The 144,179-nt window shown below is 39.0% G+C and overlaps 1 protein-coding gene across 7 annotated transcripts; it reads right to left on the bottom strand.

The window, feature by feature from the left end:
• Window positions 1-2,273: 2,273 nt before the first annotated feature.
• On the bottom strand, window positions 2,274-114,424 carry LOC126190189 (glutathione S-transferase theta-1-like). 7 transcript variants are annotated; one of them, XM_049931004.1, is made up of 7 exons: window positions 114,276-114,424; window positions 62,302-62,361; window positions 41,373-41,536; window positions 32,543-32,630; window positions 32,304-32,454; window positions 4,883-5,063; window positions 2,274-2,773 (listed from the first exon to the last, which is right to left on the bottom strand). In XM_049931004.1, exons 3-7 carry the CDS (start codon window positions 41,482-41,484, stop codon window positions 2,610-2,612), a joined length of 696 nt encoding a protein of 231 aa, XP_049786961.1. In that variant the 5' UTR covers window positions 41,485-41,536; window positions 62,302-62,361; window positions 114,276-114,424; the 3' UTR covers window positions 2,274-2,609. The 7 variants fall into 7 exon arrangements, with proteins under 7 accessions (XP_049786961.1, XP_049786962.1, XP_049786958.1 ...); XM_049931005.1 differs by lacking the exon at window positions 114,276-114,424 and adding an exon at window positions 113,472-114,178; XM_049931001.1 differs by lacking the exon at window positions 114,276-114,424 and adding an exon at window positions 113,467-114,178.
• Between the last annotated feature and the right edge of the window lie 29,755 nt (window positions 114,425-144,179).

The following is a 144,179-nucleotide window of genomic DNA, read 5'->3' on the forward strand; positions in this document are numbered from 1 at the left end:
AAAAGAAATGTGTTTTATCTACACACCCTATTTTTCCACATAATCTCCATTCCATTCTATGGCCTTCCTCCAACACAAAACAAGGGCATGTACGTCTGTACCAATCCTTGTTCTGGTGGCAGAGCCAGTGCTTCAGTGTGTTGATCACCTCCTCATTGTCCTCAAAATGTCTTCCAACTGCTGAGTCATAATGCATCTGTCCTCGCAAATAACATCATCAGCTGGCTGCAACGTGTCAGGTGTGACAGCTGTGGACGGTGACTAACTGTACTTCTGTCAACAGCAGATGCTCCATAGACTTTGCACAAGTGTTTGTGAATATTCCCCACAGTTCCTTTCTCTGCAGAGAGAAATTCAATGACAGTGCATTGCTTGTGATGTATATTACCTACAGATGCCATTTTGAAACTGTCCTGCAGTTACACTGTCAGAAGTGTTGGAAACTTGGCGCTCTCACTCAGGAGACTTCAAATAATACATACATAATGTTTCTGCATTTCTGGCATTGTTTTCAGCTGAGAAATAAAGTGTGGTGCATTACTTTCTGGGCAACCCTCATACATGCATTGTCTACATTAATGGTTACCTGCTTGCCACTTGATAATGGACATACCTCCAATATCAGTTCCACTCTAGAATAAAATAAAATTTAAAAAAATAATAAATAAAAAATAAAATAAACAATTTCTTCCAGCTGTTCTATGGTTTCTCCTTAATGTTTTACAGTTGTTGCACCCAAAACGGACAAATTATTTTTAATGTAACAGATGGGATTAGGGAATGATGGAGGCATGAAGACAAATTTTCCTCACTCCAGACCTGAATGGAATATGACAAGGTTACCTTAAATAGTTCTGCATAAACGCTCATGGAACTTAACTGTAAGTGTAAATGGCTCCCTCATCACTCAGTGAGACTTGCATCCTTCCTCAGCAGTAGCAACAGCAATCTTCAGTCCATAGAGCTGCACACAATAGAGACGCAAGCACCAACCTGATCCACCAGACTCCACCAATGAGGTGTTAACATTCACAAAGCAGCCTGGCATGCTCTGAGCCCTCAGAACAGACAAAATATCTCATAGGCAGTGTATAACATATATACTTGCATATGGGGCGACATGTATGACACAGTTCCTCAGCAAAAAATGCCAAAACAGTTCTTTGACAACCTGAAGGTATGGTAATAAGATTCTCTCACTTTTGCTGGTGCAATGGGTAAATGGGAATAAGTAAAAAATGAAGCTCACTTCTGGAAGATAACATGCTACAAGGTGAGGGTACCACACACGTATCATAGTTCACATGGTACTTGGAATTTAACATGTTCAGAATTCACTTGGGACACTTTGCAACTAGTTCAGTGTCAATGTAACTATTTAGGTGCTGGAGCTTTCTCGTTTTGACTGATAATACATACCCAAGATATTCATAGCCCACCTGATTGAATCCATCTGTGCTGCTGCAGAGCAGCATTGATTGTTATTATGAAAAGAAAATATTATAGAAAGTAACTCCAGCTCCTATTTCTGTCTCTGAGTTATACCTCTGGTGAAACACAGAGTTATCATGTCTCAAGTCATATCAACAAAGTAGTAACAGGGTGCCTTTATCAGTATGTTCCAGTATACTATACTGAATGTGAAAACACACCTCCTCTGTATGTTATCAGTGTTGGATGAAAGATTATTTTTACATAATTCCTTACAAATTAAAACAGTAATGTGAACACCACAACAATCTCATGCTCATGGTTCCAAGAAAAATAAATGTGAAAAGAAGTACCAAATGATTATTTGTTTGATAATAACTGTCCGCACGTTTTTGAACATACCTCAGTTTCCACCATTTAATTGCAGTCTTTCAGTTTCCAACATTCAGTATGAACAATCTCCAAGGATTTTTGTTTGTGGTGGAACTTTGCTTCGAACTGAGCCTGATACCCTCAATTCCTACAAACAAAACTAATTCACCCTAAGAAAGGAATGACAGAAATGAAACTATTCATAATGTGAGGGCCAAGTCCCTTTGCTACACAATCCATTTGATTTATGTTTTCCAGTGACCTTAGGTCAGCCAATGTAGCTGCCCAAGATTGCCCTTTCAGTAGTGATATTCCCTCAACTGAAAAACAAACAGACCATTTTGCCTTAATGCTTTATAAGAAAGGGAAGAAGTGCCTCAGGAGTGCAATTGAAAAACTGTTCTATCTTCTGAAAACAATGTACACAGTGCAAAGGAACACACAGTACAATATTGCAGAAGTATTGCATAAAACTTTATTTCACTGATACAAAGTTATGCTTCAACTGAGTATATTTTCTGTTTAGGTATTTATAATTACAAAAATAGTACAAACATCAACTCCACAGATGTTAGCACCTATGGAATCAACTACATATTCTTATAAACAAGGCCCTACAACCTAGTGTAACATTATAATAAGCCAATAAACTTTTTTATTGTGGCATAACAACCCATATAATTTTTGAATACTTTAAGTAGTCTGTTGTTACATACAGTGCTCAATAACCGAAACGCTATTCAGTCTAAAGATAAAAATAAATCCATGTACCATTATTTTTCAATGCTAGAATTTGTTACTCAACATCACAGCTTTGAGAAGGAAGCAGGTGCCACACCTCCATACTTCTCTGTTACCTTTCTAACTATTGCATGAACTGAGTCATAATGCGGAAGTGTGTCACGACGAACTCGCTCTAACCAGGCAGCAAGTTTTGGACGCCCCTCACAAGGATTGTAGCCTGCCATTCCTGGAAACATAGTTATTAAAAAGCTACCACAATCTGCCCACATTGAATTAGAAAATGTATCTCTTTAGTATGCTACTATTATAATTTGTATTAAATACAGCTTTAATGTTGAGGAGTTGCATTACAAGTAATGTGTAACACAGAAATTAATCATGAGAAGCAGCATAGACCTTGTCACTTAAGAGGTATAACAACTCTACACATCTTCCTCTCTTCTCCAAATGAAGTGTTTATTTGTGAAACTTATACCTGCTGTTATTTTGCATGCTACTGGGTACAACCCTTTATATCTATTTCACTTCATTTGAAATTATTCACAAAAAAAGACACATCACAAAGGAATTATCCAAATCAGACGGAAATTGGTAGATGTGATGTGCATGTACAGGCAAACAAATGATTACAATTTCAGAAAAAATTGATGATTTATTCAAGAGAGGGAGCAAGTCAATAGCATGTTCATAAACCTCTCATCCTTATGCAAGCAGTTACTCAGTTTGATATTGATTGACAGAGTTGTTGGATATGCTCCTGAGGTGTATTTTGCCATATTCTGTCCAATTGGCACATTAGATTGTCAAAATTCTGAGTTGTCTGGAAGGCCCTGCCCATAATGCTCCAAACATTCCCAATTGGGGAGAAATCTGGAAACGCTGTTGGCCAACATAGAGTTTGGGAGGCACTAAGGCAAGAAGTAGAAACTCTCACCATGTGCAGGTGGGCATTATCTTGCTGAAATGTAAGCCCAGGATGGGTTGCCATGAAGGGCAACAAAACAAATTGTGGAATATCATCAGTGTTCCGCTGTACTGTGAGGGTGTTGCAGATAATCACGGGGGTCCTGCTATGAAAAGAAATGACACCCCAGACAATCACTCCTGGCTGTTGTACTGTATGGCAAGCAACAGTAAGGTTGGTATCCCTCCCCTATCCGGTGCATCTACAGACATGTTCTCAGCCTGGAATCTAGTTGACTTGAGTAGATTTGTCTTCAGTGATGAGTCCTGCTTCAAAATAAACCCAGATAACCAGCAAAGACATGTCTAGAGGCATCTTGGATAGCAGTGGGATACCAATATGACTGTTGTCCACCATACGGCCTGACAACCAGGAGTGATGGTCCGGGCTGCCATTTCTATTAATAGCGGGACCCCTTTGGTTGTCATCTGCGGCATCCTTACAGCACAGACATATTCTACACTGCATTTTGTTGCCCTTCATGGTAAGTCATCCTAGGCTTAATTTCCAGGGAGATAATGCTGATTTGCACACTGTGAGAGTTTCTACTGCTTGGTTTCGTGATTGCCAAACCCTACCTTGGTCAGCATGGTCACTGGGGCTCTGCCCAGTTGAGAATGTTCAGAGCATTATGGACAGGTCCCTCCAACAAGCTCAGGATTTTGATGATCTAAAATGGCAATTGGACATAATTTGGCATGATATCCCTCACGGGGGCAGCCAACAACTCTGTCAACCAATGCAAAGTTGAATAACTGCTTGCATAGGGCCAGAGGTGGATCAATACATTATTGACTTGCTCAGTTTGTGAAGCTCTTTCTCTTGAATAAATTATCCACTTTTTCTGAAATTGTAACCATTTGTTTGTTTGTACATTTACATCACACCTATCGATTTCTGTCTCATTTGAATAATTTTTTCGTGGAGTACCTCCCTCTCCCTCTCTTCCTCCCCCCTCCTTCCCCCCTCACTCTCTTTTCCCCTTCTTAGAGTGTATTACTTCATAACTTACCCACGAAATCTTAAGAAACATTCATTAGTTACGAACTGAAACAGAAACAAAGAAAAATATATGCAATTCGTGGTAGAAAATCTTCAATAACTGCAGTGTGACACACAGGATTCATTTTCAGGAAACAACAATAAAAGAGAGTAATGGAAGAGGATGCATTATCTGTAGCGAGTGTTTACAGAAGAGAGCATCAGATTTCCCCCAATTGGCTGAGCCCTCTTGATCCCTGTAGAGTAGGAGTGAGTGACAGAGATCTCTTTTTCATCCCCTTTCTTATAACTACTCATTTTCAACCATTAAACATTCTTTTAACTAAACGTCCAGTCTTCACTATTGGTGTTCCACAAGGTAATACTCACTAGTTTGCTCAATCTCACATGCTCCAAGTAGATCAGCAATACTGATTTTGTCTCCAGCCAAATATGGCTTGTTGTTCAGCCAGATCCCTTCTACTTCATTCAAAGTTTCTACCATTTTTCGTTCTCGCCTAGCCACTGTTTCAGGATTAGGCGGCGTTCCTTTGATTCCTGGAAGCATAAACTGTTGAGGAAAAAAATTCATTTAGTATAGTTTAAAGATAGGTATTAAGAGACATATACAGATGCACATATACAAGAAGTTAGGTATCTAAGACACAATATGCTAGCTTTTCAAAAGCACTGCTTTTGGCAACAAGAGAATCTTCAGTATAGCAAAACTGCAAGACATATCTACTTATACACAGTTTTTCCAACAATTCATTTTTGACTGGTGTGGTAATTTCTTGTTAAAATTTGTTTCTCCACACATTGTTGCCCTAAAATGTGATAATTTGCAGGATACCATAAAAATTTTCAAGGAGCAGGGTAGGATGTAGATTTAGCACTGTCAAGTATCATGCAAAATACTATGAAACTAGCGATCAAGGTAGAATTCGCATTTGGGTGTCAAACTGTTCACAGAAAATGAAATCATTTCCTTAGTACAGTGGCAGTCTTCATGTTAGCTCAACCTTTCTAGTTAACCTCCTCATACCTGTCTTTATCACTGCTGCAGAAAAAGGATCAGGCCAACAGTGTTGCCAGATGCTGTTACCACTTTTGTGCCCACCCCTCTTCTCCTTGATAAGCACAATGTTATCATGACTGTAGAACACCTGGCTCACATCCATTCCCAATTATTGTGCCAATATCCGTGCTCCTTGCTGCTCAATATGGTAACAGCAATACTTTACCTTTTGCCGATACACAAACAAGACTTGTGGCAGCCTGCTGAGACTACATTCAATTAAATTAAACATGGTAGAATGAATGTAGCAGACTCAAAGGGCATGGTATACTTTACTTGTGTTCATCCATAAACATCAATGCTTCAATGAAAAGAGAAAATACTGTTATCTACATCAGAAGAGAAGGAAACAAGTTATATTTCATGAACATAAATTGTCATTTCCAGAAGTCAGCACCTTGTCAATTCCTACTGATTACTACACAGTCTGTCAGAAAATAACAAATTCTACAACATGTCAAATCTGGAAGAAAATGAACATCTTAGAACAGTCATATGCTGTTAATCATTTCCACAGGTCAGAGTGAGAGAAGTTTTTGGGAGTTTCTCACATGCATCTGCTTTAATGCATGCCTGGATTACACTAAACACAAACAACCCAAGAAGTAGCTTACAAAACACATTTGTTGCATTTAAGTTAGTTTACTGAAATTAAGATATAGAAGAAATGCAAATATGTAATACACTCATTAACATAATATATGACCGAGCGAGGTGGCGCAGTGGTTAGCACACTGGACTAGCATTCGGGAGGACGACGGTTCAATCCCGTCTCCGGCCATCCTGATTTAGGTTTTCCGTGATTTCCCTAAATCGTTTCAGGCAAATGCCGGGATGGTTCCTTTGAAAGGGCACGGCCGATTTCCTTTCCAATCCTTCCCTCACCCGAGCTTGCGCTCCGTCTCTAATGACCTCGTTGTCGACGGGACATTAAACACTAACCACCACCACCACCACATAATATATGAACTTCTGTAAGGAAACAAATTGCTTTGATATCAAAACTAAGTACGTAGTTTTTTTAAGTTTATATAATTATTTTTGTTGATATGCACCACGATTTTCTAATTTGTTTGCTACAATGGATTTAATCATATGAGGATGGACTTACAGATCGTTAACTCAGAAATCATACTGATAACACACACAATTTTTTTGCATATGCAAATGAAATATGCTCACCTTTTAAGTATCAAAGTAATGTAAGATCACTGGAAAAGATATCATATTAGTCATCGCCTTAAAAGGGCTCACTGGTTTCTTTGGGGCACTGTAGATATTACAGAACTGGTACCATGTGGTTATATGACCCTTCACCTCAGATGTGAGTCACGGCAATCGTGCTGTCTATATACACATGTCAGTTATATGGAATCAGTGCAGTAAGACGGGTTGACGTGACAATGTGACAGAATGGCAGGAAGTGGCTGCCTTGTTTTGACAGGCTCATGTTCAGCATGGAGTCTGATGCCTCCTGGAAATCATCAAGCTTATTGTCCAATGCACTTACCTTCAAAAATATTATGAACAGATCACTATTTGCCTTTTGAGATAATGTAAATTATGTGCACCTCCTGTCAAACTTAGTTCTTATTGCATGGCACATCTTCCAAGAAGCCGAATCAGTTATATCAAAAATGGCATAGATCCTACCTGACAGGGTCAGAGGAGCATTATATAATTCTAATCTTAATTTACATAAAACCATGGACATTTATATGTTACTCTGATCACTAGGTCTTAATGCTGGTGCATGCTGTTATGTGTAACATTCTGATAATTATGTAGCTCCTCAAGAGAAATCAAATATGGTACTAGCAATGGCTTCCTCTCAGTTAAACAGACCTGTGAATAATGTAAGTGAATATATTTGCAGATAACTCTCATCGAGACCTCTCTGTTGAGACCTTGCTGAGTTTCAATGACAATCAGTTTTGAACACAACTGGAATTACTGCTGTCAGTGACTGTAGGTCCATCTTAATCAATTTCCAAATGAGTTATTAAAAAAAAAAGGCAACTTTAGAATCTTGCCTTGTAACATTTCAGCTCTTTCCTTGAGTTTTCAAATAAAATGTGGTTTACTTTATTAATGTTGAGGGTGGAATGTATTGCACATATAACTGATTAATGTTTTTGGGTAATCTGTGTCAAACAGGTTTCTGTTGTGAGTTAATGAGCACTGCACTCTCATTTAAATATACGGCCGAAAGAGTCAGCCTACAGGAATTGTGAAATGAACTCTGTTGACCAGGACTGCGTACCACAAGGGCACAGATTCACCACAAGATGTAGAAACTCACAGGCGTCTATTGTCTATTGAGGCCTAAGTGCTGTAGTGTGCAAGTGAGACAGACGAAAACCTACGTCATAGGGAAATCCAGTAGAAGGCTTTTGTGGCCAAGGAGACGTAGCAGTGTTAAATATGGTGGACCTACGATCAGCCATAAAGGGAAAAATGTATGAAAACTATTTAATTCTGTAGTGGTGCGAGGAATCAAGCCACAGTAATTTTAATCTGTCATCCTCCATAAAATTTCATGGTGATCCCAATAAAACTTGAATATTGATCACATCTATAACAGTTTAGAATTTACTGTTAAAGTGAAGTTAACAAGTTTTTTAACAAAGAGCTGAATGCTAAAATCTGAATGCTTTGGTCGATCTTAACGATTGACATTTCATACAGAAGCACAGCATTAAAATGACAAATGTTGTAAATATCAACTCTGTAATTTTATTTGTTTAAAAGATGCAGTAAATTTAAATTATCAGTATTTTCACTTAAGCATCAGATCATCATTTCCTCCACACAAAACACATTGAACGATGGCAGCATGCCACCTTATTCAATCATTAGGTAATAGAATATTTATTGTAAAGTTTAGTACATAATAGTTACTTTTGTTCTTTATTTATCAGCAAGCACATTGGTGCAAGGCTACTGGCCATGACATTCAAAGTTAAGAAGGAAACTGTATTGGTTTTATGTAAATGAATTTAACATCTATTATGTAATGGGTATTATTGTTACTTTATTTAGAACGCGAAAGTGGTCAAGCTTTGATTATTTACATATGTTAAAATGTAAAATAATGTAGAATCAGCTGTAGCCAATCAGATGAACAGTTCAGGAAAGGGAACTGCCCTAATCAGTTGAGCGAGGGTATTTGGCACACGAGAAACACGGCCGGAGACGGGCAGAGGGGCAGTGAGGCTGGAGACACCAAAGTGGACAATGCTGGTGAAGACATGAAAGCAGCCGGTTGGTCTTTAGGTAGCTAGGAAGTGGAACAACTTAGAAAATTTTGCGTTGTGTGGTATCATGGAACTTAGTCTCTGAGTGGTGAGCAGCCACGTGCCTGATGTGAATTCCAACTTTTCATGTAGTCAAGTAGGTGGAGTGCTGGACTTGTGTTTTGTGATGAGATTGTGAATGATCTAATTGTATCAAATGGATATGCGCTCAAGTGTAACAGTAACTCTAAATACGACCACTTTTGCTATTAGTTTGATTTCAGAATAAACATTTTTCTAACCAAATCACAACTGCATGGCCTACATCATTTATGGGTTGTTCAAAAAGATTTCGGGCTTGCAACCAGTCGTCTTAAACTTCATTGCATGATATTTCGGCTGGACAACTGCCAGCCATCTTCAGGTGAGCTGAACGAGGACCGATGAAGACATTCTCTGCTCCAGCTTACATAGTGCACTGATAGTACTGCCACACATGTGTTGCAGTCGCGGAGACAGAAGGGCCACACCTCCCAGCGGCAGCGCCCTTACTGGTGGAACTACAATAGGTCATCTGCTGTCGGTATTGTCACTGGCCGCAGCTATTGAAGTCTTCTGGCGTCTTCGTCTCAAGCAAATTTCGGAGATGGCGGTATTCCATGCATTATTCAATTGGTAACCACTGTCACGGTTCATTAGATTTCCTGCAATGTGTATTTCAGCTGATTCTTTGATAATGGAGTCCCAAAAAGTTGTTGCAGTGGCCAAAATCGAAGTTTTGCCGTACTCCATTGAATGTCTGTTACAAATACCATGTTCCGCAACTGCTGACTTACTGAGTTGCAGTAGGCGAGTGGAACGTTGATGTTCTGTACAATGCTTTTCCACTGTACGCGTTGTCTGTCCTATATAGGCCATACCACATTGACACGGTATTTTGTAAATTCCCGCCTTCTGCAGTAACAAATCCTCCTTCAACGATCCCAGCAAATCCGAAATCTTAAATGGCAGACGAAAAACCACTTTCACATGAAAATTATTAAGAATCCTTGCTATCTTGAAGGAGCTATTTCCGATAAAGGGAAGAAAAGCTAGGGACTTGGCTGGCGCATTCGCCTCTTTATCCATTTCCCGGTTCCTGGCTCTAGTTGAGAAGGCCCTGTTAATTTGGCGGGTCGAGTACCCATTGTCTCTGAACATTGTCCTCAAATGTGCCAGTTCCTTAGGCAAATTCTCTGCATCTGACACCGTGTGTGCCCTGTGTACAAGGGTTTTAAGTACAGTCTTGGTCTGTGATGGGGGATGGCAACTTGAAGAATGCAAATACAAATCAATGTGAGTGGGCTTACGATAGACAGAATGTCCCACAGTGCCGTCACTCTTCCATTTAACCAAAACATCCAGGAATGGAAGGCAACCATCTTTCTCTAGTTCCATAGTAAATCGAATATTCTCATGGATGGAGTTGAGATGATGAAAAAACTCCATTAACTTTTCTTCTCCGTGGGGCCACACTATGAAAGTGTCATCGACGTATCTCCCAAAAACAGTTGGTTTACAGACGCTGATTCAAGTGTTTTCTCCTCAAAACAGATGATTCGCCAGGAAAATTTAAAATTTTATATCATTTATGGGTTGTTAATTTAGTTCCTGATATTGTTATTACTCTTACTATATGTTATATTAACTTTGTATTTCGTAAACTTGCCAGCAGCCAGAAAATTTAACCAAAGGTCAAGTGTCTAATTTAGGGCATGTAACGCAACATGTGCGGTTCATCCCCTAAAAGAGTTTGAGCCAAGACATTTTGACGAAGAGGAACCGCATGTGCCCATGGGATGTTAGCTCTCACTGTGAAGCATTGCATTCTGCTCATGGAAATACTGTTCACTGAAAACACCTGTAAATATCGCTGAATAACTATGAAGCAGGGCAGATTTTTAAGTGGGGTGGTCAACACAACTGAAAAAGTTCAGTCAGTTGTTTCATTATCCTAAGAAATGTGCAGAATGCGGTGAATCATAAGACCTCTCGAGCTTAACTGACTAACTAACACCATATAAATCTTTGAGAAGTCAAAATACATCTTGATTTTATGCTGAAACAATAAGTAGGGCAACCTCCCTAAGGGAAAAATCACCCTCCTTACAATTATGGACTGAGAACTGATATTGTATTTCTGGTTCTCATATAATTTGTCCTATTGATAATACACATCATATAATTCTAACCTTAATTTACATAAAACCATAGACATTTATATATTAATCTGTTCACTAGGCCTTAATATTGGTGCATGCTGCTATGTCTAATGTTCTGATAATTATGTTGCTTCTCAAAAGTAATTAAATATGGTACTAGTGATGGTCTCCTGTCAGATAATTAGACTTGTGAATAATGAAAGTGAATATATTTGTAAATAGCTCTCACCAAGATCTATCTGTTGAGAACTTCATGAGTGTCATATCCATTTTATTAAAGGAGTTGATTAATTTCAAGGTATGGTAATTAGTGACAGCCTCCCACTGCTAAACAAACATCTAAATAATACAAGTAAGTCTATCTGTAGATAGTTCTCACTGAGATCTCTCTATATACATCTCACTAAGTGCCATATCACTGAGTTTATTAATTTCAATGTATTGTATTTTTCACTAGCTGTAGCTCAGGAACCACTGACTATACTAGAACTCTGATAGCCAATAATTTCATCTCAACTTTATCTTTAATTTGTCATTTTTACTTACTCAGTATTTTTATTCCTTTATGAAATTTCACAACTAGTGTGAACAACACAAAATGCCTCAATACCAATTTTACAGTCTGTCTGAGAGCTGCCATCCTATGCTGCTTAGACAGCTCGCATGGTTCACAATGGCTAGGTTTTTCCCACCCTCAGACAAAGACAGCCCATCTGCCGGGTTGACATAAAGCACCGTCTTCCCAAGAACATGTAGCTGCTGGCAAGCTGCTCACCATCCAGCATGCTCTGACTCACCTCTTGTAAGTAAGCAACCACCACGTTGGTGGAAGCTGTCGTTCTGTTGTCACACTGCTCATGCATATCGACATGTCATCTGATGAGGAATTCACTTCACAATGTCACAACCTCATCTTGGAAAAATTTCTGTGGATGCCTGTGCAGGATACCAACTGCTGTAAAGTATGTTGGAGAAAGATTTCTTACAGTGCAATTCAGGAGGCAGTTGCTGAAGTGGAGGTGGTGTTGGTGTTAAATGTGAACATAGGAGCTTTTGGAGTGCACAGTCTGTGTTTAATTCAAACGAAGATTGTAAGATGTGAATGCCGACACGTAGAAAGGTATCTCACTGAGCTGAGTAGGACCTGGTGAAACAGATGCTGTATCATTTGTAACTTTTTAGCGTATGCACTGTAAATGCTATATATGTTTATTAAATTTTAATAACTGTTGTTCCAAGTATAAAATATCAAAACAGATAAATGCTTGGAAAATGTTTACTTAGTGCAAATAACAACTACTAACTAAGGCTTCATACGATGAAGCCACTATGAGATCAATTAATAATCTCCAGACAATAAAGCAATCAAACTGTGCCAGGACCAGTGGCCACGTTTTGCCCATGGTTTACAAAATAAATCCCAAATTTCTAATATTTACATGATTACTCTTATTACTTTATGTAAGTATAACTATTCTCGATGAGATGTTCATTGCATAATAATCATATATCAAATTAAAAGGGTTCACTAAGCATAGGGAGGGATACATAAAAATTTCATTGTGATTTCCTATTTGTTTGTAAGTAAACATCAGGATTTGAAGACAAACTGCCAAAACATAAGTTACATACACACACTTATATTACTTTCTGTGAAGTGCAGAAAAAACAGCCCAGATAAAAACGCAAAGTGAAAGAATGAATATAAGTATGATATGATATAAACAAAGAACTATCAGCAATGCACTAGTTCTGTTTGCCTAGTGCATGATAGAGAGGGCAACAAGTTTAAATCTAATGGTCCAAGCAATTTTTATACTACTAATACCAGCAAAGGGAAGAGAGGTGACTGCATACACAATGTAGTTATGTGCTGATTAAATCTTAAAGTTCTCTGCAATGTCTCATGGTGTGATGGCACATGGCACTATTATTGATGACAGTTTTCTTATATGGAAATATTTAACTCAACAACCCTTGGTATTATTCTAGAGAAATTAGCTGTGTGTCAGTACTAGTTTAACCTTTGTCTTTCTTTTATTTTGGCATATGTCATGCAGGTCAAAGAAAGGAAATAGAAAATCATCTCCATGAAGACCCTAGCAATAGAGATGTTTCAACCAATCAGTAGTCATCTGTATATTATTTTAAAACTATTTCAGACAGTGTCCACTCTCCATCTGAAAAAGAAGCAACTGCACTGATGTTGACATGTATGCAAACCTTCTTCTCCTTCTTCTTCCTTGTCCTCACACACAACCATTATATATAGTCAGCTTCCCTAATCCAGAGGGTCCATTTGCTTCAATAGGATACATGTTGCTCAAACAAGTCCATCTTCCTCTCTTGTCCATTTGCCTATAGCAAATGAAAGGTTTTTCTTCATGCACAGTCATCTGGTCTGTGTAAGATAGGACCATAAAATCTGTCTAGATTCCACTATTTTACTTGTAAAAGGTGCCATTTTCAAATGAGACTTCATGCATACATTATGGACCTTATACTTCAGGGTGACTCCACATGACTATCACAACATATGCATCTCCACAGATGCAGCTTTTGCCTGTGTGTGTTCTTCGCAGCTTATACTGTCTTGATACAGATCATTGATGGTCTAATGACAGTTTTGTATAGTTTGCCTTCTGTTTGAATAAATATTTTTATGCATCATGAGACTCTCGCAGGCATGTACCATTTATTCCAAGATGTGGTCATCTGACACGTAATACCTGCATCTCTAGCTCTGTCATCTGATGACTGACCCCAGACATCTGCTAATCTCTGGTAATTTTGTTCTGTCTAGTAGGACATTGTTGTCAAGTAGTCTGGGTCTAGTGGTTTCAAAGTTGTACAGCATGAATTATGTTTTAGTTCAACTGACATTGATACTGGCACTCTCTAACAACACTCTCCACTGCTCTAAGGTCTCTTGAATTTCTTATTTGTCTTCTTGTATCAACATCATATCAGCATACAAAAGAATCCTAGGGAGTGAGCTTTTGTATACTCTAAGGAAAAAAAAAATTATGCACCACAAAGGAATTATTCAGATGTGATGGAAATCAGTAGATATGATGTACATCTTGTAAAGAAGCTAGCCTCCTCAGAACTTTTACATGTTAACCAAAATGTTCGATCCCATACAGATTTTGGCTAGACTTGGGTTAATTTTCTTACTTCAATTATATATGTGTCACCTGTAGATATTTATGAATATATCCGATTCACAAAAAAACTATTTTTATGACAACATATTTTTAATATTCGCATCAATCTATTTTGTAATAGTGATCTCGTGCCCCAAGAAGTAGTAATCAAAACTGTCAACTTACACGACCAAAAACCAAATTCACAGTAAATATAATACTGTTAAGATTCAGTTTTCACATAAATAAAATTTCTATCTTCATTTATAATTTTCTGTCAATAATGAAATCAATTTTATAAAACAACAGGGAAGTACTATTTTTAGTACTGTCAAAATTTGCAACTTCTGTTATTGGCCATTTAAGCTGTAAATCTTTGTTTTAATAACTACGAGGGATGCCCAGAAAGTAATGCACCACATTTTTTCTTCAACAATTCTTTATGATCATAATGAGAATTAAACACACGAAAAAATGGTGTTTTATCAACACACCCTATTTTTCCACGTAATATCCATCCCGTTTGATGGCCTTCCTCCAGCATGAAACAAGGGCATGTATGCCCTGTCAGTACTAATCCTTGTCCTGGTGGCAGGGCCAGCACTTCACTGTGTGAATCACTTCCAAATCATCCTCAAAATGTCTTCCACAAATGGCATCCTTTAATGGCCCAAATAAGTGGAAGGCTGAGGGGGCTAGGTCAGATGTGTCAGGTGTGACAGCCGTGGATGGTCTCCTTGACTGTTGCAAATTGTGGAGCTCTGCCGAACCGCCTTCTGATGACCTCACCCTCCGTGCCCAGTGACTAACTGTACTTCTATAGACAGCAGATGCTTCATAGACTTTGCACAAGCGTTTGTGAATATTCCCCACAGTTTCTTTCTCTGCTGTGAGAAATCAATGACGGCATGTTGCTTCTAACTTACATCACCTACATACACCATTTTGAAACTGTCTTGCAGCCACGCTACCTATCATAAGTGACAGAAACTTGGCACACTCACTCAGGAGGCTTCAAATAATACATACCTAACATTTCACATTCGCAGCATTGTTTTCAGCTGAGGAAAAAAATGTGGTGCATTACTTTCCGTGCAACCCTCGTACTTTCAGAAAAAATCTGAAGAACGATTCACACACTCACTCACTCACTCACTCACACACACACACACACACACACACACACACACACACACACACACACATTCTTTGTATGGTTCAAGCAAGTTGCACAACATATATCTGGAAAGTGTCAAATATGTGATGGTAAATTGTGTTTCAAGAACATGTGAATAAAAGAAGAAAGTGGTTAAAAGCAACATAATGTTCCAGCAGCTTGTCATTTAAGCAACCCTGAACAAAATCTTTACAATAGGTTACAGAGGAACAAAGGAACTAGCCCTGACACTGAGACCAACTTTGCGAGATAAGTACTGTTTTTCAGTACTGTTTATTTGCTCTTACTTTAACATTGTTTAAACTAGGAGATAGTAATCACAACATAATAATTGTGATTCATAATATATTGACTGTAAGTAAGGGAGTGCATTATAATGTACAGGCAGACAAATGATTACAATTTCAGAAAAAACTGGATGATTTATTCCAGAGGAAAAGCTTCACAAATTGAGTAAGTCAGTAACACGTTGCTCCATCTCTGGTGCTTATATATGCAATTATTTGGCTTAGGATTCTCTGATTGAGTTGTTGAAGGTCCTACTGAGGAATATCATGCCAAATTATGTCCAGTTGCCATGTTAGAGAGTCAAAATCCTGAGATGGTTTGAGGGCCCTACCCATAATCCTCCTAATGTTCTCAACTGGGGAGAGATCTGGCCAATATGGGGTTTTTCAAGCACAAAGATAAGCAGTAGAAACTCTTACAATGTGCAGGTGGGTATTATCTTGTTATAATGTAAGCCCAGGATGGCTTGCCATGAAGGGCAACAATACAGGTCATAGAATATCGTCAGCATACCACTGTGTTGTAAAGATGCTGCAGAGACAAATAAGGTGGTCTACATCTACATCTACATCCATACTCTGCAAGCCACCTGATGGTGTGTGGCGGAAAAGCTGCTATGAAAAGAAATGCACTTCTGATCATCACTTCCTGTTGTTGGGCCATATGGTGAGCAACAGTCGGGTTAGTATCACATTCACTGGAGTAGAATTGTCTTCAGTGATGAGTCCCACTTTTAACTGACCTTTGGTGACCAGCTGAGACTTGACTGGAGATGTCCCAGATGGTGGTAGGATACCAACCTGACTGTCTCCTGCCATACTGCCCAACAACCAGGAGTGATGGTCTGGGGTGCTGTTTCTTTTCATAGCAGGATCCCTTTTATTGTCATCTGCAGCAACCTTAGACCACATTAGTATGCCGAGAAAAGTCTACAACCTGTATTGTTGTCCTTTGTGGCAAGCCCCCCTCGGCTTGCATTTCAACAAGGAAATGCCCACTTGCACATGGTGAGAGTTTCTATTGCTCGTCTTTGTGCTTGCTAAGCCCTACCTTGCTCATGTGGGGTTGCTGATTCCCCATCAGGCACCTCCCCAAGTGGCGGATAGGGGAAAGTTCTCCAGATAGGGAGGGTACCAGGGAAATAAAATACCTGGGGAAGACCAAAACCAGCAGGTATGAGGGCCAATGGCTTGGGAGAAAGGCAGAGGAGCCCCCAACCATCAACTGCTGCCTTGCAGTCAGTAGAGGGATCTACAGACGCTAAGAATGCTCCCCTGAAAACGGAGACGGTTACCCAGCAAGCTGTAAGGGGCAACCCCTCAAATGGTTGGGCAAAATATTAACAATTTTCCCTGTAAAAAACATTTGTTGCAAATGCTAACAAAGGAATAACCTGGACAGATATTTTGATGATGATCCCAGCAAACAAAAAAAGTATAAGAGATATGTACACAGGAACACTGACTGTGCGGAGTCTATACCAAGCTGGAGCCCAATGCCAGCTGCTAATGCAAGTCAGCAACTACAGTATACAACTATTGGCTCTCCAGGAAATTAGGTGGAAGGGATGTGACATAATGGTCTTGAGAAATTTCACTATCTTCTATAGTGGCGGGAGGACAAATACCTTTGGAAAAGGTTTTGTGGTCACTAAAGAACTGAAACATGCTGTGATATGCTTTGAACCAATCAATGAACGGATGTCCATGTTAAGATTAAGGGGAAAATTTTTCAACATAATAATTATAAATGTACATGCATCAACAGAGGAGGCAGATCAACTACAGAAGGATGCGTTTTATAGCAAGGTAGAGCAGTTGTATGATCAGGCTCCCAAACATAATGTTAAGATCTTAATAGGAGACTTGAACACAAAAGCAGAAAAAGAAAAGGCTTATCAGCCAACTATAGGAAGAAATGAAATATCAAATGACAATGAAATTATGATTATAGATTTTGCTACAAGTAAAAACATGAGTGTCAGCAGTACATGTTTCCCACACAAAGGAACATGAATGTCAACTGATAGACAAACTAGAAATCAGATAGACCATATATTTAATGATCAGAGGCATGGATCAGCCATAACGGATGTTAGTAGCCAATGTGGTGCTGACTGCAGTCCAGACCATCATATAGTGAGAATTAAGCACAGGAAAGGGTATCATTATTGAGTAAACAAAAAGGTCACAAACAAAAGAGTTTTGACATTAAGAAACTGAAGTTAGAAGAAGTATGGAGAGCATATCAGACAAAAATAGAAGAGGGGATTAAGAACGATACTAATACATCACATGAAGATATAGAAATAATGTGGAAATGATGTAAGGCTGCAATCCTTGAGGCAGCTGGAGAGGTTCTGGGAAATATATGGGCTCAAAGGAAGGCAGATTGGTTTGATGGAGACTGTATGAGAAGAATTGAGGACCATAACATAGCACAAATGAAATTATTTCTGAGAAGAACTAGAGCAAATATGAATGAATATAATGAGAAGTGCTCTATATCTAAGACAGTTTGCAGACAGAAGGAAAGAGCACTGGAAAAGAAAAAAAATGAAAGAAATTGAACAGCTAGGAAAGAGAAGCAAGTACATGAAATGTACCAAAAGATTAAAGAAGGAATGGCCAGAGTTTAAGACAGAACAAATGTATGTACAAATAAAGAAGGGGCTTTCATAAGGGAGAGTAATAAAATACTTGACAGATGGGTGGAATACTTCCAAGAGTTATTGAACCTAGAAGTAGAAGGATTAGAACAAGAACTGTTGGAAATAACTTCTTATGGACCATAGGTCTTAGTGCCAGGACCCACACTGGAGGAAGTGATGCAAGGCATTAAGACCTTAAAACACAATAAGGCACCTGGAGAAGATCAGGTCCAGGCAAAACTTCTCAAATATCGTGGGGAAACAGTGAGGAAAGCAATAAACACAGTAATACCAAGCGTCTGGCAGGAGGAAAGTGTGCCAATGGAGTGGAAAACAGCTATTATGCGACCCATACATAAAAAAGGACATAAATTAAACTGACAGAACTATTGAGGAATCTTCCTGCTAAATACTACATATAAAGTGCTCTCCAAAAGTGCTTACTCCCTATGTGGTAGAAAGAATTTGAGACTATCAGAGTGGTTTTAGAGGAAATAGGTCAATAACTGACCAAATATTCACATTACGCATACCACTTGAAAAATGTTATGCACAGCAAATAAACATACATCAGCTTTATATCGATTTTATACAAGCCTATGATAGCATCTCAAGAGTGGCATTGTGGAATGAAATGGAAGAGGCTGGAATACGTAAGAAGCTTGTTAAAAATACTATGACAACCCTCAGTGAAACCAACTGTAAAGTAAAAATACAGGGTGAACTCCAAAGAAGTGGAAGTGAAGAAGGAACTACGACAGGGAGACAATATCTCCTCACTACTATCCAACCTCTGCCTGGAAAAAGTCATAAGTCAAATAGAGTTGAATAGAGGAGGAACCATTTTTAGTCATTCACTGCAGTACATAGCCTATGCAGATGATGTAGCATTACGCATACGTAACACTACTGTACTGGCTGATGCCTATCAACAACTGGAGAGAGGTACAAGAGAACTTGGCCTGGTAGTCAATGTTAAAAAGACCTGAGGCCTGAGCCCTGAGCGAATTCGTATGTTGTTGCAGTGGCCAAGCTGTATCTCTTAGCTGACTGTTGCAGTCCCTGCCACTGTACAGGCACTTTGTAAGGAAGACAGACCACTGTGCCAGCAGCGGTCAAAAGCACTGATATGACACAAAGCCGTTAGTCAATAGATGGAGGTTACAGTGGATCGAGATGGATGGTCAACAGCAGCAGACAAAAAAGAGGAGGAGTGGCGCATCCACACTATTTAAACCCGAGTGGGAAATTAATTTCTTTTGTACTGCTGTCAAAAATCATGCCAAATGCTTAGTATGTCATCAGAACCTCATGTATTTAAAAAAAGTACTCAACTGAACAACACTTTAATACCTGTCGCAAAGATCAGTTCAAAAATTTGTCACAAGAGGAATGCCAGTCAAAGCTTTTATCTGGGTTTCAATGGATGAAACAATTAACTGTTAAAATGATAAAAGTGTTTTAAAAACAGGATTGTACAAAATTAATTGTAAGGTTTCTTTTTTTCCTTTTTTACCATGTAGTAGCAGAAAACAGGTGGGCAAAGTTTGCGCGCAAGTTACAAATGCTCGCTGAGAATTGCGACAGCAGGGAAATCCTTTGTGGCTGCAAATCTCATCAAGAATTACCTGGTAGACTCAGTGGCTTGTATTTGCCCAGCAGAGCTCATGGAAAAAGCCTTAAACTGTTGCTCGCCTAGTCAAAGATATGGCCTCAGATATAGAGCAGCAATTAATAGAGAGGACGGCAAACTTTCATTTTCTATAGCTCTTGATGAGTCCATGGACATTGTGGACATATCTCAGCTCGCCATACTCATTTGGGGTGTCTACAACAATCTGTGTGTCACCAAAGAATTTCATGAATTTATACCATAAAAGACACAATCACGGGTTGGGATAATTTTCTAGCTGTGAAAAATGTGCTCTAGTCAATGGGTTTAAAATAGGAACACCTGACCTGTGTAACAAAAGATGGAGCCCCTGCACTATGAGGGATACGCACTGGATTCCTGGGTTACATCAGGTCAAAAATGACTGCAGTCGGCTGTTCCTTATGTGTGGCACTCCATTGTCTGATATTCCAGGAGACACCCTGTGCAAATATTGTCAACATAAAGAATGCTATGGGGACAGTGGTTCGAACGGTTAATTGCCTTCACTCACATAGATTCACACATCACCAACTTAAAGAATTTCAGCTGATGTCGAAACAGAATATCCAGACATCCTCTACCAAGCCAAAGTAAGATGGCTGAGCAGAGGGAAGGTGCTACATCGTTTTTTCTCTTTTCTGGAAACGAAAGGACGTCCAGAAGAATTACTTTCTGATCCTAAGTGGGTGGCAATTTTTGAGTGATGTAACTGATCATTTAAATACTTTGAACATTTCACTCCAAGGCAAAAATCACTCTGTTGTTGATTTAGTGCAGACGATTCAAGCATTTAAAAAAAAAAAAACTTATTTTGTGGAAGAAACAGTTGTGCGAGGAGAATTGTGGACACTTCTGTGCATTAGACAGCATTAATGAAGATGTTGATTTTTCAGATTATGTTCAAATCATTTGCAAATTACAAGAAGAGTTTGAAAACAGATTTTTGGAGATAAGTGAGCTTCAATCAGACTTAGATACATTTGTTTGCCCATTTTCCCTTTGGGCAGAGGACATCTCACAAGTCTTTCAACAAGAGCTGTTTCACATGCAGTGCGATATTCATCTGAAGGACCGCTTTCGTATGTGTAAAAATTTGGATGACTTTTACAGCTGTTTTCCATGAGGGAAGTAACCTCTTTTGCACAAGCACGTGGCCAAAGTTCTCTCAACGTTTGGTTCCACGTATATTTGTGAGTGCTTTTTTCCCTTTTACAGCTTGCTAAAACTAAGAACCATTCAATAGTTAGTAAAAAAAAATTGACTAATTCTTTGAGGTTAGCAGTCTCCCAGAATATTGTACCAAACCTAGGCAAAATCACTTCCTCCAAAAAGAAAAACATGTAAAATATTAAGGGTCTTCTTTAACAATGTTGGCTATAAGGATTAAAGGTCTTTATAACCTTAATTCTATTTTTTTAAATAAGTTTTCAAACTTGATCAATTAAAGTTATTGCATACAAAACAGCAAACTAAGGATCCGATGCATAAATTCTGAAAAGGGATACAAAAAGGTGTAGCATGAAGTACAACAAAACATACTTACTTGTAACTACTAACAGGAAGAATGAGACTCTATTTCCCTTATGTAAAATTATTTCTAAAATAGAATATTTATGATACTAGTTTATTTAAGAAACCGATATATCTTCCAGAAGACGCCTACTGTACATATGATAAGTGTGCATGTGCAATACTAATAGAATCAACCTGTGGGTCAGAAAACTGCTAATCTGTTTTACAGTTCTAGTTTTGGATATTGTTTTCTATAGCTTTGCGTAGTAATTCTACCACACGAACACTAATTGTTACCTAAACAGTAAATGGTTTGCTTGTTTTACCACTCATCGATCACTTTTACAGAGCTGCACTTCCTCTGTTATTTTGTTTACATTGGATCTGACTGTGGGACAGCCCAGCACAGAGCAGTGCTGTGTGGTCTCACTTGTTCTGCAGCTATCTCTCTTGTTCCTATGCTCTCTTGTTCCTATGCCAACACTAGTGACACAGGGTTGTGTATGCGGCGCTGAACAACACTGCCTGCACCCGTGTAGCACGGCCGTGCCTGCCGGGTGCAATTCTGGGATTGACTCGATGTAAAGTAAGTTTCACGTCTCTAACAGTTTTCATAATCACCCATATCGCCTTTCTTTTTGTAAAAAGATCAGTATACTCCTTCTTCCAGCAACTGGAAATACTCCAAATTACAAAATGTTATTGAAAAGTTCTGTAAGTCATGTGATACAAGCAATCATGAAGAGCTTCAACAGTTCACCAGATATGTAGTCTGGAACAGCTGCTTTACAGTTTTTTTTTATTTGATTAAGTTTTGTTTCTCTCCTCTCTAGTAGCATCATTTAAAGGTCATTGGATCTTAAATTGTTCATTAACCTACGTCACTGGGGAACATTTGTTGAGCAACTGTTTCTGACATTCATACTATAGCCAATATACATCTTTATCCAATATTAACAATACATCCTTCTTCTAGACATTTGTACAAACCTGATTCTGCTTTTCCTTTCTGTACTGCAATCGAGGAGCGTTTTTTCAAAACTCGATACACACAAAAAATATCAAAATTGAATTACGTGTGATAATGGCATAATGCTGACCACTTACATCAACCCTTGAACCAGGTTTTATCAAAAGTTGACTACTGCCGTGTATGTGAACACTCCAAATCACAAGGTTTTAGCAAAACATGATACAGGCATTCTTACAGTTATAGCAAAAATCAACAAATTTCTGCAGCAGGCAGTCAACAATAACAGAGTATACTTGTTGCTTTAAGTGATGTTATTCATTGTTGTAACAATATTTACTGGTGGGAATATTGCTGCAATGAGACTTCATTGTCGTTGGAACACCTGCAGCTTACTTTTACACAAATATTCACTAGACGCTCATGTGTACGTCTACAAAGAAGTATTGCAAGCAAAAACAGAATCGATGATGATACTTGTGATTCTGAAAATGGTATACAGGTCAAAGGATGTTCCAATGGGAGAAAATCCTGATTCAAGAAAAGCTTACATTGACCTGAAATGCGAAGCAAAAATTGTAAAAAGTAGCCTATTTAATGCAATCATGGACTTGAGGCTTTGCCTTCAAAAGCTACAGGGGTGAAAGACTGCAAAACTGCTGAAATCTGCTATGGAGATATTACCCACTTTCATCGTCACGACACCATTAAATAAAATGGATCAACATAACCATGTTAAAATTTCTTAATATTTCTTCACCACAGTGTAGAGTAGTCGGTGATGATGATGATGATGATGATGATGATAATGATGTTTGGTTTGTGGGGTGAACACTCAGAATGCAAAAACGAAGGACAGTGCAGTATACCATTACAAAAAGGATAGTGAATTAGTGCCTGTTTGTGCTGTCACTTTCCAAGGAGTATCTGGCATGTCAAAGGGCAGGTTATCCTATCTAACATGCAGGTTCCCTGAAGAAGGAAGGTCACCATAAGAAAGCAGAGGAGGCAGCAGAACAGGAAAGGATCATATGGGGATAACTATTGCCAATAAGAATGATATAAAAAGATATAAATGCAGAGAGAGCCACCATGAAAGGGGAAGGTCTACAAGAGGTTATTTGCCTTCAGATCTCACAGTCAATAAAGTATTCAAGTGATTCTGTGAAGAAAGAAAAAAAAATTTGGACTGAAACAAAGTTCCTTATCAAAATACAAGCACATATTTGATAAATATGTCAAAAAACATGTCAATCTACCATTCAGGACACCTCATACTGACACCTGCTCCACTTGGAAGGCTGGTTTAATGGAAATAAAACCTGAAATGTTTCTGCAAAAGAAGAATGAACCATGAACTAGACACAGATTACATAAAATTTGTGCAAAGTGGTTTTATGATATAATGAAAGAAGATAATCCCACTGTAACTAAGATTTGATTTGACATGCAACAAAACCAGCCTATTCCAAAACTACTGGTCAGTGAGGTTTTCTATGCTAGACAAGTATAATTATACAATCTGTGCATCATGATCCATACTACGGAGAAAAAAAAGGGAAAGCATCATTTTCTAAACCTGGTTGGAGACAGAATCTTCAAGAGGATGCACTAATGTTGCTTCGGCTTGGCTGGACTTTCTTCTTTCTGACTTAGATATTTTCTAAACCTGGTTGGAGACAGAATCTTCAAGAGGATGCACTAATGTTGCTTCGGCTTTGCTGAACTTTCTTTCTGACTTAGATAAAAAAAACAACCAGATGATGGCACCAATGCTTACATCTATTCTCAGATTCTTGCAGCAGCCAAAATAAAAGCAGTTGTATGATGATGATGATGCTTACAACGTTCTTGGAAAACAGTGCAAAATTCAATAATATTCATCACTTCTTTTCTGTTTGTGGGCATAGCTATGTGCCTCCAGTCTGAATGTGTGGTGGAACTGGGATGTCTTATACAAAAAAAGAAAGCACCTTGTCTCCTAAAGAATATTATGATTCTTTAGTTTAGCATGGTACTCTCGAAGTTCTAAACACAAACTGGACTGTCAAAAATCTAAAAGATGGTGCACAGGAAGTACTAAAATCCAAGCTGTTGTTCAAAATGAACAGCCAACATGACATCTCACACATGAAAGCAAAGAAAATTGTTAATGTGTCAGTAAGTGATACATACTCTGGAGATCCAGTACAAGTTGACACCCAAGATGGAAAAAACCATGCCATCCAATAGTAATGACATCTGCCCTTTTACCAAAACAAAATATCATAAGCAAAGAAAAGAAGAAAGATGTTTTTGCCTTGCTAAAGTATTTTGAAATTCAGAGAATGAAAAGAAGTTTTACAAAGACGTCCTATACATATAACATTGTCCTTTTCTTTCAGGTTTTATTAGGCAAAAATAGATTTTGGCTAGTGCCTAGCCATTATCAATGCACTATTTCATGGTATCAATGCATTTTGTACTACGTCAGTCCCCTGTCATTTGGGCTTCTGCACAGTTCGTCGAGCCAGGGACTCTTGAACGAACTGTGACAGAAGTCCAAACAACAGAGGACTGGCGTAGTACAAAATGCATTGATATCATGGAATAGTGCATTGATAATGGCTAGGCATGAGCCAAAATCTAGATTTACCTAATAAAAACTGAAACAAAAGGATGACTGATTGCCGTGCTCTATCACTTGAAAGTGTTATCACAGTCATTGAGTGCACCACAAACTTGATAACATATAAATATAAGAGGGAACACTTGAGAATATCAATGTGATTGTAATGTGCTTTTTGTGTTATTCATTTCATACTTCATGTAGTACAGATAAGCTAAACAATTATGTTACAATAGTTATCACTGCTGTTATTTTATTATGCCACTGCATCGCTATTATTATTGTTTATGCTCTAAATAGAGTCAAAAACTATCAATTAAAAATGATATATATATAAAAACAAAGATGATGTGACTTACCAAACGAAAGCGCTGGCATGTCGGTAGACACACAAACAAACACAAACATACACACAAAATTCAAGGTTTCGCAACCAACGGTTGCTTCGTCAGGAAAGAGGGAAGGAGAGGGAAAGACGAAAGGAGGTGGGTTTTAAGGGAGAGGGTAAGGAGTCATTCCAATCCTGGGAGCGGAAAGACTTACCTTAGGGGGAAAAAAGGGCAGGTATACACTCGCACACACACACACACATATCCATCCGCACATACACAGACACAAGCAGACATTTGTAAAGGCAAAGAGTTTGGGCAGAGATGTCAGTCGAGGCGGAAGTACAGAGGCAAAGATGTTGTTGAATGACAGGTGAGGTATGAGTGGCGGCAACTTGAAATTAGCGGAGGTTGAGGCCTGGTGGGTAACGAGAAGAGAGGATATACTAAAGGGCAAGTTCCCGTCTCCGGAGTTCTGACAGGTTGGTGTTAGTGGGAAGTATCCAGATAACCCGGACGGTGTAACACTGTGCCAAGATGTGCTGGCCGTGCACCAAGGCATGTTTAGCCACAGGGTAATCCTCATTACCAACAAACACTGTCAGCCTGTGTCCATTCATGCAAATGGACAGTTTGTTGCAGGTCATTTCCACATAGAAAGCTTCAAAGTGTAGGCAGGTCAGTTGGTAAATCACGTGGGTGCTTTCACACGTGGCTCTGCCTTTGATCGTGTACACCTTCCGGGTTACAGGGCTGGAGTAGATGGTGGTGGGAGGGTGCATGGGACAGGTTTTACACCGGGGGTGGTTACAAGGGTAGGAGCCAGGGGGTAGGGAAGGTGATTTGGGGATTTCATAGGGATGAACTAAGAGGTTACGAAGGTTAGGTGGACGGCGGAAAGACACTCTTGGTGGAGTGGCGAGGATTTCATGAAGGATGGATCTCATTTCAAGGCAGGATTTGAGGAAGTCATATCCCTGCTGGAGAGCCACATTCAGAATCTGATCCAGTCCCGGAAAGTATCCTGTCACAAGTGGGGCATTTTTGGGGTTGTTCTGTGGGAGGTTCTGGGTTTGAGGGGATGAGGAAGTGGCTCTGGTAATTTCCTTCTGTACCAGGTCGGGAGGGTAGTTATGGGATGCAAAAGCTGTTTTCAGGTTGTTGGTGTAATGGTTCAAGGATTCCGGACTGGAGCAGACTCGTTTGCCACGAAGACCTAGGCTGTAGGGAAGGGACCGTTTGATGTGGAATGGGTGGCAGCTGTCATAATGGAGGTACTGTTGTTTGTTGGTGGGTTTGATGTGGACGGACGTGTGAAGCTGGCCATTGGACAGGTGGAGGTCAACGTCAAGAAAAGTGGCATGGGATTTAGAGTAGGACCAGGTGAATCTGATGGAACCAAAGGAGTTGAGGTTGGAGAGGAAATTCTGGAGTTCTTCTTCACTGTGAGTCCAGATCATGAAAATGTCATCAATAAATCTGTACCAAACTTTGGGTTGGCAGGCCTGGGTAACCAAGAAGGCTTCCTCTAAGTGACCCATGAATAGGTTGGCGTACGAGGGGGCCATCCTGGTACCCATGGCTGTTCCCTTTAATTGTTGGTATGTCTGGCCTTCAAAAGTGAAGAAGTTGTGGGTCAGGATGAAGTTGGCTAAGGTAATGAGGAAAGAGGTTTTAGGTAGGGCAGCAGGTGATCGGCGTAAAAGGCAGTGCTCCATCGCAGCGAGGCCCTGGACATGCGGAATATTTGTGTATAAGGAAGTGGCATCAATGGTTACAAGGATGGTTTCCGGGGGTAACAGACTGGGGAGGGATTCCAGGCGTTCGAGAAAGTGGTTGGTGTCTTTGATGAAGGATGGGAGACTGCATGTAATGGGTTGAAGGTGTTGATCTACGTAGGCAGAGATGCGTTCTGTGGGGGCTTGGTAACCAGCTACAATGGGACGGCCGGGATGATTGGGTTTGTGAATTTTGGGAAGAAGGTAGAAGGTAGGGGTGCGGGGTGTTGGTGGGGTCAGGAGGTTGATGGAGTCAGGTGAAAGGTTTTGTAGGGGGCCTAAGGTTCTGAGGATTCCTTGAAGCTCTGCCTGGACATCAGGAATGGGATTACCTTGGAAAACTTTGTAAGTAGTGTTGTTTGAAAGCTGACGCAGTTCCTCAGCCACATACTTCTGACGATCAAGTACCACAGTCGTGGAACCCTTGTCCGCCGGAAGAATGACGATGGATTGGTCAGCCTTCAGATCACGGATAGCCTGGGCTTCAGCAGTGGTGATGTTGGGAGTAGGATTATGGTTTTTTACGAAGGATTGAGAGGCAAGGCTGGAAGTGAGAAATTCCTGGAAGGTTAGGAGAGGGTGATTTTGAGGAAGAGGAGGTGGGTCCCGCTGTGACGGAGGATGGAACTGTTCCAGGCATGGTTCAATTTGGATAGTGTCTTGGGGAGTTGGATCATTAGGAGTAGGATTAGGATCATTTTTCTTCGTGGCAAAGTGATATTTCCAGCAGAGAGTACGGGTGTAGGACAGTAAATCTTTGATGAGGGCTGTTTGGTTAAATCTGGCAGTGGGGCTGAAGGTGAGGCCTTTGGATAGGACAGAGGTTTCGGATTGGGAGAGAGGTTTGGAGGAAAGGTTAACTACTGAATTGGGTTGTTGTGGTTCCATACTGTGTTGATTATATATATCCTCCTTCCATGAACCATAGACGTTGCCGTTGATAGGGAGGCTTGCGTGCCTCAGCGATACAGATAGCAGTACCATAGGTGCAACCACAACGGAGTGGTATCTGTTGAGAGGCCAGACAAACGTATGGCTCCTGAAGAGGGGCAGCAGCCTTTTTAGTAGTTGCAGGGATAACAGTCTGGATGATTGACTGATCTGGCCTTGTAACACTAACCAAAACGGCCTTGCTGTGCTGGTACTGCGAACGGCTGAAAGCAAGGGGAAACTACGGCCGTAATTTTTCCCGAGGGCATGCAGCTTTACTGTATGGATAAATGATGATGGCGTCCTCTTGGGTAAAATATTCTGGAGGTAAAATAATCCCCCATTCGGATCTCCGGGTGGGGACTACTCAAGAGGACGTCGTTATCAGGAGAAAGAAAACTGGCGTTCTACGGATCGGAGCGTGGAATGTCAGATCCATTAATCGGGCAGGTAGATTAGAAAATTTAAAAAGGGAAATGGATAGGTTAAAGTTAAATATAGCGGGAATTAGCGAAGTTCGGTGGCAGGAGGAACAAGACTTTTGGTCAGGTGAATACAGGGTTATAAATACAAAATGAAATAGGGGTAATGCAGGAGTAGGTTTAATAATGAATAAAAAAAATACGAGTTCGGGTAAGCTACTACAAACAACATAGTGAATGCATTATTGTGGCCGAGATAGACACGAAGCCCACGCCTACCACAGTAGTACAAGTCTATATGCCAACTAGCTCTGCAGATTACGAAGAAATTGAAGAAATGTATGATGAGATAAAAGAAATTATTCAGGTAGTAAAGGGAGACGAAAATTTAATAGTCATGGGTGACTGGAATTCGATAGCAGGAAAAGGGAGAGAAGGAAATGTAGTAGGTGAATATGGATCGGGGGTTAGAAATGAAAGAGGAAGCCGCCTGGTAGAATTTTGCACAGAGCATAACTTAATCATAGCTAACACTTGGTTCAAAAATCATAAAAGAAGGTTATATACATGGAAGAAGCCTGGAGATACTGACAGGTTTCAGATAGATTATAAAATGGTAAGACAGAGATTTAGGAACCAGGTTTTAAATTGTAAGACATTTCCAGGGGCAGATGTGGACACTGACCACAATCAACTGGTTGTGAACCGTAGATTAAAACTGAAGAAACTGCAAAAAGGTGGGAATTTAAGGAGATGGGACCTGGATAAACTGACTAAACCAGAGGTTGTACAGGGTCTCAGGGAGAGCATAAGGGAACAATTGACAGGAATGGGGGAAGGAAACACAGTAGAAGAAGACTGGGTAGCTTTGAGGGATGAAATAGTGAAGGCAGCAGAGGATCAAATAGGTAAAAAGACGAGGGCTAGTAGAAACCCTTGGGTAACAGAAGAAATATTGAATTTAATTGAATTTATTGATTTAATTGATGAAAGGAGAAAATACAAAAATGCAGTAAATGAAGCAGGCAAAAATAAATACAAACGTCTCAAAAATGAGATCGACAGGAAGTGCAAAATGGCTAAGCAGGCATGGCTAGAGGACAAATGTAAGGATGTAGAGGCTTATCTCACTAGGGGTAAGATAGATACTGCCCACAGGAAAATCAAAGAGACCTTTGGAGAAAAGAGAACCACTTGTATGAATATCAAGAGCTCAGATGGAAACCCAGTTCTAAGCAAAGAAAGGAAAGCAGAAAGGTGGAAGGAGTATATAGAGGGACTATACAAGGGCGATGTACTTGAGGGCAATGTCATAGAAAGGGAAGAGAATGTAGATGAAGATGAAATGAGAGATACGATACTGCGTGAAGAGTTTGACAGAGCACTGAAAGACCTGAGTCGAAACAAGGCCCCAGGAGTAGACAACATTCCATTAGAACTACTGACGGCCTTGGGAGAGCTAGCCCTGACAAAACTCTACCATCTGGTGAGCAAGATGTATGAGACAGGCGAAATACCCTCAGACTTCAAGAAGAATATAATAATTCCAATCCCAAAGAAAGCAGGTGTTGACAGATGTGAAAATTACCGAACTATCAGTTTAATAAGTCACGGCTGCAAAACACTAACGCAAATTCTTTACAGACGAATGGAAAAACTGGTAGAAGCCAACCTCGGGGAAGACCAGTTTGGATTCCGTAGAAATACTGGAACACCTGAGGCAATACTGACCCTACGACTTATCTTAGAAGCTAGACTAAGAAAAGGCAAACCTACGTTTCTAGCATTTGTAGACTTGGAGAAAGCTTTTGACAATGTTGACTGGAACGCTCTCTTTCAAATTCTGAAGGTGGCAGGGGTAAAATACAGGGAGTGAAGGGCTATTTACAATTTGTACAGAAACCAGATGGCAGTTATAAGAGTCAAGGGATATGAAAGGGAAGCAGTGGTTGGGAAGGGAGTGAGACAGGGTTGTGGCCTCTCCCCGATGTTATTCAATCTGTATATTGAGCAAGCACTAAAGGAAACAAAAGAAAAATTTGGAGTAGGTATTAAAGTCCATGGAGAAGAGATAAAAACTTTAAGGATTGCTGATGACATTGTAATTCTGTCAGAGACAGCAAAGGACTTGGAAGAGCAGTTGAACGAAATAGACAGTCTCTTGAAAGAAGGATATAAGATGAACTTCAACAAAAGCAAAACGAGGATAATGGAATGTAGTCAAATTAAGTCGGATGATGCTGAGGGAATTAGACACTTAAAGTAGTAAAGGAGTTTTGCTATTTGGGGAGCAAAATAACTGATGATGGTCGAAGTAGAGAGGATATAAAATGTAGACTGGCAATGACAAGGAAAGCATTTCTGAAGAACAGAAATTTGTTAACATCGAGTATAGATTTAAGTGTCAGGAAGTCGTTTCTGAAAGTATTCGTATGGAGTGTAGCCATGTATGGAAGTGAAACATGGACGATAAACAGTTCGGAGAAGAAGAGAATAGAAGCTTTCGAAATGTGGTGCTACAGAAGAATGCTGAAGATTAGATGGGTAGAACACATAACTAATGAGGAGGTATTGAATAGGATTGGGGAGAAAAGGAGTATGTGGTACAACTTGATTAGAAGAAGGGATCGGTTGGTAGGACACGTTCTGAGGCATCAAGGGATCATCAATTTAGTATTAGAGGGCAGTGTGGTGGGTAAAAATCGTAGAAGGAGACCAAGAGATAAATACATTAAGCAGATTCAGAAGGATGTAGGCTGCAGTAGGTGCTGGGAGATGAAGAGACTTGCACAGGATAGAGTAGCATGGAGAGCTGCATCAAACCAGTCTCAGGACTGAAGACCACAACAACAACAACAACATATAATATATGCAAAAATGTGTGTTTTAATGACAGTGGAGGCATATAATAAACATTATAGCAGATAAAAATATTAGTCGTGGAAAAAATACACAGAATTAAAGTAGTCAACAGATACCAGTAATAATAACAAGCATTTATCGACTTTTGAAACAAACTGGAAGAATCACATCTTGATATAATGTTATAAAGATTAGATTTTAATTTATTTCATTACAATGCTCTATTAATGTCAGTGAGATCTAGTGCTTGTGTAAAAATTAAAATGCTCAAACATTTCTATCCACATGAAAACACAAAAACTCATTTTATGAAAAACTGTATCTATTGCATTTATTGAGTTTTGAAGGGGGGAAAAACAGCTCCTCAATTGTTTTCCATGGGATCTTCATGGAATGTTTCTATTTTTCACAATCTGCACTTGAGCTTCTTTCCAGAAAAAAATTAAATCGGCCTTTCTTTTGTGACACCTTATCATATCATATACTTGTTCCACCACTGGGGTCTTTGGTATTGTTTTAGGCTCCCTTGCAGATCACCAATACTGTAGTTATACATAGAAGTATTTGAACCGAGACCAAGTGTAGTTGGAAGTGTACCCTTGTGGGCTATTGTCTTTGAAAATCCAGTATTTTGTTCCTTACTATACTGCATTTTCTAGTTTTGCGTGCATACCATTTTGTGTTGTCTTATACCTGGTTGTTTTAATTCTGAAAATAAAAAACCTACATTGCAATAAGGGAGGTTGGTACCCTACGGATCACTTTGCAGTGTTTGGTTTTCTTTATACGCACTATTTGTATTCTAGAAATTGCACAGGTATAGCTAATCTATTTTTTTTTTTTTTTTAATGAATGAAATAAAGTCTATTTCCTTCAGCAGAAAACAGGAGGCTATCAGGATACACAAGGCTGTAAACAAGTGAAGTACAACATTACTAAAGCAAACATAATCATCACTTCTTGAACTAACCTTATTCAAAAAATAAAGTGCACAGTTACTCCTTGTGTTTGTATGTTGCCACTCGAGGTATTCATCAACTCTTGCTTGCTTCTTACTGTCTGCTGGGTACCAATGGTCAGGAACATTTTTCTCTCGGCACAAGTATCGTAAAATACCTACACTGAAGCAAAAATTATTTCAAAATCAGAATGAACTTATACTAGCAGCACAGTGTATGGGACTAATACTAAGAATCTGCTGTTTGTTACCTTTCAGTCAATGTGAACTCTCCATCCTTGATCACAGGAACCTTCTTCATTGGATTAAGTTTAGTGAATTCTTCACTAAACTGCTCACCTGTAAACATATTTTAACAATAGAATTATAATTAATCATTTTGGAAAAACAAAATTAAGAATTTATCAAAAGAAATTCAATCAATGATGTGGTTTTTGTTTGAAATAAGATGGGTGTTATAAACACCAGATTTTAAAATATTAACAAATATCTGCTGACACAACAGATAAATTATAAACAAAAAAGTAGTGATAAAAGCTGAGACTGTTAAACAGTTATAAACATATATAAAAAAAGTATACTTCAGACAAATGAATGGATTATTTGTCTTATAAAAGGAGTGAACAAAACAGAAGCCCCCCACATTAGCCATAGCTCCTAAAATTTTCATGGCTAATTGATGCAACAGTGAAAGGAAATGGAAATGAGCATTTGGCACCGTTGGCCGGGAGGCCCCTTGTGGGGCAGGTCCGGCCACCTTGGTGCAGGTCTTATTACATTTGACACCACACTGGGCAACCTGCATGCCGGATGGGGATGAAATGATGATGAAGCCAACACAACACCCAGTCCCTGAGTGGAGAAAATTTCCGACACAGCCGGGAATCGAACCTGGGCCCATAGGACGGCAATCTGTCACGCTGACCACTCAGCTATCGGGGCCAACAACAGTGAAAGGGAAAGCCAGTAAGTGAACAACTATTACAAAGTCATGATTAATTATTGAACATATCTGTTGTAAAAATCATGCAACCGTAGTAGTCTGAAATTAAAAACATAAAATATATTAAATGTATGGGAAACAAAAATGAAAAATATATGAAGTGCCACGGGAAAGGGGAAGGGGGTAGAGGGATGGAGGGAAGGGGGGGGGGGGGGGATGGACTGCATATGGAAAGAATTTAAAAGTTTGGAAAGAGTCCGTGATAACACTACAGAGAAAGTACAAAGTATGAAAAATGGTTACGAAAGATAGAATAACTTAAGCAAAATGGAGCAAATTATTGATAGATTGTAAGGGATACAACTATCGACAGTAGTATGATTTATTAAATCCCTTACACATTGCCAGTTTTCTGGAACTTTTGGAGCTAAGCTCACCTTTCCCAAGAGAGGCCTTGTCTTGCTGTTATATTCAACAATGCCCAAGTGCTACTGGTCATGCACCAGTATGTGAGTGCAGGAGATTCGTCATTCAGGTTTTGCACAGAACACTTGCTTGCAGGTTTTGCACAGAACACTTGGTTGCACATGTGACACATCACCAATCTGAATAGTTGCTAAAGCAATGAATTATGAGTTGGGAAATATTATGTCAACTGGTAGATTAATAGTGAGCAATGATACAATTTACATGCGGAAGGTGCACTTAATTATATAAAAAAAGTTTTGCGTCACCTCTGTTCAGAGAGTTTCAGAACCTGTACAGAAAATTGGAATAGAGATCATCATAAACATCATTTCCGTTCTTTTTATTGCTCATGAAAACCACACATTGCACGTTGTACCACCATACACTTCAGAGGTGGTGGTCCAGATTGCTGTACATACTGGTACCTCTAATACCCAGTAGCACGTCCTCTTGCATTGATGCACACCTGAATTCGCCATGGCGTGCTATCCACAAGTACATCAAGGCACTGTTAGTCCAGTTGTCCCACTCCTCAACAGTAATTCGGCATAGATCCCTAAGAGTGGTTGGTGGGTCAAATCGCCCACAAACAGCCCTTTTCAATGTATCCCAGGCATGTTCAATAGGATTCATGTCTTGAGATCATGCTGGTCACTCTAGTCAAGCGATGTCGTTATCCTGAAGGAAGTCATTCACAAGATGTTCATGATGAGGGTGTGAATTGTTGTCCATGAAGATGAATACCTTGCCAATATGCTGTCAATATGGTTGCACTATCGATCACAGGATGGCATTCACGTATAGTACAGCCCTTATGGCGCCTTCCATGACCACCAGCGACATACTTCGGACCCACATAATGCCACCCCAAAATAGCAGGGAACCTCCACCTTGCTGCACTTGCTGGACAGAGTGTCTAAGGCGTTCAGCCTGACTGGGTTGCCTCCAAACAAATCTCCGACGATTGTCTGGTTGAAGGCATATGCGAAACTCATCAGTGCAGAGAACGTGATGCCAATCCTGTGCGGTCCATTCAATATGTTGTTGGGCTTATCTGTACCATGCTGCAAGGTGTCATGGTTGCAAAGATGGACCTCGCCATGGATGTCAGGAGTGAAGTTGCGCATCATGCAGCCTATTGCGCGCAGTCTGAGTTGTAACATGACGTCCTGTGGCTGCACGAAAAGCATTGTTCAACACAGTGGCATTGCTGTCAGGGTTCCTCCGAGCCATAATCCATAGGTAGCTGTCATCCACTGCAGTAGTAGCCCTGGGGCGGCGTGAGCGAGGCATGTCATCGACATTTCCTATGTGTCTGCATCTCCTCCATGTCCGAACAACATCACTTTGGTTCACTCCAAAACACCTGGACACTTCCCCTGTTGAGAGCCCTTCCTGGCACAAAGTAAAAATGCGGATGAAATCGAACTATGGTACTGAACGTCTAGGCATGGTTGAACTACAGACAACACAAGCCGTATACCTCCTACCTGGTGGAATGACTGGAAGTAATTGGCTATCAAACCCCCTCCGTCTAATAGGCACTGCTTATGCATGGTTGTTTACATCTTTGGGCGGATTTTGTGACATCTCTGAAAAGTCAAAGGGGCTGGGTATGTGATACAATATCCACAGTCAAAATCTATCTTCAGGAATTCTGGGAACCGGGCCGATGCAAAACATTTTTTGATGTGTGTACATAACATCAGTGGATAAAACCATATCATTATTGTTGGCCAGCAACTTTCATTGGCAGAATATATTTCTCTTTGATCTGTTATAAAAAGGCTACCATGGCCAGGTGCAGCCTGAAAGATTTATTTGGTAAAGCAATAGCAAACTGCAGTGTGAAAGTGGAATGCATTTGACTGTTAATAAGAGTATGATTGGGTCTATACATCGGTAGAAAGTGTGTTAAGTGCAAAATGTCAATAAACTAAAAGCAACAACTTTTCACTTAAATTTAAAGAATTTTAATATACATAAAATGAAGAGAGATATTTTCATATTAGGCAGCAACATGGTCACATCGATTTAGCAACAAACTATGTTCTCTTGTGAACCAGCCCATATCCTTACCCAAAAAATTAAATTATAGATGAAGAGCAGGTTCATGAGATGTTAGGAGTACATGTTACAGTAAAGGGAGATTACTGCATGCTATATATGGGGAATTATCTGCTTAATGAATTTTATTTTCAAACATAAAACATGAAAACTAAAACTATAGTGAATGTCAGATACCATTAGTTCTTGAAAGCTACTGGCCTGTAGAATATCTATCATTATGTTAGTACGAACTGGAAGTTTCCTTGAATTTAATTTCTGCTGAAAATGAATTATTGTTCGAGTTTAATGACAGAGCCACATGAGGTATACCACTTTCTACCACATCACCCACCACTGTGATAGGCAAATTTTCTAGAAAGTACGTTTCTTATGCCAAGGTTATTAAGCCAAAGCAGTAATTTTTTCACATAGCAATGATGTCAGTATCATCATAAAATATTAATGATAGACAAAGTAAACTAACAGGAGAAGACGAGGCAATGGTGATAGTAATGGTAATGTAATCATTCAGCAAATATAATAAAAGATTACACCAATCCAGGTAATTGTAAAATAAATTAAAGAAACACAACACAAAAAGAGAGGAACTATCAAAATTTTACTTTCTCATGACATTAACATCTACAGCAAATAGCTTTGTGTGAGATGGATACTGTGACTGAGTTAAAATGAAACATAATAGAGAATGGAAAGTGAGTAGAGATTAGTGCATAAAAGAAGTTGATAATTTTGACTAAACATTTTTATTTTTCATTTTCCTCACTGTATATTTATGTATATAACCTGGTAAAATGAAGTGGCTATCTGGCTGTGATGGCAGCTTTTTTTTTTTGCAGGGTTGGCATTTTCTTGTATTGTTAATAATACAGTATCACAGAAACTGCTAGTTAATAACACATTTATCTATATCATCAATGAAATTTTAATTAATCTGCTTTGGCACAGATACTTGAATCCTGCTCCACTCAGCAAGAACATTTATTAGAGGAGGGGGTGGGGGGTGAGACAGATGGAGAACATGTCATGACACAAGACCTAAATTTGAGTGGCACAAACAACTTACTATATCCCAGGGAACTGATGGTTACCCACTCACTTCTAGAAGTGTATGGCAATTCTGTGATGAATACTCTGTACTTCAGATCAGATTCCTGGAGGGGGGGGGAGGGGGAAAGGAGTAAGTGTAACCTCTTGTCCCCCCCCCCCCCTCCTTGTGTGGAGGCCTATGTCACTCAAAACTCTGTCCCTCCTTCCATAATCTGCACACTATTGACTTACATAACTTTTGTTTGTCAACATTTGTTTCAACATTACGTTGCCTTCACTAATGGCACTACCCCACCTCCCTCATTCTCAATGTCTGCTGTCAATAATATTAACGATGTTAACAGCAGTCTGTCATGGATTCCTAAGAAAATATTTTCTGCAACCACTTTTTGAGAGCACTTTTTGTGCTCGTACTGTGAGCTACCAACATGCTCCTCCTTGAATTGGAGCATGGCTGCACCTCGTCACATGAACCGCTATGGTCCTGGGTTACCAGTTCACCTTGCCAAGTAAAACTTACTGACATTTACTATAAATTCATATTTTACACCATAATATGGCTTATTTTAAGTAATATGATTGTAGTGTGAATGGAAAATCCACAATGAGATAATGTCAATATTATGAACACCATATAGCAGAGATGTTGAGTTGTAGACAGGCACAGTGAAAAGACTAACATACACATAAGCTTTTAGCCAGAATGCCTTCTTCTGAAGTGGACAAAATACACACACACACACACACACACACACACACACACACACACACACTTTCATGCAAAGATGGCTCATACATGCATTACCACTGTCTCTGGTTGCCAATGCCAGACTGTGAGCAACTGCGCATGATGGGAGAATAGAATCAATCAGAGTGGTTGGGGGGGGGGGGGGGAGGGGGGACCTGGGGTGGGATGGAGGAGAGAGTGCAGGATACAGGTGGGGGACAGCAGAGTGCTGTCTTAGGGAGCATACATGGATGAGGTGGAGAGAGGGTATGGCAGCAAGGTGTAGTCGGGAGGTTAGATGGAGGGCATGGGGGGCGCAGGGCGGGGCGTTGGGTGTGTGGAAAAGGAGAGAAGTAAAAAGACTGTGGGTGTGCTTGAGGAATAGAAGGCTGTGTAGTGCCAGAGTGAGAACAGGGAAGGGGATAGGTGGGTGAAGGACAATGACTAAGGAAGGTTCAGGCCAGGAGGGTTATGGGAATGTAGAGTATATTACAGGGAGAGTTCCTATCTGTGCAATTCAGAAAAGCTGGTTTTGGCAGGAAGGATCCAGATGGCACAGGCTGTGAAGCAGTCATTAAAAAGAAGAACGCTGTATAAGGCAGCGTGCTCAGCAACTGGGCAGTCCAGCTGTTTCTAGGCAACAGTTTGTCAGTGGCCATTCACGTGGACAGACCACTTGTTGGTTGTCATGCCCACATAGAACAAAGCAGGATCACATGACTGGTTTCAGATGAAGTCCTGCCTTTGATGGAATAGGTGATGCCTGTGACTGGATTGGAGTAGGTGGAAGTGGGAGGAAGTATAGGACAGGTCTTGCATCTAGATGTATTACAAGGATATGAGCCATGAAGCAAGGGGTTAGCAGCAGGGGTTGTGTAGGGATGGACGAGGATATTGTAGGTTCGGTGGGCAGTGGAATATCACTGTGGGAGAGATGGGGAAGATAATGGGTGAGACATTCCTCATTTCAAGGCGTGATGAGAGGTAGTAGAAAACCAGGTGGAGTATGTGATTCAGTTGCTCCAGTCCTGGGTGGTACTTAGTCACAAGGGGAATGCTCCTCTGTGGCCAGATGGTGGGACTTTGGGAAGTGGTGGGTGACTGGAGAGGTAAGTATGAGAAATCTGACTCTGTACAAAGTTGGAAGTGTAATTATGGTATTTCATTTATTTTTTACCAAATTGAGGAGCAAATCTCCAAGATCATGGAATGTATCAGCATATGAAATTACAACATAAAAGTCTTTGCGAAACCCTTGGTGTATTTCGAGATGGATGTCTTGTTACTACACATGTGACATTCATGAGTGGCTACGCTGCATGGAAGGTACTTCTTGGCATGGAATGGGTGGCAGCTGTTGACATGGAGGTACAGCTGGTGATATGGATGGAGGTACTGATGTAGCCAACTTTGAGCTTGAGGTCAACATCAAGGAAGGTAGCTTGTTGCGTTGAAAAGGACAGGTGGAATCAATGTGCCCTGAAATAAGGAATATCCTACCCCACAGTGGTATTCTGCCACCCACTGAGCCTACACAATATCTTCATCCATTCCTTCACATCCCCTGCTCCCAACACATTGCCTCCTGGCTCATATCCCTGTAACAGAACTAGATGCAAGACCTGTTCCTTACATCCTTCCACTACAACCTACTCCAGTCCAGTCACAGACATCACCATCCCATGAAATGAAATGCTGTGTGGCTATGGCCTCCCATCGGGTAGACCGTTCGCCTGGTGCAAGTCTTTCTAGTTGACCCCACTTCGGCGACTTGCGTGTCGATGGGGATGAAATGATGATGATAAGGACGACACAACATGCAGTCCTTGAGTGGAGAAAATCTCCCACCCAGCTGGGAATCGAACCCGGGCCTTTAGGTATTACAATCAGTCATGCTGACCACTCAGCTACCAGGGGCGGACACCTATCCCATCAAAGGCAAGGCTACCTGTGAATCCAGTCATTTGATCTACAAGCTAAGCTACAACCACTGTGCTTCATTCTGCGTGGGCATGACAACCAACACGCTGTTGTGTCCGCATGATGGCCAACGACAAACAGTGGCCAAGAAAAGTGGGCTCCCCAGTTTCTGAACCCACTGCTCAACCCATCGTTCTTCATTTTAATGACTGCTTCACAGCCTATGGCATCTGGATCCTTCCTACCAATGGCAGCTTTTCTGAACTGCACAGGCAGGAACTCTCCCTGCAGTATATCCTATGTTTCCATAACCATCCTGGCATCAGCCTTTGTTAGTCATTGTCCCCTTCCTTGTTCCCAACCCACAGCCTCATATTGCACAAGCCTCCACCCCAGCCATCTGTCTTACTGCTCTGCCATTTCTCCACCTCGTACCTGTATGCTCTCGCAAACAGCACTTTACTGCCCCCACCTGTACTGTGCTCTCCCCCCCCCCCTCCTCAACCCAGCCTCCTCCTTTCTGCTACCACACAGATGGCTTCTCCCATCATGCAAAGTTGCTCACAGTCTGGTCTCGGCACTCAGAGACAGTATATGTTGTCTATTTGAAATGAAGCCCTTCTGGCCAGAAGCTTATGTGTTTAGAATTTTTTCTGTTGTGCCTGTCTGAGTCCCATCATCTCCACAACAATCTATAGTTCTCACAATACTGTCATAGGTTGAATAATAATTTCAAAAGAATTAACTGAAATATACATTGCTCTATTGTTGTGATAGAAATAAAAAGCTGCTTTATGTGGAGCTAAGTGTCAACAGGAAAGGTCATGCCGCAATTGGTAAGGGAGGGTAGCAGTCATGTCACCTTCCCCCCCCCCCCCTCCCCGCTCCTCCTCAAGACTAATCATCTTCATCAACTGAACTCACATCATGCCTATCAGACAGACAGATGGATCAATTCAATATCAGCTTGAGGAAAAACAGATCATGTAATGGATATTGATTTGTGGCATGCATACCCAGAGTCATTTCTCATGAAATCTCAAAACTATTTCGTCTTTCACCGCACAACTAAAATGAAATGACTGCCCTCCACCCTTCTTGCCTACCCAGACTCTGGATATGCTTTTGTCGAAGAAATAGGTAGCGCTGGTGGAAACAGCACTATTAAAATTATAAATCACTGTTAGCAGGACAATAAACAAACATTAAATCAGTAGCACAGTACATTTTAGTAGCTAATGAATGGGTGATAATGTACCAATAAATAAATGAAACTCATTAGATACTCTTCTTTTTGGTAGTAAGTGCAGTTTTTTCATTAACTTTACAGAATAAACAGCACACATTCCTAACAGGTTCCAGCCTATTTATTTTGCAGCTGAAAACTTCAACACTGTTGCTGCCCCAGCAATATAAAATTTGTGTCTGAGTCTACGTTAGAATAAACACCACTATTGGCAATCCAACTGGTGACTTCCATTATCTCTAATCACCACGCCTTTGATTTACGTGGGCACTGATTCACTTTTCGAGTGCCAAAATTCCCGTATTAAGACCACAGAACCTCTCTCTCTTGAGCTGCTGTTACAATGTATGACAGAATACTAATCTTACATCTCCTTCAACCCACTAAAGTGACCACATGCTCCACATCAATGCCCTGAAGTTAAAAATATTGGTACTACTAATTATGCTATGGAAATATGACAGATGAAACCATAGGTTTTAGTTGCCAATAGTGACAAAATATGGGCTCCCTGCTAACAGTCTCTTGAATAAATTCAATAATTTTAGATTACTAATAAGTTTTTCATATGTCCACTAAAACTTCCAATCACTTGGTGTTTCATCTGCCATTCTATCTCAGTTTACATACAATACTGTAACATATTCCTACAATACCAACCATGGAGAACATTCATTTCCCTTGCCACAAAAGGAATGTCATTTGCTAACAAAAATAAGACAACTGCTCTTGATGGTTGTGAAAGCAGATCATAGTAAACTTTCAGCGACATACTGCAGCTGTTCTTCTGTTAGTGAAGTGTAACTGTGTAGAGAACAGTGATCCTGAAAGATAAAAGTTGCATGAATTACAGTGAACACACCAGGAAAATAAACAGTTTGGGATGTTGTGAAGCTGAAACAAAAGAATGATGTTGGTGATAACAAATACTTCAGTTAATTGAAGTTTATGCATGCCAAATCCCACTAGCACCTTACTGTTGAAGAAGCCCACAATACAACAGTTACTGCATTTTAAATGCACAAACATTTCTAAACAAACGAGTTTCACTCTGAAATTATGCCTTCATAAATAGGCAAGTCATATTATCTGAGCTTCCAATTGTTTTATCTTTCATCAGGAAATATCTGTTTCAGGTTTTTAATTCTGCCTTTTCTGTTTGATGAGCTCTTTACAGGTAGGAGTGATATCGACTGGGCCACAATAAATAAGTATTTCATCATTTCTGCTGTGCACTGAATATAGAACTTAACAGGTGTAATCAGTGAAAGCCTACATTGTATGATTAACAGGTGTAGTTCCATTGCCATGGTACGGTTTCAATGAATTAAATTGTTTTTAAAATACTACACTCCTTACCTTAATGTTTTCTACCCATACAATTATCACATAAGTAAATGAATATCTGAATACAGCAGAGTTTATTAACCTCCATTTTCTTCATATTTCTCCATTAATTTTGTTTCTTAATAAGTCTTACCATTCAACTGGCAGATAACTAAATATGGACGAAACATACCAATTTCTGTGGTCTTATAGGAGCCAAATGTATTAACATTATTTTGCTAATATTATCCACTAAATTTAAATGTTCTCAGTTACTTTTTGGATTGTGATAACCAGCATAACTATGACATCACTGTAATCACTAATCATTACCTCTTCATGACCTGGCGGCTAGGGCACTAGATGGATCTGTAGAAAGACTGACTAGTTGCCCATTATCTCACAAATGAGTTACTTTATTCAAAACTACAATTATGTAAATGTAAATCGCTACACCATGAACATCTTAATCAAATGTTACCAAACTGATACTACAATATTTCTAAGCATGTGGGGAAATGTTGATTAAAATTTGATCCTTATGCTGGCTTATTTTCAGTGTAAAAAATCCATTTCTATGAATGAATAATGAAGTGAAAACATGATATCTTTGGGAGTATTTACTTTTACTGGAAACATTCAAGTGGAGATCGCAACTTATTACATCCAGATGAACATGCAAGTGTAGCTTATCACGATTTTTCTGACTTTGGGTAGGATGGACCATGGAAATGAATGATATAGAGCCACCATACTGACAGATTACACAGTTGTCTGTAGTGCAAGGACTACAGGGTGAATGATGACGAGATGGACTCAGGGCAACAGTGTGATAAAAACAGTTAGGAGTCCTTCCACAAGTACAACACCACAAGAACACAAAAGGATGGTCAGATTGTTCAAGAAGCTCTGACAAACAAATCAATGACAACACCTAAAATCTGGGCAGAAGTGATGGTTGAGTGTCACCATGGGCTGTTGGGAACAGATTATCGGTAGATGATTTCAATCATGAGTTGGCATGCATAATTTACTGCTGATATCACGCACAGACAACAGACACCTGTAAAGTGTAGAGCCAGGTCAACTGGAAGTTGTGTGGAATTTTGTGGCTGTATGGTGCAGAACCACAGCCAAATGGAAAATTCTGTGAAACTTTTTTGGCATTTAGCTATGAATCTCACTTCTGTCTTTGGTGGCAGGTTTGTCACCAACCTGTCCGTAAGTGACCTCATAAAAGATCACAGCAAGCTGTGATTCTTGAGCCCCATAGCTCCCTAATGTCTGGAATCTGTCTTTCTCAGGTGTAGGTGAAACAACCTTGAGGAATGTGTGGATCCTTGATTGGACTGTCCATCTTGTAAATTGTCATCCACAGAGAATGTGTGGGATTACACAGGAAATCATATGCTTTCAAATCAGCTTCCAGCCAGTTTGTTTAACAGGCATGACAAACAATTCCTCAATTTAACTTTTGGAGGCTGTTTTCTTTCATGATTCAATGAATATAGGAGAGTATTTGTGCCCATGGGGGACCAGACTTCATATTGATGGTTATGGACATCAGTTCAGAATGGAATGGCATGTAATATCTGTTATATGATGACCATTTCTACACAGTTTGATAAACATCAGACTGCAGTTTTATGGTGTAACACTTTCCATTTCTGTCAGTGTGTTTCTACAAAACTTTTTTGCTCTCTCTTAGTATAAAAATCACACATATCCTAGTCAAATTATTTTCTCATCTTACACACAATCATTTGAGGTAATTCACAGAACAAGTCATTACATAATTCTCAGAAAGATGAGGATAATTTTAAAATTAAAAGATAAAAAAACTATAAAAATTATAAAACAAAATATTTGTGAAAAAGTGTACAGACAACAATACCGTGAAAGGCTGTAAACTACAGCCAGGAATCTTTTACACAATAAAATAAGTGTGTTGAAGAATGTTGCTAACTTACAATAATATGCATCAAATTTTTCATCAACAGCCAAAAGTCCAATCAACAAAGTTCAGGAGATGTGGCAGACCACTGTGCAGCTTGTCCACAATAAGTTGGCAATTCACTTGGTGGCTGTCAGGAATTGCAGTAGGCATGTCTTTCTCCACATTAGCACTGCTGTGGTGAGAGGAATGGTGACCAGAAGGCAACATCAGCTTCTTCCTGGAGTACTGGCACCGTTACACTTAACAATGCATACAATAATACTTCGCATCCAGAGGCAGCTTAATGTTACTGCATTTTGAGACAATTTAATATCTTTCAACCAATGCCAGTTTTTTATGTTTCTGGCAGCACCAGTAAAATCATCATCTTACTGTGTACAAGCCACACAGTCACAAAACAAAACTGTTCACATGGAAAATGGCTAAGTCTCACATCTGCCATTCTCAGCATGTACAGCCACATCATAAGCTGTGGCAACATTTTTGCCCTGTTAATGGTCATGATGCATTACAGCAGCGACATATTATCATATCAGCAATATGTACAATACATAACACTGTAAATAATACCAATTAAACATTACACGTGGAAGTATAGGACCAACAGTGCAGTACAGATTGACTGGCAGCACTAGATGCTGTCCAAAGGAGGTGTTAATGTCACTGTCTGCACTGTGAGCAACATTTATTATGTCCTTGTTATGCTAGGTGACGATGGCCTTTCTGTGGTAACTTCTCTTGTCTTGATGAGTACAACACTGGTGTATATTATTTCTTGCACAGTTGAGAACTATTGCATTATGAGTTAACAAAACTGTACAACATAACTCACAAAATGTTGTTCAAAATTCATCCAAGTTCTTTTAAAGACATATGTTTTATAGGAATGAGAGATTATTATTGCTTTAAGGAGTAAGTGATTTTAGATCAATCTGGTTTCTAGCAAACTTTTATCTCTTATGAAATTTGTATTTCGAATGTAGGGGAGGGTAAATAATTAAATAATTAGTCAATTCTTTGGTATGGATGAAACTCGTAATGACACTTTTTTCAAATTATGAACTCAAATATAGACACCAAGCTCAACAGCAATCCTTTTGTCCTTTTATTTGGGAACATTAAAATTCACTGTCACTCTAAATTTTGAACACAATCACGTACAAATTAAGTTGCCAAATATTTATTTATTTAGCGTATGGCTATACATGCAACATTAATACATCAAGCGTTAAACATTAAAATCTCATAACAAACATGAATATAATTTATGTTTATATTGGTCAGTTAAAAGGTTATATCGAGGTTTGAGATCCATTCTAGCGCCGATGGGGATGCCTCCAGGAAGTCGGACCAGTTCCCTGCATATGCTCGCAAGGAGCATTCACCATGGATGTGTTGGATCGTCTGTCTAGGGATACCGCAGTCGCAGTCTGGTGACATCGCTCTTCCCCATTTGTGTAGTGAATCCGCACACCTGCCATGTCCAGTACATATTCGATTTAATGCGGACCATGTTTTCCGTGTTAGTTCCATTCCAGAGATGTTGCAGTTATAGCTCTCAAACCAGGTCTGTAGTTGGTCATTTGTCTTTTGGTTCCAATCTAGTCTCCATTGTTTCATGTGGTCATAGTTATTACTTTGAAGCTGCTCAGCTGTGCCTATGGGTGGCTTTCTTGATTTCAATCGAGTGTGTCGCAGTTGTGAGAATTCTTCTTTAATTGATAGTTCTGGTTTTGTCTCAATCTTTCTGAATTCGTGCAGTAGGGCCGCTTTTCTACGCCGGTCTGGGGGCAGGATATTACATAGCACCGGTAACCAGTACGTGGGCGTTGATTTAACAGTTCCAGAAATCAACCTCATTGTGTTATTTAATTGCCTGTCAATAAGTTTGGTGTGACAGCTATTAGTTGCCAAATAGAAAACTGTATACAGAAGTAGCAGCCAGGATGGCAAATCAGAGGCAGCAGAATCCCTTTTGTGATACTTAAAAGATCTCAATTGCAACACCCCTTGTCAGGGATGAGAACCAACAACAAACTAGGGCAATTAAACCACACACCAATTACCACCCTGCAAGGTTTAAGGTTATACATGGTTTGCAGTGTACTTAGAAATGTGACCCTCAGTAATTTCATGTACACTTAAGTATTACCTCATATGGAGACCAACAACTAAACAGAGTGAGCCACTGTAAGCGACGTAAGATATATCGGGCATTAGGTCAATTACAATTCACAATTGTCTTAAGACCCCTAAAAATGAACTGCAAATAATAACCACTGATAGATTAAAAAGAGCAAAACAGTCACAACAATACTAATACTAAAGAGACTTTGTCTCCACCTGGATAACACAGTGACTGCCATACTTCACAACTCCAAAAGCCAATGACCGCCCTCCCCTACCCCCAAATAAATCTAATATGGGCACCCACTGCAGCACAAACAATTACTCAAACATTGTTATAAAACAATAAATAAGAGCACCAACACCTAGCAATAAATTGGAAAAATTTGCTGAACTAGGCCCACTCAATTCGGGGTACACTGTAACATAACCACGAGCAATGTCTCCCTATTACAATTTACTAACACATAATTTTAAAAATACTTGCAACCCAAGGTAAGCCCCTTCACTGGATGTGCTTATATGGGACTCATACACCCACTCCTCATGAATGTGACTAACACTGACAGACTTGTACATGGAAAAATTTGTCAACAATGTATCATCAGAACGTGACTGCCTCCACGCCTTGTTGGATGAGGCAGGTAATTGAAACCAACTGTGGATGGACCTCATACTAGCCTCATTTCTCATGTGAAATTTTCCTCATCTCACATTAGTCCACGTTATATTACAACATTTGATACAACTGTGTGTTTGTTAATTGGAAATCCACTTTGTGAAGCCATCTGGTGATGATGCTCCTTCAAGAATTGCGGAGTTCGATATTGTCGTGTTTTTCTCCTCGTGTTAGCTGTTGTTAAGAGAATACGAGCAGCAGAAACTAAGAATTTATCATTCTTGGTGATTTGTGGTACTTCCATACTTGAGAGGAATTTGTTCAAAATTTGTTAAGCTGTAGTTAGCATTGTTCTAGTCGTTCTTCCAATATGTATGTGGTTTTAAGTGCTGTGCTGATTAACCTGACACCTATTACCGTATTTACTCGAATCTAAGCAGCAATTTTTTTCCGGTTTTTGTAATCCAAAAAACCGCCGGCGACTTAGAATCGAGTGCAAAGTAAGCGGAAGTTCTCAAAAATGTTGGTAGGTGCCGCCACAACTAACTTCTGCCGTCGAATATATGTAGCGGTAAATAGGCATGCTTTGCAGGCACAAAGATAAATACTGGTGCCAAATCCTCTGCGTCAGTAAATAAATTTAAAAAAAAGGTAGAAAACGAGCTTTTTTTCCTCCGACCCGAGTTTCGACCACTACATTTTCATACATTATCCAACGAAGTAAACAGAAATTCCGTATTGTTCATTTTCGAATGTAGCAGCCTTTCAAATATTCGTAGCAACAAAAATAAATTTCTTTACACAAAAATACCAACAATGCACAAGGCTTTAAGATTGTTGCACGAGCTGATACACTGGGGCTCTTTAAGATTTCACGTAGCGGAACCTATTGCTTCGTGCAATTTTGTGAAGTGCTTGTTGGCGTTAATGAACCATAATGAAGAGCTTTCATTATAGTGCCAAATTCTAGAGGGGAGTTATTTCTTCTGGTGAACAAAGTTCTAATCGTGCTGCAGGTCTGTGATATGGGATTGATGAGGGCAACTTCAGGCGTCGGCGAGTGCAGAGAGACAAATTATTTGAATGTTCAACAGGAAAGCATTTAGTGGGCCAAAGTGTGGTCGATATCATGCACTAGAAGTGATTTGAAATGAATTTGTTAAAGAACAGCGCCAGCCAGAAATTCCTACCGGTGAACGCCGAAAATTTAAAAATTGAGGCACATGAAATTGCTAGAGAGCAAAAAATCGAAAATTTTAAGGCCAGTCGCAGCTGGATTGATCTCTTTATGAAGCGCTGAGGTTTTTCACTTCGGTGGCGAACTTAATCAGGGGGTGAAAACAGCGGATGTCAATCATGCTTGCACAGCAGATGGACATAAATTACCCCCATTCATTATTTTCAAGCCAAAGATTTTACCGAAATCGGAAGTGTTTCCAAAAACTGTAACTGTAAGAGCAAACGAAACTGGGTGGTTTTCGGACATGGTGCGCGAGTAATACCAACAGAATGCGTAAACCAAGCAGCAACAAAGAATCGAGTGTTAGTGATTCAGAATCATGACTGATATTTTAAACATTTCGTATAAGCTGTACTACAAACCTAATAAAACTTTGTTTTAAATTTCAGCATTTAATTTCCAAGTCATTTTCATTCTTATTTTATGAGTATTGCTACTCTGAATGGCACAGGATAGAAAAGGGTGGAGATCTGCATCAAACCAGTCTAGAGACTGAAGACAACAACAACACCACCACACACTGCATTTGAAGTCATCACTAAAAATCTACTACGAAAATCAGACTGGCAAGACTGTTGGGATATGGCTAACTTAGGGTGACCAAACGTCCCGGAAAACCGGGATTGTCCCGGTTTTCATCCCTGTGTTCCGGTGTCCCGAAAATTTGTTTCGGGACGCTCAAAAGTCCCGGAATTCAGTTTTTAAATACATTTCGTGAAACTTTCACAAATATTTGGGATTTCGCTATATTAAAGGAAATACAACACAAGAAATTAATATATTTTAGCTTATTTGTCTAAAACCTCCATTGTCCCATACTAGTAATCACAGTACCAGTACTGATACACTCAGGCAATAACTTACTTTGAGCGGTACTTTGGCCAACAAGTAGTAAGTAGTATTATTGTAACAGAGCTATGAAACCGTCCGATTGTCGCACCACTTACACACTCATTGTCAGAGCAGTGTAGTAGTTGATGTTTTGTCTGACAAACTGCAATAGTTTTTTCTCATATTAGTGGTATTATTGCTGCAGTACTGTGAAACGCAGTGCCGAAACGTGCCTGCAAGTTCAGTGACTGTTATTCCAAGGAATGGAATTTCATTACGAAAGGTCGTTTTGATTACAAAGCAGAGTGTTCCGTATGTAACTGTTTTATTAGTATGAGTCCTGGTGGACGTTCCGACATAGTTGATCACATCAGGTCAAAGAAACACATTAACAGATACAGTGCACCGAGCTGCAGTAAAAATCTACAAAATTATTTTGTGAAACATCAGTCAACTCAAGAGACGAAAGTTCGAGCAGCCGAGCTTACACTAGCCTACCACACGGTAAAACATCACGAAACCTATAGATCTAGTGATTGTACTAATAAGTTTAACAGCATTATGTTTGATGATTCTTCCATTGCAAAAAAGTTTAGTTCAGCAAGAACTAAAGTGTCAGCCTTAGTGAAAGGAATTATTGCTCCCCAGAGTGTAAAAGGAAAGCCTTGAATACATCAAAAAGTCTTCTTCCTGTGGGATATCCACTGATGCCAACAATCAAAGGCCACTAAAATATTTCCGTTTGTTGTTCAGTTTTCGATATTAATCAGGGAATTTAGACCAAACTTTTGAAGGTGAGTTCCCTACCTAATGAAACATCTGACGAAATTTCAAGATTTTGTATGAATACTATCGAAATGTTTGATCTTAAGAAAAATAAATGTGTGGCATTTTGTGGAGACAACACCAACACAAACTTTGGTGGTTTAAAAAGACAAGGCAAATGCAACGTATTTACCAAATTAAAGGCAACATTGCATGAAAACATTTAAGGCATAGGGTGCCCTGCACATGTTTCACACAATAGCGTGCAGACATCTGCTGACAGTTTAATCTGTGATGTTGAAACTATCGTCATGAAGGTATACTCACACTTACATATATACTGTTAGAACAGAGAGGCTTAAGGAGTTCTGTGATTATGTGGGAACTGAATATATGAATGTAATGTGTCACTCGAAAACTCGCTGGTTATCACTGTTTCCAGCAGTTGAAAGAGTAATCCGCATGTTTGAACCGTTAAAAGATTTTTTCCTAAATGAAGACAAAGGCCCCCAAAATATTGGTTCAGTTTTTCAGTAACCCTGTAAGTGAAGCCTACTTATGGTTCATTCACAGTCAGCTTAGCACTTTGCACCATGGGATAAAGGAAATGGAGGGAAGCACGAAAAGTGTAATAGAGGTAAATGATGTTTTGAAAAATACTCTGGAAACTGTTACTAAGAGGAGAGAACAGCAGTTCATTTCTTTTAATGTTAAATCTGCCCTTAAAAGAGCAGAAGTATCAGAAGCAGCGGAAAGGAGTTTTAGAGAAGAAGTTTTATGACACTTGTGTAGGAAATCTCAGCAAGTGGAGCGCCTCATATTTACCCTCATCGCCGGTGTTTGATTGGATGTTACTGAAGAGAGTGCCAAAATGGGAAAGTGTTGAAGAGACAGTTTCTTATTTGAAGAGTAAAGAGATTGAAATCGATGATTCCATTCTCTTTGATCAGTTCGGCATACTGACAAATTTTGTTGAAGAAAGTCTTCACAAGTGGAATGGTGAAAAAAGGAACACCATTGGAATGTCATGAGAAGTGGGTGATTTTTTTAAAAGCTGTGACTGTCTTCAGCATTACTCTGAGTTGGTAATAATTGCAAGGTATTTATTTGCAATCCCAGCCCATAATGCCAATGTGGAAAGAATATTTTCGTTCATGAATATCCAGTGGACTGATGAAAGAAACAGAATGGAGGTGGACTCTCTTGAAGAAATCCTGCAGATCCTGTACAACTACAAAATGGATTGTGCCGAGTTAAGCTCATGTTAATATTAATTGATTAAAAGTTGAATGGCTGTAAAATCGTAATACATTTCTCTATTACTGTATACGTTTATTAAATGTCATTAATTATACAGATAATCTAGATTATATCAATCTTTTGTATCCTCTTATTAGTTATTATAATCGGGTTAACAAAATGTATCAACAAAACACTAATATTTAAAATTAAGAAACCTGTGTACATGTGGAATGAGGTGTCCATTGGCATCCGGGTGAATGTGTCCCGGTTTTCACCGAAAATAATTTGGTCACCCTAGGCTAACTCCACGTTCTGAATTTTTTTCCTACCTATGACAAGAGATGGTTGCAAATAAGAACTTTTATGAATCGTAACTCACATGCAGTATTCTCTTCACCATAAAAATAATACGAATGTAAACATTATGCCATGTATTCTTTCGTGTTTGCTGCTATCTCATTTAAATCATGTCTGCCTAATAAATTACGAAACTAGAGTGAGACTACAGCAAACGCGGAAGAATAGACATATCATGTTATGTTTATATTCGTATTCTTATACTGAATAGTGATACACTCTATGTAGCAACCTTGAGTGATACAGTCAGAAATGAAGCACGGCAACTGACTAGATTTTTAAATCTAAGATGACTCTAATTTCTGTGCAGAATGTAATGTACTAAAAAGGCGTCTGCAAAGATTTTCAAACGGAGAAAAATTTTCGCGAACCTCTCGTTCAGAATAACTTCTATTATACACAGTCTATTATTTGGTTCTTGTTGATCGTTATCAATGAAAGCAGCAGTGTAAGTAACAACAAACAGCGGTCTCTTGCAATTGTTTCGCTAATGAGACAATTCCTCTCTTTTTCTTTTGTTGCAAGCTGCGGCAGCGCGCACAAAAGCAAGCCACGCCGCGAGGGGCGACATGTCGTAAACGCTCATTATCAGAATGCGACAAACAATGCAGGACACAGGACAATAATGCATTTTCAGCTTAGAGTGACGTAAACACCTACAACAAAGAGAACGGCACTTACCAGATCAAAGCAAAATAAGCAATCGATTCAAACCAGACGAAGCACGTGAAAAAGGAAGGGCACCCGTATAAATACGCACGGAGCGCCTTACGCATAGCAAAATTTAACTGCTAAGCCTACGACTCAAACCAAACTGCTGTAGCTGTATCATTCATTCGACCTAAATTGTGTCGCATGTTACAATGGACCAACTTTGTTTCGATTTGGAGGTGCGGTCCAAAACTTTTCTCTCCCCTTGAATTTCGAGCCTTCAGGTGCGGCTTAGATTCGGGAAAATTTTTTTCTTTGGTTTCGAGTTTCATGTTTCATGTGCGGCTTAGATTCGAGTAAATACCGTAAGTCTGGTGACAATATTATTGTGCTAATACTTTATGGGAATTATATTTCATTTGTGTGATAGACAAAGCAAGAGAAAACCACGTCAACATCATCCGTTTATTACTGTATGGAATTCATGGGACCATTTAAAATGCATTTTCCCTGGTGGGCAAAAACCCAGGTCAAGCAGTAAACTCGTTTTGTATCGGAAGGTTATTTGGAGCAGCCTACTTGAGAGCAGTAACAATGGAAAAATGCCATTAATGGCCTCTGACAACTGTATTTTAAATTTTATTTATTGATTTATTGCTAATTAACACTTCACACACGTAAAAATGACAAAAGCACAAACAAGTCAGTTTGAATCGAAATAGAATTAGTGTCCTGATATGAGAAACCCAGAGAAAACACTCATTGTTGACCAATATAAGAAAAGGTAAAACCTTAAATAATAATATCTTCCTTATTGCCTCTCCAACATTTTCTATAAAAAAAAAAAATCCTTTTCTAGGTAACATTCTTCGGAAGCCCATGTATAGCATTCTATTCACTGTGCCCATTTCTCTACGTTAGTCTTCTCAGAGATAACCACTGCAGACAGACTCTCAATGACTGGAAGATTATGTTATCTGTGTTTTTCTTTTTCAATAACAAAACTTTCATTTCTGTCTCCTTTCATTCTCCTACAGCTTTCTTTTCTTCGGATTGTTTCATATATTCTCAATGTGGAGAATATGTTTGCTATTGAACAGATTAAGAATGTGCTGATTTTGCTACAGGTGGTGGCTCTTGATGTGACATGTCAAATTCCTGGCGTATTGTCATTTATCCATTTCTGGTCACAGTGAGGTTGAACACTGCATCTGGAAGCTGCTCCATGTGCACTGAAACCATGATACTGGACGAGTACTAGGACGCTACCTCTCATGGTTTATGCTGACAAATCCTGGCAATAAACGACTGTCATATACCCGTCTGTTATGATATACACTGAAGTCCCAAAGAAACTGGTATTGGCTGCACATTCAAATACAGACATATGTAAACAGGCAGAATATGGCGCTGCAGTTGGCAACACCTATATAAGACAGCAAGTGTCTGGCACACTTGTTTAGATCGTTTACTGCTGCTACATTGCAGGTTATCAAGATTTAAGTGAGTTTGAATGTGGTGTTACAGATGGCGCATGAGTGATGGGACACAGCATCTCTAAGATAATGACGAAGTGGGGATTTACCCGTATGACCATTTTACGAATGTACCGTGAATATCAAGAAGCCGGTAAAACGTCAATTCTCCAACACTGCCACGGCCGGAAAAAGATCCCGCAAGAATGGGACCAATGATAACTGAAGAGAATTGTTCAGCATGACAGAAGTGCAAACCTTCCACAAATTGCTACAGATTTCAATGCTGGGCCATCAACAAGTGTCAGTGTGTGAATGATTCAATAAAACATCATCGATACGGGCTTTCGGAGCCCAAGGCTCATTCGTGTATCCTTGATGACTGCATGACACAAAGCTTTATGCCTCGCCTGGGCCCATCAACACCAGCATTGGACTGCTCATGACTGGAAACATGTTGCCTCGTTTCAAATTGTATCCACCAGATGGATGTGTACGGGTACGGAGACAACCTCATGAGTCCATGAACCCTGCATGTCAGCAGGAGGTCTTCGAGATGGTGGAGGTTCTGTAATGGCGTGTGTGTGTGTGTGTGTGTGTGTGTGTGTGTGTGTGTGTGTGTGTGAGGGGGGGGGGGGTTTGCAGTTGTATTGATATGGGACCCCTAATATGTCTAGATACAACTATGATAGGTGACACATACATAAACACCCTGTCTGATCATCTGCATTCATTCATGTCCACTGTGCATTCCGAAGGACTTGGGCAACTCCTGCAGGACAATGTGACACCCCACATGTCCAGTATTGCTACAGAGTGGCTTCAGGAACACTCTTCTGAGTTTTAAACACTTCCATTGGCCAGCAAACACCCCACACATGAACATTATTGAGCCAGTCTGGAATGCCTTGCAACGGGCTGTTTCGAAGAGCTCTCCACCCCCTTGTACTCTTATGGATTTATTAACAGCCCTGCAGAATTCATGGTGTCAGTTCTCTCCAGCACCACTTCAGACATTATTCAAGTCCATGCCATGTCGTGTTGTGGCACTTCTGCTTGCTCGCTGCGGCCCTACATGATATTAGACAGGTGTACTAGTTTCTTTGGCTATTCAGTGTATATCAGGCGTGTTATCATGTTCGGGATACCTCCACTGTATTCATATTATGCTTGCAACACATCAATAGACTATACAATGTAAAAAAAAATGTATAAAGTGGAGTTACCAGTGGGGCAAGCTGTACACAACTGAAGGCACCTGAACTTATTAAGACATGCAAACAGTTTTGTTTTTTCAACTTACTAGACCCAGTACCTGACTGTTCATCTTGGAAAGCTGTTGTCCAAAAACTGGTGCTGATAGAAACTAAAGTTCTCTGGGCCACACCACACAGTAATCCCATGACACCATTAAGTTTTGGTGGTACATTTTTCAACTTTATTATAAGTACTTCCTCAATATCGAGCTTACTGGTAATCAGATCATCAAGGTAGCACACATGGGCCCTTTGGGTGGTTACTGATAATACCTCACAATGCATTGAATTCAAATTTGTACTGATAATTTGCAGCAGCAACACCATGAAAATTGGCAGATCTCATGTGTATGTTCATGCCATTTCATAAAAATGTGACCTTTTCCATGACTGAACCATTATGGAAGATATATATGGTAGCACTTTTTGTAAAAAGTCTGCTATCATCACAAGTGCCATGTTGAGACCACGCGCCTACTCAGCCAGCAACTGACAATACAGATGGGTTACATGGGCACGGGCCTTACAGCACCAGCTCTTCATATGGCAGGCAAGCAATTGGCTCTGTGGACCTTTTCTCCTCTGTAAGCCACGTGACTGAAGGTAGAAACTGCAGTATCCTGGCACCCGGGCAGTATTTACACTGGTACCTGGACTATGATCGAGCAGTTTGCACTGGGGAGTTTCCTGCACCAGGCGCCAATTACAAAAGCACTACCACAATCAGGGTCTCACTCTGGAGCAACTGCAATGATGATGCAACCACCCTCATTGAGCTTCACCTCCAGGAGTTGCCAGCTATGGACCTACACCATCCATGGCCTCTGCACTGAAGAGACATGGCCTCTAACATTGGGACCAGCAACCGGACGTTGTAATATTTGTCTTTGGGGTACATCGACAATATGCCAAACTTAAACTTTTGTGTGTTCTTCCGGGACTTTAACATCTACACATCCCTTCGGGAATTTGATCGTGTCCTGCTTACTGGAAATGGAACTTGGATCTTCCAATTTAGCGGGACATTTGCAGGCCTTCAGGTTTTGGATATTATTATTGTTCATCCAATATTCAAGATGTGACTTGTTTTCAGTTATTGTGTTCCAAACTAACTCCCATCAGATAAGATTGTTTATGTGTATTGCAAACATCATATTCATTTTATACCTGGGCGTTTTTCCTTTGCTGCCTTTGGTGTACATATCAAACAGAATAACAGAATTAATGACAAATTATTATCCAGTGAGAACAAGATTGAGGACGGCCGAGATAAAGATGGAAATACCAATAATTTCAACCAAGAGGGCATAACAGGCAAACCCCACATCACGCAGAGAGAAGAAGAAGAAATACATAAATACCATTTAAAAAATCTACACTACAGCTTGGACAGAATCATGTATTGTATTGTATATTTATTGGTCCTGTGAATCATACACTGTACAGGGGTACATAATGATATAGGACAAGTCAAATAATTTGCAATAAAGTTTAACAGAAAAAAGCTGTTGTATGGTTTTCAGTATATAGCAATATAACTCTAACATATGGGAATAACATTTCACAAATAAATTTTACACGCACACATTTCATACTTTTGGCCTTGATTATACAGACTCACACATATATGTAATAGACCACATATAATACACAGATAAATCTAATGTACACATTTCTTATTTTGGCCTTAATTGTATAAACTATTTAAATTTTTCACATATTTACATTGTAGATAAAAATTCATTAACACTATAGTAACAATTCTGTAGCAAGTAGTCACTCACTGCAGTTTTGAATTTATGCATGCCAGTTATTATCTTAATTTCTTTAGGTAGTTTGTTATACAGTTTTTTTCGTGCTTGCAAGGGTCCTTTTTGTTTTAGTGTTGTATGTGAAAACTGCATATGTAAATCTTGATTATTTCTTGTGTTGTATGAATGGATATTTTGGGTTTTTGGAGCAATCTTGTTATTTTCATCTACGATTTTCCTTATAAACATTAAGAAGAATATGAAGCTTTTTAAATGAGGGTTTGCCTGAAGATCGAGGTGCTAAGCCTTCCATGGCTCTTATAATTCTTTTTTGTGCAATAAAACAACTTTTGCTGGGTGGTGAATTTCCCCAGCAAATTAAACCATATCTTAGTAATGATTCTGCTTGGGAATAGTACACATTTTTTATGGCTTGCATAGATGTGCATCCAATTTTTATACTATAGCAAATGGTATTTAATTTACTACATAGGTGTTGTGTGTGTTTCTGCCATCTTAGGTCATCTTGGATCCAAACTCCCAAAAATTTGGTGCTATTTACAATTTCAAGTCTTTTGCCTAACAGTTCTATGGTTGCAGTTAAAGGCTGTTTATTCTGCACTGTGTGTAGATGCAAAGTGTTTGTTTTATGTGTGCTTATTATTAAGTTGTTCATTGTGAACCATTTTGATACATGTGTAGTGCTCTTTTTTATTTCATTTTGGAGCTCTTCTTGAGTCTTTCCTTTGATAAGTATATTTGTATCATCGGCATATTTGATGTAATTATAGTTAGGGCTGGATGGTTCCAGGTCATTTACAAACAGCAAGAACAGGATTGGTCCCAGTACGGAACCCTGTGGCACACCGTATTTAACACACTGTTTTTCTGATTGATAGGAAGTTAATTTTTTTCCTTCTTTGTACAAGACTTCAACTATTTGGTGTCTGTTTTGTAGATATGACTTTACCCATTCATAGGCTGAGCCTCTGACACCAATATTTTCTAGCTTTCTAAGCAAAAGACCATGATTAATGATGTCAAATGCTTTTGAGATCTAGGAATATTGCTGCTATGTGTTCTTTTTTATCTAATGCATTTAAAGCTTCATTTAAGAAATCGATAATAGCTGTCTCAGTGGATTTACATTTTCGGAAACCATGCTGGGTAGCTGAGAAAAGTTTATTTTTTTCAATGAAATCTACGAGTCTTTTATAAAAGATTTTTTCAATTATTTTAGAAAAACAGATAGTAGAGAGACTGGCCTATAATTTGTTATATCTGTTTTTTCATCCTTTTTGAACAATGGCTTCACCTTAGCTATTTTTAGCCTTTCTGGGAAGATTCCCTGAGAAAGTGAACTATTTCATATGTCTACCATGGGCTTAACTACTAATGGTGCACATTTTTTAATGATATGGTCTGGTATGTTGTCAGTACCAGAGGAAAATTTTGCTCCCCTATTGTTTTTAGCATTTCCTGTTCATCTGTTGGGTGTAGGAAGAGAGACTTGTTACTAGGGATAGTTTTAATCTGATTTGCAGTGACAGCATTTTGAAAGTTTTGCTTCGCCAGAATCCCAGCTACCTCTGAGAAATATAGGTTAAAATTATTTGCTATCTGCTGGGGATCAGATATTACAGAAGTGTTTTCATTCAGTTTGATATTATGGTATTCTCTCCGTTTTACTCCTGTTTCATGCCTTACAATCTCCCATGTGGCTTTCATTTTATTTTGTGTATTTGCTATGAAGGAACTATTTGCTATTTTTTTGCTTCTTTTATGACTTTAGTTAAAATCTTTTTGTAATTCTTAAAATAGGAATCAAATTCTGGGGATGTGGTGTGCTGTCTAGATATTTCATGAAGTAGTCTCTTTTTCTTCACAGATATTTGTATCCCTGTTGTGACCCATTTTATTTTCAGATCCTTTTTTGTGACTGTCTTTTTATGGAGTGGAAAGCAAAGTTCAAAATAATAGGTAAAACTATTTAGGAATTTATTGAACTTATCATTTGTACTTTTACATTCATAGATGTCTTCCCAAGTTTCTTTACGCAGATAGTTAAGGAAATGTTGTATATTCTGGTCATTATACTTCCTAGATGTAGTAGTTAGACATTCAGTTGAACTAAGCGGTTTTCCTAATCTTCTACTAATTTCTTGGGCTGTGTGGTCCCCAAAGCCTGTATTGTGGGTTTGTGTTGTATGTTTCAAGGGCACATTTGTAAATATTTGATCAAGGATTGTGGCTGAGGTTTTTGTGATGTGTGTTGGCGTTTATATAGTAGCCTTTAAATTGAAAGTTGCTAAGAGGTTCAGTAAAGCAGTTTTTTGATTAGACTCACTTGCAAAGTCAATGTTGAAATCCCCACATATAATTAGTTTTCTATTTTTTTGTGTAGTCTTGTGTAAGATATTTTCAAGGTTCTTTAACATAATGTTAATATTGCCAGTTGGCGCCCTGTATAGACAAATTATAGCAAATTTTTTCGTCTGTGATTTCAATTCCATTTACCTCAATATCTTTCTCTATGGATAATTTTTCTACATACGGCATACATTTAAAATTTATGCTATTTTTAACATAAATGCAACTACCACCATGTTTATACAATTTATGACAAAAATAACTACCCAATACAAAATTTGGAATGCATAGCATATGAAGTTTCTCTTTGTCAAGCCAATGTTCAGTAAAACATAATACAGAGGTGTTTTTCATGACACTTTCCAACAAAATTTGAAATTCGTTTACTTTGGATAGGGATTGTACATTTTGATGACATACCGTCAGGTTTGGAGTTAAACACGAGTTCTGAAACTTACTAACCTTTGTACTTATATTTATACTGGAATTTCTGCCTGGAAGATCTTTTTTATTTTCAATTTTCACTTTTGAATTTTCCCCCTCCACACTGTATCAGTTTCCCTTGTTCTTGATGATTTTACAGATGTCTGTAACCATTTTACTGAAATTCATTGAGCCTAGTCTGTTTAAATGCACGCCATCCTTTCCCAAGCATTTGTCACTTAAAAATTTGTTGGGGTCAACGAATATTGTCCCGAGTTCGTCGCACTGTTCCCTGATAGCACTGTTTATGTTGCTTATATAAGAACTGCTTACTGACCTTCTCTGCAGAATTCCACTTATAACCAGTCTTGAGCTTGTGTACAATGCTTTGGCTGAAAGAATGATGTTTCTCGTCTCACTTACAATTTCTCCCTGACTACTGCTTCGTATTGAATTCATCCCAGAATGAATAAAAACACCTTCGTAATTGGTCTTTGGATTGTTTACATTTTTAGTTTTAGACTGTTTTGCACTTAAAGAGATTTTTAAAATGTTTGTTGAGCTCATGAGGTCGGATACCAGGGCGAACATCTATTTCACAGTTTGGTGAAACTACATTTTTTAATATGGAATCGCCAATAACAAAGAACTCCTTTTCGTTACTCTGCTTTTGTGAGGCAATTTCACGTTTCACCCTTTTATTATATGTCACTGTTTTCTAGCTGTATTTACTTACAGATTTTCCACAGTTTAAAAACCCTGCGTCTTTTTCGATTGTATTTTGCCCATGATAATTTTCACTGTTCCTTTCCACATTAGGCACAGGATTCGTAGATTGCACACTAGAACTTTCACAGTTTTTTTCCGTGTTTGGTACTGGATTCCCACAAATACAGGGGGCCAAATCACTTTGTAACTTCGCATTTACTTCCTTAAGAGACACAATTTCACTTCTAAGCGATTTAATATCACTTTGCAGCAGTCTGATTATTTCGTCCTTTGATTTGATCATATTTTCTAGGAAGGTTGTTTCACTTTGTAAACATACTGGGCACGTCCACGGAGAATCGTCGTTTATGAGTTTTAGACTTACTTTTGCGCACTTTTCGTGCAACCAGAAATTGCACTTTACACATAAGATACCTTTCATTACACACTTGTTGCAATGTTTATACAAAGAACTGATAGTTTTTTCCTTTTTGTGGCAGAGCGATGTGTCATTACACTGTGTACCAGGCGCCATCTTAGCGTGGCATCTCTGTATACAGTTATGCTCAGAATATTGTAAGATTACGAACAACCTGCCCACTACATACATAGATTGATAAAAATACAAGAGGTATATTTGAGCGTCACGTAGCTGACAGAGTGCTGCAGGGTGAGCTCCAAGTTGCTGCAGAGAGCAGGAGAAGAGGTGTGGAGCAGGGCAACAGGCCACTGGGTGGAAGCCACCTGGAGATCCTGCAGCAGCAAGACTAAACTGAGTCACTATGAGGGTATGGATGCTAAGCAGTATGGCGAGATTCTGGCTGTGTTAAAATGAAATCTCATCTCAAACACAATATTCACTACCAGACAAGCTACAGAAAATCTGAAAACAGTTTTGAAATTGCAATAAAGAGATGAGTTCAATAAAATTAATACCACATTCATACAACAAATATTATGAAATTATTAATATTTATGTATAAAAAATTTTATAACTACAGTAATAAAAAATACAGACACACTACATATGAGTATGACACACAGATGGAAGATTGTGATGCCAGCCATAAAATGGCTACAGTTATGAAACTGTTTTATATAAATTATTTAACAGTTATAAACACAGGGCCAAAACAAAGAGTTCTCCATAGATACATGAGAGATCAGCATCAGTATCAACGATTTTGGTTCCTCAGGGCCATCATGAACAAAGACATTAATTTGCCTACATTCCTGTAGTTTCAATTTTAGTATACAATATTTAACTAACAACCTGATTTCTGCTATGTATAAAATTTAAAAATGTAGTTTCAGGGTGCAAATGAATTGTAGATGTATATCCTGTACACTTAAAATGAGTATATTCCAGAAGATTTATGAATGTATTCAAATAGTGGTCTAGAAACTAAACTGACTACAGTAGTACTTACGTAAGGTTTAGCAACCAGGGAGCCGCAAGTGTTCAGGTGTGTTTGGTGTTTGGAAAATTTTAACGTGCAGTGATTTGAGACATGTTAGTCATTCTGTTGCACATCAAATTGTGGTTTACAGAACAGTTTGACAGTGAGTGCTCGTGTAGCTAACAGACAGTGATCCCTGCTATGGTGAAATGGGTAATGCATATAGACTTGAATGAACTTGTTGATTTTGATGCACTGTACAATGTCTTTGGCTTACATTGCTCATTGCCTGTGAATGCTTTGCTAGGCCAGTTATATTTTACTTGTTTGTATGTGTATGATATTAGCCTGTGTAAGGCCACCACTCAAATAATCTTCTATTTAACAAACTGACAGTGAACTTTAATCCTGTGACTAGGCTCCATTAATATCCTGAAATTATTTTCTTTATTTAAATATTTTTATAATCATTTGTGTGGTTTTTTTTATGGCATTTGCTGCCTGTTCATTAGGTTGGTCAGATGATTAATTGAAGTTTCTTAAGGGCACAATGCCACAGCACACAACCAAACCTCTACGTCAGCAAACAAGTCGTAAACACATGTACTCAACCTGTGTTGGTTAGATTACGGTGAATTGATTTCAGTTGGTGATTGATCTCCCAATAATTATCTGTCACGTTAAACCGCTGTATATTTCACCATAATTTTGTGTGTGTGTGTGGGGGGGGGGGGACTGTACACCTTGAGGGATATTAAGTAACGTACTATTATAACAGTATAAATAAAAGGATAGGTAATATTGCTGTACATATAAGAAGCAGAGATTGACATTAGGACATCCATTCCTTCAATGAGTTTTGCAACATCTTCCAATGCTGAAGCACATTACTACATCTTGGCCTTCAGAAAATAGTGGTTTTGGCAGTGTACAAGGCACTAAGTTTTATCTGATAGTTAAATAAAATTATGGAAAACTTCTACTTACCATCTGGCAACAAATGTTAGTACAAACCAAATGACCTTGAGCATGCAGAACAATACATAAATCAACAGTAGAATGCTAACAACAGAAAACACTTTCTTACATACCCACGAAGTTAGGAGTGGCAGAGATGGCAGTCAACAAGTCACAGATACTGGAATATCAACCTAAAAATAAAAAAATATGAGATAAAAACAGGTAGCAACAGAAGGAGAATATGAAAGCAGAAGTGGGACAAACAGGAAAATACATAAGCGTGGATTATTTTGCCATTGCCTTGTCAGTATACATTTCTTTCATCTTTACTGATTGCATTTCCATTTCGGAGATTCCTTCCCATAGATGGTTTAACTTTATCAACCCATAAAAATACACCAATGAAACAGCAACTGCAGTTGGGCTGTACTTTTGCAGTTCAAAGAAAACAGGAAATAGCATTTAAAGTAGTATGAAACAGTGGTTATCCTACTTACTTTATTATGACCAATAAAAACAACACAGTGGGATTGTTTTTCCCTGACTCCAGCTGAGAGACAGGTGAAGGGACTAAAAAATTCATGCCACCATAGTGGTTAGTCTGGGTGTGAACCTTCTTATAAAGTGGTCATGTGTCCGAGCTCCACCAGAATTGTACTGTGCTCTAAAGCGGAACAGTGTGTTAACATCAAATTCATCATAAAACTTGAAAAATCCACCACAGAAACTTACGATTTGTTGAAACAAGTTTATGGTGGTAAGTGTCTATCTCGTATGGAAGTCTTCGTGGGGTTAAGAGGTTCAAGAACGGTAAGGAAGATGTCAAAGATGATGCGAAATCGGGTCATCCTTCCACTTCAAAAACTGAAAATGGGGAGATGGTCAGCAGAATTGTCTGAGAAGACCACCACCCGAGCATTTGAGCAATTCCAGAACTTGCCTGCATCAATAAGGAAACCATTAGACAGATTCTGCATGATGATCTAGGCATGACAAATGTTTGTGCTAAAGTGGTGCAAAAATCCTCACAAATGAGCAAAAGTGACATCGAGTGAACTGCTGCGCTGACACTCCCAAAAACAATGAAAATGACTATGTGTGATGAAACATGGATATTGCAAAACAATCCAGAGACTAAGTGACAATTTTTGATATATGAGGGGTTGTGTATATTGTTTGGGTGCCTGAAGGTCAGGCTGTCAATTGAACTTAATATGTAACTGTTCTGAAGAACCTCCATGAATGTGTGTGACAAAGGAGACAAGATATGTGGAAAAACCGCTCATAGATTTTTCGTCAGGACGAAGCACTGGGCCATACCACAGTGTCTGTGAAGAAGTGTTTTGCAAAAAACAACATTCTAGTGATGGAACATACAATGTATTCACCTGATCTAGCACTATGTGATTTCCTTCCTTCCCAAAACTGAAGTCTGCACTCAAAGGAACCAGGTTCAAGTCCATGGACGCAGTGAAGGAAAAGCCTCCTCAACAGCATAACAGAAAAAGACTTGCAGCACTGCTTCCAATAGTGGAAAATTCGCATGGACCAGTGCAGGAATTGGGGGGGGGGGGGGGGGGGTGCTACATTAAAAGGGACAACATTTCAGTTGTGCAAGTTTTTTCAATAAAGACCTAGAGCACAAGTCCAGTTTCCTTATTGCCACACCTCTTATGACACCAAGTTCATTTACTTCTGTCAGTTCAACAGAATCCACAGAAACCAAACAAAAATAGTCAAGTAGAGGCACAATATAATTACTCAGATTGACATTGTATGCATCAGTGAGGAAAGTCTTTGTAGAGGACAAAACCATTAAATATACTGCAATTTTTATTAAACTGCTGAAAAGCAGTATATATTCCAGTTAGAAAAGTGAGTCTAACTAGTATGATTCTTTCTAGTCCAGCTGCTTCTTCATTCATCCCCCTAAACTTCATTACCCTCAAATGTGAAGTACTCACTGCCAGATACTCCACATTAGTTTGTAGAATATGCATGTAGCTGCAGATATTAAAGTGTACTTCATGAGGGAACTAAATGAACACAGATATTATCCATTTCTTAAGAGGAAATAAGCAAATAACACCTACTGACAACAGTGTTGCTCTTAGTAGTCTTAATGTCTTTTCTTTCAAATACAAACTAACTTTTCAGACAGGATCTCAGGTACAATTGTTGTTTTGAAAGTTGCTGGATCTAATTACTGAAGTTATGTTCGAATTAAATAACAGAAACTGTGCAGTTATAATTTTCTGTGATCTCTTCATACCGTAAAAATTTTACCCAAAAGTGAAGTATTCTACCATTAATTGCATCATGTTTGTATATGGTTCAAATATAGAGCAACATTAAGCAAAGTGTCATGTCAGTGTTATTTCTGTAGCAGTGTCAAATTCAGAAAGTTTTAACAATTACATCTGTATTCTACAAGCCACCATGAAATGCATGGAACAGAGCACTTTCCATCCATCGTACCAGTTATTAGGGATTTGTCCTGTTCCATTTGCACATAAAACATGGTGAGAATGATTGCTTAAATGCTTCTGTTGCAAGTGTTGTAATTAATCTAAATATGTCTTTGCACCTGTGCAGAACTGCAAGACAACTTGAGGTTCAACATTTGGAAAATTTATTTGCTAGAATTATGAACTCCATACATTATCAGCCACATATTACAGAGATTTTTGAAAAAGGTCAGTTTTTCTAATGACAAGAGTGTATGATTAAGGCGTAAATTTGAAAATACCAGGCAGAAAACATTGCACGGCACCTTAACAAGCTTAGAACTGGTATACAGCAAAGAGCTACTCAGTAATCTCAAAAATAATTATGTGAGGTAGTTCATCAAACACTAAGTGAAATCCCACCAATAAAAAATCCTCATTGCTTTGAGAGACACAAAATTAAAATTAAATCAACATATTGGAATTTTGATTTAAAAAAACGTGAGCAGTGAGAACATCATATGAAGCAGAGGATGACTCCATATCTTGCAGAGGCTTCCTCAAAGATTATGAAATTCTTATACCATATTCTCAGTGAATTTATTGCATTTGTGATGAATGATAAACTCCAATTTAACTGTGATTTACACAACCACAACATAAAACAACATGTAGTGTGGACAAGAAGTCCTCATACCCTGTTTATTATGCAGGATGGTAGCTATGTTACTTCTTATCAGTTGTAGGAATTCACGATTAAATGTTTTCGCAGTTACAGTCAAGTTTTAATTCATAGCCGTGGTGAGCAGTCATGGTTACACTATTGGGGGCAGCATAGTGACAAGTATGTGGGTGCGGAAAACAACACCACACACAGCACGCAATGAGACAGATAATGGAAACATTCCAGGAAAGATTTAATAAGGTCCCACTGTGAAAGACAGCACGTCTCGATTGGGAAAGACATGCTTTTTCTTTTGGCAGTGTTAAAGACAGGCCACGGAGTGGAAGGAAGAAGGCATGAGAAGAAACATGTTGCCGGTGTCTCTGCTTGGATTGAATAATCCCCTATGAAGATGACACGTATAGTGCTTCGATATTTGGTGTACCGAGGGCAAGAAAGTGAGATCACATGAAAAAAGACCTTATGGTCAGATCTTTTCAATTGATGTTTGTGGATGGGTTATCAGATACAGACTGAAAAGATCACTTTCTAGCATTCTGTGCTCTGTTAACTCTATTTCCAAATGCAGTGAACCGTCCCAAGCTTATGTTTCCTGATGAATGTGCCCTTTATCATAAGTCACGTGCTAACTATTGTCATCTAGAACAAAAAGAATCCTCAGTACACAGCGGAACTGTCTCTCTCGGGGGGTACGGGGACTTCTCGCCCATCCTGTACGCAGTTTCCATGTAGATGTGGCTTATTAGTGTTGGGTTTAGAGAGAATTTCTACAAGCTTTTGGTAAACATCAAATAAGAAGTTTGGAATCTATTCAGATTTTAAAAAAAACTAATATCTTATTACTGTACCATAAGATATCTGACAAAATTATCTAGAGGCAACAACTGGAAACTACTATTAGAAGCAAGACAAGCTCATTATAATCATGTCTCTATTCTTACAGCATGTTGGTAAGTGATTCTTTAATAATTATCAATGTAAAATTGTAAACATTAAGCATATAGTAGCAGATAAACAGCAATTACTAAGTATAACTGAGGAAGCAGCAGCATTCTAGAAAATAGTAGTTATCCTACTTAATTATGTTCATTTTACCCTATGTAAGAACAAATAAAATACAGTAGGTTAGTAAGTGTTGATTGTAAGTACTGTAGACTAAATTAATTTTTTACAGCTACATCTCTTGGGTAAAATGTACCTTCACTTCAACCAAACCTGTGATGATCCTCCTCCACAAAATAATCTATATAACACTATGAAACAATGACCATATGATTAGAAAAACTGTTTTCGTTCTTTTTTTTCCAATTCATGTTTAACTATAGTGTGTTGCCAAGAAAAATGGCAGCATATTTATACTACTGTTGCATAGGACATAATATCCTGGGGATAGACAGTAACTTTTTTTGTGAGTGTTCAAGACCGCAAGCACAAGCTTCTTCAAGAAACTTGACATTTTTACACTCAGACTGCTATATTTACTTTTCAGTTTAATTTGCAGTTAGTAATACTAATGTTCAGATAAACTATAAAATAAGCAACCACAGCACAAAGTGTGCAGCTGTAGACTTTCCTGGTGTATAACATTGATGAAAGCTCTGGAAACCAGAGAGCTTTTCTTCATAGCACACTAAGTACCACTTTCTACAAAGAGCCCATATCCTTGTATTGTATTAAGAGTGGTTATCCTTATACTGTGGGAAAAGTCTAACATGTAGATTGTAGACATACTACTGCTGAAAATCAAAGATCACCTAAAAATGCAAAATTTATTTAAAATGTTTATCAGTCAGTCATATTAATTGTCTTGATTTTGGCATTTCGGATCACTATTATCATTACAGAGAATGATGTTGGTTAAAGTATGAATACAATTTTACAGTCAAACTACTCATCCTCTGTTTATTGAATAATATCAAATGTCATAGGGTTTCTGAATCAGTTGCTGCCGGTTATAATTAAAGGTTATAGACCTAAAATTTGAAAGCTTGGGGAAGAAAGAAGGTTACTGTTTACAATTTCCATCAATGTAAATGTCAGCTGAGATGTCTCTTCACTGGATGTTAAGATGTCCGACTAGAAATCGTTACAAACTTTATGCAGTAGCACATACCTCCATTGTAAGTAATACACACTTGACATATTAAATAGAGACTAGTTCTCCATATAAGAGCACACTTACAAAATTTGTGGGTATCATCATTATAGAGCTGAAAATGCACTCTGAATCACATTTTCTGTTCACAGCAATAAAGGTGTACAACAGGAACATGTACAGGTGAACTGTAGCTGAAATGTCTAAAAGGAGAATGTGTGTTAAATAGTTCACAGATTTTTTTTTTTCTAACTTAAGTATTAATGTTATGGTGGTATGAATTCCATAAAATATAATAATTCCAGCTCAACATGCTGGAGTTGGCAGTCATGTGTGCAAGAGATGTGCTTGTTTGTGTGTACGAATGGTTTGTGTCTCTCTTTTACTGAAGAAAGCTATGGCAAAAAGTTTTATGTAAGAGTCTTTTAATTGTGTCTGTTTGCAACTTAATGTGTCTTCTATACGGTTAGTAGCAATCTGTGTTTTCCTACATTGTTGATAATTTACTATTTCTGTGAGAAATGTTAAATAATAAAGCACCAAACTATGTGACTGTGTAATAAATACTGTGTGTTTCTTTTAGTTTTTATGTAGAGATTTACATACAGAATTTATAAAAGTACATTTTTAAGAAAGTGAATATATTAGGTTGAAACACATTAAGTACAAATTCCTCAGTTACAGAGACAGATGAAATAAATACAAAAGAGTGACACTCAAACTGGCGCAGGTCTTTTGATGAGATACTATTCTGGCATTTCAAAAATGAATTATGCTTTTCATTTTTTTAAGCTCTTTCTTGTCTGGTCTCAGAGTTTAACTGAGTTGTGCTCCAGATCATACTATCACAGAAAAACAGAATATAAATAAAATCTGGAGCTACTACTTCATAAGCTATGGAAGCACTCACAGGCAGCCAGTTTTAGAGATCCAATTTCAATACAGTGAATATATTTTTACAACTTTGTCAGAGGAAGGCTACAAAGTGGAACAATGCCTACAGTTAATGTAAAATCAAAGGAGTATTGTTATTATCTTAAATGCTACAAACTAACAAAGGAACAGTTTTATGACTTAATTCTTTCTGAGAAAGAAAAGATAATTTCAGCTTTGTACAAATCACTTTATTTTCAGTTGTGGTTTCAAACAGTACAATGCAAGCTTTCCTTTGGCTAACGCTTTAACAGCAACCACTTAAAATGTCAAAAGAAACTAAAATTAACACCTCCTGAAGTCCGTAATTTCTGTACATACATTAAGATTCCCATAAAACTTTTAATCACATTTACATGCATGAGTAAGACTTCTGGCCAATATTAATTCTATCACTATCAGAAACATTAAACATTTGTTGTTATGTTTTTTTAACTGTCATACCACCTCTCCAAACTTTTAAATGCTTAACTACTGCACCATTTTTAAGAATAACTTTTTGTTTTATGCTGCCACAAATGGAAAAATGTTGTTATCTTTCCTTTGGAAGAAAACAACACTTGTGATAATACAAGAAAACAGGAAACAAGGTAAACAAACTATCAAAGATCAAAATTTAGTAATATTTTGTTTAAAATGTTTTGCTTTGTTGAGGGACTAATCCGAGAATTAACGGCGGGCATTTGAAATTTGCCATGGCTTGGAAGTAAGATCTTTTTACAGCAGTGATTTTTCTAATATATAATATGTAATGACATATTTCAACATTCTTCCAATGAATGAATTGTGACTAGCATTCCACATTTTAATTCAATGTTGGTGGTACAGAATTCTGCACATTAACAAGTAACTTCAGAATTCTGAACCACAATCAAATGCTCCATCAGCACAATATCAATATCTATAATCAACAGCAAGATTATATTCATAGCTTGTCAGGTGAGCTGGGTGGGACCCCCTTATGTTTTTCTGCTATATGATTAACTAGGACATGAACCTCTTCATAATGTGGGTTTAATTCTTCTTTCAACTTGTTTAACCAAGCTGAAACCTTGGGGCGATTGTCTTGTGGATTATATCCTGCCATTTCTGCAACACAAAAATTGTCAGTGAGATATATTTAACACATGAAGTATTATCATAAATTTAAAACATTGTAGCATTGTTTCAATAAACATTACCCATAAATGATACCAACTGTCAGACTGTAAACATAATGTTAAACCCTTAAGATACAATGGTTTCTCATAAAAACTAAATTATATTATGTCCCTCAAATGACACTAAAAGTAGCAATCACAGAAACAAAGATTTCCAAACACATTGTTTACATGCATCATTATGCTTTACTATTATTTCAGATTGATGCAATACAATGAAGAATTTACAGGGCATTCAAACTTATTATTTCCTTATCTAAGTGTATAGAGGAACTGTAAAGTGAATAGGTACTAGACAACAACAAGCAAAAAAAGAAATAATCTGAAACATTTAGCAATAAGGAGGTTAAGCTACTGGGGCAAATGCCAAACCACGTAAGAATTGTCTAATTGGACTCTACATCAACAAATAGGCACTGTAAGCCACTGAACTTCACCTGTATTTGTAATTTTCCATTCTATTTACATAGGAAACAATGGAAAATAACTGTCTATATGTGTCAGTATATGTCATAGCCCTCTCATGAAGTGTGTGATATAATATTCATAATGGTGCCCTGCAAGCTGTAACATGATCTTACTCAAACATCAGTTTCTCTTTAATTACAAAAATTGCTTCATGATAACATTGCTTTGAGAACGTTTCAGACAAGATGAATGCTTGTGAGGAGATGTAGTATTTTGCATATATATAAAAAAAAAAAAAAAAAAAAAAAAAAAAAGTGAAGACGTTAATCTGTTTCTCAATCGCGATGTCATAATTCACAAATAATTTATTCATTGATGGAAACAATAAATGTGATCATTCCAGGAAATCAGGCTTTTAGTTGCAAAGCAAGATTTTACATAGCAAGGAATAAATACAGTGCTGGTGAAAAATATTGATTTTTAGATTTTTGCTTCATTTATTGGAGGGAACCAAGAACTAAATGGTTGAAGCACTCACAGCACTTTCATCTCCAACAGAATTTTTCAAAAGGCCTTTCCAATCACATTACGCATGCAAACGAACAACTATTAAAATTGATTTTCCTGTAAGTCAGAAAAGTTAGTCTTTTGATTTGTAAAATATGCAGGAAAACCCATTTAAAAATTAGAGAATTCTACTTTTTGTAGAACTTATTCTCATCTTAATTTCTACCAAAATACATAACGAAATAAAAATGTTATTTTCCAAACACTGATATTATTTCATGTAGATGAAACACTTCTTCGCTCAAATCCAGTAAGTTCCCCTGGAGCTTTTGTACTCATGACCTTTTCCTACTACACAACAGCAGCCAAGTCCATTGGCATCAATTAATCAGCAGTTCTCCCAGAAAAGCAAGTTTCACTGTTGCACCATCCAACACATTCTCCAGATTTGTCAGCTCCACATATTTTCTCTGCCAAAAACTGAATATGCACCTAAGGTGCTCGAAGTTCGACTAACGTGGAGATTCAGATGGCTGTGACACACAAATTCCAGACAAATTTCCAAGACAATTCATGGAAGGCATGGAGAGATCAAAAATTCTGGTTGAGCAATGTACTGTACTAAATAAATGCTATTTTCAACAAATAGACAACTCACATGCACATTTCTTTCATTGTGAATGTGTTTTTTGCTTTAATCCAGGAACGTACGGAGCACATAGTGAACAGTGAGAGGATTAGTGGTCCTATAATGGTTCCCTATGGCATATCCAATGTTAGTTTCACTTCTGTTGAACATTCATCATCCAGTACAACATGCACAGTTCTATCATTAAACATTACTTCAAGATTTTCGAATATTTGTGAAGCTTTACCATGTGATCATATTGTGGTTTCCTATTGACAGTATGATAGTCTTGAACATCTTTCAAAAGCTAAGTCGACATAATTTACCTGTTCATCTACACACTCTCTTTTCTAGTGAGAGTGTAACAGTCTCTGTTTTCACAATGTTCTCATACTAGTACTATCCAATCAAAGTGGGCCTTTGCTGTGTTTCATTCCTTACTTAATAAATATTTCTTCAGACAGCAATTTATGGGATGTTTAGCCTGTGTTTGCAGGACTTTAACTAAATTTTCTGAGTTTTTCTTTGAAGTTAGATATTTGTGGCTATTTATCAGTCCAATCAAACACACACACTCCCCATAGGAACTAAAAAACTAACAAAATTCAAATAATCATGCAAAAATGTTCAACATTCTAAGCATTTGGAAAAGTCTGGAAATCTGACACTGCAGTAAAGAGATGAAAAAACATCTACATCAATACTCCACAAGCCATCTTGTGGTGTGTGGTGGATGGCACTTCATGTACCACTGTGAGCGGTCCCCTTTCATGAACAGTTCATGGGAGGAACGATTGTCAGTAACCTTCCCCATGGGCTCAAATCTCTCTAACTTTATCTTCATGGTCTTTTAGCAAGCTATACATAGGAAGAAGCAATAAATTTGATGAAAATCAAATAATGGAAAATCCAGGATGGAATGTAACAATATGAGAGAAGGAAAGTTGCTACTCACCATACAGCGGAGATGCTGAGTCATGATAGGCACAATAAAAAGATTCACACAATCATAGTTTTCGGCCATTAAGGCCTTTGTCAGTAGTAGAGACAGACACACACACACACACACACACACACACACACACACACACACACACACACGCGCGCGCGCGCGCGCGCACACACACACTCTCACGCAAGCGCAACTTGCACACACGTCTGTAGTCTCAGAGAGCTGAAACTACACTATAGTCTCTGAGACTAAAGACGTGTGTGCAAGTTGCGCTTGCGTGAGTGTGTGTGTGTCTACTGCTGGCAAAGGCCTTAATGGCCAAAAGCTATGATTGTGTGAATCTTTTTATTGCACCCATCATGACTCAGCTTCTCCGCTATATGGTGAGTAGCAACTTTCCTTCTCTAGTATTGTTACAATAAATTTGTTGATTGTTCTAAAAACATACACTTTACAATAAACCACACCATGATGCCAAATGTCTCCCTTGTAGTGTTTGCCTCTGGAGTTGGTTGATAATCTCTGCAACAATTTCATGCTTCCTATAGAAATCTGTAACAAAATGTGCAGCTCTTCACTACTTCCTCTCTCAATCCTATCTGGTATGGATCCCATACTGATGAGAATATTCAAGCACTGGTCGAATGAGGGCTTTATAAGCTACCTCCTTTGTTGAAGGACTGCATTTCTGAGGATTTTTCCAATGAATCTTAGTCTGGCACCTGTCTTTCCTGCTGTTATATCCCGCAACTAGTGCGTGTGAGTGTGCCAAGTGTGGTGTCACCATGCAGGCTTATTTGAATTGGCTGCCAACCATATCAGTGTGGGCTGGCCACTGGAGGTCGCCTGTGGGAGGAGTGCGTGCGATAAAATCTCCATCGCACCATCTGTCGGCGACTCATGCACGTATATATGTGCAGAGCAACACTAACTGAGGCCTCTTGTACATCCTTCCAGTGTGCTGTTCACATCAGTATACTGAGTCTTGTTACATGGGGATCCACAGGAGTCAGTTTTCCCTCATTGTTGAGTGCTTCATGAAAAAAATCATATTTGTGTTAATTTGATCAGCGTAAAATATTATGTGATTACTACACCTGCAATTAGTCTTATGTGGCTGTTCCACTTTGAACAGCCCTGCATACATACTCTTAGATATTTTATGAAAGTAACTGCTTCCGGTTGCTGTTCTGCAATCATGTACTCATACAATAATGGGTCTTTCTGTCTACGTACGCACAATACATTACATTTGTTTATGTTGAGAGTCAACTGCCACTTCCTGCACCAATTGTCAATCCTCTGCAGGTCTTGCTGCTTTTCATTACAATTGTCCAAACATTGCGACTTCTTTGTGTACAACAGTGTCATCCACAGGAAAATACACAGGTAGACAGAGACTATAATGCACAACTCATATTACAGTAGCATGAAGTAAGTATGCAAAAGTATGCACAAGATCGACAACTGTAAACACTATTGTTAATTGGTAATCGTTAACTGGCAAATAGCCACAATCATACATTAAGAGAAAGTGAAATACATGAACAACAACAGATTAGAAATCAAACAAATATATATATATATATATATATATATATATATATATATATATAAAAAAAAACAAAGATGATGTGACTTACCAAATGAAAGTGCTGGCAGGTCGACAGACACACAAACATACACACAAAATTCAAGCTTTCGCAACAAACTGTTGCCTCATCAGGAAAGAGGGAAGGAGAGGGAAAGACGAAATGATGTGGGTTTTAAGGGAGAGTGTAAGGAGTCATTCCAGTCCCGGGAGTGGAAAGACTTACCTTAGGGGGAAAAAGAGACGGGTATACACTCGCACACACACACATATCCATCCACACATATACAGACACAAGCAGACATATTTAACGACAAAGAGTTTGGGCAGAGATGTCAGTCGAGGCAGAAGTGCAGAGGCAAAGATGTTGTTGAATGACAGGTGAGGTATGAGTGGCGGCAACTTGAAATTAGCGGAGATTGAGGCCTGGTGGATAACGGAAAGAGAGGATATATTGAAGAGCAAGTTCCCATCTCCGGAGTTCGGATAGGTTGGTGTTGGTGGGAATTATCCAGATAACCCGGACGGTGTAACACTGCGCCAAGATGTGCTGGCCATGCACCAAGGCATGTTTAGCCACAGGGTGATCCTCATTACCAACAAACACTGTCTGCCTGTGTCCATTCATGCGAATGGACAGTTTGTTGCTGGTCATTCCCACATAGAATGCATCACAGTGTAGGCAGGTCAGTTGGTAGATCACGTGGGTGCTTTCACACGTGGCTCTGCCTTTGATTGTGTACACCTTCCGGGTTACATGACTGGAGTAGGTGGCGGTGGGAGGGTGCATGGGACAGGTTATACACCGGGGGCGGTTACAAGGGTAGGAGCCAGAGGAGGGAAGGTGGTTTGGGGATTTCATAGGGATGAACTAAAAGGTTACGAAGGTTAGGTGGACAGCGGAAAGACACTCTTGGTGGAGTGGGGAGGATTTCATGAAGGATGGATCTCATTTCAGGGCAGGATTTGAGGAAGTCGTATCCCTGCTGGAGAGCCACATTCAGAATCTGATCCAGTCCCGGAAAGTATCCTGTCACAAGTGGGGCACTTTTGTGGTTCTTCTGTGGGAGGTTCTGGGTTTGAGAGGATGAGGAAGTGGCTCTGGTTATTTGCTTCTGTACCAGGACGGGAGGGTAGTTGCGGGATGCGAAAGCTGTTGTCAGGTTGTTGGTGTAATGCTTCAGGGATTCCGGACTGGAGCAGATTCGTTTGCCACGAAGACCTAGGCTGTAGGGAAGGGACCGTTTTATGTGGAATGGGTGGCAGATGTCGCAATGGAGGTACTGTTGCTTGTTGGTGGGTTTGATGTGGACGGACGTGTGAAGCTGGCCATTGGACAGGTGAAGGTCAACATCAAGGAAAGTGGCATGGGATTTGGAGTAGGACCAGGTGAATCTGATGGAACGAAAGGAGTTGAAGTTGGAGAGGAAATTCTGGAGTTGTTCTTCACTGTGAGTCCAGATCATGAAGACGTCATCAAGAAATCTGTACCAAACTTTGGGTTGGCAGGCCTGGGTAACCAAGAAGGCTTCCTCTAAGCGACCCATGAATAGGTTGGCGTAAGAAGGGGCCATCCTGGTACCCATGGCTGTTCCCTGTAATTGTTGGTATGTCTGGTCTTCAAAAGTGAAGAAGTTGTGGGTCAGGATGAAGCTGGCAAAGGTAATGAGGAAAGAGGTTTTAGGTAGGGTGGCAGGTGATCGGGGTGAAAGGAAGTGCTCCATCGCAGCGAGGCCTTGGACGTGCAGGATATTTGTGTATAAGGAAGTGGCATCAATGGTTACAAGGATGGTTTCTGGGGTAACAGATTGGGTAAGGCTTCCAGGCGTTTGAGAAAGTGGTTGGTGTCTTTGATGAAGGATGGGAGACTGCATGTAATGGGTTGAAGGTGTTGATCTACGTAGGCAGAGATACGATCTGTGGGGGCTTGGTAACCAGCTACAATGGGGCGGTCGGGATGATTGGGTTTGTGAATTTTAGGAAGAACGTAGAAGGTAGGGGTGCGGGGTGTCGGTGGGGTCAGGAGGTTGATGGAGTCAGGTGAAAGGTTTTGTAGGGGGCCTAAGGTTCTGAGGATTCCTTGAAGCTCTGCCTGGACATCAGGAATGGGATTACCTTGGCAAACTTTGTATGTGGTGTTGTCTGAAAGCTGACGCAGTCCCTCAGCCACATACTCCCGACATCTTCATGATGTGGACTCACAGTGAAGAAGAACTCCAGAATTTTCTCTCCAACCTCAACTCCTTTGGTTCCATCAGATTCATCTGGTCCTACTCCAAATCCCATGCCACTTTCCTTGATGTTGACCTTCACCTGTCCAATGGCCAGCTTCAATCGTTCGTCCACATCAAACCCACCAACAAGCAACAGTACCTCCATTACGACAGCTGCCACCCATTCCACATAAAACGGTCCCTTCCCTACAGCCTAGGTCTTCGTGGCAAACGAATCTGCTCCAGTCCAGAATCACTGAAGCATTACACCAACAACCTGACAACAGCTTTCGCTTCCCGCAACTACCCTCCCGTCCTGGTAGAGAAGCAAATAACCAGAGCCACTTCCTCATCTCCTCAAACCCGGAACCTTCCACAGAAGAACCCCAAAAGTGCCCCACTTGTGACAGGATACTTTCCGGGACTGGATCAGATTCTGAATGTGGCTCTCCCGCAAGGATACGACTTCCTCAAATCCTGCCCTGAAATGAGATCCATCCTTCATGAAATCCTCCCCACTCCACCAAGAGTGTCTTTCCGCCGTCCACCTAACCTTCGTAACCTCTTAGTTCATCCCTATGAAATCCCCAAACCACCTTCCCTACCCTCTGGCTCCTACCCTTGTAACCGCCCCCGGTGTAAAACCTGTCCCATGCACCCTCCCACCACCACCTACTCTAGTCCTGTAACCCGGAAGGTGTACACAATCAAAGGCAGAGCCACGTGTGAAAGCACCCACGTGATTTACCAACTGACCTGCCTACACTGTGATGCATTCTATGTGGGAATGACCAGCAACAAACTGTCCATTCGCATGAATGGACACAGGCAGACAGTGTTTGTTGGTAATGAGGATCACCCTGTGGCTAAACATGCCTTGGTGCATGGCCAGCACATCTTGGCGCAGTGTTACACCGTCCAGGTTATCTGGATACTTCCCACCAACACCAACCTATCCGAACTCCGGAGATGGGAACTTGCTCTTCAATATATCCTCTCTTTCCGTTATCCACCAGGCCTCAATCTCCGCTAATTTCAAGTTGCCGCCACTCATACCTCACCTGTCATTCAACAACATCTTTGCCTCTGCACTTCTGCCTCGACTGACATCTCTGCCCAAACTCATCTACATCTACATCCATACTCCGCAAGCCACCTGACGGTGTGTGTCTTTAAATACGTCTGCTTGTGTCTGTATATGTGTGGATGGATATGTGTGTGTGTGCGCGAGTGTATACCCGTCCCTTTTTCCCCCTAAGGTAAGTCTTTCCGCTCCCGGGACTGGAATGACTCCTTACCCTCTCCCTTAAAAACCACATCCTTTCATCTTTCCCTCTCCTTCCCTCTTTCCTGACGAGGCAACAGTTTGTTGCGAAAGCTTGAATTTTGTGTGTATGTCGACCTGCCAGCACCTTCATTTGGTAAGTCACATCAACTTTGTTTTTAGGTACATTTTCCATACGTGGAATGTTTCCTTCTATTATAACCATATCATTAATTTGAACCCAACAATTACGTTTGTTATTGTCACTGTTACATTTTGAAATCTTTCCTGTCGTCTTATTTTCTCTTTATTTTCTCTTTCTGTTTTTACCAGTAGTCTCACTTTGTATTCACCTTCCCCTTTTACCGTAACCTACTATACAATTTTATCCCGCCTATATATGCTCAATAATACGTAACCCACTTCCAAACCATAACAAAAAAAAAAATTTATTTTCCGCTTTCAACACTACCGCTGCATAAAATGCACCGTTTCTACTTCAATAACAGCTGCTTTCACGTATTAAACAAACATTTCGGCTAGTTCTAATAACTTTCACTTTATTTCCACTTCCGTTTTTCGCACATCACTGATCATTTTAGCCGCTCCCCACAGGTTTTAACGTCATTATTTCTTCGTCAGAGTATTGTTAGCCCCATTTTCGTAATCTTTCACCACAATACCACTCCTTTTAACACGTTTTTCCGAAATTTTTCCGAATTTCTCCGTCCTTTAATGTGATTTAATGGCAACACAACCACCTAACCTTTATACACATCGCTGTCTACCAACCCAAGTTCACCACAGGATCAACTTAACCAACACTTTTTCGCCTTTTTTCATACCAGATCTCCAGTTGCTTTCTAGTTCACCTTTATCTCTCCCCATATATCATGGGTGACTGGAATTCGTCAGTAGGAAAAGGGAGAGAAGGAAACATAGTAGGTGATTATGGATTGGGGGGAAGGAATGAAAGAGGAAGCCGCCTTGTAGAATTTTGCACAGAGCATAACTTAATCATAGCCAATACTTGGTTCAAGAATCATAAAAGAAGGTTGTATACCTGGAAGAATCCTGGAGATACTAAAAGGTATCAGATAGATTATATAATGGGAAGACAGAGATTTAGGAACCAGGTTTTAAATTGTAAGACATTTCCTGGGGCAGATGTGGATTCTGACCACAATCTATTGGTTATGAACTGCAGATTGAAACTGAAGAAACTGCAAAAAGGTGGGAATTTAAGGAGATGGGACCTGGATAAATTGAAAGAACCAGAGGTTGTAGAGAGTTTCAGGGAGAGCATAAGGGAACAATTGACAGGAATGGGGGAAAGAAATACAGTAGAAGAAGAATGGGTAGCTCTGAGGGATGAAGTAGTGAAGGCAGCAGAGGATCAAGTAGGTAAAAAGACGAGGGCTAATAGAAATCCTTGGGTAACAGAAGAAATATTGAATTTAATTGATGAAAGGAGAAAATATAAAAATGCAGTAAATGAAGCAGGCAAAAAGGAATACAAACGTCTCAAAAATGATATCGACAGGAAGTGCAAAATGGCTAAGCAGGGATGGCTAGAGGACAAATGTAAGGATGTAGAGGCTTGTCTCACTAGGGGTAAGATAGATACTGCCTACAGGAAAATTAAAGAGACCTTTGGAGAGAAGAGAACCACTTGTATGAATATCAAGAGCTCAGATGGCAACCCAGTTCTAAGCAAAGAAGGGAAGGCAGAAAGGTGGAAGGAGTATATAGAGGGTTTATACAAGGGCGATGTACTTGAGGACAATATTATGGAAATGGAAGAGGATGTAGATGAAGACGAAATGGGAGATAAGATACTGCATGAAGAGTTTGACAGAGCACTGAAAGACCTGAGTCGAAACAAGGCCCCGGGAGTAGACAACATTCCATTTGAACTACTGATGTCCTCGGGAGAGCCAGTCATGAAAAAACTCTACCATCTGGTGAGCACGATGTATGAGACAGGCGAAATACCCTCAGACTTCAAGAAGAATATAATAATTCCAATCCCAAAGAAAGCTGGTGTTGACAGATGTGAAAATTACCGAACTATCAGTTTAATAAGTCACAGCTGCAAAATACTAACGCGAATTCTTTACAGACGAATGGAAAAACTAGTAGAAGCTGACCTCGGGGAAGATCAGTTCGGATTCCGTAGAAATGTTGGAACACGTGAGGCAATACTGACCTTACGACTTATCTTAGAAGAAAGATTAAGAAAAGGCAAACCTACATTTCTAGCATTTGTAGACTTAGAGAAAGCTTTTGACAATGTTAACTGGAATACTCTCTTTCAAATTCTGAAGGTGGCAGGGGTAAAATACAGGGAGCGAAAGGCTATTTACAGTTTGTACAGAAACCAGACGGCAGTTATAAGAGTCGAGGGGCATGAAAGGGAAGCAGTGGTTGGGAAAGGAGTAAGACAGGGTTGTAGCCTCTCCCCGATGTTATTCAATCTGTATATTGAGCAAGCAGTAAAGGAAACAAAAGAAAAATTCGGAGTAGGTATTAAAGTTCAGGGAGAAGAAGTAAAAACTTTGAGGTTCGCCGATGACATTGTAATTCTGTCAGAGACAGCAAAGGACTTGGAAGAGCAGTTGAACGGAATGGACAGTGTCTTGAAAGGAGGATATATGATGAACATCAACAAAAGCAAAACGAGGATAATGGAATGTAGTCAAATTAAGTCGGGTGATGCTGAGGGAATTAGATTAGGAAATGAGACACTTAAAGTAGTAAAGGAGTTTTGCTATTTAGGGAGTAAAATAACCGATGATGGTCGAAGTAGAGAGGATATAAAATGTAGACTGGCAATGGCAAGGAAAGCGTTTCTCAAGAAGAGGAATTTGTTAACATCGAGTATAGATTTAAGTGTCAGGAAGTCGTTTCTGAAAGTATTTGTATGGAGTGTAGCCATGTATGGAAGTGAAACATGGACGATAACTAGTTTGGACAAGAAGAGAATAGAAGCTTTCGAAATGTGGTGCTACAGAAGAATGCTGAAGATAAGGTGGGTAGATCACGTAACTAATGAGGAGGTATTGAATAGGATTGGGGAGAAGAGAAGTTTGTGGCACAACTTGACTAGAAGAAGGGATCGGTTGGTAGGACATGTTTTGAGGCATCAAGGGATCACAAATTTAGCATTGGAGGGCAGTGTGGAGGGTAAAAATCGTAGAGGGAGACCAAGAGATGAATACACTAAGCAGATTCAGAAGGATGTAGGTTGCAGTAGATACTGGGAGATGAAGAAGCTTGCACAGGATAGAGTAGCATGGAGAGCTGCATCAAACCAGTCTCAGGACTGAAGACCACAACAACAACATATTTCTATCTTTCATTTTCATTTCAACCTCATGTTAAACTTTCCACCTTCTAATACCATGTCACCCTCACACCCCCACAATGACCCCATTAATTTTTATTTACATTCCCTCCGCAAACATGCCTTCACCCTAGCCAGATTACGCTCGCATATTTTATTTTCTCAGGCTTGTCTGACATTTGGCATAACCCCCAAAGGCCTCACACTTAAAGTTCCCATCTCTGGCTGCAACCCTTCTTTCCATCAGTCCCTATACCAGATCCAAACTGAACTATCCATTGCCCTCACCCACCTAATCCTTCACCTACACATCAACTCAGCCAATGAACACACCCGTCAACTCCTATCCTTAATAAAAGTCCTGAATCTTTCCTCTCTCACATCCACACCGGCTGTTCAGAGCATCCTCCTACAGGCCAACTGCAAATTAGAACAGCATGCCACCTCCACCTCAAAAAACTATCCAATCTCCTGGTTTCCCACCTCCGGAAAGGCAACTCACTCACCCTTCACAACCTTTCCAGCAAACCTCAACCACCTCTCATTGCACACAAACCCAGTCTCTCCCATCTACTCAATCTCCCACTTCCAGCACCACTCCCTCCAAAACCTCAAAATTCCAATCAACACAATCTGGTACCACAACACCCTAATTCAGTAGTTAACCTTTCCTCCAAACCTCTCTCCCAATCCGAAACCTCTGTCCTATCCAAAGGCCTCACCTTCAGCCCTACTCCCAGATTCAACCAAACAGCCCTCGTCAAAGATTTACTGTCCTACACTCGTACTCTCTGCTGGAAGTATCACTTTGCCACGAAGAAAAATGATCCTAATCCTACCCCTAATGATCCAACTCCCCAAGACACTATCCAAATTGAACCATGCCTGGAACAGTTCCGTCCTCCGTCACAGCGGGACCCACTTCCTCTTCCTCAAAATCACCCTCTCCAAACCTTCCAGGAATTTCTGACTTCCAGCCTTGCCTCTCAATCCTACTTAAAAAACCTTAATCCTACTCCCTACATCACCACTGCTGAAGCCCAGGCTATCCGTGATCTGAAGGCTGACCGGTCCATCGTCATTCTTCCGGCGGACAAGGGTTCCACGACCGTGGTACTTGATCGTCGCGAGTATGTGGCTGAGGGACTGCATCAGCTTTCAGACAACACTACTTACAAAGTTTGCCAAGGTAATCCCATTCCTGATGTCCAGCTTCAAGGAATCCTCAGAACCTTAGGCCCCCTACAAAACCTTTCACCTGACTCCATCAACCTCCTGACTCCACCAACACCCTGCACCCCTACCTTCTACGTTCTTCCTAAAATTCACAAACCCAATCATCCCGGCCGCCCCATTGAGCTGGTTACCAAGACCCCACAGAACGCATCTCTGCCTACGTAGATCAACACCTTCAACCCATTACATGCAGTCTCCCATCCTTCATCAAAGACACCAACCACTTTCTTGAACGCCTGGAATCTTTACCCAGTTTGTTACCCCCGGAAACCATCCTTGTAACCATTGATGCCACTTCCTTATACATAAATATTCCGCATGTCCAGGGCCTTGCTGCGATGGAGCATTTCCTTTCACACCGATCACTTGCCACCCTACCTAAAACCTCTTTCCTCATTACCTTAGCCAGCTTCATCCTGACCCACAACTTCTTCACTTTCGAAGGCCAGACATACCAACAATTAAAGGGAACAGCCATGGGTACCAGGATGGCCCCCTCGTACGCCAACCTATTCATGGGTCGCTTAGAGGAAGCCTTCTTGGTTACCCAGGCCTGCCAACCCAAAGTTTGGTACAGATTTATTGATGACATCTTCATGATCTGGACTCACAGTGAAGAAGAACTCCAGAATTTCCTCTCCAACCTCAACTCCTTTGGTTCCTTTAGATTCACTTGGTCTTACTCCAAATCCCATGCCACTTTCCTTGATGTTGACCTCCATCTGTCCAATGGCCAGCTTCACACGTCCGTCCACATCAAACCCACCAACAAGCAACAGTACCTACATTATGACAGCTGCCACCCATTCCACATCAAACGGTCCCTTCCCTACAGCCTAGGTCTTCGTGGCAAACGAATCTGCTCCAGTCCGGAATCCCTGAACCATTACACCAACAACCTGAAAACAGCTTTCGCATCCCGCAACTACCCTCCTGACCTGGTACAGAAGCAAATAACCAGAGCCGCTTCCTCATCTCCTCAAACCCATAAACTCCCACAGAAGAACCCCAAAAGTGCCCCACTTGTGACAGGATACTTTCCGGGACTGGATCAGACTCGGAATGTGGCTCTCCAGCAGGGATATGACTTCCTCAAATCCTGCCCTGAAATGAGATCCATCCTTCATGAAATCCTCCCCACTCCACCAAGAGTGTCTTTCCGCCGTCCACCTAACCTTCGTAACTTCTTAGTTCATTCCTATGAAATCCCCAAACCACCTTCCCTACCCTCTGGCTCCTACCCTTGTAACCGCCCCTGGTGTAAAACCTGTCCCATGCACCCTCCCACCACAACCTACTCCAGTCCTGTAACCCGGAAGGTGTACACAATCAAAGGCAGAGCCATGTGTGAAAGCACCCACGTGATTTACCAACTGACCTGCCTACACTGTGAAGCTTTCTATGTGGGAATGACCAGCAACAAACTGTCCATTCGCATGAATGGACACAGGCAGACAGTGTTTGTTGGTAATGAGGATCACCCTGTGGCTAAACATGCCTTGGTGCACGGCCAGCACATCTTGGCACAGTGTTACACCGTCCGGGTTATCTGGATACTTCCCACTAACACCAACCTGTCAGAACTCCGGAGATGGGAACTTGCCCTTCAGCATATCCTCTCTTCTCGTTATCCACCAGGCCTCAATCTCCGCTAATTTCTAATTTCAATTTGCCGCCGCTCATACCTCACCTGTCTTTCAACAACATCTTTGCCTCTGTACTTCCGCCTCGACTGACATCTCTGCCCAAACTCTTTGCCTTTACAAATGTCTGCTTGTGTCTGTGTATGTGCGGATGGATATATGTGTGTGTGCGCGCGAGTGTATACCTATCCTTTTTTCCCCCTAAGGTAAGTCTTTCCGCTCCCGGGATTGGAATGACTCCTTACGCTCTCCCTTAAAACCCACATCCTTTTGTCTTTCCCTCTCCTTCCCTCTTTGCTGACGAAGCAACCGTTGGTTGCGAAAGCTTGAATTTTGTGTGTATGTTTGTGTGTCTATCGACCTGCCAGCACTTTCGTTTGGTAAGTCACATCATCTTTGTTTTTAGATATATTTTTCCCACGTGGAATGTTTCCCTTTATTATATATGCGCGCGCGTGTTCCATTCTGATAAGGCCTGTTTAGCCGAAAGCTTGTTTTAAAGTCTTTTTGTTGTGCCTATCTGCGCCTCAACATCTCCGCTATATGGTGAGTAAGAGCTATTCTTTTCACAATACTGTCAACAGATGAAAAATCTATTTCATCACCAAATAAAGTTATTGTTCAGAAACACTGAATTTCTGAAAATAATTACTGCAGTTGAACATTGGTAAAGGTTTGTTTTGTAAGCCACATAAAATAATTAGGAAAGAAAAAAAAAAGGGGTTGGAGAGCAGAAAGTAGGAGATATGAGGAGATAACAGATGAGGGAGACTCCATTTAGGACTTTGCATTATTGTATTAACAAATATAAATATACTTACTAAGGTGTTCAAGCTCACAAGCTCCTAAAAGATCAGCGATGCTCACTTTGTCTCCTCCTAAATACTTTCTTTCACTGAGCCATGTATCCTCGAGTATATTAAGAACATCAGTTACTTTCTTCTCAAAGTTTGCTACTTTTTTCCCATCTGCTGGTCTTCCAGTCACCACAGGAAGCAAAAACTGTAAGTGATAGAATGGTCTTGCATGTACTTAAACTGCAACACTTTTGACACAAACAATTTTTATTTCAGTCGACTTCTCACATGCATGAGTTCTACTCTACGATCAGAAACTTTCAGTTACTTTAACAAGGCAGGATATTTCCAATATTTCTAGCTTATTTTATGTAGGCTATTATTATTACAGACATACTCGTAAACATCTGATCAGTTACAAATGGCAACACATTTTGAAGTTTTGTGTACAGGTAACTATTTTTTAATAACAGAAAAATATTAAATTATGCACAGATGAGACAGTGTCTGTCACTGAGACATGAGAAAGATAAACAAGAAGAGAATATTCTAATCTGACCTTTCATAAATGAAAAAAATGATGCACTGATGAAATTTTGTATAGATACATTTAGAAGCAAATGTCATTGTTATTAAGATTCATGTCTTTTCTCTGCCTTTTGACTCAATGATGGAACTCCTTTCATGTTCCAAAAGCTCTCTATCCCATTTTAACGGTGTGAATAGATACCTAACAGCTCTGCTGCAGTTGCCTCCCTCAGCACTCAGCAAACAGAAGTGAGTGTCATCCAACCACACCAGCCAAAAGTTAGTCAACCCCAGGAGATGTCATGTTAACACTGTGTAATACCACATCAAGCCTGGACTTGACCTCAACTGGTATGGGAAAGAGTGAGCACAAGTTTCTTCAGGCAGCCTGTATCCACTTGAAGCCACTCATTGGTGATTAGATCCTGTAGAGATATCAAATTGCAGGAATGTTAACTGCCATATTTCACCCACTGTTGCAAACAGTTTCATGATTTAGTGGGGCTCTGAAGGTGCCATAGGGTGCCTGAGTGTTTGTCAAACCAGGAATATGTGCGTGCAGCCATGTGAATGTGGCTGACGTCATCTTAGTGAACAGAAGAGTCCACAGCTTATTCATCATGAAGATGTAGACGAAAGAACAGTTCTTAGTCAGCGAGATAGTTGAAATGAACATGCTGGTTCATGTCCACAGTATCATGAATGAGTGGGTCCAGGTCATGGTACAAAAAATACCCCCAAAAACAACACAGAGCTACCTCCGGCCTGAAGAATATCATCCACGCAGCATGGGTTAAACACTTCATTGGGCCAGTGGTGCACTCAATGTCTTGCATAATTTGAAAAGAGACAAATCTTAACTCTTTGGACCACACTATACACCTCAGTCAGCTACTGTCTGGTATCTGTGGTATTTGGTTTACCAGAAACTACCAGCCTTATACACCACTGAGATCAGTAGCTGTTTACCTCAGAAATTAGTTATGATGACCTGCATTCAACAACAGCAGCAATTCCTGTTGCACCTGAAACCAAATGACAAAGCACGATATTCATCTCCAGTCCTACTTGATTACAATTTATTTATTACTGATGTACTTAACAGCTGCTAGTGGTACACTATCCCTTGCCGATACATTCGACAGCATGCTTTGATACACAATTCAACCATGGGTCTGTCCAAACATGATAGACACTTTTAGCATCATGTTCTCTCTCTCTCTCTCTCTCTCTCTCTCTCTCTCTCATTACACACACACACACACACACACACACACACACAAATCACTTCACTATTTACCGACACGTTTGACACCAGCAATGGAGGGTAATGTCACTGCCTGGTACCTTCTACACCATTTACAGGGCTTGCAAATGACCAGTGTTCCCTTCCAAAGGAGGTGACTACTATTTACTCTGATGAGCTTATCCGAGTTTGAATTTTGTTTACTATTTGAAAAAAATAATGAGACAGATGTCCGACAGTAAATTCTTTGGACCATGAAGATGACACTACAGGATAACTGTCTACAGAAACCAAGAACATTTACAATCTACAACAAGACACCTGCACCTAATGGATTTGTGTTGGATTTTATACTGAATATCAGACTTGACCCTACTTTTAGTCAGTGTTAGTTGGACACAGCTCCAGCAACAAAAAGCCCCAAATATTTGTCGGACACCCCAAGTCACTCCACTTTCAAGAAAGGTAATAAAGTAATACGCACAATTAACAATCTCTATAACAGACATAAGGGTCCAGTCTCCTCATTCAGCCTATAAAATAAGTGCTTTTTTATTGGAAAAACTGATGTAAATCTTTTTGCACATTATTTATTGATTCTTGGACAACATTTTCATCTACATCCACATCTACATTGATACTCTGAAAATCACACTTAAGTGCCTGGCAGAGGGTTCATCGAACCACCTTCACAATAATTCTTTATTATTCCACTCTCAAACAGCGCTTCGAGAAAATGAACACCTATATCTTTCCGTATGAGCTCCGATTTCCTTATTTTATTATGATGATTGTTTCTCCCCATGTAGGTCAGCATCAACAAAATATTTTTGCATTTGGAGGGGAAAGATAGTGACTCGAATTTTGTGACAAGATTCCACCGCAACAAAAAAGCCTTTGTTTTAATGGCGTCCATCCCAAACCCAGTATCATGACCATTACACTCTCTTCCCTATCTCGTGATAATATGAAACGTGATCCTCTTCACTGAACTTTCTTGATGTACTCTGTTAATCCTATCTGGTAAGGGTCCCAGACTGCACAGCAGTACTCCAAAAGAGGATGGACAAGCGTAGTGTAGACAATCTAGTACATCTGTTACATTTTCTAAGTGCTCTGCCAGTAGAACGCAGTCTTGGGTTTGCCTTCCCCACAAAACTTTCTACATGTTCTTACCAATTTAAATTGTTCATAATAGTAATTCCTAGGTATTTAGTTGAATGTACGGCCTTTAGATTAGACTGATTTATCGTTAACCGAAGTTTAACAGATTTCTTTTAGCACTCATGTGGATAACCTCACTTTTCATTATTTAGGGTCAACTGCCAATTTCCACGCAATTCATATATCTCTTCTAAATCATTTTGCAATTTGTTTTCATCTTCTGACCAGTTTACTAGATGATAAACGACAGCATCATCTGCAAAAAACCTAAGACTGCTGCTCAGATTGTCTCCTAAATTGTTTACATAGATAAGGAACAGCAGAGGGCCTAAAACACTTCCTTGGGGAATGCCAAAAATCACTTCTGTTTTACTCAATGACTTTCCATCAGTTACTATGAACTGTGATCTCTCTGACAGGAAATCACGAATCCAGTCCATAACTGAGACAATATTCCATAAGCCCGCAATTTCACTAAAAGCCCATTTTGACACGCAATCCCCTTGCGTGTCAAAAGCTGTGGAAATCTAGAAATACAGAATCAGTTTGAAACACCTTGTCAACTGCACTCAACACTTCGTGTGTACAAAGAGCTAGTTGTGTTTCACATGGAACAATGTTTCATAAATCTGTGTTGACTGAGTCGATAGATTGTCCTCTTCCAGGTAATTCATAATGTTCAAACACAATATATGTCCCAAAATCCTGCTGCTTATCGACGTTAATGATATGGGCCTGTAATTTAGTGGATTACTACAACTACCTTTCTTGAATATTGGTGTGACCTGTGCAACCTTCCAGCCTTTGGGTTTAGATCTTTCGTTGAGTGAGGAGTTGTATGTGATTGTTAAGCATGGGGCTATTGCATCAGTATATCTGAAAGGAACCTAAATGGTATAGTGTGTGGACCATAAGACTTGTTTTTATCAAGTGATTTAGATTGCTTCACTACTGCAAGGATATCTACTTCTAAATTACTCATGTTGGCACCTGTTTTTGATTCGAAATCTGGAATATTTACTTCGTCTTCTTTGGTGAAGGAATTTCAAAAGGTTGTGTTTAGTAACTCTGCTTTGGCAGCACTATCATTGATAGTATTTCCATTGCTAACGTGCAGAGAAGGCACTGACTGTGTCTTGTAGCCTACATACTTTGCATACGACCATAATCTCTTTTTGATGTCCATGCTAAATTATGGGCTTCTGTAAAAAATCGCCAATCTTGGAGATTTTACATTTGTTTAAATTTGGCATGCTTTTTCTGTTGTTCCTGCAAACAGTGTTCTGACCCATTTTGTGTACCAAGTGGGGTCAGTTCTGTCGTTTATTCATTTATTTGGCATAAATCTCTCAATTGCTGTTGATACTATGTCTTTGAATTGAAGCTGCATCTGACCTACACTTACATTGTTAATTTGGAAGAAGTGGAGATTGCCTCTCAGGAAGGCGTCATGTGAATTTTTACCTGTTTTTTTTTTTTAATAGGTATATTTTTCACTCATTTTTGGAAAATTTGGGGGTTACAATATTCAGGCTCTCTACGACAACCCTGTGTTCACTAACCTCAGTATCTGTTTTGATGCTCTTTATTAGCTCAGGATTATTTGTTGCTAAGGGGTTCAAGTGTGCTTTCACAACCATTTACTATTCACGTGGACTCATGAACTCACTGCTCAAAATAATTTTCGGAGAATGTGTTTAACACAATTTCAGATCATGTTTTATGCATACCTCCAAATTTCAACTTGTATTTTCGCCAACATATTGAGGGTAAATTAAAGTCACCACCAACTATAATTGTATGAGTCAGGTACATTTTTGAAATTACACTAAAGTTCCCTTTGAACCTTTCAATAATTGTATCATCTGAATTGGGAGGTTGGTAAAAGGATCCAAATTATTATTTTATTCCATTTGCCAAGAATGACCTCTGCCCATACTAATTCAATTTCGCTACAAGATAAACTACTTCTAACAACAACAAACATGCCACTGCCAACAGTGTTTAGCCTATCCTTTCAGAACACCATTAGGTTATTTGCAAAAATTAGGCTGAACTTGTCTCCAGCTTTCAATGTCTATAACAATTTGAGCATCATTGCTTTCTATTAGCACTTGGAGCTCTGGTACTTTCCAACACAGCTACAACAATTTACAACTGATATACCAATGGTTACTGTATCTACGTTCTTCCTATGTTCGACCTGCATCCTTTGAAAATGAAGCTCTTTTTGTGTTTTCCCAAGACTCTCTAACCTAAAAAACTGACCAGTCCACGCCTTGCAGCCCCTGCTACCCATGTAGCCACCTCCTGTGTTTATTGGACTCCTGACCTATTCAGCAGAAATGGAAACCCCATCACTGTATGGTGCAAGTCGAAGAATCTGCAGCCTACATGGTCACAGAACTGTCTGAGCCTCCACTCGGTTCTGTACAAAAGGTCCGCAATCGGTCCTGTCAACTATGCTGCAAATGGTGAAGCCTGCTTCTACCAAGCAAGCAAGACTGGCGGCCTTTACCACTTCTGTTAGCCAACTGAAACCAGAGAGAATCTCTTCCAATTCAAAGTGACACACATCATTGGTACCGATGTGACCCACCTGCAGCTAGCTGCACTGCATGCTCTTCATGGCATCGGGGTGGACCCTTTCCACATCTGGATTGACTCCACCCAGTTTGCATACGGAGTGCACACTGGCTTTCTTCCCCTCCTTGGCAGACATGTTCTTACGGGGCTCCATAACGTGCCTAACATTGGAGCTCCCAACTAGCAATAATCCCACCCTCTGTGAGTGCCCGGATCTTGCAGGCTGAGAGGTTTCCTCCAAAACAGTGTAGGCAACTGATCTGGCTGAGAGACAGTGTCAGTCACTGGCAGCACCTGGAACCTGTTTGTCAGACTAACTAGTGAGGTCTTATGTGTGGTTCCTGGGAAGTCTTTCGCTGCCTGCAACACCCTGAGGCGACCTCTCACTCAAGCATAGGTGAGTGGTCAATCTCAATGGGGGCAGTAACTGGGATGGTCACCAGTGCGGACTGATCAGCGAACTCAGACATGCTGGATGTCCATTGGATCTGCATGGCCAGCCCACAACAGTAATGCCCATCCACTGCAGCTTCAAGCTAGGGCCATCACAGCCTGAAGCTGAGTGCGATGTGTCACTAACTCAGCTCGCATTCACACACAGCCATCACAGTCCCTATCCACACTAAAGATCGTGGAAAACTACACTATAGAGACAAACAGACTATCGACAAGTGCTGTGGAACTCTACTGTAGACACTGACAAAAATGCAAGAATTGTGTCTAACAAATTTTATCAAAGATTCAAAAACTGAACTATCAAAGCACACAAGTGAGACCAAATAAATCACTCCTGATTAGGAACTTTTAATATGTCACTAAATCGGTTTACTTTCTGTCGCAAACAAAAACGCAAGAACTGTGTCTATTAGATATTAAATTAAAGTGCAGGAACTCAAGAAACTAAATTAATAAAGCACACAGATGAAACAATACAATTCACTCCTGGCTACGAACTTGTAAAATGTCACAAAATCGGTTACTTCCATTTGGCCGCTTGAGTCTCTGCCGGCTGCTGCTGATTTTTTAAAGAAGTTCAGTCACCATTAAGCCCCCCATCCAGAGAGTTAAAGTTGTTCTGTCCAAAATGATGTATGTCCGTGATGGAAGTCCTGGAGTCTGTAAATCACCTCTGGAATCAAAAAACAAACAATGTTCTTAATCTGTAGGATATTGCACACAGAGTAATAGCACAGTTTTTTGAAATTTTAAAAAAATAATAAAATGGTGAACATTTGAAACAAAGATGTAGTTTTGTTGTGTGTCTTGGTCATGTTTTCTGCAGTAACTAATGAATAAATTAAAACAAAAAAAAAATAGCCTACTAATCCTTTGGGACACGCTCAAGGAGTAATTCGGCAAAATTACAGAAAGATCTCTCTACTGGTGTCAAGAATCCATTCCATCAGCTTGACATACAGTGTATTTCCTCTACCTATGGGGGTAACCATATGGGGAGATGCTATGTGTGACAACACTGCTGCAGGCTATGATAGTTCAAGGGTTAGTCCCCACAATGAGAAGTAATTATTGAGATACTGTAATTTCAAGCTGATGGAACGGATTGCGGGGACACTAATGATGATATCTCTCTGAAATTTGGCTGAATCACTCCTCAGGTATGTCTGCAAGGAGCAACAGGCTAATTTTTTATTTTAATTTATTAGTTATTGCAAAAACACACAGAAAAACTAATCTTTGTTTCAAACATCTGCCATTTTATTATTTTCAAATTTCATAAAACTGCACCATTATTCCATACCCAATACCCTATAGATTATGAAAATTGTTTTTTGATTTCAGGTAAGATTTGCAGACTGCAGGACTTCCATTAAGGACACATCTCATTCTGGATATAGCGGCTTGGACTCCTTGGGTGAGGGGTTTAATTATTGCTGAATTTCTTTAAAAAAATAAAAAACATAAATAAATAAAAAAATCGGAAAATGTTGTGCAAGAATCAACAGATAATTTGCATATAGATTTATACTGATTGCTTCATCAGATTTTCCAAAAACAATCATAAAAATCACTTATTTTACATGTTGACTGAGGAGAATGGTCCCTTAAGTCTGCCGAAGAATTTGGAAAAGATTTTGTGTGAAGTTCTGATCATATTCCTCGAGTCTAGCAGCTCATATATCAGAACCATCCTGGATATTGGAACAAAAACCTTGTCAAATTCAGCTCACATCTATGATTAGGAAATACAGAACATTTTATACACCTCCACGCATTGGTTTGGCAACCAAGCATGCACTGAAGAATACCTGACCAGACTTGTGACTGCATCAAGTTCTTGCAGGAATTTAGATCTCAATATAGCGCTTTGTTTGGATCTCATCACTGGAGGGAACTTCGATATTAATTCTGCTTCAGAGAAATAATATTTACGATTTACCACCCAACTAATAAATTTACAAGTTAATAATTCTTTAAGACTGTTAGCAGATGGTGTCATTTAGAAAGTAATAATTTCTCATGAGAACTGTTGTGAAATTTGTAATGACTTGTGGAAGATTATCACTTGGTTTAAAGACTTTTGAGTGACTGCAGTATGTCAAATTAAAGAACATTTTAAGCGAATGATGTTACGTATGGAATGCCAAAATGGGTGACTGTTGGACATAGTGAGACTCATTATGGATTGAATTAAATTAACTACCGAAGTGTTATCCAACATAATAAATTATTACAGGATTGTGCTGAGTGTGAACTGTGACATTTTGGAGTAAACGTCAACAGTGTTTTGAACATAATAATAAAATTCCACACTGGACTGTGATCGTTAGGTGTTGTAGGTGCTGAACTGATTCAGTGTGCTAGTATATTTGCCTAGCTGATGAACTGGTCATAGTTACTTTGCAAATAATACATGCAATATAATACAATATGAATGGCAGTGTCCTATACATTTCTGAGAAGACACCATCACACACTGATTCAGACTTTCAACATCGAGGTAATCAAGAGTGGCGCGACCGAGAAGAGATCAGGAGAACCAGATTGGTATAGCAACAGGCCTCTTGTGGCAAGTCTTAATAGTGTGCATAGTGTATGTAGTTCTTTCTGGGAGGCTCAAAATGGAGTTCTCCGTGCATCAGTGGTATTTAATTTCTTGGAGGTAGTGGTGGCCTGTCACTTCATACCAAGATTTTCAGATTAGTGTAACACAAACTGGTAGCAGTTTTTCCACGACCTTTGATTAATTTTTGTGACAGTTTTCTGTCTACCTACAAATATGCTGATATTGAACATACCAAGATTTATTGGTCAACCTTCATAGTGCTGGCACCACAACCAGTTTCATTGGGTCATGTCACATTGACATTCTAGGAATGCATTTCCTAGAATGCCAATGTGACATGTCCCAATGAAACTGGTGGTGGTGACAGCACTTTGAACGTTGACCAATAAATCTTGATATGTTCAATATCAGCATATTTATAGGTAGACAGTTCACTGAGTCACACAAAAATAAACTTATGTTTTCATGATGTATGATGTTTGGGCAAAAACTGGCAGTGATAGTGAACATGCTGCATGCATTCAACAAAGGACTACTGGCTTATATAGTTTCCAAGTAGGATTATTCAGGGAGGACAGAGTGACAACGTTGCTAGACTACAGCATGACCTGTATTGTTTTTGGTTCACAAAAAGGTTTAACCCTTTCTAACCCAATTTTTCCACTATTTGCGTTCTCTGCAACTGTTATAAATTTTACGCAGATAAAGGGTGTAAGGGATTATGGGTTATTGCGATCCAGGTTTAAAAAAAAAAAAAATGCAGTACAAGGTCACTTGACAATTTCGTTTTCCTTTAAACTTGTTTTTGACTCTATATATGGTGTTTTTGTTTATGAATGCTGATCTTTAAAACATTCTCCCAGGAGAAGTCCAGGCTTCCTCCTGCATGTTTTAAAGTAGAAAATGGTTTCTCTTCTTCCTACTTTCTCCATGCAATTCTTTTTTCTTTCCTTTTGCATTATAAAATGCCCCTTTCCATTTAGTCTCTCCTTGGTATCAGATGATAATGGTTATAATATTGTGCCCTGTCCACGATGTATTAACATACTATTTTCTTTTTCTATCGGAATATTAAGGTTTAAAGATATAATTTAACCACTGAGTCAATGAAATGCGCTGCAAGTCAGCGAATATGTATACCCAGAATAATGAGAGCGGCGTACCATTATCACCGGTATTTTGTTCTATATAAAAATGCACGCTCATCTTTTTTCCTCTTCTTTAATCACACGCCTTTCTGACAGCATCTTACGCTATCAGACTCCTATTTTATTCGAATGAACTAAATTTGTATTCCTGCTGGGAATTTATTTAATCATTCTATTATTATCACCAATTGTGAGTATTAATATCATCTTATTATGAATGCTTTATTCTTTTGCTCCAGAGTTAAGCTAAGATTATTGTAATTTCCAAGTATTTCGCCAAAATACAGCACAATTCTTTGTTATGTTCAAAACTGTGAGAATTATTCCCAAAATGTTAGATTTCTGTACAAATTATTTACTTCGTTAAATAATAATTGTTCCATTTAACATTTCTGCTTTCATTTCGTAATAGCAGTTCCAAATTTCGACATTTTTTCCTTACGGTTCCAACACGATACTCATGATATTAAATCAAATTATTCTGAATTTATCATGAGGCAAGAAGACAGAAATTTCCCTGATATTACAAAAAACACAAATTAATCGTTTTGCAGTACGCTGCTTGCCTACTGATCTTCGCTTCAAGCAAAAAAGGTAAAAAGAGTAAAATAAATTAAGAAGTGAAGTGATAATATTGTGCATTCAATAGTATTGTGTGCATTTTCTGATAAAAATAATTTTTATTATAAAAGTCAAAAAAAGTGGTGTGTATGTGAAATATCTATTCATTTACTTTTAATTAAGGATAAGAAGTGATACCTCTAATTATTCCACATACTAATAGTTGTGTGTGAATATTTAAGTATTAAAAGTAACCAGTCTCATGTGTATATTTAAGTAATAGTAGAACAGAAAATTTAATTGGGATACATTAAGTTTGAAGAAATTTTGCTTAACAGTCATTCAATTACTGACTATTGCCAATATATGAATATAGTATAAGCTTAGGTTACATCCATCGTAATTTATGCTAGCCGCAGCATAAATTTCCACAATTCCATAATAAAATTCACCCATATTTACGAAATATGCCATAGTCAAAAAGATTCAGTATATGGTCTTTCTCTCTTCTCTGCATCTCCATTTCTTACCTGGCTGACTAGCTGTCAGATAAGATTTCTTCTATGGGAAATAGATGAAATTCCCAAACAAGCTGACAGCTTGTGTAGAACCTGTCAGTAAAGATGTGATACTTCGAACCACCTGTACTACTAGCAATTGCTGTGCCAAATGAACGACTATTTGGGTTCACAAAATGTAAAACACAATGAATTAGACTTCCTATAATTGTCTTTCCATAATATTAAATGTGAGAAAAAACAATCTTTTCTGAATCACACAGACAGAAACTCGTAAACTCCAATTTGTAGGCTTCTTTGGATTGCAGCACTTGACTTGAATTCTTCCTTTGAATCTGCTGTTACCTTACCTATAGTCATATTCCTTTTCAATATATAAAGTTCTCTGCATTTACAGACAATATACTCACTAATGTTCTTTAACTTGCTCCCTCTCGTACTCTGACACCCCTGAACTGTGACAGGTGGAATTCATGCAGCATCCAAAAATTTTTGGGAGAAAAATTGAGACAAATTATCCTCAGAAACTGGAGTTCATTCTAGCCAGTCTTCTGTAAAACTTTCAAAGAATTCTGCCTCCAAATTCAAGACCATGTTCAATATTACCCAAGGAAAGACTTCAGATTTTCTAATGGAACATCCCTCCACGAGTGACACATTGTGTTTTTTATAAGTGGAGTGACTTTCTGCGCCTTTTCTTTAGCACACACATTTGTAGCATTCACAATTTCACTAATAAGATGGTCAGTGAAGAAGAGTTGGAAGTATTCAAGTTCGGATTTTCGTTGAACACCATGAGAGATGGTAAAACCTTGATGCATGACAAAAAAAGTAACCTTCATGAGATTACTCCCACCATTGTGATCAATCTTCCAGAGCTTTGCTAAGGGAAGTGTCTCTTCATCATGTTCCACTACATCAGCAGATACTGTTTCATTAGAACTTACATCACTGCACACAGTGGAAGTTTCTTCCTAATTGCTTTCATCACTAAACTGTCCTTCATCCTCGATGCCTAAGATAAGCCACCTGGCAATATCATCATCACTTACTCATCTTATACTGCCCATTATCCTATTAGAAACATGTGAATGCAACACACTTCGAGTTGTCAGATCTTCATACCAAGAGCTCCCATGTACATAGCAAATTGCAACAATGGGGCAGCCGGAAAGCAGAATAATGGAAATGTGCCCGACATTGTCCAACATCAGAGCCACAGAAGAAAATCATAATGTTGGATGTAGATAACAGTGGGTCCGAAAGGATAAAGACATATCTCAGAATCAACTACACAAGGAGGAGAATGAGGAAGAGGTCTACCCAGAGCACCAGGCAAAGTTTTCTCATGGAAAGGACTGAAGAAAGATGGAATTGTCTCTTCAGGGATGTGTGTAACTGTTCCAGTGATTTGTTATACAGCCTCATGAGTTTCATTATACTGGTAGGCTTCAAACTTTATAGTGGTGCTGAAGGTGGCCAGTGAGCTTTTCATAGCCCCCCAGCCTTACTGGCTCTATATAGGTTGCCAGCTGCAATACAAACAAGTATTCCCTAGGAGCAAAGGGATGAGGATTTGCCACCAGACTAAAAGGTACATTCTGAAGCATTTACTGAAGATAGTGCTGAAGAAGGTTGTTTCACTAGTACAAAGCAGGTAAAATAACAATTTAACATCATCACAATGATTCTGTGTGCAGTATGATATATGGGGTGACAGACCTAAGCTATAACAGCATTTACTTTGCATTAAAAAAACAGTTGCCTGTTGATACAAACATTAGCTTTTGGCACTGAAAATAGAGCTAGTTGTACTTCACTCAGAAACAACACTATATGGCAAACTTAACTGTACTATTTACTCTATTCACTAAATATACGGGAAATATAGATAGAGTTTGTGTCAAGACATCATGTTACAACTTCCATGGTACTAAAAATATATACATACAACAAATAACTGATGATGTTGGGTGTAAGTGCTGCTCTTTGATAAAGAGACTGACATAAGTAAGGAAACCATGGTGAACTGCTACCAAGCAGTCAAAAGACAGATGATAAAAAAAGAACCCAGCTTCTATTTGTATTTTTCTAAATTAAGGTTACTTCATCAAAGGAAAATACTACCTTTGTTCGGAAGTAGTTCACTAAGTTGGCTCTAATTTCAATGTGCTGCCATTCAAGGTACTCATCAACTCTTGCCTGTGCCTTGCTGTCCTTTGGATACCAGTGATCGGCAACTTCAAATTCTCGACAGAGATAGCGTAAGATGGCCACACTATAAGCATATTGATATAATTACTGTACTAGCTGGTTCTCTGGTTTTTTAAATGGAAAGAGTATCATAGTTAAATTATAGTCACCTTTCAGAAAGTGCAAAGTTGCCATGTACAACAGCTGGAACTTTCTGAAATGGATTTATCTTAGCATATTCTTCACTGTAATGTTCCCCTGAAAAAATTTAATGCTCAGAAAATACTGCAATAATTGTGTACTTGAAGTACGTTAGTTAATGCTCAAAGTTATTAGTTACATACCTTCCAAGTACTTGTTTATGATGTTTCAAATAATAACACATTAGATGAATTACAAAATAGTTGCTTCCAAAACAAATACCACATACAATCAGAAAAAAACACTAACAAAGCTAAAATGTGAGTGCTTGAAATTTCTACTCAGTCAGTAATGAAACAACTGTGAATCGGAAAGCTAAAAGAATCAATTAAAAGAAACACTTTATAAAATCCAGTACAACCGCTTTGATAATCAACAATTTCAATGTCAGCCCCTCTACGAAGCACACATATTCACTGCTTAGTCATGTCATTACAGGACTATCTATACAGTACTCCCCAAAACTTTGCCTTGTTACCCAGAACTCAAAAATTAATTTGTTAGTGAACAGTTACTGGCAGGTAAATCCCGAGGAACAAAACCATGAAAAATTCTGAGTCCTGTACATTTATCTGTGAAACTGAGAACCAACTTAAAAACTTCAGTAAAAAGAAATATGCAACATTAAATCTAATGTTCAGTTAGAAGCAGAACCGATCTCATTCCTATCTGGTGTTTCCTGCATGTCATCGAGTAGTCTACACATGACTGAATTTCCTCATTTCGAAAGGACTGAAGGAGTGATTTGTTTTGCATACTTAAAAAATTCAGCAGCCTAGAGCGCATAAATATATCTTTGTTTAAGACAACTGGTTTCGACAGACTTTGCTGTTATCTTTAAAAATATTTTTAAAACCCGAAGATGACAGTAAACTCTGTTGAAACTGGTTGTCATAAATAAAGAAATTTTATGCAATCTAGGCTGTTGAATGTTTTTGGGCTATGTATATATGTATGTGTTTAATGCACATCCCCTGCCCCCTTCCCTTATACAGGTAACTGCCACTGAAAGCCTTTATACTATTAGCCATTCTGTGATTGGTAAATCAAAATTAAGTCAAGATATAACAAGATAGAGGAGAGGAGAAACAATAGTACTATATCATCACACTGAAATCACAATCAAGTCCACATCCAAAGGCAGGATCGTTAATGTAGTATAACAATTAAAAATGAATGCAGATTTATCACAGACAGCAATGTACAGCCAAAACAGAACTCATCTTACGGACAGAGAGTGCATTTTTTTTTTTTTTTAACAAACACTGAATATTCCATATATACAAACATAAAATAATTCAAGAACCTTCCAGAAATGATAAATAAAAGATAATTAATAAATGCTGGTGGTCGGGATTGAACCAGCAACTCGCAGCACACCAGCCAGTGGTGCTAACCACAATTTGGTAAATGATATTTTTATTTGTATACAAATACAAAGCTGAAGTAACCTTGAATACAAAATATTTGCTAACTACTACACCACACTGATGCACCAGAACTCATGGCACTCCTCCCGCTGTTTCAGAAGTCCACAGTGGAGCCGAATACAGCACAAAATACCTGAGATCTCTTGAATGGTCTTCTGTATGGTTGCAAGGATCGATTCTTACATTCCAGTAGTGTTGTTGCATCCTCTTCACTGTGATGATCATTGAAGATAGTCCCTTCTGTCGAAGCTTCATAACCACTGAGTGAGTCTTCATTTTTCTTGAACCACCAATTGCCAATCTGCACCTCTGGACTTACGTAGGGCTTCATACAGAGGACAGGCACAATGTCTCTGCACTTTTGTCTTATTTATGAATGGTCTTAATCCTCAGCTGCATGTGTGACATCCAAAAAGTGACAGAGAAAATGATACAGCCCAGAGTAGCATTTTAGTAACTTTTCTGATAGTCCCACTTCCTGAATTTGCATAAAAATTCATACCATGTCACCCAGGCTGTCTCTCACTGTCTGGTGCATTGGTGTTATAGCGCTCTGAGTTTTTCTCTCAAGCTTTCATGGTCAATATGCAAGCCAGCAGCCCCACTTCTTCGGCTCTGGTGATGATGTGTCTCATGAAGTCATCCTGAGTATCATCTGGTTGAAACAGAAACAAATCATCCACTGTTCTTTCACCTTCATGACCCTGTAGTAGAATCAATGGCATGTAGCCTGTAGTGTCTTGCTTCACTGTGTTGTATGCGGATGTCACTAATGTCAGTGTTGTATCCCAATCTTCCTATTTGACATCAAATACGTTGAGTGCATTTCTGCCAATGTCTCATTAAAACATTGTGCGAGGCCATATCTGTGGATGCTAAGCGGTTGGCATCCTGTACGCGATTTCACAAAACGAAATTGCCTCCAATACTAGTCTGGACTGGAAAACTTTTCCACAACCAGAGATCATCACGCAGGGTGCTCCATACTTCAACATGATGTCTTCTACAAGGAACTTTGCAATTGTCAGAACTTCAGTAGTCGGCACAGCTTTGGTGACAGCACAGCAGCTGAGGTAGTCAGTGCAGGGTATTATCCATCAATTCCCATTTGTCGACTTCAGGAACTTCCCCAAGAGATTGATTTCAGTTCAGAGGAATGGCAGTGCTGCAGGCAGGATTGTATCAATGTGCCCCAAAGGTAAATGGGGCTTCTGTCAAAGGCATTCCTTACAGTGGCTCATGTAGTGTCTAATAGATCAGTAGAGACCTGGCCATTGAGCCGTGTGCCTTATTCTGTGTAGAATCTCCACAAATCCCTTGTGACAATATCAGATGCTGGACTTTCGAGGAAATACTTTAGAATCAGTAGCCACAGATGAGCTGGGATGGCAAGCAACCATTTCCGCCCCACTAGATTATACAATGTTCTATTTATCAACTGGAATCCTTGTGGGTCAGTTCCTCATTCTTCAGGACTTCTATGGTTTCAGCAGTGATGGATCTTCTCTCTGTTCAGCAGCAATGTCATTTAATGCAGTGATGTTAAGATTTAGTCTGCACTATTATGTTCCACCAAGGGATTTCTTCAAAGGCAGACAGCGTCCTTGTTTGTGTTTGCACCAATTTTTGTGTAGGATGGTGATGTATTCCTGAATCATGTGTGCCCATCTCACCAACTGACCTGACGGACCCTACAGACTAGTCAGCCAACATACAGAATGGTGATCTGTCACAACGGTGAACAGTTTGCCAAGTAAATATGGCTAGAATATGTTGATAACTCTAACAACCGTGGGGCACTCTTTCTCGGTTGTAGGGTGTTCTTCTTGGCCTTGAAGAGAACTCTTTTCAGACCTTCCTGAATTTGTACTAGAACTGTCCCTATCCCAAAACCAGAAGCATAAGTGTGAAGTTCTGTCTGAGCATCCTTCAGAGAAAATGTTAGCACCTCCTTAAGCGCACGGAGAGCTTTCCTGTGCCTTGTTTCACGAAAATTTGGCATCTCCCTGCAGTAGTTCTTGTAAGGGACATGCCTTGGTACAGAAGACCTCTATGAATCACTGGGAGTACGAGCACATTGCGAGGAAACCTTTCAGATCACAAATGCGCCATGGAGAAAGAAAATATGTGACTGCTCTTATTTTCTCTGGATCAGAACAGACTCTCTGCCATTCACTAGGTGCCGCAAGATTTTTATTTCCTGAGCAACAAGGAGGCACTTTTTCAGTGTCAGGCGAAGACCAGCAGTCTGAACACATTTCAACAAGGTTGTCATCAGCTTATAAATTCATCAAATGCCATCAAAAAATGACAATGTCATCCAGATAGAAGAGACATGTCACCATTTAAGTGTGTCAAAGTGGGTTGTTCATCAAATGTTTGAAAGAAGATGCATATTCTCCACAATCCAAATGGCGTAACTTTGAACTCGTGGAGACTATCAGGAGTCACAAAGGCCAGCCTCATCAACCTCGATTTATTAGTATCCTGTCTGCATGTCCATAGTTGAGAAATACATAGCTCCTTTCAAGCATTCCAGGGTGTTATCAATGCACAGCAAGGGACAGATATATTTCTTTTGAACTTGTTCACTCTGGATTTTTAATGATACCTGGCAGCACATTTTCCAATTCCTCCCAGATTATCCTTTGTTCAGCTGGCTGCACTCTATATGAGCACTGAGTAATCAATAGATGATCCCCAGTGTCGATACAGAGTTTTATCGTGGGCTGCTCTGTCTTTTCCTCCACTCCAGATTTGAAAGCATATGAAAACTGATTGGCTATTATTTGCCAATGTTGTTCCTCTGTCAGGCCAGATCCTATTGGCACTTCAGCAGTAGCTTCCTCCCATGCTCTATCTATAGTGGTAGGATGAATCTTCATTGATAACACTAAGCTACCTTTCCTAGACTTGTTTGATGTCCCTAAGCATACACCAGATGGTTATAATTAAAGAGCAGCTGCTGCTCACAGAAGTCCAGTGTGAGCTGTAATTATCACATGGCAACGAAACTTATTATATAACATAATGTGTTAATGTGGAACCGTGCACCTTTAACCCGTACGGACACAGACTCTGATTCATTTACTTTACAATGATTCCTGGTCCTAAGAACCAATGGCATTGTAGACATGAACCACGATATCTGTTATACACTTCACATATCTGAAATGTGAGATACGCAATAACTTCTCAGCTGTTGAAAGTCTCCAGCCCTGATATAGTCTCCTGTTTATCACCACGTACTACAGCCACAGTCTGCTCAGACAGAACTTCACACTGAAGGATAAAGACAGTTCTAGTACAAATTCAGAAAGGTCTGAAAAGAGTACTCTTCAAGGCCAAGAAGAGCTACCCTAGAACCGAGAAAGAGTGCCCCACAGTTGTTAGAGTTATCACCAAAGCTATGCCAACTACTGAAGTTCTGACAATTGCAATGTTCCTTGTAGAAGACATCATGTTGAAGTATGGAGCACCCTGTGTGATGATTTCTGGTTGTGGAAAAGTTTTCCAGTCCAGACTAGTATTGGAGGCAATTTCATTTTGTGAAATCACGTACAGGATGCCAACCGCTTAGCATCCACAGACATGGCCTCGCACAATGTTTTAATGAGACATTGGCAGAAATGCGCTCAACGTATTTGATGTCAAATAGAAAGATTGGGATACAACACTGACATTAGTGACATCCGCATACAACACAGTGAAGCAAGACACTACAGGCTACATGCCATTGTTTCTACTCCAGGGTCGTGAAGGTGAAAGAACAGTGGATGCACTGTTTCCATTTCAACCAGATGATACTCAGGATAACTTCATGAGACACATCATCATCACAAGGGCCAAAGAAGTGAGGCTGCTAGCTTGCATATAGACCATGAACACTTGGGAGAAAATTCAGAGTGCTATAATACCAAAGCACCAGACAGTGAGAGAGAGCCTGGAAGATATGGTATGGATTTTTATGCAAATTCAGAAAGCAAGACTGTCAGAAAAGTTACTAAAATGCTACTTTGGGCCATATCATTTTCTCTGTCGCTTTTCGGATGTCACACATGAAGCTGAGGATTAAGACCCTTCATAAATAAAGCCTAATAAAGGCTATTACTTGCCAATGTTGTTCCTCTGCCAGGCCAGAACCTATTGGCACCTCAGTAGTAGCTTCCTCCCCTGCTCTATCTGTAGTGGTAGTAGAGAACAATTCTTCGTCGATAACACTAAGCTACCTTTCCTTGACTTGTTTCATGTCCCTAAGCATACACCAGATGGTTATAATTAAAAGAGCAGCTGCTCACAGAAGTCAAGTGTGGGCTGTGTTTTTCATATGGCAACAAACTTAGTAGATATCATAAGGTGTTAATGTGTAACCAATTTACACTGGAAAAAAATTAGTTCCAAGTTTGGCCACCAGATGCAAAGCTGGCACTACGAATGCAAGAAAGACATATAGGAAGGTTTCCATATGTAATTGATTTGGAACTGGATGTGGGCAGAAAAGTTCAAATAAGTGAGAAACACATAATGTTGATTTTATTATTATCTGCCACTTACCCAATTTGTTCAATATGAGTACCTGAGACGTCGACAAGGCACTGTGCAACACCAGCTTTACACCTGATGGCCAAAATTGGAACCAATTTTTTTCCAGCATAAATCGGCTCTGCAATAAAGCATTAGAATATCTACCAAGTTTCACTGCCATATGATAATTACAGCCCATACGGGACCTCCATGAGTAGCTGCACTTTAATTATAACCACATGGCACCTTTAGTGATAAGTTGTGGCTGCTTGTGACAACTGATGATTCAATATTCTTGACCACCCATAAAATTGATGATCAGCACTGACATGTAGATTTCTTTTGTGCCCTTAGTAGCCTTTTGCATTTAACAAAGTCTTCATAGTTTAACTGTGCATCTCAAATGATGACTGGAACTCATCTTATTGATGATGGTGGGCTAACAATTTCTTCAACAACATACAAAAATCCACATCAATTTTTGTAAAGTGTGCTTGTTGGAATATCTTTGTCCACCTGGAACTCTGACCTTACACATTCTGCGACTCCTTGTGATACATGCTGGAAGTCCCATCCAAGAATAACATCATGACTACATTCTGTTAAAACAACAAATATGAAGGGCTATTTCTGTCACTGATAGCCATTCTTGCAATACACATTTCTGTCAGCTGGGTGTATTTCCCATTTGTGACCCTCAGCACAACTGCTTTTGCATCACAGAACATAGTCTTCTTTAGCTGGCAGCATAAATATTTGACATTACAGGAAAAGAAGCCCCTGAATCAATTAGCACCTGGACTAGTTGGTCACTGATGAGGACATTGATGAGATTTCCTGTTATCCTGGTAACCTTCATCCATGGAAGACTTTCGTCGTTGGTGGCCTCACCTCCATGGATGGCCACATCACTTAGTTTTCCTGAATTCAGTGGGTGGGCAAGCAGCTAGTACCTCTGCACACTAACAGGAAACAGCTATGGCATATTAGGGAGCAATCTTTTCCAGGGAACTGCGATGGACTTTGGCTCACAGGTCAACTTTAATTGTCTGCAGTTGACTGACATGAATAGGGTTGTTGTTATGGTTGATGTCGTGTGGGATAATTGTGGAATACTCGTCCTCTTTCTCTGCAGTTGCATGCAATACGTCCAGGTGGTCACAGTGAAAACAGACTGGTGTGTTGTCCTCCATCCTACAAATGTCTGTTTTTCTGTGGGACGTTTTACATAGAGGAGTTGATTGTACCTGTCAGTTGGAAGGCTGCCATACAACGCTACAACTCTACATCTACATGGATACACTGCAAATCATACTTAACTGCCTGTGTATGAGGGGAGTGAGGTCATGGTGCTCTTTCACAACTGCCATAGGGACCACATTCGGCAGTCCATCATACCTCTTCTGTCCAACTCTTTTCTCTTGTATTTCCTGGATGCACTGCCACCACCTGATGAATTCTTCTGTTGTAGTGGGATCCTTTACCACAAGAGATTGGTACATATCTTCTGCGACTCCTTTCACTAAATGCATGAGAATTTGTCAATTTCTGCCATACTTGGATTCACAACGTTGCAACGGGCCTAACCAATTTGTTTGTATGGCTGTGTTGTTTTGCCATGACACTGCACCTGTCCTTCAATTGGTCTGCTAAGTGGACTTGCTGTTGATTGTCACCAAACAGTTTCTTCAGTTCAGCATGGAATTTGTTGCAGCTATTTAGCTTCTCAATCCATTGCCAGGTTGGGCTGTGCTGCCCATGTAGAAGTATACATTTGCAAAACACATAATCATGTATTTGGCAAGAACCAGTTGAATCCCTTTAACCATTTCATCGGGTCCAGACCAACGTCTCCAGAAAACACTGATAGATAACCGACATGCAGCTGACTTCCTGTCGGTCTGGAGTCCATTGGTTCCCTGAACAAATGGATCTTAGGAATGATGAGCTGTTTGTATTACATTTCCTGTCCATGCAGGAGATGGCTTTTACACTGCCTGATTGGAGCTACGGTGATACACATGATCTGATGTATCTGCCATATCCACCGAACAATGTTATATAGAAACCACAATCAAGTCTAAACCTGGAGAGGGGATTACGAATTAATTACAACACTTAGAGCTGAAAGCAGATTACTGACACCAATCTACAGACAGAACAGAACTCACCTCCTGGACTGAGAGTGCAGTCATTTATAAAAACAACGGACATTCCAGAATGCTAATATTCATACCACCATTGAATATTACAGGTATACAAACATTACAAATGTAAAATATTTCAAGAATCTTCCAGAAATGACAAATGTGAAAGAATTGCTGGTGGTCAGGTTTAAATCAATGACCCTCACCACACCAGCCAGTGATGCTAATGACTACACCACACTTTGCGTACCAGAGCTCATGGCAATATAGCTCAGTCTCCACTGAAAAAAAGTGATTGCCATGAGATGGGTGCATGACTATAATTAATAACAAATATTATCAAGGTTCATCTAAGGACAATCATAATTAACAGAAACAATAGAACATGGTCCACATATGTAGTCTGGAAACTGATTGTGGACAACAGAAAGCTCTACAGCCAAACAAGGTGTGTATTTAACTCAAATTCTTCCATCTGAAAGACACCTATTTAAATTAAAATATTACCACAGTTATGTTCAATACAATGCAACATAACAGACGCACAAACTACATATGAAAGAGAATGAAGTATAACAACTAACTGTCTCCATTATTTGGTTGGTTGGTTGGTTGGTTGGTTTGGGGAAGGAGACCAGACAGCGTGGTCATCGGTCTCATCGGATTAGGGAAGGATTGGGAAGGAAGTCGGCCGTGCCCTTTCAGAGGAACCATCCCGGCATTTGCCTGGAGTGATTTAGGGAAATCACGGAAAACCCAAATCAGGATGGCCGGAAGCGGGATTGAACCGTCGTCCTCCCGAATGCGAGTCCAGTGTCTAACCACTGCGCCACCCCGCTCGGTGTCTCCATTATTTCTCCATAGCTGTAATGATCTTTTCCCAAATCACACAAACACAGTAGTTCCTCAGAACTTGAGTTATCTGAGTTAGTAAGGGAGTACGATACCAGCTACACTATATATTTACTTTCAGGTCATCATTTAAAAAAAAAAAAAAAACCTGAAAAAGTTTCTGACAACTACTCCTATTCTGTAGAGGAATGTTTATTATTGTAGTGTGTAAAAGATGGTGGCTACAAATTACTAACTCATCTATACACGTGATCAGGATATAGCCATATTTACAAAATAATTTGTGATGTGAATATAAACTGACTCATTCCACATCATTATGATTTATCACAAAAATGATTCATGGAACATGAAACTAAGTAATTCACCCCTACCATAAGGTTTTTACCTACTGAAAGTAATCACTCCACAAAATGTGCCTAATACACCCAATTTATACTATACTTACTACAGCCACACCATTCGCAGAACATACTACACTAGATGTAGGGCCATGTGCAAAACTAGTCTTGTCATTTACTAGATGATATGTGTTGACTGCATCCCTTTCTATATAGAGATGAAAGCCAACAAAAAAGCCAGAACACACATAAACAGTCCACCTTGGGGATGCCCCTAGCACCAAATTGCTGAACATGCTTAACAGAATGAGTCGAAGAGACTTGAATGGATGCTATAACACACATGCCATTTGGCTTCAATAACCCAACACTACTGTCCATGGCACACAGTGTACTACCTTTCATCACTTTTCTGATGTTTTTTCATTTGCCCCCTATTCTCTTCATAAAAATTAGGTCCACACCACCCTCCAATGTTGTGGGGGAAATCTCCTTCAAAACCCTCTCCTATCCAGCATCTATAAACTGATTCCTCTTCTTTTCTGAAGAAGACATCTACAGTATAGTTCCACAGACTTGAAGTGTTATTTTTCTGTGTGCTATCACTTATACTGGCAGCTGTTATTTCTTAAGGTACATACCAACCAGCTCATCAGTCTCTTTCGGAAACTAATAATTTTCTGCAAATGACATCAATATACACTTTTAGCATAAATTTCAATATTTGGTTAAGGTTTTGTATCTTAGAAATTGTGATTTAATACTTACCTTTCAGTAAATTTATCTTCTTAGGCTCAAATGGTATCTTGTTTAATTTCAGAAAGAGAAGTACTGCTCGAGATGGTTGCGAGAAAACATCAAAGTAAAATTTTAATGACATTATTTGTTTCTTTAAGTCACGTCACAAATATGACAAAAATTGTAGGCTGTGCTGTTGTTCAGAAATCTGCAATGTTGATACAACTACAAATTAACATGTTACCTTTTATTAAGGAACTAACATCAGACATCCAAGTACTTTGTTTTGTTTGTTAATTCCACACTCATTACTGTCACATGTATTCCAGAAAATAATGGAGATCAGCGCCTTACAGTTTGTAACAACAGTGTGCAAACTAAGGTAACATATGTGGACCCTGACCTATTGGTATGAGAAATGACAAGTGAAGGTATCATTTACTACTTAATTACAACATTTATATTTTTTATGAATGCAGTATAACATACATAATGGAACTTGTGGGGTAACCATGTCATATGTATGATAAATAAGTAAGGAGAAGCTTTGAACACATAATTTAGTACTGGATGGAAATTTAACTCACACCCATACATAACAAAGTCACATCATGAATTGGAAACCTTTGGGGTTGAGGAACAAATGAAGGAATGCGGCACAGACAAGCAGCTTATTATACTGACACTTCATCCACGGTTACCCATCATTAATATTTGTCCATTCATACTTTTAATAAATGCCATATGCTATCTCCTTAACCTCATTGCCAACAAAACAAGTATCATCATCTCAGAAGCAAGAACTTACACAAAAATGCAGGTCTGGTTTATCATTGTCTAAGTTACTGAATATCTATCACTGCACACACATCTGCTGAGTCTTCTTCACACTGCATAGTTTCCTATGTATCATACAAAAGGTAGAGGGGGGGGGGGGGAGAGGAGGGGGCTCTTTCCCCACTGAATAGTTAATTCATTTCACATTTATGTAGTAATTTCTGAGTATTTCCAAACTATTGCTTTATAGCCATGGTGAACTTACTTAGTTCTGGCACAAAGTGGAATTGCATCTTGAACCTTAAACAAAACCGCAAATCCTATGTAGTAATTATTTCTTTATCTTCTTTGCCGTTGTATATATCACCTGAAACGTGTTTTTCTCTCTTAAGTGATAAATGTACTTAAGGAGTACATGAACTGGCAAGTTAGTGTAAGAACATCACAATTCCTTAATCCTAACAATACCAATGCATTTTCCATGATGTTTAATAGGTACATAACATGAAAATATCTTTCAGCACTATCTTAGCAACACCAATGCATTTTCTGTAATGTTTACGCTGAGTGGAGTGGTACTTTATGACCATCACAAAAAATGGTCAGATATCAATTTTAAACTTTTTTAAGTGTTCGAAATGCCTTTACACAATAACAATTTTTCAACACAATTGAACTAAAAATTATTCTGTAAGACTGTCATAAAGAGATGCAAAATTTGCTTACATTTTTTCCAGCAAATAAACACATTGAAAGATACTCCCAAATGCAATGTTTGTTAAACTTTTTTATTACTTTAACAATGTATTGACCCTAATTAAATTGTTATTATTAATAAAGAGGTCAAAGAATTTTGTACACACACATTCAGTTAATTTGAGATTTAATATTGACTTCTGAAGTTCACTTGTAACATTGGTATTTGTGAAATTATGAGTTAAATTGTTTCTTATGAACAACTTATAAGTCATTCAACTAGTGTCTTGTTTCAAGATTGAGTCTCTATTGTTTGCTGAGTCTAAAGTGACTCATATCAAAATCTACAGTATCTGCATGTCATGAGGTAACATTACAGCTTTTGTAAAGCTTTGTAATGTTTTCTACAAGTCATTTTAGTATGTCAGTAACAAAAAATATACAATATGCTTAAAGACCTGGAAAGCGTTACACTTTCATGCAACTCAACCAAACTAACAATCAAAGATTTTAATGCCATGTTAATAAAAATTTCATAGTTATGTGAGCTTATTTAACATTTTCAACACATGAAAAAGCCATTCCTACAGGTGAACAATGGTGCAAGTAGACTATGACTGCAGCAAGTGCAACATTATAGGAATGTTTCTGGGGAGATTGAAACACGGCATGCTCAGAAGACGGCAGAATAAGTGGAGATGAAATGAACTCAGGACAAGAGTATGGTAAGAGGAAGAGGAAGCCATCTTTCCAGGATTACTTCAGCACAAGAGGATTGTAGGACTCTTTGACTGACTGGTGAATAGACAAAGGAAAACATCTAAATCCAGGCAAAGGTTTTGGTACAGTGCCACTACAAACTTCGGGAACGGATTACTGGAAAGTGGGATGGGATCTAAAGTTATCATTTTTCTTGCACTGTTTACCACTGACAATATACCACAGACAAAATATACTTGCATGATATACAGGCAGGGTCAACTGGGAAACTGAGTGGCTATTTGTGATATCTGTCAAAACAGTCAGATCAAGGCCAACGTGCACATAAATGCCCTGGTGAAAGATCACAGGAAGCAGCAATTCTTGCAATCCTTCCATCCCCAACTCCTTGAGTAATTGTGTGGGAGCTATTGGATATGAAAATAGGACAGATTTGGTAATTGTTGAAGACAGGCTGAATGGTCAGCAGTAAGTGGCAACAATGGTAAACCCTGATGTCATACACTTTATGAGCAGGGTAGTAAATGGCATGTTCATGAAACAAAACACACTACAGTGCACACAGGCATCTTGAGGAATGGATAGATTCTTGAACAGCATACCTGTCCCACGATTTGTCATCCACAGAGCAAGTCTGGGATACAATGGGCAAGGGATTGGTATTGGAAGTGTCACAGGGATGGACCAGGATGTTGTGGAGGTTGAATGGGCATAGGAACACCACTCCTGGTGGGATGGGGAGGATCTTGGGCACGATGTCCCTCAATCGATGGCATGATGACATATAACAATCAAAGTCGTGATGGAGGATGTGGTTCAGTTGTTACTGTCCAGTTTGGTACTGGGTGACATAGACACTCTTTTGTAGCTGGTTCTTCGGTGTGGGGAGACAGCACAGGAAATCTGTTTGTGCAGTAGGCCTTGGGAGTAGTGCCAGTCTGTGGAAGCTTTGGTGAGACCTTCAGCATACTTGGAAAGGGGGCTCTTGTCACTGCAAATACACCATCCCCGGGTGGCAAGGCAGTAAGAGAGGGATTTTATTTATAGGCTTTCTTATCCCATCAAAGGCCAGGCCATCTGTGAAAGCAGCCATGTTGTATACAGCTCTGTTGCAGCCATTACATAGCATTTTATATTAGTATGACAACCAAAACTGCTCCCATCATCATCCTGACCTCAACCTACAGCATGCTACTGTCCCCACACCCTCCACCCAACAGTTCCCAGTCCCTCGTCTTGCCACCTCCACCTCCTCCCTTTTCACATTCCCTCACCCTCTTTGTGTGCTGCCTTCTGCCAATGTACCCACCCATCCTTTCCCCGTCCTTGCTTCTCTCTTTTTCTGCTCTTCATTCTTGTTCCCACCCAACCCCCACCTCCAGACACTGCCCCTGGCAGCCACTAGTCCTAGCATGCACCACCAGACAGCACTCTTCTCTCCCCCACCCATACTCTCCTATCCCTCCCCCTTCCTCGCTCCTCCAGATTGTTATTCATGTGACAGTCACATTCCTGTGCGTGTGTGCAACTCAACAGGTCATCTTTACAGTGAGCAGCAATCTACCCTTTTCCTAATAGTGTTGTTAAAAGAAGGCCTTTTGCCAATAGCTCAAATATATAGCAGTCTTTTCGTTGTGCCTGTCTGTGAATCAACATCTCCTCTACATGGTGAGTAGTAATCTATCCTTTTCATAACACTACCATTATTCCATCCTGCATTTTCCATTGTTTAATACCAGTTAGGCCTATGATAAAGTCTATAAAGCTTGATAAACACTGCGCTAGTGCTCCATGGTGTATGATTTTCCAAAAGACACACACATCATTGCCACTTTTTTTTTTTAACAATTGGCAATGATGTGCTCCACATGCATAGAACATTTCTGTCACAGTTACAGAATGCAAACAGTAATTTCTTTCAAATTTCTACCTATCAACAGCAAATCCAATGAAAAATAACAGCGCCAAATGAATTGATGCATTATCTATCACAAACACACAATTTTCAAAATCATTTGGTTTATTATACAGGATACTCATCTAGTTCTGTGCTTTTTACATGAAACCCTTAAGTTCATGGCACATATCCTACTGGATAAAACCTGAGTTAAATATATTATTTGCACCTGTACTACTTTCTTTCAGAATATTAAACCATGAAAAGGCGAGTCAACTCATTTTCATAATGTAATGGAGAAACAGTTCAACTCACACAAATGAACTCACACTGGAATGCTTACAAATCAGATGGCTACAATGGTATCATTTAGTGTCTATATTACCATAATTATTCTCCACTGACAAATCAACTTACCTGAACCATCATTGTTACCAAGACAGGACATGGATACAAACAGTAAGCATTCACATAGAAAGACTACTGTGTTACATGTTTTCAGCTTTCCATCTATAGCCTAGTTAGTCTAAAAACTGTAATACTTTCAACCCAATGACGTTTTGCTTGTACAAGGCTCAAGTATTCCTCAACAAATTTGCGTACACCAAACCAAAGGCACTCAGTATGGAAGTAAAATACAAACACAAACAATATTTATGATTTGATTTCAGAGTTTTCCTCGGTATAACTGATTGAATCCAGCTGATAGTTCCTTTTCTGTGTACAATGTTTCGGTTGACCTTATCTTCCTAGGTGCTACTATTGTGCATCTTGTACATAGGAAGGTCATAAGACATGTATTTCTCTTCTTTTGCAAACACTTTGATAATGTAAGCTCACTTTTGTACTAATCATCAACACAGTTTCTTCTGTGCAGGTCACTAGTATCCTCTTATGAATCCTTCAAGAACAGTAGCTGAAATATCCAAATGTTTCCTCTGTTTATTAAGTCTTAAACTTATCTCTGTACACAAAACTGTACATTCAAATGCAATATCCCCTCCCCCTTTTCCCCCATGCAAGTTTGCTGCACATTATACCTGTATTGGAGAGTAACTTGAAGCGGAACCCTCGACTTTCACAACCAGTGCTCTTACGTGAACTACACACACAGTTAGATGCAAAGTATCACCCTCCAACATCTCTTTGTAAGAGCACTGTCCATGGAATTGTAACACTTTTTTTATTAAGAAATTACACCTGAATACTGTACTCCTCCACCTCCCACAGATCAGGCAGCTTTCTCTTCACCTGAGATGATAATTAGCTACTATAGTTTACAGTGAAGTAATGCCACATTAAGTGACACACCAAACATACAAAAAAACTGGGACGGCTTAGAAGATACACTTATATTTGCACACTGGCTTAATTTAAAGACAGTATTTGTGCACTAATTTCACTGTTCACAACACTCAGTTACACATCAAAGGAATTTTGGCTCCAACTAACAGCTTGACCCAACATATTCTCAAATAAAATACATCCTCAGCACACTGTGTAACTCAGATATTTCTATTACGCAACTAAATGTAAGAGTCACTGATGCCTTTTTGAATACAACTCTACATATTGAGCAGCTGTACATACATGGGGTAGGGGTTCAATCGTCTCATTCATTCAGCTTGTTCTGCATATTCCATCAAGGATAAAGTGAAAATGGAATGTGAAATAGGTCAAGGTATACATCAATAAAAGACAAGCAAATCATAGAAACTTAATCTGCACACTGTATTAGCAATAAACTATCAGCATACTGCTTAATGCTAAAATGCTGAATGAATATACATTATTTCAGCTACTTTTAATCATGTAAATTACAATAAAAGCTGCTGCCTCCTCAGTTATATTACGTAGCTGCTGTTTATTTCCTACATACAACTTATTATTTACTTGAATACATTATATTATTTGTAAATAAAGAAACATGTTTACAGTATTTTAGTACTTGACATGCAGCTTTACAACCAACACTGCTACTCGTTATCTGATTATGAGTTTCATATAAATTCTTGTGTCAATGAACGAACTAGTTTACATGTAAAACGCGTCTTTCAAAATAATGTGATACTTTATAAATGAGCGATATTGCATCTTACCTTACTTGAAAAGCCGGGGATGTTTTCTTCTATCCAGACCTCACGACACAACTGATACGATTTCTCTGCAAGTTGTTTTCGTTACCGTGTCCCCTCCACTTTACTGTTCAAAGTCCTGGTTGCAACGTCAACATTTTAATCGTTTGTTTACGCGTCGATGATGTTTTGGTACCGTTAAGGAACTGCGGTTCGGGTACTGATTGATTGTGCCACCCAATGAGATGCGTCATTACATTCAATGACCTATGCTGCGAACTATTTACAATTTTTTTTTTCTTTTTACATGTGAGTTCCAATATGAACAAACACATAATATCAGGTTACCTTCCATTAGGAACGTGGGTGCACTCAGTGGCTGTGATATGATTTACAAATTATAGAGCGCAGCAATCAGTCGTCCATTTTTTGCAGATTTTATTTGGGTAATCCAGACTTCGGCTAGTGCCTAGCCATTATCAATGCACCATTTTCTGGTCTAGTTCTTTGAATCAAGAACTGTGACGCCCGAACAACAGGGAACTGACATGCATTGAGACTAGAAAATAGTGCACTGATAATGGCTAGGCACAATACCAAATCTGGATTTGCCAAATAAAGCCTGCATAAAAAGGACGACTGATTGCTGCGCCCTATAACTTATAAAACACGTTACCTATGATACGAAAAATGTGGCAGCATATTTGTTTACCGACAAACGTAAGTACATCGAAACCCTGCAATGCCGCAATCGCATCTCTGATGTTGACAATGGACACTGTTTTATGTGTGATTGAACATTGGTGTTAGAGGCAATAATATGATGGGCGTACCTGTACCGGTATCTGGTTATGTCCAGATGTCTGAGTCATGCACGAAACTGCAGTGAAGGTAATGTATTTCGTAACCATTTCATATAATGAAAATGTGCTTCCCCCATTTCTCGAACATAACGTGTATTATGTTTATTTGAATTTCGACTCCCATGTTCAGCGTCAAAAGTGACAGGTACTTGTCATTTTTTTCCCTACCCAAACATACGGTGAGGGACATAATTTATATCGTTTAAAACTTGATATTTATTATACGAGAACGGAAGTAAAAAGGAATTGTGATTATTCCAGAATGGGATGCTTATAAACCATTGTTTACATTTTACAGATAATTGGATTTGCAATAAATAAAATTGTTAGATTAAACCCGTGACTGTAATTCTTATAACAATATTTAATATTGTGAAAAACAAGGGTAACATAAAATTAACAAATTGGTTAACCAAGGAAATCAATCATTCATTCGTTCCATAACATCTTAACATGTGGCAACTCGTAAGTCACAATTTTACCATTTTGCATTACCGGTATCGAAAGTTACAGACAAATGATCCGCGTTGTCATAGTGATACCTCGTTACCACAAATGATAAATTCTTAGGTAAATTCTGTTTGAATGCAGTACCGTGTACATTCACTGGCATGGCAGCCCTGTCGCATCATCGTGAAAACTTTTACGGCTAGCGCGCACGGACGACTTTAGTCACAGTGACTGTTTCGACGTTCTCGTCCGGCCTATGGATTCATATGTACGGGGTGCTTAAAAAATCTCTCCGTAGTGCCGTATGGTTGTTCGCCTGCCTGGGTTTTTCAATGAAACAATAAACGCACAACGATACTGCAGTGATACTCTGTACCCATTCATAGGAGAACTTGTGTTAAGTGAAATACTGAACGGTTATTTTCAACGAGATGGTGCAACCGCTCATACAGCTCGCGTTTCAATGTCACTGCTTGCTGATGTTTTTGGTGATCGCATAATTTCACAGGGACTTTGGCCTCCACGATCGCCTGACCTAACACCACACGACTTTTTCTTCTGGGGTGCAGCGAAAGTAACTGTCTATAAAAACCGTCCAAAATAAATGGATGAACTGAAAAGTTCAGTATCCACTTTCAGTGCTTCTGTTACAGAAGAAATCTTAGTAGTGCTTGTGCTAGTTGCTTGTGTTTGGAAACATGATTAGACGAATTGAATTGTGTATTCAACAACAGGTGGGACACTTTTCAACATTTAATGTGAACATTTGTAAGTAAAAATGAATATTAAGAGACTAAGAGAAAATGGAAAACTCTAATAAGAAAAGAGAAACAAAAGGGATGCTTCTAGCGAAAGTATTCACTGTAAGTGAAGCGTCCTCTGATATCCGTACAAGAACACAACAGATAAAGTGTTGGAAAAATGTTCGCGGTACTGCAATTGTTGATGACATTCCCACAGGTAGGCCATGTACTGCACGGCGTCACTGAGTTGTAACTCAAAAATGGCGTAGGCAGTGTGTCCCAGTAGCCAGGCCACGGCGTTGCACTTCGTTTTTGGGTGCAGTTTAAGGTCAGGATGGATAATCCACATTGGTGTCACACTGGAAGGTGCAGTCTGGTTGATAAGCCCCACCATCAATCGGCACAACTCCTATACTCCCCACACGTAGTGTCACACTATACGGTGGTCTCTGGTGTAGGCAGCTCCACACTGGCTGCACTCGTTCGTCTGGCTGAGGTGAATGTCTGCTAGAAGCTACTTGATAGGAAAGGTGTCATTGACGACTCGGTACCACAATGAACTGATGTCCGACGACAGGAATGGGTTGTTAATATTAGCCCATATCTGCTTCCACACGACCGTTGGCATCCGTATTTCCAGTTTGTGCGCTGGTGGACAGCCTAGGAGAGCTTCATAGATTCGTCGAGCCGACGTATTCCGATCTGTAGTCGCCTGCAAGACATAGCTGCGTACGAGATAAAATTCCCTGACGTAGGACATCGTGAAGGGAATGCCCACTACTGAAACTGGAGCGCATTGTGACTGAGGCCAGTATCGGTCCAACATGGCTGCCGTTTTCCCGTTCGCATTAGACGTAACAGCTGGGCGACAGTTCTGTCGGTCGACCGGCGAGTAAGCCCATGACAAAACAGTGACTGCGCCTCTCGGCTTTGATCGGCGCGTGGCCACGCAGGTAGCAAAATTGTCACTCACCGGGCATTATCTGCTTCCTAGTTGCTATCCAACTATCGATAGTTATGCGCAAACATGGCATCAACGTCTTCACACAACGTTATTTCTCGTTCAGCTACAGGCAAAGCGTGATACACTTACAAACATCAACATAAAAATTTAAATTAACATTAACAATGATTTACAATAAAATTTTCAGGGTTTCCAGCCACAAAAGTGCTTGGTCACTTATCACATGTATGTCCATCAGATTTCCTCCCTTAAGTCCGTGTACGTCGCACTCAACTATATGCTGCATGGTTTGACTCTCTCCGCACTCACAATTGGGGTCCTGGGAGAAACCCCACTTTTTCAACAAATATCCGCACCGACCAACACCTGTCCGCAGACGATTTAGAGTTACCCACACTCTACGTTGGAGTTGGAAGCCTGGAACTCGTTGAGATGGGTCCTCAATAAGGAAACTGTTATTCACTTTGCTTTCCTGCCATTGCTGTTTCCACAGGTTATCGATATCAATCTGTTGTTTGAGTTCTTTCCAGAAGGGATTTCTTGACATCAATCTGTCAGGGGGAGGAGGTAGGTCCCTGAACTTTTCCTTGTACCTCTGGATTGCTCTTTCACGTCTAATCGAGGGTGGTTCGATATTGGCAAGGACGGGCAGCCAAGGTTTCGGGGTGGGTCTTAATGTTCCTGTTATGAGCCTCATTGTCTCGTTAAGTTTCACATCAATATATCTGACATGCCTACTGCGGGCCCAGACGGGTGCGCAATATTCCGCTACACTATACAGAAGTGCCAGTGCTGATGTGCGTAGAGTTTCAGTGGAACATCCCCAGGTTGTTCCTGCCAGTTTCATTATGATGTTGTTTCTTGTTTTCATTTTTTGGGCGACTTCGTACAGGTGGCTCTTATATGTGAGAGTGCGATCTAGCTTAACACCCAGATATTTTGGCGTTCTATCGTTTTTCAACAATTTACCTTTTATTTGCACTTTTAGCTCACGATTTGCATCTTTGTTACACAAGTGCATTATTGATGCCACGGATTTAGTCGGATTTACTTTGAGGTGCCAGTTGTCATAATATTGTTGTAGTCGTTCCAGATCCCTGTTTAAAATTTCTTCCAGTTCTTCGAAAGTGTTGGCGTGAGCCGCGATAGCGATGTCATCTGCATACATAAAAGAACGAGATTCCAGGTTTGGGATGTCCGCTATGTATAAATTGAAAAGGCATGGAGCCAGCACAGACCCTTGGGGGAGACCATTTTGTAGTGTCCTGTAGCTGCTTGTTTTCCCATTCAGAGATACCTTGAATCTCCTGTTTATCAACATATTTCTGACTAGATCTATGATCTTCTTGCATTTCACGACTTTTGACAATTTATACAGTATCCCTTTTGTCCATACGGTGTCGTATGCTGAGGTGAGATCTAATAATACCATGCCCGTTTTCTTTTTGTTTTGGTAACCTCTTTCAATGAAAGTGGTTAGGGCGAGAACTTGGTCGCAGCAGTCTCTTCTTTTTCGAAAACCGCCTTGCTCTGGGGGACTGTGTATGAAGACTATGTCGGTAATGATATTTTTATAGAAACAGTGGAAGAAGCACCAACATTTTTCAACAAAAATTTGAAGGATTATTTGCATATAAATATGAAAATTAAAAGATGTGAAGTAATCAATGAAACATATTTTCAAGTGCTCAGGACAACATGTGTTCAGCTGGGACAGACAGTCCCATGTTGGTATTTTTGTGTCTTAATGAAAGGAGAACGCAGAGTGTTGTTGTTGTCATTGTTGTGGTCTTCAGTCCAGAGACTAGTTTGATGCAGCTCTCCATGCTGCTCTATCCTCTGCAGGCTTCTACGTCTCCAAATAACTATGGCAACCTCCTTCCTTCTGAATCTGCTTAGCGTATTCATCTCTTGGTCTCCCTCTACGATTTTTACACTCCACATCCTCCAACAACAAATTGGCGATCCTTTGATGCCTCAGAAAGTGTCCTATCAACAAATCCCTTCTTTTAGTCAGGTTGTGCCACAAATTCCCCTTCTTCCCAATTCTGTTCAGCACCTCCTCATTAGATACATGATCTGCCCATCTAATCTTCAGCGTTCTTCTGTAGCACCACATTTCGAAAGCGTCTATTCTATTCTATTCTTGTCAAACCTAATTATCGTCCTTGTTTAGCTTCCATACATGGCCACACTCCATACAAATACTTTCAGAAAAGTCTTCCTGACACTTAAATCTGTACTTGATGTCAATAAATTTCTCTGCTTCAGAAATGCATAGCCAGTCTCCATTTTATATCCTCTCTACTTCGAACATTTTGCTCCCCAGATAGCAAAACTCATTTACTACCTAAAGTGTCTCATTTCCTAATCTAATTCCCTCTGCATCACCTGACTGAATTAGACTACATTGCATTATCTTCGTTTTGCTTTTGTTGATGTTCATCTTATATTCTCCTTTCAAGACACTGGCCATTCCGCTCAACTCCTCTTCCATGTCCTTTGCTGTCTCTGACAGAATTACAGTGTCATCGTCAAACCTCAAAGCTTCTATTTCCTGTCCATGCATTTTAATTCCTACTCTGAATTTATCTTTTGTTTTCTTTACTGCTTGCTCAATACACAGATTGAAGAACACCAGCGATAGGCTACAACCCTGTCACTCTCCCTTTCAATCACTGCTTCTCGTTTGTACCCCATGACTCTTATAACTGCCATCTGGTTTCTGCACAAATTGTAAATAGCATTTTGCTCCATGTATTTTACCCCTGTCACCTTCAGTATTTGAAACAGAATATTCCATTCAACATTGTCAAAATCTTTCCTTCAGTCTGCAAATGCCAGAAATGTAGGTTTGCCTTTCCTTAATTTATCTTCTAAGGTAAGTCATAGGGTCAGTATTGCCTCACGTGTTCCAGCATTTCTAAGGAATGCATACTGATCTTCCACTAGGTTGGCTTCTACCAGTTTTTCCATTCATCTGTAAAGAAGAATGACTCATTAAACTGATAGTTCGGTAATTTTCACACATGTTGACACCTGCTTTCTTTTGGATTGGAATTATTATATTCTTCTTGAAATCTGGGGGTATTTCACCTGTCTCATACATCTTGCTTACCAGATGGTAGAATTTTGTTGTGACCAGCTCTCCCAAGGCTATTAGTAGTTCTAATGGGGTGTTGTCTACTGCCGTGGCCTTTTTTTGCTTAGGTCTGACAATTTCTTCATGCAGTGTCAGATCCCCCATATCATTTTCAGCTACGTCCTCTCCCATTTCCGTAATATTGTCCTCAAGTACATCGCTTTTGTATAGACCCTCTACATACTCCTTCCACCTTTGTGCTTTCCCTTCTTTGCTTAGGACTGGTTTTCCATCTGCAGTTTTGATATTCATACAGGTGATTCTCTTTTCTCCAAAGGTCTCTTTAATTTTCCTGTAGGCAATTTCTATTTTACTGCTAGTGATATATGCCTCTACATGCTTACATTTGTCCTCTAGCCATCCTTGCTTAGCCATTTTTCACTTCTTGTCGATCTAATGTATGAGACGTTTGTATTCCTTTTCGCTTCATTTACTGCGTTTTTATATTTTCTCCTTTCAACAATTAAATCCAATATATCTTCTGTTACCCAAGGATTTCTACTAGTCCTCGGCTTTTTACCTACTTGAACATCTGCTGCCTTCACTATTTCATCTCCCAAAGCAACCCATTCTTCTTCTACCATATTTCTTTTCCCTGTATTTGTCATTCATTCTCTAATGCTAACTCTGAAACTCTCTACAGCTTCTGATTCTTTCAGTTTATCCAGGTCCTATCTCCTTAACTTACCACCTTTTTGCAGTTCCTTCAGTTTTAATCTACAGTTCATAACCAATAGATTGTGCCCAGAGTCCACATCTGTCCCTGGAAATGTCTTACAATTTAAAACCTGGTTCCTAAATCTCTCTCTTACCATTATATAATCTATCTGTAACCTTCTTGTTTCTCCAGGCCTCTTCCATGTATACAACCTTCTTTCACGATTCTTGAACCAAGTGTTAGCTGTGATAAAGTTATACTCTGTACCAAATTCTACCAGGTGGCTTCCTCTTTCATTCCTGACCTTCATTCCATGCTCACCTACTACGTTTCCTTTTCTTCCTTTTCATACTATCGAATTCCAGTCACCAATGACTATTAAATTTTCGTCTCCCTTCATATCTGAATAATTTATTTTATCTCATCATACATGTCAATAATCTCTTCGTTGTCTGTGGAGCTAGTTGGCGTATAAACTTGTACTACTGTGGTAGGTGTGGGTTTCGTATCTATCTTGGCCACAATAATGTGTTCACTATGCTGTTTGTAGTAGCTTACCTGCATTACTATTTTTTGTTCATTATTAAACCTACTCCTGCATTACCTCTATTTGATTTTGTATTTATAACCATGTATTAACCTGACCGGAAGTCTTGTTCATCCTGAAACCATGCTTCACTAATCCCCACCATATCTAACTTTAACCTATTCATTTCCGTTTTTGAATTTTCTATCCTACCTGCCCAATTAAGGGACCTGACATTCCACACTCCGATCCATAGAATGCCAGTTTTCCTTCTCCTGATAAAGAGTTTTTTTCTCCTGAAAAAGAAGAAGAAAAACAAAACAAGATACTGGTCCAGGGGATGGTTTAAAACGAGAGAGAAATACACAAACGAAAATCTATTAAAGGAAATGTTATACTTGGAAACTGAAGATTACATCAACTTTCTCTGATTGAACAGTAAAACTTTTAATAGGTTGTTTAAAGTTACTTTGCCCTCACATTGAAAACGAAGACACAAGTGTGTTAAAATTTATTCTCTTCTCCTTGATCTTCTAATGACAATTCATTAAAGAGCCTCAGGTATGAGGTGTCACTACTTCAATTATTATTGAATGCAATTACAAAATAGGTTTTTTGTAATATTTTCCAGTTCGAAATATGAAGAAAGTAAAGTCAGGTATTGAAAACTGTTGTGAAAACTGCAGATTCATTCCTTTAAAAAGTGGTGTTCAGGGCCTATAAAGGAAATTGTTCCTTCATCTAATAAAAGGAATCTTCAAATAAAAATTTCACAGAAGAATGTAATGCAGACATTGAACATAATTGCTTTAGATTTTGGTATCTCTTCTAGTTCTGATTTTGTTTTCTGAATCACAGTCTATGTTCAGTGACAGTGTCACTAGTATTGTTGTTGAGGATACTGAGCTAATATCGAAAAAAGCAGAGTTTTATCTAGACCTGCATCTGAAGCTGCTCATTTAAGAATCGGTGGCAATGATTTGATTGCAGAAATTAAATTAAACTAAACTAAATTCTGTCTGAATAGGCCTTGGAAGGCCAAATGGTACCGTCCGGCCACCATATCATCGTGAGCCCACAGACATCACTGGATGCGAATATGGAGGGGCATGTCATCAGCACACTGCACTCCCGGCCATATGTCAGTTTATGAGACCAGAGTTGCTACTTCTCGGTTTGCCTCACAAAGGCTGAGTGCACCCCACTTGCCAACAGCACTCGGCAGACAGTTTGGTCACTCATCCAAGTGTTAGCCCAGCCTGGCAGCACTTAACTTCAGTTATCTGACAGGAACCAGTGTTACCACAGCGGCAAGGCCATTTTAGATTAAAGAAATAGGAAAGACAAAGAATGTTGTAATATCTGTTTTGTCAAACAATGTTGATGAATGAGACTATAAGATCCCCAAGTTAGATGGTGATTTAACATTAGTCAGAGTGGAATACCACTCAATGCAAATACCACCTGTGAAAACAAAACATAGAAGCCTACAACATTGGATGAGATTAAGAGAAAAAGGAAAAAGATAGCTGAGAGAGAAGAACGGACGTATAAAAAACATTATGGATGGACAAAAAAGCCTGGGGGAGCAGGTAAGTGAGGAAAAAATAGGAATGAAGGATAACAGGGCTCTCCTTGTAACAATAAAGTTTGTGCAAAGTTGAGGAAGAGACAATGCAATGACATAGGTGATGATAAAAGAAAACTTTTGTTTGACACTTTTAGAAAGACCTCTCTTGGAACCAGAAAAAGATTTACTTAGGTCTATTAGTACACCACTCTGAAAGTTCCATAATAAGAATCTGGAGGAATCAAGGAGGCAAAACACACTGAGAGATACACTGAAGAAACCTGGTGGGAAACTCATTACGTTTTCTAAAAACTGTTCTTCAGCACCTTAGATCTAGGGGAGTGAACCATATCATATTGGGCATGTGGAAATATTGAAGGTAAAAGCTATGCTATGGTGCCTTCTAAGATACTGCAAAAACTGTGTGACAAACTCATCTCCATCAAGAAAGAGGTAAAACACTTTTGAGTCTGATAAATTACATTCATTTTTACGGTCCTTATATAAGCTTCCATATACTATTGTCGCCAAACAAATAGTAAATCCCATATGGAGCCAGTTTTTGGTAACCCTTGTGCTACCATATTTAAGGAGTATATTAGAGTATGTGAAGAAAATGCTGCAGGTCCTATTAAACCTATTTTAGGCGACCATTTGACAGTCATGTTTTTAGATATAATCTATCTTTTCAGCCAACTAAAAAGGATTGGAGCGATGAATGCATCACATATGAAAATAGTAACATGGATGTAGCTGCTTACCATGAACATATTGTCAAGAAAACAGAGGAAGAAAAGGACAAGAAAAAATCTCTCGAAAGTGCCTGTACTTTTAAAACAATGGATGTTGAAACCATTTAGGGGTGCCCTAGTTTAAATGTGTCTGCCTTATAATATAGAGCAAAATTGTGCCACCATAGTTTCAGCATCTATAAACTTGTTTATGAACAACCTGTACGTTACTGGTGTGATGAAAACAGGTAGATATTTCAGCTAATACCTTTGCATCATTTTTGGCAGACTTTTTAACTGAAAAGTGTGAACTTACAAAGCTAATAATTGTGTGGAGTGACACTTTCATGAACCAAACCAGAGACACCATAATGGCGAATGCTTTGTTGGCTGTTAGCCATGAAAGGAACTTTGGAATAGAGCAGAAATATTCGCTCAAAGGCCCACCCAAATGAAGGTTGACACCATTCACTCATTAACAGAATAGCATTTAAAAGACATGCATATCTATCTCCCTAGCTATTTGCAGATTGTTAGAAGTGAGCATGCAAAATCCTACATTAATAAAAACAAAGATGCTGAGATATGATTTTTGACAAAAACTATGTCCCAAATTGTTCAATGATGTATGACAGCATTAGACTAGGAAAAAAGCCTGGGGATCTAATTGTCACAATTCTGAAAGCCATAGAATACACTTCTGATGACAAAATCCAGGTCAAGCTTGAATTTGATGGTAATTGCATTGATTTGCCACACAGAAAGAAAAGTAAGTGTCAGAAACGATCTTCCTTTCCGAATCTACAAAGAGAGCACCTCAGAACACCCAAAAAGAAATCGACTTACCTACAAGAACTGAAAACCATCATACCAGTGCATTGCCACCTATTTTAAGACTAAATTCCCTAAGATGACAATAAATAATTTACATTGTTAGAGACAAATCATTTATAAGAACGAATATGCCTATAATTTCCAATGGTTTGTACAAAATAGTGTTGTAACTTGTCTGTGTAAAATATTTTTGTTAGTTGAATGTGTAATCTTCTTTCATGTAGAATTCTACACTATGTATAGCCTATAATAATTTTGTCACTAAACCCACAGCTTTCATTGTAAAAGCTCTTAAATACCTTTGATGTTCCCTGTAACTGTTGAAATAACAAAACAAAGTAAATTTAATGTTAAATACTCAGTCCTAAATTATAGCAGTAGTAGTGACGATAAGCACTCTGTTAATTAAATATAGTTCAAGAGAAACAAATCAGACATTGCTCATTAATCATTGTATTCCTAATATTTTTCATCATTAAATTAATGTTGTTTGTATGTTCCTATTTTTATTTGTAAAATTTGTATTTTTAAAATTAGAACTTTCATTCATACATTTACTAGTAACAACAGTTTTGTTGTTATATGTAAAATAACAAACCAATGTAAGATTAATAAATTCAGATCGAATTCTCAAAATTAAAGTAATAAGTTGCATTAAAATATCATGTGACTTCATCTTTACGTTTACAATACATGCAATAAAATCAAATTTCTTCTATCACTCTATCTAAAGCCTTTTTGTTTTCATATAGATATATCTTATGTGATATCTCTTAAGTAGTGACACCTTGTAAACACTCATATATTAGCAGCTATGATACAGCAAGACTTCGTGTGTATCATAATTTTATAAGCAAGACAATTATTGCAACTAAATAACTTCATATCTCTCAGTTTCTAACAAATATCACAAAATTCAATCTAAGTCCTTAAAAATGGTATTTAGAATGTTTTTCCTCTTTTCTGAAAAGTTAGAGTTTCACATGTTAAGTTAGGGTTTCACATGTTAAGGATCCTATTGGAAAAGATTTTGGTATAAAACGTATCACCTTCTTCAATAGCCTATGTCTTCAAAACAGCCAGATCACTAGCTTTTGAGAAATCACACTCACCTGGTACATCAGAAAAATACCACTTGATCATTGGCAAAGAAAAGTCCCATTTCATTCGCCATTTTAACTATCAACTTGAAGAATCTATCCAATGGTCACGTTGATACACTTACAAGAAAACGTGACCTTCACCCAGTCTCATCCCTAAAATTGTTCACTTCTTCATTTGCGCCGGCCAGTGTGGCCACACAGTTAAAGGCGCTTCAGTCTGGATCCGCGCGACCGCTACGGTCGCAGGTTCGAATCCTGCCTCGGGCATGGATGTGTGTGATGTCCTTAGGTTAGTTAGGTTTAAGTAGTTCTAAGTTCTAGGGGACTGATGACCTCAGAAGTTAAGTCCCATAGTGCTTAGAGCCATTTGAACCATTTTTTTCTTCATTTGCAGTCTCCACTTTACAATTTAGCCCATCTCCTTCAGAAGAGGCTAGGTCATCTAGCACAGATAACTGTTCTCGACTATCTACATCGATGTTTTTGAAAACCTGGTAGCGAAACACTTGTCGCAGTACCTGCAACTGATGCTGTCAGCTCATCAAAGAAAGTACTAATAATTGCTGGGAGCACTTTTTCTCGGTTTCTTTTAATATTCTGACACAAACTTGAGAGAGTTTAGCTTTTCCTAACTTAATATTACCACCAAAAGTGTCTTTTTGTTACTTCACATAACAGTGTAGGGCTGACTTCGAAATTTCAAATTTATTCTGTGCTTCCCATATGGACATTCCACAAGCAACTGCCTGAATAGCCTGCATTACCATCTACTCATCAACAGTATGACATACGTTCGATCAAGGGTCTCTTTTGTATGTCCTAGGCATCATGAATCACTACAAGGAGGTCTTTATTGAGGTCACATAAACAGACAAGTAAATAAAATCGCTAAAATTAATTTTTGTCATCTAAATACATATTGTTCAGATAAATGTGTTAGTGATACGTAATTTTGGTATTTTCATTTTGTCCCTATTCACTCCAATATAAATATACAAAGAGTACTTTAACAAATTAGATAGATGCTTTCAAAATGAAGTTAATTAAACGGTTATTATATAAAAATACTCATCAAAATTCACTGAACTTCAAATATAAATCCAATAACACGTCAGTCTTGCCACTTGCTAGGATCCCACAATATTTTAAGGTGTACTAAAAGTTCTATGCACATTACCAACTAAATATAGCGTTTGCCAATGCGATAAATATATAAAACAGATTTTTGGCTGACAGCATCTTGTATACAACAGATTGGCCATCTTAATTGCAGTGGTCTGAACAACTTTGACAAAAACAAAAGTGAGAGGTTTCACTTAGTTACTTTTTCCCATTTTTGTAGCTATTGATCCTCCTCAAGTCCCTATTCAACCCAATTTACAGTTTATCCTATGTTAAACTAAAGCATATGGTACAAAAAATTGTACCAGTCAGATAATTAAAAGGTGGCTAAAGCTTGTTCTTAATTTTCTTTTGTATCCCATTGACTCAAAATTTCTATTATTTGTTACAGTTTCACACGAATCCCAATTTCAAATTCTACACTTTTGCGATACTGGTCATGAGGGCTTTTGGTTCCTACCAGCAGTTTCAGTGTGGACCTATGCAGAGCACAAACAATTGCAGTCACCCTCATAATTAGTTCCTTTTAATAGAATCTAAATAGACCGTTTGATACTTCTCTTGACAGGTCGAGGAGCAAGTCAGAGCTTATTCAAATAACAGTTTTTCGTTCATATGAGATAATAATGAAAATGTTCGCCATGTTTAGTTTTTCCCATGTGTGTAGATATTTCTAAAATTGAAAAATGGAAGGACGCCATAGAGACATTGAAATAAATGAATTTGCAGACACTTGAAGAAAAACGTCAACTCTTCCATTTAAGCCTACTTATGAAGTTACAAGAACCAGCTTCAAATAAGGTATCTGGGAATGTACTACAATGTCGTAACACTTCCAGAGGGAATGCAAAGACAAGATTAGAATAAGTACAGCACAGACAGAGGCGTTTAAGCAATTCTTCTTCTCAGACTCCACCCATGAATGGACCTGGTGCAATAGGATTTACTGCCCACCACAGACTTCCCAATAGTACGTGGAGTATGGCTGTAGATGGAAAAAAGACACATGCCAAAATGCTGGTTGTACGTATTCGACTAAAATTAACTTGACTTTCAATTCTGAATAACCAATTTTTTGTAGCGTAGTGTGTGTGGCTTCTACTCAAAATTCTTATCGTTAATGTTACTTGATCAATATGCATCAATTATAATCGATACTCTTGTGTATGTTTTGCACTGATTATATTCTACATCTCCAATACTTACTAGCCTATAGTGTGTTCGGTTGATAGTGTGTGTGCTTTAGTATTAGATGAAGAGAATGCTCTTTTGTCTGGACTAAATAATTTTATAAGTAACTCTGGTTACTCACTTTTTAATCCACATGCTGTAGCTAGACATTTTTACTAGCAGTATAAGGCTTATGACCCTACAAAACGTCACTGTCATGATCCACATTGCAATACAATATGTTTCTGTTTTGAGATATGGGACAGAATCAAACAAAAGAGATTAGCTGAAGAAGAGGCTTCTTAAATTTTATGTTTTGCCTGGTTCACAGCCTTAGCTTTCAAATGAAAGGTTAGTGTGTTGTAGTGTACCTTGCTCATTTTCCATCAGTCCGCTGATCAGCCAGTTGTATTTTTCTGCTGTATTATCATACATCCATCTCTGACAGAGTTCCCTGTATACTACAAGGGAAGATAGAGCTAAGAATATATGCAGCAAATAATTGAGGATGTTGGGTGTAAATACTATTCAGAAATGAAGATATTAGGACAGGTTCATGACAGTCAAAAGACGAATCATGAGAAGACCAAACAAGAAATAGGGTCCACTGAACTCCTGGTTCCATTACTTGATATACAGCAAACTGATGCAGAAGATGTTTTTTGGTAAACTTCCCACTCGTCAACACTTTCGCTAGAAGAGAGAAAAGCTGAAGTTGCCGATTACATTGGTTGCAATCTCGTGAGTCTCTTCCTGTTCGAGGAATCTGATTTGTTCCTTTTCACTTGGTTGCAATTCCTTGTTATGTAATGAGTCCACATAAATTGAAGGTCTCTCCCCACCAACTTATAGAGGTGATTGCATAACACAGTTTATCGAACACACGACAAAATACCGGTACTCTTGAAGCACTGATAAAAATATACTGCCATTGATAGTCGTCAAATAGAATGGTGAACAAAAGCGAATCAGAAACAGTATCCACTTGTAAACTGTTTTGGTTATGTTTTTGTAGATTTGTGACTTTTCTCTGAAGCTTTCGAGAATGAAAATGATAGCTTTACTGTTTGAGAGTACTAGTCGATTTCTCTGTATTTACGTTTATGGTTGATGTTATTCATTTACATCTACTGTTATCTTCTGCATTTATTCTTCTCCCTAATGGGACTACTGATTTTCTTGCAAATGCATTTTTAGAGGAACACTTGCAGCTAAAAGTATTGACTTGAGTTTCTACTGAGCTAGTTTGTCTCGATGGATTCTTGACAATGATTTATTTTTGTCTTAGGTGAAGACGATAATGTTAATTCTGAAGGTTTGACCGGCTGATACCCTTTCTTTGTTACTGGATGTCTTTGTGTGACCGTAACTATTCTCCAATGAATTTTTGGGATTTGTGTCTCCATATGCCATTCTCCCGATAACAGTTTACACAAGGTAATGGTGATGGACATGATGTTCCTGTTTCATGTATATCTTCACCACAGTTTCACAAGTTTCTTGATCCTTATATGACATGATATTAAACACATACCACTGGCATTTGGAGCAGCTGACTGGGTTGGGCACATATGGTAAAAAAGATAAACTGAAGGAAATCAGCCTTCATCTTTTGTGGTAAATAAGATAAATTGAAAGTAAATTTAAATGTGGCAGTGTTTCAGATCTCTTCTGTCCTACTCTGTGTGCGTAGACCAGAATTTATGATAACTCGCATTGGTAATAACGTAGAGAACGGCGGAACGAAACAGATTGTTCTGTAGCGAACGGGTAACGAAAGAACTTATACAACAGTACAGGGAGCAATCCAAATGACGAACGTAAATTGGACGAGGTCAAGACTCTGCTACTTAATGGTACGCTGCTAAGGGCTTCAGAGACTAGCGAGAGACTGACTAGCAAGAACCGAGCCGCGGAATTTAGCGACACACACTCGTCAGAGGAGGATACAACCTATGTGCCTGCCGCAGCTGCTGCGCTTTGCATGGCGCGAGCTGCAGCTGTAGTATGTAGCCAAAGCTTCTCTGATGTGTTCTCCAGGGCAGGCGGGAAATCCGAGTCACGTCAGATACTAAAAATTTAGTCCCTCTTGTAACATTTATTATCCACGTTATTCCTTCTTCTTCCCACTCCTTTTCTAGTTTTTGTTACTCTATCTACATTAAATATCTCCAAGATAACCCATCTTTACTGCAATTCCTCGATGACGGCGTGTTTTCGTTTTTTTACAGCTATATAATTAGACAAGAAATCGATATTTGCACTACAAGTTTCTAAGCGGTTAGACAGATTTAAGCATTCCAGACGTGTACCGAAACGCTCTACATATGTAGAATTCGCAAACGTTTTTAAAATTTGCAGATTCTCTTTTTAATAACAGAAAAAACTCCCAGCACAGTCAGTGATGTATTGCAACTCAGTACTTTCTTAAGATCGACTTCAGAGATTATCCTCCAATTGCCTTTCTGTTGGTTAAAGTCCAATTCACACTGGAGGCACATCACATTATGTCAGTTCACTTATCACAGTGAGTTACCATCCATGATATAAAATGTTAGAGTATATTTTTGGAACTGAGAAACTAACGATGATAAAGTTCCTTAATGGCCAAACCAAACTTAATAAGTATGTTCTTGATCAACTTTGCATGGTGAGAAGTGCTGAGAAGGAAAACAACATTTCAAAACTTCGACATTTCCTATAGCGAAAATATATCCATACAAACACATTGCCGGCCGAGCGGTTCTAGGCGCTTCAGTCTCGAACCGCGCGACCGCTACAGTCGCAGGTTCGAATCCTGCCTCGGGCATGGATGTGTGTGATGTCCTTAGGATAGTTAGGTTTAAGTAGTTCTAAGTTCTAGGGGACTGATGACCTCAGATGTTAAGTCCCATAGCGTTTAAAGCCATTTGAACCATTTGAACAAACACATCAAATAATATTTATGAGGGAATAAATAGAGCCTGTTTACCATAATCATTATGTTTTTCACCTTGTGTAACTAATAATGTAACAAACAATTGTATTTTCTCCTTCATTAAAGCTGACTCTTAAAATATTATTTAATAAAATTATTTCAGCCACTCATATACAGTGTAAGGGTTAGGTCTAGTCTATTATTGTAAAATGCAAATAATTTTTCGCATTCAGATATCTAATCTCACTTGCAAAAGAACAATTAAAGGAAAAAATATCCAAGATGGTACGGAGTATTTGCAGTTTACCACGAAAACATAGAACAATTGTAAACTTAAGTTTAAGAAGTCACAAAAGCAAAGTAATCAGTGCTCTATCTTGAGTGAATGTGACGAAAGTAGATTAACTTTTGATGTTAACATATGACTACATAGTTCCCCTACCGTTGTCACCGCTGAAACTTCCTTCCTGAGAAAGCTTGATGGCGACACTATGTGACGTTCTGTGCCATTTGAAAAGCATTGTGGCGTGTTCTGACATGATGTTACGTGTTGTGATATGACAGTGGTTAGAACCAGTCTTAAGTGTTGTTCCTTCTGGACGATACACCCTTCCTGTTGCTTATATTTACTTTGTGGAGTAGGAAGTATTGCGATCCTAGTAGGTGTTGAGCAATTTTTGTTACTGAAAACTCTTAATTATTGCTTTTAAGCAACTTATGATTGCCTCTGCCATTTGCTCAAGTACTAAAAACTCTGAATCTTTTTGCACTATATATTATACCATTTCTGCAAATTGTTCACCAGTTTTTTGCTGGGTACCTGGCAGGTCATTTTGAAGTTCCTTAACTGTCTCTAGCATTTCTCTCTTTACCAAGTCGGCACTGTTCTCTGTTTCAGCTCAAACCCCTTTGTGTGACTCTTGTCTCCAAGTTTTATGAAGTTTCTCCTCTCCAGTCTCTACTGTTGATACATTTTGGATATTTGGTTGGATTGCTAATCTTTCATTTCGTTCTTCTGTGCTTCACTTCCCTGAACTGATACAGTATTGCATCAGAAACATTTTATCATACCTTAAGTCAACACCTTGTTCGATTTCTTCTATAAATTCAAAAATAAGTGTAAACCTAACTAATCTGCATGTGCACTGTATCCTACACTATGTTACGTAACTACACCTGAGGTTTCTCCAACATTTTGTCCCTCATCTCACTTCTTCAGTGGTCACTCCATGATCAAATCATCGTCCACGTCTGTAGAGGCAGGCAATGATGTGCACCAACCCAAATATAGAGAATCCACGTCGATAAATAAAGGTACTTTATCAATAACACAAATTCTTATAACACTGTAAGTAGTGTCGCAATCTGCAGGAGTCAGTTATTGATATATATTATCCCCAACTGTTTTCCAGGTGGTGTTACCTGATGACATAACTGATAGCAAACTGCCATGAAAGGTAGGGGTTGAATCTTAGTTAGGGATGGCGGCAATTGCTGAAACAGCCAGATTTTGGATATATCGTTTTTTCCATACCTGATTAACTAGACTCCTAAAACCAGTCAAAACAACCACTTCCTAAAGTAACCGATTATCCGTTTTTTATTCCTATTATTTCCTGTAATAAATGCATAAATCGAGCAAAGATTGAAAAATTTTTACTCTCTCAGTTTCAAGACACATAAATCAAAATATTAAATTAAATATGCAAACAATAGAAAACTTTGTTCAGTCACTGTTCACTGCTTTTCTCTAAAAGTGGTAAGTGGTTGAATACTACAAAAAATCGCCAGAATTTCCTATTGATTCTAATTTTTTGAGGTTTAAAAATCATGTTGTCATCAGGATCATACAACTATTTGGGTATTACGAATAGTCAGTGTTAAAGGGTGAAATTTGAGATTGAAGAACTAATTTTTTGTGTTAATTTGCCCATTTTTAAGGGCTAGAAGTAGATAAAGGGATATTATTTAGACACAGGGAGCATATCAGCTACTCTTTATTTTTATTGTGTACTATAAGTGGATTGTTAAGCTTTTTAATTATTTCCTTCCTCTTTTGTCCCTTTATCGAAATGTCACACAAATCTTTAATTTTTTAAAGCAAATGAAGCATTGTATTTCCCTGCTAAGTCAATTCTTAAAAATGTGTCTAGTGTAGGGCTGGTGCCATTCTGCAAGACAATGGATGTCTGGCGATGACAGCAAGAAACTACTATAAAGACCTGATGGTAACCAAGACTAGCACACTGCACATACACACATACCTTAAGCCATGGCACACATTAACATTGACAGTATTGTCTCAGTAATGCTGCACCAATTCCTATGCCATGTGTTTGTTACTCATTTCTTTTTTTTGTTATGGTTTTTTAGGGCGCAAAAAACTGTTAATCATTTCTGTCAGCAATGTTGTTAAAATAGCACTGTCTGAACCTCAATTTTCTGTAATAAATCAATATTTCAAACCAATGAAATTTTTATGAATAAAAATTACTCATTTTGTAAAAAAGGTTTATTTAAAAACGAAAAATTTTAGCACTGCTGCTATGGGTAATAGATATTTCAGGTTTTTTACTGGGTTCTTAGCAGAAAATATAAAAAGACACTTGTTACAAGTGAGAAAAAAATACTGAAAAACACTGGTTCTCAGAATTAAAATACCAGTATCAGTTTTAACCTATAGGCTTTTCCCATCTCTAATCCTAGTCCAGTACATGTTTTAACCAGCCAAGTACAAATGTCACAACAAATATTATGCTTACAGTTAAACAATTGATTCTTAAACATAATCCTTATGTTGTGGATAAGCCAAACTGGACACTATATCTTTCTCTCGACTGCACTAATCTCATGGCATTTTGGCAAAGCATCTGCAAAAATTTGGAGGCAAGGGGAGAAGCTGTGGGAAAGTATAATTATGTATCACTTCGAGATTCATACTCAGATGGTGTTAATGATGGTACACTATCTGTGATAGACAGGTCAACAGTTTTATCTTGTCACATACAATAATTACTTTCCCTTTTCCTTGTGTCCAAAGCCATCATACGTCGATTAAAAGAAGTTACACTCCTATTGAGGGTGATAATTATATGGAGAAGATGCCTTATTCTCCAGTATTGACCAGTTTCAGTCTAACAGTAATCTTCAGAAGAACCACAGGTATGCAAATGATATGCCAATGGGCAACAGTTAAATTCCTGAAATTAATTGAGAATATTAGTTCCAATAAGCTACATTTGAAAAATGATTGTCAGATTGAAATAGACCAATAGCAGTGAATTAAACTTCATATTTAAATAATATACAGCCTCAGAAGAACTATGATTTATTTGAACTAGTTGTTATTATGAATGGTTCTTGTTTCCTATGACAAAACTGCAAGAAACCAATCTTGGGGAAAACCACTTTGGTCTCCAGAGAAATATGGGAACACATGCTGTGATACTAAACCTATGATTTATTTTAGAAGATAGACTGACAAAAAACTGTAAATTGAACTTGAATAAAACTTCAAATAGCTGTTAACTGATGATTATTGTGAATAATTCCTCACACTATTTGTACCAATGCTCTGCCAATTGTTATTTGTTGACTACTGCCCCTCTTATGGTGTTGGATTCTGTGATACTGAACATTGGGGGCCTCTCCATGCGCTAATCTATGTGACATTACTTAGCACTCGAAGATGCTGCTCTAACACAGTGAAGTTGCGTAAATAAATCATCAATTAATAGCTGTTTGTGGTTCTGTTCAAGTTCAGTTTGCGATGAATTTCAACAGCTTTGGCTGCTCATGTTAAAATGTTGAATATGATGAAAAACTGTGAGGTCCGCCACTGATATTGCACTCTGTCAGAGACAGCAAAGGACATGTAACAGAAGTGGAACAGAAAGCATAGTGTCTGAAAGATGATAAGATAGACATCAACAAAAGTAAAACAAACATAGGGAATATAGATGAATTAACATTGGACTTCGCTATACCCCTAGTAGTACCATTTCTGACCCACCATATTATTCCTATTTGTGTGCTGGTATCAGTGTCACCATATTGATAACACTTTCAGAAGACTCTAAACGTAACCAAGGATAATTTGGTCTCTGAAATGAATAGTACACTGTCAAAATAAATTTTCAGAGATAAACCTTTTTTTATTTTAAATTTTACATAAGAAATTCCATAGTCTTTCATCAATCATCGTTAGAGCAAGTAAGTAAAACAATCTTACAATGTTTTTCTTCATAAAAGGATGAAAACAGTGTCATAACATACTGTTTATGTCACTACTAATAGTATTTTTAATTTTACAGACAATTAATGTATGTGCCGAGTATTTCTGAAAGATTCTAAAACACAGCGGGTGACTGAAAATGCTCTGTGTGTTTTCTTGCTTATTGCAATCAAGGAATTAAAACATAAGAACAAACAACATCACTCTATAATTATAAATATTTGTAAATTTTTACCAACAAAGAGTTGAGAGAATTGTCTAAGCTGGAATGGGTTCACAGTTCAGACATTTGACAAGAGTTTTTGCTTGGCAGCTTTTGCACACATTCTTGTTGCACTTGAAGGATACGTTTGATGTTTTATTCCCCTTTTGTTGTTTGCAGGAAACCTGAATCTGACAATGCCTTCTATTTCCATACTCGCCAGTGCCGGTACTGAATGCCTACAAGGGGAGATTTGCTCCTCTCTGCTCTTTGTAGGGGGCAGCAAGCTCTTCTGCCACTTTGAGGATAAAGTCTCAGAGTGTAATCCTCTCGGAGGTAAGTAATTTAAAAGTGTGTGAGCATCGATCATGGCAAGGTCAAGAATATTGTAAAAGACATGCACAGGCCGTTGGAGTGTGCCAGCTCAGACACTGAAGTGTCTACCCAGTTGCTCAACTATGTCGACTCCACCCATTGTTTTATTATAAAACTTCACAGTTTCTCGAAGTTTCTACTCAGCATTCTTATTCACCTGATATCCAGCATGCGCGTTACTCAGAATAAGGACTTTTTTTATTTTTCCCTTGGCATACTGTGAGAAGATTGTTGCCTGAGTTGTACAATTGTATTGCATGTAATACAATGCATCGTCTCCTCTTTGTGCCGCAGGAGGGACGTCTTTGAGTGATCTCCGAAGAGTGCCATCTGCACTTGTTCCTTCTGTTTCAGCTGATCTGGCAGTTTCACGGAGGTGAAGAAGTTGTCAATCATGATGTTACAACCACAGTTGAGGAATGGCTGTGCCATAACGACATGGTGCCCAAGACCCTTGCTTTGATTACGAGGTCCATGTTTGCCAAGGTAAAGGAATCCATTCAGGATGTATTGCTTGTCAGCATCACACGAAAGCCAGTATTTTATCACATACTTACCAGGTTTACTCGGCATGTACTGTATGAATGGGCCCCTGCACTTGCAAGGATACAGTTGCTCATCGACAGTCTGTTCTCTCCTGGCGTGCAGCAGGCAATGCAGCTCTCAGTAAATGGATTCCATATTTCTGAAGGAAGGCAAAATTTATCAGTTTCTTTACATTATCTTCTTGATGACAAAGAATCAAACCCAAGAAGACTGCATATTTCTACAAATCTGTTCCTTGACATGGTACTTTGAAAGAAAGGAGATCCCCGCTTACTGCTCCATAAATCTTTCTATGAAATAACCCAACCGCCATATGCTCCACGAGTGTAGAGTAATCCAGAGAAACCATGTAGTTCTTCCAGGCTTACGGACCACTCGTTATTAGCAACCGTGCTGTGAGCCTTTTCTTCAGTGTATTTTTTTTATCAGTTTCAGGATTGTGTCGCTGATATATAGCCGCAACTCAGAGAGTGGCGAGTCGTCTACAACATGTCATTTGGCGTGACCCTTCGGCTCATCATTGGGAGGGACGTCCACACCCTCAGGTAGAATCCGTCACTTAAAGTTTAGAAGAAAGAAAGCCATACAGAGGACTGTGCAGTATCTGGTTAAAAACCTTGGGTAGAATGGTTTATGGTTATGTTGTGCAAGAGGTCGGTTATTCTCAGTTGGATCACATTGTGCTTAATGTTTATTTGATGCATCTGTATCACTTGAGTCAGCAGTTTACACTGGGGAAAAAATCGTCGTCCTCCTTCGCATTCATCTCACTACCGGATTCAACATTCGCCTGCATCAGTGAAACGTTCTCCAAAGAGTAGAGAATCTCGGCCTCCGTAAGGCCTCGTCGCATTCTCATGGTAGCCTCAATTATGCGAACTCTATAAAATGAAGTGCAAGCTCACGTACCTGGCGTCAGGACTGCCTCAGCTCACTCGACTTGACTACAGACAAGGATATCGTGACAGGAAACTTCTGTAAGGGCGATGCACCTGACATCTGCTGTCGTCTAAGAGAACTGTTAACAGTGCCCAAGACAGCGACGCTGGAGGGGGAGTGGGCGGGCTTCCCCACTGTATAATAAGTTAGTCTATGGTTTCCCAGTGTCACTTCGTACGTCTGCATGTCGTCAGTGCATTGAAAACGGAAAGTCGCGCTGATATAAAATATTGTCCAAGATTCAGATTCTTCGTGTTTCACTTTCTTTTTGGCCCAAATGTCATAATAAACTCGAACATCTCGTGAATAAAGTCGAGGCACGCCCAGAAAATATTTAGTGTATCTAAATCGGTGTTACTGACATCAAACTGTGTTGAAATGGGTATGGGTAAAAAATGATCCTTATGGTACTACTGGTAAAATAGGTAAATTTTTCATACTTCTAGGTGGGCTATAGGGATGAAATTTTCTTGTTGTACATCCCCATAAATGATGAAATGTCGCAGGAGCGTTTGGTTCTGTGATGATTACGGAGTGGGTAAGGCCCACTAAAAGCTCATGTGGGTAAAAAATGACACACATGGTACTTATAGTGTTAAATCAGGTGATGCTGAGGGAGTTCGGTTAGGAAGTGAGACACTGTAAGTAGTAGATGTATTTTGTTATTGGGCCAGAAAAATAACTGACTGTTGCTGAAGTAGAGAGGATATAAAATGCAGACTGGCAACATCAAGAAAAGCGTTCCTGACAAACAATTGCCTTTGGCGTCTAACATAAATTTAAGTGTTAGAGAGTATTTATTGGAAGTATTTGTCTGAGGTAAGCCTTGTACGGAAGTGAAACGTTGGTGATTATCAATCCAGACACAAAGAGGACTGATTCTTTTGAAATTTGGTGTTACAGAAAAATGCTGAAGCTTAGATGGGCAGGTCAAACAGCGTAATAAGGAGCTACTGAATCGAATTGAGGAATGGAAAAATTTGTGACACAACTTGACTAAATGAAGGGATATGTTGATAAGCCACATCCCAAGGTGCGAAGGAATTGTTAATTTGGTAATGGATGGAAGTGTGGAGGGTTCAGATGGATGTGGGTTACAATAGTTAGCCAGAGATGAAGGGGCTTGCACAAATTAGTGTGGAGACTTGCATCAAACCACTCTTCAGACTGAAGGCTACAACAGAGACGACATTATTACGACACGCCTCTAATATGCTATTACTTTTCTGTTCATCTGCAACCAAGTTCAAAAAATTCTTAATAGCCCAACTCCTGACTCCTTATAATTGTTATATTCTCAATTTAAACGTGTCTGTCGTAATGGTCACCGAATGTTGTGTTCCTGCGCTGTTGCGAGGCTTAGCGTTTTGTCAACTGCATCTTCAATTTTCGAAATCCGTACTGGTGAAAATTAAGCATGTTAGGATCCCCAGGAACTATTATTCTGTCTCACATGGCCTTCCTTGGTCTCTACCTCGAGATAAGTCTTTAGTGTTGTGCGGTTGTTGTCTTCGGCATTTTTTAATGATGGTTTTAGGACTTCTCCAGATTAAAGGATTAGAGTTGAGGCACGTTAAATAGCATCATCACATACCGTACAATCATTATTTCAACACATAGTATAAATCCTTACAACAGCCGCTGCGCATATTCTGCCAGATTACAAGTCTTTTAATTTTTCGTCGAGTTGACTGTCTGTCAGACTTCCTACTACGTTTAGGGAATAATAGGTCCATTATCATCAAATGGCTTTCATATGTTTCCGTTTTTCGTCCATTTTTGCAACTGCTCGGATGCTTAATGCGCCTGTCTGATCGACGTAGGAGCCTGATCCTGTGAGTGGTATTTATTTGTACCCTGTCCACAATTCGTATATTCTCACAGAAGTCGATTTATTCGTTAGATGAAGTTGAGATCCCTCGTTCAACCTGCTTCTCCTCTTAGTTAGTTACTTGCACTATTTTTTTTATGGAAATGATGCGGAATGCGTCAGTTTACAGGATATGTATATGTGAATAGTTTCCATGAATGTATACACGCTAGTAATTTACAAGTTCCTAAATGGCACTTTGATCTGCATAATGAACATATTATTTTTTAAGTTCTACTCGTACAGCTAATCTTAAACCTAGTTAAAAAATAGAACACTAGTTTTTAAGTAACGATTCGTCCATGGAATAGAATCAGTAGTCCAGAAAATACTACTGCAGGTTAAACTTAAAACTTGCTTTACTAGCTGTCAGATATGTCACGTTATTGGGTAAATGATCAAGCGTTTTTGATAATGCATAGGGACTATTTTCTGAGCCACTAGCAGCTTCAATAATGAGTAAAAACAAACGATTTTCTGCTAGTGTTGTTCGTATGGACATTGATATTCTTCTAAAATTGTGATGGATTATGTATGACGAATTTCGTTAGTGAATACATAAAGGGCCTACTGCGAAGATGCAATTAAAATGCCTAAGTCTTTGAAGCGGTACCTACAAGATAACTGCTTGCTTTCTGTACAATCAAAACTTCCTTTCTGACCCATGAGTTATAACAGAAAATCGTTCCATAAGACAGTAACCGTAAATATGCAAAATATATTAGGAGATTGATTCGTTTTTTTAAAAAAACTACCAATTACACGGAGAACGAAAGTAGCTGAACTTAGTCATATGAGCAGTTCATCAGCATGTTTCTTTCAGTTCAGTTTTTCATCAACAAGCACACTCAAAAATTTGGGATATTCTACCCTTTTTACTAACTGCTCTTGATGTGAGCAGAATGGCTACTGCGCCTTCAGACAACGTATTGTTTTATATGCATCACCAAGAAAGGCCCTCACCCTGCTACCCGTGTCTATGATATCACCATTATGTCACAAACCATGTTCCTCTTCCACGTCATCGTGGTGGCATTATACCAGCCATGAAAATGAAAAGGCAAATCACAGTGCAATATCTTACCTGTCATTAAAATGAAACAGCCAACAACACCCCAGGATTTTATTGGCCATTAAAACGAAACAAACCAGCCAGTATGTAGCCACTATCTTGGTCACGTTCAAAAGTATCTGGACAATGTGAATTTTGCGCCGTGCTCGAAAAATATTGGAATAATTATCAAAAATAAGTAAAAATTGTAAATATGGTTCTCGGGCGAGACGTCGGATATCGTCGTGAAAATCCCACAATATTTCGTCAGCACAACTGACCAACATCTGCAGTTGTAGCCAACACATAACATGTAAGAAAAGATATTGACAGTACTGTTCTACATCGACACTACAGCGGCCATCAAGAAAACGGATAGATCAAGGTTCTCTCACCACTTACAGTATTGCCAGTCAATGATAATATAAAATGTTAGAAAAAATTTCCATAACATTATGCATCTCTGTTGTTAGTCTAAAATATGAAGCAGCACTTCAAAAGAAAATTATTGCGTCGTTACGAAAAAAAGCAAAGATTAATATTACAAGATATTTTAAAGACAAATATTCTTTTTTATTTCAACTGTGTGAAAACAACCAGAAACTCTAACATATTTGGGTTAAAAAAATATATAGATGTTGTCAAAGTTTACAGATGCATGCAGTATGTATTTCATCATAAAAACATAAAGGTATTTGGAGATAAAAAAGTAAAATACCGCAAGAGGTGTGAAATTGTTTCGCCTGTGCAACTAAAAATGTCGTCGCTGATGCATTTGCGTTCTGTAGGATTTGGTAGAAACTTCCAGCGAAAAAGTTGTTATGAAAATTATAAAATTAATTTTGATAACATCTGAGACATCATTACTGTATCATATCTCCTATGCACGAGATTTACTTGCAAGATACTCTGTACTCCGCAGTACGCAACGAGCTGCATGCTGCCACAAGATTCTTGTTCTGATGGTTTGCTTCAAAATGACGTAGAATATTCCCTACCGCCCAAAGGTAAATTTTCGCCTCTTGCAGACTCTTCGTCACTACATGCATCACCCGAAACACTTATATTTGCTATACAAGGGTTCTTGTGATGTATTTCAGTCACTATTTCCCTTGGAGCCGAGCCAGAAATAATCCAAGGTAAAAAGAAGAACGACGCACCCGAGTGGAACTGGAATAGGTGGACGTGACGTTCATGTAAAGACATATAAATGATCACAATTTCAGAAAAAATTGGATGATTTATGAAGAGAAACAGATTCACAAATTGAGCAACTTAATGATGCGTTGAACCACCCCTGGCCCTTATGCCAGCAGTTATTCGCCTTGACATTGATTGAAAGAGCCGCTGAATGTCCTCCTGAGGGATATCGTACCAAATTCTGCCCAACTGATGCTTCAATCATCAAAATCGCGATCTGGTAGAAGGACCCTGCCCATAATGCTCCAAAGGTTCTCAAATGGAGAGAGAATTGGCAATCTTGCTGGTCAAGTTAGGGTTTCACCAGCACGAAGACGAACAGTAAAAACTCCCGCCATGTTCGGGCGGGCATTATCTTGCTGAAATGTAACCACAAGATGGCTTCCCGTGAAGGATAACAAAACGGGGCGTAGAATATCGTCGACATACCGGTGTGCTGTAAGAGCGCCTTGGTTGACAACCAAAGGGTCCTGCTATGAAAAATGGCATCTCAGACTATCACTCATTGTTGTCAGGCCGTATGCTGGGCGACAGTCATGCTGGCATGCCACAGCAGTCTGTGGCGTCTTCAGACGCTTCTTCGCTGGTCATCAGGACTAAGTTCGATGAGGGACTCATCATTGAAGACAGTTCTCCTTTAACCAATAAGATTTTTCCTGAAACTGTAATCATTTGTTTGCCAGTACATGTAAGTTGCATCTAATGATTTCCGCCTCATTTGGGTAATTCCTCCGTGATGCGTCTTTTTCTTTTGTCATAGAGTGTATGTTTTGTCTAAGTGAGTCACAGGAGTATAATCCTCCATATGCACCAAATGCATAATCCACAAGAAGGTATTTATTTTATTTATTTACACGTCAAGTTCCATAGGACCAACTTGAGGAGCAAATCTCCAAGGTCATGGAATGTGTCATTACATGAAATCACAAAATAAAAGTAATAACAGATAAAAATAAAATGAACACTAAAAAAGTCAATCCATAAGTTTAAGTAAACACAGTCAACAATACAACAAGAGTCATCATAATTTTTCAAGGAACTGCTCGACAGAATAGGAGTGACCCATGAGGAAACTCTTCAGTTTCGATTTGAAGGCGCGTGGATGACTGCTGCGATTTTCTGATTCGAGTGGTAGCTTACTGAAAATGGATGCAGCAGTATACTGAACACCTTTCTGCACAAGAGTTAAGGAAGTCCGATCCAGATGCAGGCATGATATCTGCAGAGTATTAATTGAGTGAAAGTTGATTATTTTTGGGAATAAGCTAATATTGTTAACAAGAAGTGTCAGTAAGGAATATATATATATATATATTGAGAGGCCAATGCCAAAATACTCAGACTCGTGAATAGGGATTGACAAGAGGTTCATGAACTTACACCACCTATTGCTCAAACTGCCTATTTCTGAGCCAAAAATATCCTTTTAGAATGAGAAGGGCTGCCCCAAATATAATACCATTCGACATAAGCGAATGTAAATAAGGAAAGTAGACTAATTTTTGTGTTGAACGATCACTCACTTCAGATACTTTTCGAATAGTAAAAATGGCAATATTAACTCTTTGAACAAGATCCTGAACATGAGCTTTCCATGACAGTTTACTATCTATCTGAACACCTAGAAATTTGAACTGTTCCGTTTCACTAATCATATGTCCTTTCTGTGAAATTAAAACGTCAGGTTTTGCTGAATTGTGTGTTAGAAACTGTAAAAACAGAGTCTTACTGTTATTTAGCGTTAGTTTATTTTCTACAAGCCACTAACTTAGTTCATGAACTGCACTATTTGAGTCCGAGCCAATGTGGCACACAACATCCTTTACTACCAAGCTAGTGTCATCAGCAAACGGAAATATTTTACAGTTACACGTAATACTAAATGACACATCATTTATATAAAGAAGGAAGAGGACTGGCCCCAACACTGATGCTTGGGGCACCCCTCACTTGACCGTACCCCACTCAGACCCCACAGCCATTGTCAACATTGTGAATAATGACCTTTTGCTGTCTGTTGCTAAAGTAAGAGGTGAACCAATTGTTAGGTACTCCCCATATTCTGTAATGGTCCAACTTCTGGAGCAATATTTTGTGATCAACACAATCAAACGCCTTAGTTAAATAAAAAAAAATGCCTAGCGTTCGAAACCTTCTGTTTAACCCATCCAGTATCTCACAGAGAAAAGAGAGTATAGCATTTCCAGTTGTTAAACGACTTCTAAAGCTGTACATTTGATAGCAAATCGTGTGATATAAAATGATCAATTATGCTTAGATACATAGTCTTTTCAATAACTTTAGCAATCACTGATGGCATAGAAATAGGTCTAAAATTGTCTACATTATCCTTTTCTCCCTTTTTATAAAGCGGCTTTACTACTGAGTACTTAAATCATTCAGGAAACTGACCATTCCTAAAGGAAAAATTACAAATATGGTTAAATACAGGGATAACATGTGCGGCACAGTACTTTAATATTTTCTAGGCATTCCATCATATCTATTCGAGTCCATATTCTTCAGTGATTTAAGTATTGACTCAATCTCCCCCTTGTCTGTATCAAAGAGGAGTATTTCAGACATCAATCTCAGAAAGGCATTTACCAAGTAAGTTAAATGATTCCCTGTAGAAACTAATTTTTTTATTTAATTCACTAGCAATGATCAGAAAAGATTGGTAAATACTGTATATATATCTGATTTATCAGTAACAGAAATATTTTTACTATGAACTGACTTTATATCATCGACCTTGTGCTGCTAACCAGGCACTTCCCTCACATCTAACCATATGATTTTAATTTTAACCTGTGAATCAGCTATTCTGTTTGCATGTCACATACTCTTTGCCTTTCTAAAAACATTTTTAGCATCTTACAATACTGTTTGTAATGGGCTAGTGTAGCTTGTTGTAACTACTTATAACATTATGATATAATTTCCACTTCATTCTACATGATATCCTTATCCCACTAGTCATCCCCCCAGGCTGCCTATTACTCCTAGTTCCCCATTTAAAACGTTCTAATGGAAAGCATGAGAAATGTGTTAAGGAAAGCATTATATTTATCATCTATGTTATTGGCACTATAAAGATCGTGCTACTCTCGTTCCTTGACAAGGCTTAAAAAAACTCTCTACTGCTGTTAGATTAACTTTTCTACATAGTTTGTAATTATATGTGGCATTTGTTTGAGTACAGAAACCTTTTAGTGTTAAAATTTGTGCATCATGGTCTGAAAGGCCATTCATCCTTTTACTAACAGAATACGCATCTAGTAATGAAGAATGAATAAAAATATTGTCTATGACTGTGCTACTGTTACCCTGCACCCTTGTTGGAAAAAACACAGTGTGCATCAGATCATATGAATTTAGGAGATTTACCAATATCCTTTTTCTTCCATCATCATATATAAAATTTATATTGAAGTCACCCTATATAACTAACTTCTGGTACTTCCTACAAAGTGAATCAAGAACCCTCTCAAACTTGAGCAGAAATGCTCTGAAGTCAGAGTTAG

The sequence above is a fragment of the Schistocerca cancellata genome, chromosome 1 (assembly GCF_023864275.1).
Source record: "Schistocerca cancellata isolate TAMUIC-IGC-003103 chromosome 1, iqSchCanc2.1, whole genome shotgun sequence".
Classification (NCBI taxonomy): domain Eukaryota; kingdom Metazoa; phylum Arthropoda; class Insecta; order Orthoptera; family Acrididae; genus Schistocerca; species Schistocerca cancellata.

Bases quoted from the DNA above. Each gene is read 5' to 3' on its own strand.
- LOC126190189 (XM_049931004.1), bottom strand. From the start codon at position 41,484: ATGTCGCTGAAAGTTTACTATGATCTGCTTTCACAACCATCAAGAGCA. The intron at 32,631-41,372 runs GTTGGTATTGTA...ATATGTTTACAG, and splicing joins GGAAATGAATGTTCTCCATG to GTGAGCAGTTTAGTGAAGAA. The intron at 5,064-32,303 runs GTTAGTTCAAGA...TTTCCTCAACAG, and splicing joins CACTTTATTTTTTGAATAAG to TTTATGCTTCCAGGAATCAA.